This window comes from Bufo gargarizans, chromosome 1, assembly GCF_014858855.1.
Source record: "Bufo gargarizans isolate SCDJY-AF-19 chromosome 1, ASM1485885v1, whole genome shotgun sequence".
Classification (NCBI taxonomy): Eukaryota; Metazoa; Chordata; class Amphibia; order Anura; family Bufonidae; genus Bufo; species Bufo gargarizans.
Window position 1 is genome coordinate 733,869,680 of NC_058080.1, and position 144,179 is coordinate 734,013,858.

At 46.4% G+C, this 144,179-nt stretch overlaps 1 protein-coding gene across 1 annotated transcript; it reads right to left on the minus strand.

The window, feature by feature from the left end:
* Nucleotides 1-54,360: 54,360 nt before the first annotated feature.
* LOC122937764 (C-type lectin domain family 10 member A-like) lies at nucleotides 54,361-111,902 on the minus strand. The gene is made up of 7 exons (XM_044292797.1): nucleotides 111,831-111,902; nucleotides 104,845-104,967; nucleotides 80,855-80,944; nucleotides 80,320-80,622; nucleotides 57,455-57,600; nucleotides 56,614-56,708; nucleotides 54,361-54,742 (listed from the first exon to the last, which is right to left on the minus strand). The coding sequence occupies exons 1-7, from the start codon at nucleotides 111,898-111,900 to the stop codon at nucleotides 54,550-54,552; spliced, it is 1,020 nt and encodes a 339-aa protein (XP_044148732.1). The 5' UTR covers nucleotides 111,901-111,902; the 3' UTR covers nucleotides 54,361-54,549.
* Between the last annotated feature and the right edge of the window lie 32,277 nt (nucleotides 111,903-144,179).

Here is a 144,179-nt window from a genome sequence, read left to right on the forward strand (position 1 = left end):
CTCCATGGATGTAGTACCTCCTCTGGGAAGATGGGATCAATCTCACTGCTGAATAAAAAATGCAAAATGGTTGTGAACACCTCATATGGAGTATGTATACAGAAGCTTCCTTGAGTATAGTAGTAACAGATGTTTTATTTGTACATATAAATATATAGGGATATATAAAAAACAATATAATGTAATAAAATAATTGTGTAAAATCCCAAATATCCAAGATGTTGAACAATAGGGGTCTTGGTATATGGTGACCGTAGTGTAATAGAGACTTTGATGTGGTTCGATCCTTGTAGTGAGTATCTCCAAATAAAACTAGCAATAGTGCAACTAGATAAAAAATAATAATAAAAATAATAATAGTATCTGTGCCAAAAACTAATAAATCAGTTCACCTATAGTGCAATTGATCTATCACAATGAATCCACAATATATCAGGTGCAGGAGTGTGTGAGCCTGCAAAGAAAAAGAATAGAAAAACCCTCCACGATGGGACCTCCTGGATTTAAAGTGTAGGGTAAAAAAGAATATAAGAATTGTTAAGATAAAAAACTTGATGGACAAAAAACGCAATATAAGACAATATATAGTAAAACCGCATTGGAGTAAAAGGCACAATAGTAAAACCGCAATGCGTTAAAGTACAAGAGTTATAATTCATCCAGCAAAACAGCGATAGTAAAACTGCACTATAGTATGCGGGAGGTGTGTTTTATCCAGCAAATTGTTTGTCTTTATTAATGTCTATTGAAGTTTAGAAATAAGTGTGAGAACTCCCAAATATATTACAATGTATCGTTTCACAATGTATAGATGTGTCGGATCTCTCCAGCTGGGATATCATATAAATATATGAGGCTACAGGTTCCGTCATACAGTCTTACGGGTTCAATCCATAGACCAGCTTGTTATATACAGTCCTGATCAAAAGTTTAAGACCACTTATAAAATGGCAAAAAATCCTATTTAGCATGGCTGGATCTTAAAGGGAACCTGTCACCTGGATTTGTGCATAGAGCTGAGGACATGGGTTGCTAGATGGCCGCTAGCACATCCGCAATACCCAGTCCCCATAGCTCTGTGTGCTTTTACTGTGTAAAAAAAAAGATTTGATACATATGCAAATTAACCTGAGATGAGTCCTGTCCCTGGTTCATCTCATGTACAGGACTCATCTCAGGTTAATTTGCATATGTATCAAATCGTTTTTTTTTTACACAATAAAAGCACACAGAGCTATGGGGACTGGGTATTGCGGATGTGCTAGTGGCCATCTAGCAGCCCATGTCCTCGGCTCTATACACAAAATCCCGGTGACAGGTTCCCTTTAACAAGGTTCCAAGTAGAGCTTCAACATGCAACAAGAAGAAATGGGAGGGAGACAAAACATTTTTTGAGCATGAAATTTAATGAAAACAACAAATAAACTGAAACAGGCTGTTTTTCAGCTGATCAAAAGTTTAGGACCACACCTCCAAAAAAAAACTAACCCCCCCCCCCCCCAAAACAGAAATCCAACTTCCAAACATGACCTCAGTAATGAGTAGCTCCGCCGTTAGTGTTTCGGCATGCTTGATGCAAGCGTTTCCATGAGGTGAGTGGGAACATTTCTCCAAGTGGTGAAGACGGCCGCACGAAGGCCATCTACTGTCTGGAACTGTCGTCCATTTTTGTAAACTTCCCTTGCCATCCATCCCCGAAGGTTCTCAAATGGATTTAGATCAGGGGAACACGCAGGATGGGCCAAAAGAGTGATGTTATTCTCCTAGAATAAGTGCCTTGTCCTGCGGGCATTGTGTACTGTAGCGTTGTCCTGTTACCACACAGACGAGGGCCCTCAGTCATGAGGACTGCTCTCTGCAACATCTGGACATAGCCAGCGGCCGTTTGACGCCCCTGCACTTCCTGAAGCTCCATTGTTCCACTGAAGGAAAAAGCACCCCAGACCATTATAGCACCCCCTCCACTGTGGCGCGTAGACAACATCTCAGGTGGGATCTGCTTGTCATGCCAGTAACGTTGGAAACCATCAGGACCATCAAGGTTAAATTTTTTTCTCATCAGAGAACAAAACTTTCTTCCACCTTTTGAATGTCCCATGTTTGGTGCTCTCTTGCAAAGTCCAAACGAGCAGTTCTGTGGCGTTCAATGAGACGAGGTCTTTGAAGATGTTTTTTGTTTTTGAAGCCCTTCAGTCTCAGATGCCGTCTGATGGTTATGGGGCTGCAGTCAGCACCAGTAAGGGCCTTAATTTGGGTCGAGGATCGTCCAGTGTCTTGACGGACAGCCAATTGGATCCCCCGGCTCAGTGCTGAGAACATTTTTTGGGGTCTTCCACTTGACTTTTTTGTTCCATAACCCTCAGGATCATTTAAGAAATTCCAAATGACTGTCTTACTGCGTCCCACCTCAGCAGTGATGGCGCGCTGTAAGAGACCCTGCTTGTGCAGTTCAAAAACCCGACCACGTTCAAAAAGGGAGAGTTTTTTTGCCTTTGCCATTACAACGTGTGACTACCTGACAGAGAATGACAATAAATCCACATCTTTGAACAGATTTGGGCTTTTAAAGGCATGTGGTCCTAAACTATGGATCAGCTGAAAAACAGCCGGTTTCAGTTTATTCGTTGTTTTCATTAAATTGAATGCTCAAAAAACGCTTTGTCTCCCTCCCATTTCTTCTTGTTGCATGTTGAAGCTCTACTTGGAACCTTGTTAAGATCCAGCCATGCTCAATAGGGTTTTTTGCCATTTTTCAAGTGGTCTTAACCACCTCCCGACCGCCTAACGCGCCGATGCGTCCGGGAGGTGGTTGATTTACTCCTCCTGGACGCATCGGCGCGTCATCTCGCGATACCCGAGATTTCCTGTGAACGCGCGCACGCAGGCGCGCGCACTCACAGGAACAGAAGGTAAGCGAGTGAATCTCCAGCCTGCCAGCGGCGATCGCTCGCTGGCAGGCTGGAGATGTGATTTTTTTTAACCCCTAACAGGTATATTAGACGCTGTTATCAAAACAGTATAATATACCTGCTACCTGGTCCTCTGGTGTCCCTTTTGTTTGGATCGACCACCAGAGGACTCAGGTAGCTCAGTAAAGTCGCACCAAACACCACTACACTACACCCCCCCCCCTTGTCACTTATTAACCCCTTATAAACCCCTGATCACCCATGATCACCCATATAAACTCCCTGATCACCCCCCCTGTCATTGATCACCCCCCTGTCATTGATCACCCCCCTGTCAGGCTCCGTTCAGACGTCCGTATGATTTTTACGGATCCACAGATACATGGATCGGATCCGCAAAATACATGCGGACGTCTGAATGGAGCCTTACAGGGGGGTGATCAATGACAGGCGGGTGATCACCCATATAGATTCCCTGATTACCCCCTGTCATTGATCACCCCCCTGTCATTGATCACCCCCCTGTAAGGCTCCATTCAGACGTCCGCATGATTTTTACGGATCCATGGATACATGGATCGGATCCGCAAAACACATGCGGACGTCTGAATGGAGCCTTACAGGGGGGTGATCAATGACAGGCGGGTGATCACCCCCCTGTCATTGATCACCCCCCTGTAAGGCTCCATTCAGACGTCCGTATGATTTTTACGGATCCATGGATACATGGATCGGATCCGCAAAACACATGCGGACGTCTGAATGGAGCCTTACAGGGGGGTGATCAATGACAGGCGGGTGATCACCCATATAGATTCCCTGATTACCCCCTGTCATTGATCACCCCCCTGTCATTGATCACCCCCCTGTAAGGCTCCATTCAGACGTCCGCATGATTTTTACGGATCCATGGATACATGGATCGGATCCGCAAAACACATGCGGACGTCTGAATGGAGCCTTACAGGGGGGTGATCAATGACAGGCGGGTGATCACCCCCCTGTCATTGATCACCCCCCTGTAAGGCTCCATTCAGACGTCCGTATGATTTTTACGGATCCATGGATACATGGATCGGATCCGCAAAACACATGCGGACGTCTGAATGGAGCCTTACAGGGGGGTGATCAATGACAGGGGGGTGATCAATGACAGGGGGTGATCAGGGAGTGAATATGGGTGATCACCCCCTGTCATTGATCACCCCCCTGTAAGGCTCCATTCAGACGTCCGCATGTGTTTTGCGGATCCGATCCATGTATCCATGGATCCGTAAAAATCATACGGACGTCTGAATGGAGCCTTACAGGGGGGTGATCAATGACAGGGGGGTGATCACCCATATAGACTCCCTGATCACCCCCTGTCATTGATCACCCCCCTGTAAGGCTCCATTCAGACGTCCGTATGATTTTTACGGATCCATGGATACATGGATCGGATCCGCAAAACACATGCGGACGTCTGAATGGAGCCTTACAGGGGGGTGATCAATGACAGGGGGTGATCACCCATATACACTCCCTGATCACCCATATACACTCCCTGATCACCCCCTGTCATTGATCACCCCCCTGTAAGGCTCCATTCAGACGTCCGCATGTGTTTTGCGGATCCGATCCATGTATCCATGGATCCGTAAAAATCATACGGACGTCTGAATGGAGCCTTACAGGGGGGTGATCAATGACAGGGGGGTGATCACCCATATACTCTCCCTGATCACCCCCTGTCATTGATCACACCCCTGTAAGGCTCCATTCAGACGTCCGCATGTGTTTTGCGGATCCGATCCATGTATCCATGGATCCGTAAAAATCATACGGACGTCTGAATGGAGCCTTACAGGGGGGTGATCAATGACAGGGGGGTGATCACCCATATACACTCCCTGATCACCCCCTGTCATTGATCACCCCCCTGTAAGGCTCCATTCAGACGTCCGCATGTGTTTTGCGGATCCGATCCATGTATCCATGGATCCGTAAAAATCATACGGACGTCTGAATGGAGCCTTACAGGGGGGTGATCAATGACAGGGGGTGATCAGGGAGTCTATATGGGTGATCACCCCCCTGTCATTGATCACCCCCCTGGTAAGGCTCCATTCAGACGTCCGTATGATTTTTACGGATCCATGGATACATGGATCGGATCCGCAAAACACATGCGGACGTCTGAATGGAGCCTTACAGGGGGGTGATCAATGATGGAGGTGATCAGGGAGTCTATATGGGTGATCACCCCCCCTGTCATTGATCACCCCCCCTGTCATTGATCACCCCCCCCCCCTGTAAGGCTCCATTCAGACATTTTTTTGGCCCAAGTTAGCAGAAATATATATTTTTTTTTGTTTGTTTTTTCTTACAAAGTCTCATATTCCACTAACTTGTGTCAAAAAATAAAATCTCACATGAACTCACCATACCCCTCACAGAATCCAAATGCGTAAAAATTTTTAGACATTTATATTCCAGACTTCTTCTCACGCTTTAGGGCCCCTAAAAAGCCAGGGCAGTATAAATACCCCACATGTGACCCAATTTCGGAAAGAAGACACCCCAAGGTATTCGCTGAGGGGCATATTGAGTCCATGAAAGATTGAAATTTTTGTCCTAAGTTAGCGGAAAGTGAGACTTTGTGAGAAAAAAAAAAAAAATAAATCAATTTCCGCTAACTTATGCCTAAAAAAAAAATTCTATGAACTCGCCAGGCCCCTCATTGAATACCTCGGGGTGTCTTCTTTCCAAAGTGGGGTCACATGTGGGGTATTTATACTGCCCTGGATTTTTAGGGGTCTGAAAGTGTGAGAAGAAGTCTGGGATCCAAATGTCTAAAAATGCCCTCCTAAAAGAAATTTGGGCACCTTTGCGCATCTAGGCTGCAAAAAAGTGTGACACATCTGGTATCGCCGTACTCAGGAGAAGTTGGGGAATGTGTTTTGGGGTGTCATTTTACATATACCCATGCTGGGTGAGAAAAATATCTTGGTCAAATGCCAACTTTGTATAAAAAAATGGGAAAAGTTGTCTTTTGCCAAGATATTTCTCTCACCCAGCATGGGTATATGTAAAATGGCACCCCAAAACACATTCCCCAACTTCTCCTGAGTACGGCGATACCAGATGTGTGAAACTTTTTTGCAGCCAAGGTGGGCAAAGGGGCACACATTCCAAAGTGCACCTTTCGGATTTCACAGGCCATTTTTTACACATTTTGATTGCAAACTTCTTCTCACACATTTGGGCCCCTAAATTGCCAGGGCAGTATAACTACCCCACAAGTGACCCCATTTTGGAAAGAAGACACCCCAAAGTATTCTGTGAGGGGCATGGCGAGTTCCTAGAATTTTTTATTTTTTGTCGTAAGTTAGTGGAATATGAGACTTTGTAAGAAAAAAATAAAATAAAATAAAAATCATCATTTTCTGCTAACTTGTGACAAAAAATAAAAAGTTCTATGAACTCACTATGCCCATCAGCGAATACCTTAGGGTGCCTACTTTCCGAAATGGGGTCATTTGTGGGGTTTTTCTACTGTCTGGGCATTGTAGAACCTCAGGAAACATGACAGGTGCTCAGAAAGTCAGAGCTGCTTCAAAAAGCGGAAATGCACATTTTTGTACCATAGTTTGTAAACGCTACAACTTTTACCCAAACCATTTTTTTTTTTTGCCCAAACATTTTTTTTTTTATCAAAGACATGTAGAACTATAAATTTAGCGAAAAATGTATATATGGATGTCGTATTTTTTGCAAAATTTTACAGCTGAAAGTGAAAAATGTCATTTTTTTGCAAAAAAATCGTTACATTTTGATTAATAACAAAAAAAGTAAAAATGTCAGCAGCAATGAAATACCACCAAATGAAAGCTCTATTAGTGAGAAGAAAAGGAGGTAAAATTTATTTGGGTGGTAAGTTGCAGGACCGAGCAATAAACGGTGAAAGTAGTGTAGTGCAGAAGTGTAAAAAGTGCTCTGGTCATGAAGGGGGTTTTAGCTAGCGGGGTTGAAGTGGTCTTAAACTTTTGATCAGGACTATATGTTGGTTCACATAGAGTGGCTAGATATTTTATCCGTTACTCACAGTTAGTTGTCTCAGGTTGTGGATCCCGGTATAGGCAGCCTGGTAGTGTCGCACTGTTCATGGTAATACGTTGATATTGTTTGTATCTGTGGCCGCGGCGTCCCACGTGCCTACAGAGATCACAGTGCTTACACCTTCTGGAGTATCCTCGCAGTGTGGGACAATTACAGGGCCCAAAGTGCCGGTTAGTTTTGCGTAGCTGCAGTTGGTATCAGGTCCCGCATCAGGGAAATAGTTAGAGTGCTCTTGAGGACATAAGGGTCCGATGCTGATAGATGACGTTTGGCTGGGGGTCCTCTCTCACCATACGCGTTTCAGAGATCTCAGTCTCCTTCCTCAGTGGTCATCCATCAGCATCGGACCCTTATGTCCTCAAGAGCACTCTAACTATTTCCCTGATGCGGGACCTGAGGACAACCCCTTCGTAGTAGGGCTGGAGGGAAGGGGTTAGGTTGAGAATTTGGCATGGGGGGGAGGCGTTTAAACTTTTACCTCAGGCAGTAGAAAGGCTAGGTGCACTCTTGCACAAGGGCCCATCAACCTTCAGCTAGCTCCCTCCGTTCTGCTAGGTCACCTCCCTGCTGATTGGCTCATCCAGGCTGTCTGTCAGAAAAATAGCAAAGTTGGACTGAACCCGGTTCATTATGAACTGGATTCGCTCCTCTGTAATCTCCACCTATAGTCTGATATTAATATGATGTATATTATAGTAAGTTCAGCAAAGCGAAGCATTCGAAGCAGAATTCTGTCCGAAGTTTAGGAAAACTTTGATTCTCAACTAAGTCGAATTTCTTCGCACTTGGTGGTAATGAATCAGGTTTTCCTAAAATGGTTGCTGCACATGTTACAAAGCAAAAGTAAGAAGCACGGGAACGTGAGATCTCCCATAATGCTGTGCAGCCAGCCAATCAGCAGATAGCTAGCCCTTTTGATGTCACAGCCCTATAAAAGCCTCATCCCACACGGTCTCCACCATTTCACTGTGAGCTGAGAATATGGAGAGACGTGGACAGCGCTCAGGCTCTAGGGACTGTGCTGCTGGAGTATTGGAGAGGAAAAGTGCAGGGAGATCGTAGAGAGATACTGTAGGGAGAGTGTAGGGAGACTGCAGGGAGAGTGTAATTGCCATGTGCATCACGCTCTAGTGCACACACATTCAGAGTTAATCCTTTATTTTAGTGATACAGTTACGTTGCGTCCATATTCCAGGATGGTGTCATTTTTGCCTGTACATGTGTGTCAAAATTGATTATAGCGAACGCCTTCTGTTATATAGCATCAGTATTAGGCCCCGGTTAAATATTCCACCCTGTACATGTTGCATTACATCGCATCAGTATGACGCCATATTTAAATATTTTGCCCTGTACATGTGTGCAGTGGAACTAAACTGATTATAGCGAATGCCTTCTGTTAGCTGTTGTGTTACATAGTGTCAGTATTAGGCCTTGGTTAAATATTTTTGATTTATTCTCAGCCCATATGTGAAAGTTTGTTATTGTTTGTATTGTTTTCAGAACCATTTTTGGTATTGCATTTTCATTTTTTCATCCCTATGTTCCAATAGCCATAACTTTTCTAATTTTTCATTCATTTAGCCGTATGATTCTTTTGTACTATTTAAAGGGAATCTGTGACCAGGTTTTAGCATGCTCAGTAACACTTTTGAGGCTGTTGGCCTCAGGAGCTTTATGATTGCACAGGCGCAGGCAGTCGGCGGTATTGCGCCTGCGCGAGATTTCCGGCGGCTGAAAGGAAGAAGCCAGGGGCTTGATTTGGTGACGTAGCGGAGGGGGGCGGCACCATTCACCTCGGCTGTGGGAAGATATTTCTTGATGAGGAGGCGTGCTTGGGCTGGAAATTAAGGTGGGTGTCACGGGTAGTACGGGGAAGGAAGGACAACCAAAGGGAACGACTACAAAGCAACAACAGACTAGGCCCCAAACCTAGGGAAAAGAGGTCACCTCCTAGCAATCCCTGAATATCTCTCCCTAAGCTGCTATCAACATGTGCAAATCTCAAAGGTAGAAATGCACATGCACCGGAACCTGAGCCTGCTGAAACACTGCATCAAACCCTCAGCTTAGGGAATAGGGAAAGAGGCAACCGGCTCCTTCCAAACTGAAGGAGCCAGTGTCTCCCTGAGGCCCAGTCAGGACAGACACAACAAGAAAAGGGAAAGGACTTAGCTTGAGAAGCAACTGGAACAGGAGAACCACCACACAAGCAGAGCACTCCTCAGAAGAGCTATCAGCCCAGGGAAACCAGTGAAAGGCGGAACATATAAAGGGCCAGCTGACTGATAATGAGCAGCACCTGCGAAGGGGTGGAAACCTGTCAGCAACAATGAAAACAATAGAGATCTGTCATATGGACTCCTGAGTCTTCCGTCTATCTGAACTTCTAAGATCTCTCCCAGAGTCGGCGGTGACAGTGGGGTCGTTACTGGGCTCAAGAGAAGTTGAATAACACCCCTCTGGGCACCTTGGAGGTTCATTTGCATATCATAAAAAGCGCTTTTTTATCAAAATGACACCATGAAACGATAAAAGAAGACCACAGCAGGAAAGAAGGTAGTTTATTGTACATGGCAATGGTGACCGCTTAATATGCTAAAACCTGGTCACAGATTCCCTTTAAGAGGACCATTCAATTTACCATGGAAAATGGGGAAAAAAATTATTTGTTGGGTTAAATTGAAAAAAATAATAATAGGTTTTTGGGGTTTTCATATCACGGTGTTCAGTTTACTCTAAAAATGACATAATGTCCTTATTCTGCGGCTCTATACGGCGATAACAAACTTGTATCTATATTTTTGTTTCTGTATATCACCACTTTCTAACAGCCATTTCAGCAAAAATATTATTACTATTTTTGGATGCGCCAATAATAATATAGTTTTTTTTGTTTATATATTTTTATGTAATAATAATAATACTATTTATATTGTGGTGATGTGTACGGTGAAGTGGTGGAGGACGTATACTGTATATCTCACCCAGCTTCCTCAGCTGGTGAGATAGATGAAATCCGGGAAGCTGCACTTACTTCAGCAGAGATAGTTGCTGGAGCTGTCTTGTTTAGATGTCATGGGCTGGATTTTATTTGGACTGAGAGGTGGGATTGGCAGTTGGACCTCCCAGTCAACGCCCTTTCACTATAGGTATTCGCTATAGCCTGAGGTGATCACAGGTGAGGCTTTCTGGGATCATCACTGGGGAATAAAACAGTTCCCAGGCTGTCAGTCTGGGGGAGATGTTCCTGGAAATCTGACCTGTGTGGTCAGATCCCGGAGACTGGCTGACCGTGAGGTGTGTGCAGCCTGAACTTCCCTGGTGTGAACAGGAATCTATAGGTGAGACAGGGATCACCTGTGTATTAGTTAGAGCCCAGACGGGCAGGTTTTGTTTTACGCTTTGTTGTGCTGGAACCTCACCTCTCCCAGTGATGCTATAACTGGGATGATCTACTGTACTGCTGAAGTGCCCGCTGTCTGATGAGAGGTCTGTCATCGTGGTCCTGCTTGAGAAAGCAATCCCTTACAATATATAACATTGGGAAAGGAGGGTCATTTAAACTTTTAACATTTTTATTTTTTATTTTACTTTTACAGTGACTTTTAAACCCATTAGGGGGCTAGATACTGGGATCTATTAAGGTGAATAGCATTTTGACGCGCTCCCTGTGCCTCGTGCACAGCACAGCAGGGAGGTTACCATGGCAGCTATGGGAAGCTTCACAAGCATCCAGGCTGCCATGGAAATCAATCAGAGCCCCACAATTTCACTGCAAGAGTCCGATCAGAAGGCAGAGGGAGCCCACAGCATCTGAGGGGTTAAACAACGGTGTTCGGCAGTATGATATAGCCAGCACCCGCCACGTATGAAGTGGGCTCACTGCAGCAGTCCACTCCATACATTCCCTTAGCCACGTACAGGTATACATGAATTATAGCAATTTGTGATGAATTAGTAACTAGAATTTGCAACTAATCGAATTTCTTGGGAAACTCTCGGCGAATCTTCAGCTAAACCTTGTTTATCTCTAATTATCTACAGCCTGCCGAATTCACAGGACAGATACAGTTGTACCCAGGGACTGCACCAGCAGAATAGTGAGTGCAGCTCTGGAGTATAATACAGGATGTAACTCAGGATCAGTACAGGATAAGTAATGTATGTACACAGTGACTGCTCCAGCAGAATAGTGAGTGCAGCTCTGGGGTATAATACAGGATGTAACTCAGGATCAGTACAGGATAAGTAATGTATGTACACAGTGACTGCACCAGCAGAATAGTGAGTGCAGCTCTGGAGTATAATACAGGATGTAACTCAGGGTCAGTACAGGATAAGTAATGTATGTACACAGTGACTGCACCAGCAGAATAGTGAGTGCAGCTCTGGAGTATAATACAGGATGTAACTCAGGATCAGTACAGGATAAGTAATGTATGTACACTGTGACTGCACCAGCAGAATAGTGAGTGCAGCTCTGGAGTATAATACAGGATGTAACTCAGGATCAGTACAGGATAAGTAATGTATGTACACAGTGACTGCTCCAGCAGAATAGTGAGTGCAGCTCTGGGGTATAATACAGGTTGTAACTCAGGATCAGTACAGGATAAGTAATGTATGTACACAGTGACTGCACCAGCAGAATAGTGAGTGCAGCTCTGGGGTATAATACAGGATGTAACTCAGGATCAGTACAGGATAAGTAATGTATGTACACAGTGACTGCACCAGCAGAATAGTGAGTGCAGCTCTGGAGTATAATACAGGATGTAACTCAGGATCAGTACAGGATAAGTAATGTATGTACACAGTGACTGCACCAGCAGAATAGTGAGTGCAGCTCTGGAGTATAATACAGGATGTAACTCAGGATCAGTACAGGATAAGTAATGTATGTACACAGTGACTGCACCAGCAGAATAGTGAGCGCAGCTCTGGAGTATAATACAGGATGTAACTCAGGATCAGTACAGGATCAGTAATGTATGTACACAGTGACTGCACCAGCAGAATAGTGAGTGCAGATCTGGAGTATAATACAGGATGTAACTCAGGATCAGTACAGGATAAGTATTGTATGTACACAGTGACTGCACCAGCAGAATAGTGAGTGCAGCTCTGGGGTATAATACAGGATGTAACTCAGGATCAGTGCAGGATAAGTAATGTATGTACACAGTGACTGCACCAGCAGAATAGTGAGTGCAGATCTGGAGTATAATACAGGATGTAACTCAGGATCAGTACAGGATCAGTAATGTATGTACACGGTGACTGCACCAGCAGAATAGTGAGTGCAGCTCTGGAGTATAATACAGGATGTAACTCAGGATCAGTACAGGATAAGTAATGTATGTACACAGTGACTGCACCAGCAGAATAGTGAGTGCAGCTCTGGAGTATAATACAGGATGTAACTCAGGATCAGTACAGGATAAGTAATGTATGTACACAGTGACTCCACCAGCAGAATAGTGAGTGCAGCTCTGGAGTATAATACAGGATGTAACTCAGGATCAGTACAGGATAAGTAATGTATGTACACAGTGACTGCACCAGCAGAATAGTGAGTGCAGCTCTGGAGTATAATACAGGATGTAACTCAGGATCAGTACAGGATAAGTAATGTATGTACACAGTGACTGCACCATCAGAATAGTGAGTGCAGCTCTGGTGTATAATACAGGATGTAACTCAGGATCAGTACAGGATAAGTAATGTATGTACACAGTGACTGCACCAGAAGAATAGTGAGTGCAGCTCTGGAGTATAATACAGGATGTAACTCAGGATCAGTACAGGATAAGTAATGTATGTACACAGTGACTGCACCAGCAGAATAGTGAGTGCAGCTCTGGAGTATAATACAGGATGTAACTCAGGATCAGTACAGGATAAGTAATGTATGTACACAGTGACTGCACCATCAGAATAGTGAGTGCAGCTCTGGTGTATAATACAGGATGTAACTCAGGATCAGTACAGGATAAGTAATGTATGTACACAGTGACTGCACCATCAGAATAGTGAGTGCAGCTCTGGAGTATAATACAGGATGTAACTCAGGATCAGTACAGGATAAGTAATGTATGTACACAGTGACTGCACCATCAGAATAGTGAGTGCAGCTCTGGTGTATAATACAGGATGTAACTCAGGATCAGTACAGGATAAGTAATGTATGTACACAGTGACTGCACCAGAAGAATAGTGAGTGCAGCTCTGGAGTATAATACAGGATGTAACTCAGGATCAGTACAGGATAAGTAATGTATGTACACAGTGACTGCACCAGCAGAATAGTGAGTGCAGCTCTGGAGTATAATACAGGATGTAACTCAGGATCAGTACAGGATAAGTAATGTATGTACACAGTGACTGCACCATCAGAATAGTGAGTGCAGCTCTGGTGTATAATACAGGATGTAACTCAGGATCAGTACAGGATAAGTAATGTATGTACACAGTGACTGCACCAGCAGAATAGTGAGTGCAGCTCTGGAATATAATACAGGATGTAACTCAGGGTCAGTACAGGATAAGTAATGTATGTACACAGTGACTGCACCAGCAGAATAGTGAGTGCAGCTCTGGAGTATAATACAGGATGTAACTCAGGATCAGTACAGGATAAGTAATGTATGTACACAGTGACTGCACCAGCAGAATAGTGAGTGCAGCTCTGGAGTATAATACAGGATGTAACTCAGGATCAGTACAGGATGAGTAATGTATGTACACAGTGACTGCACCAGCAGAATAGTGAGTGCAGCTCTGGAGTATAATACAGGATGTAACTCAGGATCAGTACAGGATAAGTAATGTATGTACACAGTGACTGCACCAGCAGAATAGTGAGTGCAGCTCTGGGGTATAATACAGGATGTAACTCAGGATCAGTACAGGATAAGTAATGTATGTACACAGTGACTGCACCAGCAGAATAGTGAGTGCAGCTCTAAAGCTGTATGTAAGGTGTATAATTTCTATTAACAATTACACTGTATATTATTTTCTGTATAACTTTAATGCAGATGTAAGGAATCTAATTATAGCAGTGATATTTGGGGCATATAGTAGGGAAATCAGTGTTCGTCATAGGACCAGGAAAGCACTCACATTGTACTTTCTGTGACCACATTAATTTGCATTTCAGCTTCCACTAATAGTTATGTGGTGACGAGGACTTCCTGTTTCTGGTGTGGACGACTTGAGGGTTGAGAACAGAATTCTTCTCGGACCAAGCAGTATTAGTTCGGACTTCTGAGCTGTAATTCAGCCTGTGGACTTTCAGGACTTGATGTGGACTATAGCTCAGCACTAAGGTAGGGTATTAGTGCACAGTATGAGGCAGTGATCTCTGGAGGCTCTGGGGGCCACACACGTTCTACCATTGTCTACTGTACCGTGACTCCCCTACGTAATGAACATCACTACTGTCTTCTGACTAGATTGGGGTGACATCCTCTCAGGAGGCTTCAGCTTAATGTGGCGTGGGACCCTGTTTCTGGTAAGCTCTAATTCTCGAACTGTCACATCCCACAAGCGTGAAGTCCCACATTCTGGCTTCCTGCACCGTCCTTGTGGTTGAACAGTTGAGTGCCTCAGTCGTTGAGAAAAGAGGAACATGTAAGAAAAATAAAGAGTGAAACAGTAAATTCAAGAATAAATTGTAAGTTTTCTGAAGACCAGAAAATTGGGTTTCTTCTCATACTAAACATTTAGGGAAAGTGAGAATTTATCATGGCCTAGAAATGGCAGGTCAGAAATCAGACACAACTGCGTCTCACGATACTAGTGGAATACTGCTGGAATCCAATGGCAGGGACAAGGCCTGAACACAGGAAGCACCGGAGTCTTCAACAGGAGGTAGCAGGATAGAAGGATGAAGCAGAGCCAAGCAGGCGGAGCCGTTACCAGGAGCAACGATGCAGAATTGAGGGCTGAAGCAGAGCCGAGGTCAGACGAGCAATGGGTCAGGGCAGGCGGCACAGGAACGTAGTCAGGCAATCTGGGTCGGCAACAGGAGGTAGCAGGGTAAACCGCAAGGAGGAGGAACAAACCGGAGAGCAAGTTCCAGGCGAGAGGACTGCACAAGCAGGAGCACAAACACAATACTCAAGCAATTAGTAACAGGCTTGAGAGGTTAGGGTTAGGACCCGTCTTATAGAGATCGCCTTGGCGTGCGGCAGACAGGCTCAAATAATTTTGTACAAAATGTATTTGCTAAGCATCTCTAATTTATCAGCATAGCATTTGCAATACAATATACCTTTTTGGTTTGTAGAGTGCTGTTGCATTATGTGTTGTTCTAACCCCTCAGTTGAACACCATAAAAAAAAATATATAAAAATGGTGTAAAAAAAGCAATTTTTTGTCACCTTACATCACAAAAAGTGTAATAGCAAGTGATCAAAAAGTCATATGCACCCCAAAATAGTTCCAATCAAACCGTCATCTCATCCCGCAAAAAATGAGACCCTACCTAAGATAATCGACTAAAAACTGAAAAAACTATGGCTATAAGAATGTGGAGAACTAAAACATTTTTTTTTGTTTTAAAAATGATATTATTGTGTAAAACTTACATAAATAGAAAAAAGTATACATATTAGGTATCGCCGCGTCCATAATAACCTGCTCTAAAAAAATATCACATAACCTAACCTCTCAGGTGAATACCGTAAAAAAATAAAAATAAAAACGGTGTAAAAAAAATGAATTTTTTGTCACCTTACATCACAAAAAGTGTAATACTAAGCGATCAAAAAGTCATACGCACCCCAAAATAGTGGCAATCAAACCGTCATCTCATCCCGCAAAAATCACACCCTACCCAAGATAATCGCCCAAAAACTGAAAAAATTATAGCTCTCAGAATATGGAAACACTAAAACATGAGTTTTTATGCTTCAAAAATGAAATCATTGTGTAAAACTTACATAACTAAAAAAAAGTATACATATTAGGTATCGCCGTGTCCGTAATAACCTGCTCTACAAACCCCAAAATAGTGCCAATCAAACCGTCATCTCATCCCGAAAAAAAATTAGCCCCTACACAAGACAGTCGCCCAAAAAATAAATAAAATGATGGCTTTCAGAATGTGGAGACTCTAAAGAATCATTTAAAAAAAATTAAATGCTTTTTTATGTAAAACTGAAACAAACAACCAAAAAAAGTCATATTTGGTATTGTCGTGTTCGTGACAACCTGCTCTATAAAAATACCACATGATCTAACCTGTCAGATGAATGTTGTAAGTAACAAAAAATAAAAACGGTGCCAAAACAGCAATTTCTTGTTACCTTGCCGCACAAAATGTGTAATATAGAACAACCAAAAATCATATGAACCCTAAAATAGTACCAACAAAACTTTTTGGGAGTTTCTACTCTAGGGGTGCATCGGGGGGCTTCAAATGGGACATGGTGTCAAAAAAACAGTCCAGCAAAATCTGCCTTCCAAAAACCGTATGGCATTCCTTTCCTTCTGCGCCCTGCCGTGTGCCCGTACAGCGGTTTACGACCACATATGGGGTGTTTCTATAAGCTACAGAATCAGGGTCATAAATATTGAGTTTTGTTTGGCTGTTAACCCTTTCTTTGTAACTGGAAAAAAAATTAAAATGGAAAATCTGTCAAATTGAATTTTTTTTATTTTATCTCTATTTTCCATTGATTCTTGTGGAACACCTAAAGGGTTAACAAAGTTTGTAAAATTAGTTTTGAATACCTTGAGGGGTGTAGTTTCTAGAATGGGGTCATTTTTGGGTGGTTTCTATTATGTAAGCCTCACAAAGTGACTTCAGACCTGAACTGGTCCTTAAAAAGTGGGTTTTTGAAAATTTCTGAAAAATTCAAGATTTTCTTCTAAACTTCTAAGCCTTGTAACATCCCCAAAAAATAAAATATCATTCCCAAAATTATCCAAACATGAAGTAGACATATGGGGAATGTAAAGTAATAACTATTTTTGTAGGTAATACTATGTATTATAGAAGTAGAGAAATTGAAACTTGGAAATTTGATAAATTTTTCTAAATCTTTGGTAACTTTGGTATTTTTTTATAAATAAAAATGATTTTTTTACTCTATTTTACCAGTGTCATGAAGTACAATATGTGAAGAGAAAACAGTCTCAGAACGGCCTGGATAAGTCAAAGCGTTTTAAAGTTATCACCACATAAAGTGACACTGGTCAGATTTGCAAAAAATGGCCTGGTCCTTAAGGTGAAAATGAGCCCGTTCCTTAAGGAGTTAAATTTGAAACAGGAAGTAAGATGGCACCAGCTGAGACACAATCCACCATCTTAACTGAGGGAAAACTTGAGGGCAAGACAATCTGAACTAAACAGACATAGCAGGATGATTCCTGACATAGCGTCACTAAAGTGGTTCACCTAATGCAGGAATGATACCTGCTGGAGAACGGGCCAGTTGGGCACACTTCACCACTGACACCAGTGGCATACATGACCCCGTCCGCAGCCCTTCTGGAAAACAACAAGCCTGTGACCAGAAGATCACCAACCACAGGACCAGAACCAAAACCCAGGTGAGTATGGTTCTTGTGTTAGGTCAACTGCTCTAAGGGGCAAACCAAAAACGGAGAGAGTCATGACCAACATTAAGGTTGTTTCCCCAAATAGAACTTAACCCCATCCACTGCTGAGAACCGCACTGATCACTACAAGGGGGCCCGTGTTACATAGGTAATACGTATGAGTCCATCGAGTGCAACCAAGGGACGGGGGGACGCACATGATAGAGAAGGGGGTGAGACCCAGATTTCTACACACTTTCATAAGCATTAACCCCTTCGAGCATTATGACATAACTGTACGTCATAATGCCTGAGGGGAAGTATGGAGCGGGCATCCGCAGTGGGCTAGCTCCTTACACGGTATTATACAGCTGGCATTTGCCTGGCACCTGTGAGTGGAGGCACAGAGATGCAGCTCGCTCTGCCGTCTGATCGGAGCCTTCGCAGTGAAAGCGCTGGGCTGCAATTGGTTACCATGGCAGCCTGGACTCTGCTGAAGCCTGCTAGGCCTGCCATGGTGATCTCCATACTGAGCTATGCACGAGGCTGAGCTCAGAAGGGAGAGTGTAAAAATCCCATTCAAGTGACTCTCCAGTGTTACTCCCCCTAGGACATATAATGTGTATAGATTATTAGTACCTGATCCTTCTCTACAAGTGACTCTCCAGTGTTACTCCTCCTAGGACATATGCTGTATGTAGATTATTAGTACCCGATCCTTCTCTACAAGTGACTCTCCAGTGTTACTCCCCCTAGGACATATGATGTATGTAGATTATTAGTACCCGATCCTTCTCTACAAGTGACTCTCCAGTGTTACTCCCTCTAGGACATATGCTGTATGTAGATTATTAGTACCTGATCCTTCTCTACAAGTGACTCTCCAGTGTTACTCCCTCTAGGACATATGATGTATGTAAATTATTAGTACCTGATACTTCTCTACAAGTGACTCTCCAGTGTTACTCCTCTTAGGACATATGATGTATGTAGATTATTAGTGCCTGATCCTTCTCTACAAGTGACTCTCCAGTGTTACTCCCCCTAGGACATATGATGTATGTAGATTATTAGTACCCGATCCTTCTCTACAAGTGTCTCTCCAGTGTTACTCCCCCTAGGACATATGATGGATGTAGATTATTAGCACCTGATCCTTCTCTACAAGTGTCTCTCGAGTGTTACTCCCCCTAGGACATATGATGTGTATAGATTATTAGTACCTGATCCTTCTCTACAAGTGACTCTCCAGTGTTACTCCCCCTAGGACATATGATGTATGTAGTCTTAGTTATACTGACACCTCAGCACACGTCTTGAGTGGCTTTTGTGGGTGCTCGTCTCCTGGTGCCTCCTTCCACCCGCGGAGTGAGATTAAGGTTTTAAATGAGTTTTTTCAGAGACAGCACACCAATGTAGTTTGCAATTCAATCTTTATTTTACCAGTGGTATATTCTCAAGTTATTTCATGACATTTATTGCTATTGCAACGTTTCGGGCCCATTCGGTGCCCTTTGTCAAGCTATAAAATGCAAGAAACAAACACAAGACGATATTAAAAACAAAAGGAAGACAATTCATATCTTCATAATTCAGAATTAATATACACACATATATACGTATACACAAACGTACACACACGTATACATATGTATATACACATACATCTCAATTCACTTGAACCATATTGTGTCATTACTCTTTAATAGATGGGAATTTCATTCATGATATAATCGTTCATAATTCATATCCTTCAAAGGACTATAGTTCATATTTCAGTACTGAGTTACTAGCATAATAAAACAGACTGTATGTGAATTGCCCGCATGCATCAATTCATGGAGAAGAGTTGCGGGGGAAGGGGTGAATTCACTGCACGTATGTGCATCAGAGAAAACAAGCATGATTCAAGCGAAATTCATAAGAACAGTTCATAATTTATAACAAAATTCATGAGAAATCATAGTTCATAATTCATAACAGATAAGACATGATTGAACAACAGCACGTGATACATGATTCGACGGCAGCCTGTTTGAGGCACAATTTAGATAGTACATAATTCGGGTAGGATATATCAAATTAGGGTAGAATATATACAATATATACAAAGAGAGGCTCCATGGGGGGCAATAATAGTGGCTGATTAGATTAATACATGATGACAGTATCAGATAGCAGGTTGTGTCCTTGCACATTATTCCTATGAGCATTTCAATAGGGGAGAGAGGGGCGGGCATACATGATCCAATGAGGTACAATGCAATGTGAGACAGCAGAGACGTGTGGCACAAGCGAAGGCCGTATGAACACCAGTTATGTGTGTCATCTATCTGCAGCGCAGGGTAAGTAAGAGTGGGGCTGGCGTACTCTGAGGCAGAGTTACATACCTGATTGATCGGTCCTCATGTTTCCACGGCGTGCGGTAGCTGCAGTGCACGCCGTGGTGTGTTTTATTTAGAGGACCCGGCGGATATCCGGCAATTGCCGGCACATGAGGGGCGGGTCCATGGTAGTGTGGCCGGCCCCAGGGAGGAGGAGTGAAGAGGCTTCAGGTTCGGAGGTGCCTGGCGCATGCGCAATGTTGCCTTGTATGCGCTGCGCCATTTTGGTTACTGGCACTAGAGTGGGAGAGATCCCGGCGGATGTCCGGCAATTGCCGGCACATGAGGGGCGGGTCCAAGGTAGTGATACCGGCCCCAGGCCGGAGGAGTGAAGAGGCTTCAGGTCCGGAGGTGCCTGGCGCATGCGCAATGTTGCCCTGTGTGCGCAGCGCCATTTTGGTTACGGGCACTAGAATGGGAGAGGGCGTAGCATATTTGCAGCGCTGCCATGGGGTTCCTTATTATGATTTAGGATAAAAAGGGAACAGGATCTACTAATAGATTATGACTTCACATAGGTGTATGTGGTGATCCTAAAGCGATCATTAAGGTACACGATTTTCTGTGGTGCCACAGGTCTCTGTGTATCGAACATGTACATTTTTATTTCAATCTATAACTACAGGCATACTATACCCAGAGTGAGTGATGTATACGTAAGGACTAAGGAGGTCTAAAGTAGACGTTCTATATGAGCCCCAAAGGGATTTGTGGTGAGTGATGATCCTATTAAAAAGACAAAGGCACATGGGTTAATCATTCAAGCGAATAAATTGGTTTACGCATATTTATAATCCTTATTTAAGCCCCCAGAGCCCAATGTCCCCAGACGGCGGATCCATTGCATCTCCTTCAAGTGCAGCATTTCATCACGATTCCCTCCTCTCCTGGGAGTCGGGACCCAATCTATAACCTGGAAACGTAGTTGACTGGGCGTATGCTTGTGTTCCTGGAAATGGTGTACTAAGGGGGCATCTTTTTTGTTAGTACGGATATTGGATTTATGTTGACTGATTCTGTCTTTTATTTTTTTGAGTGGTCTCGCCCACATATCCCAGGCCACAAGGGCATTTAATCAAATAAATGACATAGGTTGTCATGCATGAAAAGTGGCCCTTGATGTAGTGCTTTTTACCTGACGAGGGATGGGTAAAGGAGTTTCCTTTTGTAACATTGCCACACTGCGCACATCCCAAGCAAGGGTAGGTGCCCGGGTTGGGGGATCCCGTGATGGTGCGTTGTGCATCCATTTTTGCGGACCCAAAATCGGATCTCACTAGTTGGTCACGAATTATTGGAGGGCGTTTGTAAGACATCAGGGGTTTGGAATGGAAAATGCTGGGAATACTCCTTTGTAGGATCTGCCAGTGTTTGTATATGATTTTTTTAATGGAGGTACTCCAAGTGGAGTAGGTTGTTACACAAGGAATTCTACCATCCTGTTTTGTACCGATTCTAGTTTTAGATCTTAGTAGATCTTCTCTTTCTACATCATTAATTCGTTCTGCGTGACCCTTCAGTATTTGTGCTGGGAAGCCACGAGCTGCGAACTTCTGGTTCATTTCTGTGAGTCTTTTGTCCGCCATTATGGGGTTGGAAACAATTCTTTTTACCCTCATTAATTGTGAGAGTGGGAGTGAATTAATTAAACCGGGTGGGTGGTAGCTTTCATATAGTAAAAGGGAATTTCTGTCTGTGGGTTTTGTGAACAGATCGTAATGTAGGTGACTATCTTCTACCTGAAGGAGGACGTCTAGGAACGGGATTCCAGTTTGACTGGTCTCGAGGGAGAGGGCAATGGATCCCACCGCTGCGTTTAGGTCCCCATGGAAAATCTGTAGATCTTCTAGTGATCCCTGCCACAAACAAAAGATGTCATCAATATAACGTAACCAAGTCTTAACACATTTGTCAAATAGTGGATGGGTGTAAACAAATTGTTCCTCAAAAGCATTCATATAAATGACCGCGAATGTCGGTGCCACATTGCATCCCATAGCGGTCCCTGCTATCTGTAGAAAAAAGTCATCTTCAAACAGAAAATAATTATTTTTCAAAACAAAATTCAATAGATCCTGAATGAACCGGTTTTCCCTAGGTGAGTATTCCTGGTGTTGTACCAGGACCTCCATGACCGTCCGAATGCCATCTTCTGTGGGGATGTTTGTATATAAACTGGAGACATCCATGGTAACCAGAATAAAGTCAGTTCCGTGGATATCTAGGCCTTTAGTCTTATTAATGAAGTCTGTGGTGTCCAGAATAAAGGATTTCCCTAATTGGGCATAAGGGCGTAACAGTTTATCTAAAAGGATGGCCGCTGGTTGAAAAACAGAGTCGCACCCTGATACTATGGGACGGCCAGGGGGTTTTTTGAGATTTTTGTGGATCTTAGGTAAGATGTAAAATACAGGGGTTCTCGGGTGTTCAAGCACAAGGAATTTGGCTAGTTTGTCTGAAATAATTTTTTCTTCCTTTGCTTGTGATATTAGATTACTTAGAATCGTTTTTATTTCGATTATTGGATCATAGTTGATCCGTCGGTAGGTCTTTCTATCATCGAGTTGTCTAAGAATCTCTCCCCTATAATCCTCTCTGTTTAAGATTACTATTCCTGAGCCCTTGTCTGCCGGTTTAATAATTATTTCCTTATTCTGTCTAAGGTTGTTAAGTGCCTTTTGTTCAGACTTACTCAGGTTGTGCCTCACCTTTCTGGATGCTCCCTTTTTCTCCAGTTCCAATAGGTCGGTTTTGACGAAAGAGATATAGGTCTCCACTGCGTCGTGAACATGTGGTGGTTCAAAGGTGCTCTTTGGTTTGCATTGCTGAGTTCTTGAGTAAAAGATGGTCGGAGTTGATGTAGGGTCAGTGGTCGCCCATGTTGGGTTGTCCAATTTGATGTGCGCTTTCAGCCGAAGTAAACGGTAGAATTTCGCCATTTCTTGGTCCAAAGTGAAAGGATTGGTATGGTTGGTACTAGCGAATCCAAGTCCTTTATTCAAGACTAAATTGGTGATTGGATCCAATGTAGTATTAGATAGGTTTACCACCAAATTAGGTGGGTCCTCAGTCAAAGGTCCTCTGTACTCATCTATCTGCTCCTGTTGCTGGATCTGGTCTGTATTGGATCCCGTCTGTATGAGTTGGGATTGGGGGTGTCTCTTCCGGTGTTTCCTCCCAGACCTCCTCGGCGTCTTCCTCTGCGTGGTCGGGTATCCTCCAAAAAATCCGTGTCACTGGCGTTGGAGGATCCAGAGGCTCTAGATCATCCCCGTTGGTACGTTGTTGAGTTTCTTTGGGGGGTTCTGTAAACGTAACCGGACTCGTAATCTTGACTATCTCTCAAGAATTTTGTACGTTTTCTGTCCTCCAAGTTTCTTTTGAAGAAGTTAATCTTCTGGGTCAGATTGGTTCTGATATTAGTGCTTTCTTCTGGTTCTATATTATTAAATAGGGTGATTTCTTCTTTCGTCTTTTTGATTTCTCGGTCGGCTCGTTCCAAAATCAGTAAGATGATATCGAAGGACGCCTTATTTAGGATTTTTTCAAAGTTGTGACAGAATTCTGGATCCTCTGCGAATAATGTTGGACGTAAGTTGCACCTTAATCCTCTCGGGATGCGTCTGGTTCTGTAATATTCTGCCAAAGTGACAGCGTGGAGTTCCAATGCGGTCACTTTTTTAAGTGATTTCTCAAGAGTTGAGACTGATGCGTTAGGCCCTGAGCTGTTCAGGAATTCATTCGATGCCGTCACACTTGCGGTGATCCTCAAGGCATCTTCATCTGTGTAAGAGAAGGTACCACTGGTATCTCGTTGAATATGGGAAAGAGACATCAAGACAAAGTGATGTATAATCAGCCTGGGACGGTGACTCGAGGTCTCTTGAGTGGATCAAAATCTTCTTAGTTATACTGACACCTCAGCACACGTCTTGAGTGGCTTTTGTGGGTGCTCGTCTCCTGGTGCCTCCTTCCACCCGCGGAGTGAGATTAAGGTTTTAAATGAGTTTTTTTCAGAGACAGCACACCAATGTAGTTTGCAATTCAATCTTTATTTTACCAGTGGTATATTCTCAAGTTATTTCATGACATTTATTGCTATTGCAACGTTTCGGGCCCATTCGGTGCCCTTTGTCAAGCTATAAAATGCAAGAAACAAACACAAGACGATAAATGCCCTTGTGGCCTGGGATATGTGGGCGAGACCACTCAAAAAATAAAAGACAGAATCAGTCAACATAAATCCAATATCCGTACTAACAAAAAAGATGCCCCCTTAGTACACCATTTCCAGGAACACAAGCATACGCCCAGTCAACTACGTTTCCAGGTTATAGATTGGGTCCCGACTCCCAGGAGAGGAGGGAATCGTGATGAAATGCTGCACTTGAAGGAGATGCAATGGATCCGCCGTCTGGGGACATTGGGCTCTGGGGGCTTAAATAAGGATTATAAATATGCGTAAACCAATTTATTCGCTTGAATGATTAACCCATGTGCCTTTGTCTTTTTAATAGGATCATCACTCACCACAAATCCCTTTGGGGCTCATATAGAACGTCTACTTTAGACCTCCTTAGTCCTTACGTATACATCACTCACTCTGGGTATAGTATGCCTGTAGTTATAGATTGAAATAAAAATGTACATGTTCGATACACAGAGACCTGTGGCACCACAGAAAATCGTGTACCTTAATGATCGCTTTAGGATCACCACATACACCTATGTGAAGTCATAATCTATTAGTAGATCCTGTTCCCTTTTTTCCTAAATCATAATAAGGAACCCCATGGCAGCGCTGCAAATATGCTACGCCCTCTCCCATTCTAGTGCCCGTAACCAAAATGGCGCTGCGCACACAGGGCAACATTGCGCATGCGCCAGGCACCTCCGGACCTGAAGCCTCTTCACTCCTCCGGCCTGGGGCCGGTATCACTACCTTGGACCCGCCCCTCATGTGCCGGCAATTGCTGGACATCCGCCGGGATCTCTCCCACTCTAGTGCCAGTAACCAAAATGGCGCAGCGCATACAAGGCAACATTGCGCATGCGCCAGGCACCTCCGAACCTGAAGCCTCTTCACTCCTCCTCCCTGGGGCCGGCCACACTACCATGGACCCGCCCCTCATGTGCCGGCAATTGCCGGATATCCGCCGGGTCCTCTAAATAAAACACACCACGGCGTGCACTGCAGCTACCGCACGCCGTGGAAACATGAGGACCGATCAATCAGGTATGTAACTCTGCCTCAGAGTACGCCAGCCCCACTCTTACTTACCCTGCGCTGCAGATAGATGACACACATAACTGGTGTTCATACGGCCTTCGCTTGTGCCACACGTCTCTGCTGTCTCACATTGCATTGTACCTCATTGGATCATGTATGCCCGCCCCTCTCTCCCCTATTGAAATGCTCATAGGAATAATGTGCAAGGACACAACCTGCTATCTGATACTGTCATCATGTATTAATCTAATCAGCCACTATTATTGCCCCCCATGGAGCCTCTCTTTGTATATATTGTATATATTCTACCCTAATTTGATATATCCTACCCGAATTATGTACTATCTAAATTGTGCCTCAAACAGGCTGCCGTCGAATCATGTATCACGTGCTGTTGTTCAATCATGTCTTATCTGTTATGAATTATGAACTATGATTTCTCATGAATTTTGTTATAAATTATGAACTGTTCTTATGAATTTCGCTTGAATCATGCTTGTTTTCTCTGATGCACATACGTGCAGGGAATTTACCCCTTCCCCCGCAACTCTTCTCCATGAATTGATGCATGCGGGCAATTCACATACAGTCTGTTTTATTATGCTAGTAACTCAGTACTGAAATATGAACTATAGTCCTTTGAAGGATATGAATTATGAACGATTATATCATGAATGAAATTCCCATCTATTAAAGAGTAATGACACAATATGGTTCAAGTGAATTGAGATGTATGTGTATATACATATGTATACGTGTGTGTACGTTTGTGTATACGTATATATGTGTGTATATTAATTCTGAATTATGAAGATATGAATTGTCTTCCTTTTGTTTTTAATATCGTCTTGTGTTTGTTTCTTGCATTTTATAGCTTGACAAAGGGCACCGAATGGGCCCGAAACGTTGCAATAGCAATAAATGTCATGAAATAACTTGAGAATATACCACTGGTAAAATAAAGATTGAATTGCAAACTACATTGGTGTGCTGTCTCTGAAAAAAACTCATATGATGTATGTAGATTATTAGCACCTGATCCTTCTCTACAAGTGACTCTCCAGTGTTACTCCTCCCTAGGACATATGATGTATGTAGATTATTAGCACCTGATCCTTCTCTACAAGTGACTCTTCAGTGTTACTCCTCCTAGGACATATGATGTATGTAGATTATTAGTACCCGATCCTTCTCTACAAGTGACTCTCCAGTGTTACTCCCCCTAGGACATATGATGTGTATAGATTATTAGCACCTGATCCTTCTCTACAAGTGACTCTCCAGTGTTACTCCCCCTAGGACATATGATGGATGTAGATTATTAGCACCTGATCCTTCTCTACAAGTGTCTCTCGAGTGTTACTCCCCCTAGGACATATGATGTGTATAGATTATTAGTACCTGATCCTTCTCTACAAGTGACTCTCCAGTGTTACTCCCCCTAGGACATATGATGTATGTAGATTATTAGCACCCGATCCTTCTCTACAAGTGACTCTCCAGTGTTACTCCCCCTAGGACATATGATGTATGTAGATTATTAGCACCTGATCCTTCTCTACAAGAGACTCTCCAGTGTTACTCCTCCTAGGACATATGATGTATGTAGATTATTAGTACCTGATCCTTCTCTACAAGTGACTCTCCAGTGTTACTCCCTCTAGGACATATGATGTATGTAGATTATTAGTACCTGATCCTTCTCTACAAGTGACTCTCCAGTGTTACTCCCCCTAGGACATATGATGGATGTAGATTATTAGCACCTGATCCTTCTCTACAAGTGTCTCTCGAGTGTTACTCCCCCTAGGACATATGATGTGTATAGATTATTAGTACCTGATCCTTCTCTACAAGTGACTCTCCAGTGTTACTCCCCCTAGGACATATGATGTATGTAGATTATTAGCACCTGATCCTTCTCTACAAGTGACTCTCCAGTGTTACTCCCCCTAGGACATATGATGTGTATAGATTATTAGCACCTGATCCTTCTCTACAAGTGACTCTCCAGTGTTACTCCCCCTAGGACATATGATATATGTAGATAATTAGTACCTGATCCTTCTCTACAAGTGACTCTCCAGTGTTACTCCTCCTAGGACATATGATGTATGTAGATTATTAGTACCCGATCCTTCTCTACAAGTGACTCTCCAGTGTTACTCCCCCTAGGACATATGATGGATGTAGATTATTAGCACCTGATCCTTCTCTACAAGTGTCTCTCGAGTGTTACTCCCCCTAGGACATATGATGTGTATAGATTATTAGCACCTGATCCTTCTCTACAAGTGACTCTCCAGTGTTACTCCCCCTAGGACATATGATGTATGTAGATTATTAGCACCTGATCCTTCTCTACAAGTGACTCTCCAGTGTTACTCCCCCTAGGACATATGATGTATGTAGATTATTAGTACCCGATCCTTCTCTACAAGTGACTCTCCAGTGTTACTCCCCCTAGGACATATGATGTGTGTGGCGAAACCAACCTCGCCACGGTGTTTTGGAGGGGGCTGTTTACCAGCCTCCTGCCCTGGGATTATGGTCCCTTAGGTTATTGGGTCTTAAGGCACTTGGGACGGAGCCCCCTGTCCCTGGATTGCATCCTCTGCCTTACTTGCTTGGATGGAGCACATGGTGAGAACAATAGATAGAGGCCATTGTAGCTCACAGACACTGTTCTGACTTTCCCACACGGGGCTATCTCGCCGGTATTTGGTGCACAGAGACATCATTCAGTAGTTTGAAACTACCAAACAGGAGACACATTTATTAGTGACTATTTTCTGTATAACTTGTATATTTTCAGTGTAACTGTATCTTCCAAACTACTGAACGGATGTGGGTGAATTTTGGATATGTGGTTCACCCAGATCCCCCCGTTCCGAGGATATATTGGTTATGGGGTTATTGCATGTTTTGGGGTTCCTGTGATATGTTTTATAAAACTGTATTTCTCTGCCTTTAATAATTATATTCGCCCTTGTGTTCAAATAATCATCACCGGCAGAGGGGAGGATTTTGTGTGGGTGTGTTTCTATTGTCCCATTGTGTGTTTAAATGGTGATGTCTGTCCTGTTGTCTCCACATGTGTATTGGCGATCTCCCCTTTGTCCTGAGAGATAATTGGATTGCCCTCGGCTGTCTCCCAGGCAGAGAGGAGGAAACCATGATGCTTTTTTTCTTGCTCTCACATAAACATGAGGGGGATTCGGGAGGCTAGACCCTATTACTTTTACTGAGCTTGCCCCGACCGGTGGCACAGCTCTAATTCAAATGTTTGCTCGCTCGCGCTCACACGGAGAGCTGTGTGACGTCACAGTTTGCGCTACGGATAGTTAGGAGGACCAAAATTACTCCAACGCATTTCGAAAAAAACTTTATTCTTCGTCTGGGATTCCAATGCAGTCTCCTGATCCTGCTTATATAGGTCCATTCCTCCTCCTTCATTTAACCCCCTCATATCTTCTGCTTTCTAGCATTCATTCCTTCAAAGGCGAACAGTTCAATTTCTGAGTTCAATCCTAATGGTACTAATGTATTCTCTGCTCGGGACATTATTTTTTTATGTAGTCCCCCCCTCTTTTGTCTTTTTTAACTATCTCTATTCCACTAAAGGTGGTACCATTACTATTTCCCCCATGTTTCTCTCTCTCTTTCAAGGTCTCACATTGTTTTTTGATGATCTTCCTCAATATTCCTGTCTGACAATTATATTGCGTGATGATCGGCGGTATCTCATAGCATTCTCCCTCTTTGTTATTATTCTCCTGTTTTTTGGTCTTTTTGTTCATTAGGTCCTGTCTATTTAATTTCCCTACCAATTCTTTTTGTTTTATTATTTTTTCTTTATTGTAACCTCTCTGTTAAAAACTTTGTTGTAATCTCTCTGCTTCTACTTGATGCTCCTCATTTTTTGTGCAATTCCGTCTGATCCCCATAAATTGACTTTTTGGAATATTTTCCAACCATTGAGGAAGATGGCAACTATCCCAGGAAATGAAACTATTTACATGCGTCGGTTTGTTATGTTTTTGGCTGTATCTTGCCTTCCTCAATGTCAATTGTGAGATCTAAAAAATGTATTTCCTTATTATTAATTACTGATGTGAACTCCAAATAAAATTCATTTTTATTTATTTCATAAAAAAATATTTTTTATTCATCTCCCCCCCTCCCAAATCAATATCACATGGTCTATAAATCTCTTCCACAGGATGAGATTCGCCCGGAGTTCGCCATTGGGGTGGATAACCTGATGTTCCCACTGACCCACACATATATTAGCGAACCCCAGTGCGAATCTCGTCCCCATCGCGGTACCCCACTGCTGTATATATAATTTGTCCTCAAATAAAAAATAATTTTTCTTTAAAATGAAGATTATGCAATATCCAATAAAATCAATCTGATTTTGTACTAACGCTCCCTGATTCTGCAGACACAATTTTAGAATAATGCAGAAATGGTTAACCCAGGGTAGAAGGGGTTAATGCAGAAAGGGTTAACCCAGGGTAGGAAAGGGTTAACCCTGTGCTGCATAAGGGGTTAAATCAGGGCAGGGGAGCAAGGCTGGGGTCTGCAGGGGTTAATGCAGCCGGGGTATGGGACAGGGCAGCAAGGGTAAGATTGCAGGGGTTCTGCGACAACTCTGCAGGGCAGGGATACTCAGCCATATGACGCCTCCCCCTCCGGCTGCTCGTTTCTCCAGCGCAGCTCTGCCTCTTCCTGAGCGCTACCTGCGCTCTCCTCTCTGGGTAGGGCTGTGTGGGTTAACTCCTGAGTAGAGTTGAGCGAACACCTGGATGTTCGGGTTCGAGAAGTTCGGCCGAACATCCCGGAAATGTTCGGGTTCGGGATCCGAACCCGATCCGAACTTCGTCCCGAACCCGAACCCCATTGAAGTCAATGGGGACCCGAACTTTTCGGCACTAAAAAGGCTGTAAAACAGCCCAGGAAAGAGCTAGAGGGCTGCAAAAGGCAGCAACATGTAGGTAAATCCCCTGCAAACAAATGTGGATAGGGAAATGAATTAAAATAAAAATTAAATAAATAAAAATTAACCAAAATCAATTGGAGAGAGGTTCCATAGCAGAGAATCTGGCTTCCCGTCACCCACCACTGGAACAGTCCATTCTCAGATATTTAGGCCCCGGCACCCAGGCAGAGGAGAGAGGTCCCGTAACAGAGAATCTGTCTTCATGTCAGCAGAGAATTAGTCTGCATGTCATAGCAGAGAATGAGGCTTCACGTCACCCAACACTGGAACAGTCCATTGGCATATATTTAGGCCCAGCACACACACAGGCAGAGGAGAGAGGTCCCGTAACAGAGAATCTGGCTTCATGTCAGCAGAGAATTAGTCTGCATGTCATAGCAGAGAATCAGGCTTCACGTCACCCACCACTGCAACAGTCCATTGGCATATACAGTATTTAGGCCCAGCACCCAGGCAGAGGAGGGAGGTCCCGTAACAGAGAATCTGTCTTCATGTCAGCAGAGAATTAGTCTGCATGTCATAGCAGAGAATCAGGCTTCACGTCACCCACCACTGCAACAGTCCATTGGCATATATTTAGGCCTAGCACACAGGCAGAGGAGAGGTTCATTCAACTTTGGGTAGCCTCGCAATATAATGGTAAAATGAAAATAAAAATAGGATTGAATGAGGAAGTGCCCTGGAGTCCAATAATATATGGTTATGGGGAGGTAGTTAATGTCTAATCTGGACAAGGGACGGACAGGTCCTGTGGGATCCATGCCTGGTTCATTTTTATGAACGTCAGCTTGTCCACATTGGCTGTAGACAGGCGGCTGCGTTTGTCTGTAATGACGCCCCCTGCCGTGCTGAATACACGTTCAGACAAAACGCTGGCCGCCGGGCAGGCCAGCACCTCCAAGGCATAAAAGGCTAGCTCTGGCCACGTGGACAATTTAGAGACCCAGAAGTTGAATGGGGCCGAACCATCAGTCAGTACGTGGAGGGGTGTGCACACGTACTGTTCCACCATGTTAGTGAAATGTTGCCTCCTGCTAACACGTTGCGTATCAGGTGGTGGTGCAGTTAGCTGTGGCGTGTTGACAAAAGTTTTCCACATCTCTGCCATGCTAACCCTGCCCTCAGAGGAGCTGGCCGTGACACAGCTGCCTTGGCGACCTCTTGCTCCTCCTCTGCCTTGGCCTTGGGCTTCCACTTGTTCCCCTGTGACATTTGGGAATGCTCTCAGTAGCGCGTCTACCAACGTGCGCTTGTACTCGCGCATCTTCCTATCACGCTCCAGTGCAGGAAGTAAGGTGGGCACATTGTCTTTGTAGCGTGGATCCAGCAGGGTGGCAACCCAGTAGTCCGCACAGGTTAAAATGTGGGCAACTCTGCTGTCGTTGCGCAGGCACTGCAGCATGTAGTCGCTCATTTGTGCCAGGCTGCCCAGGGGTAAGGACAAGCTGTCCTCTGTGGGAGGCGTATCGTCATCGTCCTGCCTTTCCCCCCAGCCACGCACCAGTGATGGACCCGAGCTGCGTTGGGTGCCACCCCGCTGTGACCATGCTTCATCCTCATCCTCCTCCACCTCCTCCTCATCCTCGTCCTCCTCGTCCTCCAGTAGTGGGCCCTGGCTGGCCACATTTGTACCTGGCCTCTGCTGTTGCCAAAAACCTCCCTCTGAGTCACTTCGAAGAGACTGGCCTGAAAGTGCTAAAAATGACCCCTCTTCCTCCTCCTCCTCCTCCTCCTGGGCCACCTCCTCTTCCATCATCGCCCTAAGTGTTTTCTCAAGGAGACATAGTGGTATTGTAACGCTGATAACGGTGTCATCGCCACTGGCCATGTTGGTGGAGTACTCGAAACAGCGCAACAGGGCACACAGGTCTCGCATGGAGGCCCAGTCATTGGTGGTGAAGTGGTGCTGTTCTGTAGTGCGACTGACCCGTGCGTGCTGCAGCTGAAACTCCACTATGGCCTGCTGCTGCTCGCACAGTCTGTCCAGCATGTGCAAGGTGGAGTTCCACCTGGTGGGCACGTCGCATATGAGGCGGTGAGCGGGAAGGCCGAAGTTACGCTGTAGCGCAGACAGGCGAGCAGCGGCAGGATGTGAACGCCGGAAGCGCGAACAGACGGCCCGCACTTTATGCAGCAGCTCTGACATGTCGGGGTAGTTGTGAATGAACTTCTGCACCACCAAATTCAGCACATGCGCCAAGCAAGGGATGTGCGTCAAATTGGCTAGTCCCAGAGCTGCAACGAGATTTCGCCCATTATCACACACCACCAGGCCGGGCTTGAGGCTCACCGGCAGCAACCACTCGTCGGTCTGTTGTTCTATACCCCGCCACAACTCCTGTGTGGTGTGGGGCCTGTCCCCCAAACATATGAGTTTCAGAATGGCCTGCTGACGTTTACCCCGGGCTGTGCTGAAGTTGGTGGTGAAGGTGTGTGGCTGACTGGATGAGCAGGTGGAAGAAGAGGAGGAGGAAGCCGAGAAGGAGGAGGTGGCAACAGGAGGCAAAGAATGTTGCCCTGCGATCCTTGGCGGCGGAAGGACGTGCGCCAAACAGCTCTCCGCCTGGGGCCCAGCTGCCACTACATTTACCCAGTGTGCAGTTAGGGAGATATAGCGTCCCTGGCCGTGCTTACTGGTCCACGTATCTGTGGTTAGGTGGACCTTGCCACAGATGGCGTTGCGCAGTGCACACTTGATTTTATCGGATACTTGGTTGTGCAGGGAAGGCACGGCTCTCTTGGAGAAGTAGTGCCGGCTGGGAACAACATACTGTGGGACAGCAAGCGACATGAGCTGTTTGAAGCTGTCTGTGTCCACCAGCCTAAATGACAGCATTTCATAGGCCAGTAGTTTAGAAATGCTGGCATTCAGGGCCAGGGATCGAGGGTGGCTAGGTGGGAATTTACGCTTTCTATCAAATGTTTGTGAGATGGAGAGCTGAACGCTGGCGTGTGACATGGTGGAGATGCTTGGTGACGGAGGTGGTGGTGGTGGTGTTGGTGGTACATCCCCTGTTTGCTGGGCGGCAGGTGCCAACATTCCTCCAGAGGCGGAGGAAGAGGCCGAGGCGGCAGCAGCAGAATAGGCCGAGGCGGCAGCAGCAGAAGAGGTAGCAGGGGGAGCCTGAGTGACTTCCTTGGTTTTAAGGTGTTTACTCCACTGCAGTTCATGCTTTGCATGCAGGTGCCTGGTCATGCAGGTTGTGCTCAGGTTCAGAACGTTAATGCCTCGCTTCAGGCTCTGATGGCACAGCGTGCAAACCACTCGGGTCTTGTCGTCAGCACATTGTTTGAAGAAGTGCCATGCCAGGGAACTCCTTGAAGCTGCCTTTGGGGTGCTCGGTCCCAGATGGCGGCGGTCAGTAGCAGGCGGAGTCTCTTGGCGGCGGGTGTTCTGCTTTTGCCCACTGCTCCCTCTTTTGCTACGCTGTTGGCTCGGTCTCACCACTGCCTCTTCCTCCGAACTGTGAAAGTCAGTGGCACGACCTTCATTCCATGTGGGGTCTAGGACCTCATCGTCCCCTGCATCGTCTTCCACCCAGTCTTGATCCCTGACCTCCTGTTCAGTCTGCACACTGCAGAAAGACGCAGCAGTTGGCACCTGTGTTTCGTCATCATCAGAGACATGCTGAGGTGGTATTCCCATGTCCTCATCATCAGGAAACATAAGTGGTTGTGCGTCAGTGCATTCTATGTCTTTCACCGCTGGGGAAGGGCTAGGTGGATGCCCTTGGGAAACCCTGCCAGCGGAGTCTTCAAACAGCATAAGAGACTGCTGCATAACTTGAGGCTGAGACAGTTTCCCTGGTATGCATGGGGGTGATGTGACAGACTGATGGGCTTGGTTTTCAGGTGCCACCTGTGCGCTTTCTGCAGAAGACTGGGTGGGAGATAATGTGAACGTGCTGGATCCACTGTCGGCCACCCAATTGACTAATGCCTGTACCTGCTCAGGCCTTACCATCCTTAGAACGGCATTGGGCCCCACCATATATCGCTGTAAATTCTGGCGGCTACTGGGACCTGAGGTAGTTGGTACACTAGGACGTGTGGATGTGGCAGAACGGCCACGTCCTCTCCCAGCACCAGAGGGTCCACTAACACCACCACGACCATGTCCACGTCCGCGTCCCTTACTAGATGTTTTTCTCATTGTTATGGTTCACCACAACAACAAATATATTATTTGGCCCAATGTATTGTATTCAAATTCAGCGGGATATAAATTTGAGGCCTAGTATTTAGGCGCTGGGTGACCGGTATGGATTTAGTGACAGAATTAGATTTGGAAATGCACAGTAGCGGGTGTGTGAAGTTATTCTGAATGACCCTATGTGCACCTTGAATATTATATACCCTTTTAGGGATAGATTTCAAATAGCTCTGATATAGCAGAAACCACTAAATTATGAAATTGCTAAATTGGGAATTGTATTTCAACCCAGAACAAGAAATGTGCTTGAACGGACACTAAATAACTCGCCCAGCTACAGCACTAGGGACAGATTTAGCGGGATATAAATTTGAGGCCTAGTATTTAGGCGCTGGGTGACAGGTATGGGTTTAGTGCCAGAATTAGACTTGGAAATACACAGTAGCGGGTGTGTGTGAAGTTATTCTGAATGACCCAATGTGCACCTTGAATATTATATACCCTTTTAGGGATAGATTTCAAATAGCTCTGATATAGCAGAAACCACTAAATTATGAAATTGCTAAATTGGGAATTGTATTTCAACCCAGAACAAGAAATGTGCTTGAACGGACACTAAATAACTCGCCCAGCTACAGCACTAAGGACAGATTTAGCGGGATATAAATTTGAGGCCTAGTATTTAGGCGCTGGGTGACAGGTATGGGTTTAGTGCCAGAATTAGACTTGGAAATACACAGTAGCGGGTGTGTGTGAAGTTATTCTGAATGACCCAATGTGCACCTTGAATATTATATACCCTTTTAGGGATAGATTTCAAATAGCTCTGATATAGCAGAAACCACTAAATTATGAAATTGCTAAATTGGGAATTGTATTTCAACCCAGAACAAGAAATGTGCTTGAACGGACACTAAATAACTCGCCCAGCTACAGCACTAAGGACAGATTTAGCGGGATATAAATTTGAGGCCTAGTATTTAGGCGCTGGGTGACAGGTATGGGTTTAGTGCCAGAATTAGACTTGGAAATACACAGTAGCGGGTGTGTGTGAAGTTATTCTGAATGACCCAATGTGCACCTTGAATATTATATACCCTTTTAGGGATAGATTTCAAATAGCTCTGATATAGCAGAAACCACTAAATTATGAAATTGCTAAATTGGGAATTGTATTTCAACCCAGAACAAGAAATGTGCTTGAACGGACACTAAATAACTCGCCCAGCTACAGCACTAAGGACAGATTTAGCGGGATATAAATTTGAGGCCTAGTATTTAGGCGCTGGGTGACAGGTATGGGTTTAGTGCCAGAATTAGACTTGGAAATACACAGTAGCGGGTGTGTGTGAAGTTATTCTGAATGACCCAATGTGCACCTTGAATATTATATACCCTTTTAGGGATAGATTTCAAATAGCTCTGATATAGCAGAAACCACTAAATTATGAAATTGCTAAATTGGGAATTGTATTTCAACCCAGAACAAGAAATGTGCTTGAACGGACACTAAATAACTCGCCCAGCTACAGCACTAGGGACAGATTTAGCGGGATATAAATTTGAGGCCTAGTATTTAGGCGCTGGGTGACAGGTATGGGTTTAGTGACAGAATTAGACTTGGAAATACACAGTAGCGGGTGTGTGTGAAGTTATTCTGAATGACCCAATGTGCACCTTGAATATTATATACCCTTTTAGGGATAGATTTCAAATAGCTCTGATATAGCAGAAACCACTAAATTATGAAATTGCTAAATTGGGAATTGTATTTCAACCCAGAACAAGAAATGTGCTTGAACGGACACTAAATAACTCGCCCAGCTACAGCACTAGGGACAGATTTAGCGGGATATAAATTTGAGGCCTAGTATTTAGGCGCTGGGTGACAGGTATGGGTTTAGTGCCAGAATTAGACTTGGAAATACACAGTAGCGGGTGTGTGTGAAGTTATTCTGAATGACCCAATGTGCACCTTGAATATTATATACCCTTTTAGGGATAGATTTCAAATAGCTCTGATATAGCAGAAACCACTAAATTATGAAATTGCTAAATTGGGAATTGTATTTCAACCCAGAACAAGAAATGTGCTTGAACGGACACTAAATAACTCGCCCAGCTACAGCACTAGGGACAGATTTAGCTGGATATAAATTTGAGGCCTAGTATTTAGGCGCTGGGTGACAGGTATGGGTTTAGTGCCAGAATTAGACTTGGAAATACACAGTAGCGGGTGTGTGTGAAGTTATTCTGAATGACCCAATGTGCACCTTGAATATTATATACCCTTTTAGGGATAGATTTCAAATAGCTCTGATATAGCAGAAACCACTAAATTATGAAATTGCTAAATTGGGAATTGTATTTCAACCCAGAACAAGAAATGTGCTTGAACGGACACTAAATAACTCGCCCAGCTACAGCACTAAGGACAGATTTAGCGGGATATAAATTTGAGGCCTAGTATTTAGGCGCTGGGTGACCGGTATGGATTTAGTGACAGAATTAGACTGGGATATGGCCAAAAAATAAACAGACTATTGCTGGTTAAATGCACTTGGTGTGACAGCTTCACCCTGATGTAGGCTTTAGCCAAAAAACAACCACACCATTGAGGGTTAAATGCACTTGGTGACAGGCGCAGCTTGCCCCTGATTTAGTATATGGCCAAAAAATGAACAGACTATTGCTGGTTAAATGCACTTGGTGTGACAGCTTCACCCTGATGTAGGCTTTAGCCAAAAAACAACCACACCATTGAGGGTTAAATGCACTTGGTGACAGGCGCAGCTTGCCCCTGATGTAGTATATGGCCAAAAAATGAACAGACTATTGCTGGTTAAATGCACTTGGTGTGACAGCTTCACCCTGATGTAGGCTTTAGCCAAAAAACAACCACACCATTGAGGGTTAAATGCACTTGGTGACAGGCGCAGCTTGCCCCTGATTTTGTATATGGCCAAAAAATGAACAGACTATTGCTGGTTAAATGCACTTGGTGACAGCTTCACCCTGATGTAGGCTTTAGCCAAAAAACAACCACACCATTGAGGGTTAAATGCACTTGGTCGCAGCTTGTGCTGGCGCACCACAAGACACAAAATGGCCGCCGATCACCCCAGAAAAATGTGACTGACAAACGGTCTGGGCAGCCTAAAAACAGTGAGCAATTGAGGATCAGCAGCTCAATGATCCACAGCTGCAGATCGATCAGTTAATCAAGTCCTTTGGAGGAGTTAATCTGCCTAATCTCGCCCTACTGTCGCAGCCGCAACCTCTCCCTACGCTAATCAGAGCAGAGTGACGGGCGGCGCTATGTGACTCCAGCTTATATAGAGCCCGGGTCACATGGTGCTCTGGCCAATCACAGCCATGCCAATAGTAGGCATGGCTGTGACGGCCTCTTGGGGCAAGTAGTATGACGCTTGTTGATTGGCTGCTTTGCAGCCTTTCAAAAAGCGCCAAGAAAGCGTCACAAAAGCGCGAAGAAAGCGACGAACACCGAACCCGAACCCGGACTTTTACGAAAATGTCCGGGTTCGGGTCCGTGTCACGGACACCCCAAAATTCGGTACGAACCCGAACTATACAGTTCGAGTTCGCTCATCCCTACTCCTGAGCGCTTCCTGCGCTCTTCCTCTGCTGGGGGAATCCTCTCTCTAGCGTAGCACAGCCCAGATAGCTGCCTGCGCTCTCTTCTGGTGCTGCTGGGGGGTCTGGGATTCCTTTCCTTAGCGCAGCACAGCACTCTGCATCCTCCGGGGGGGGGGGGGGGGAAGGGTCCTGTGTTTGAGCAGAGCGCTGCTGGGATATTTAAACCCGGCGTGCTCGCTCCTGCCTTCCTGCACTGCAGGCGTGCACACGCAAGCCTGCAGCCAAATCCACATGGGCCGGCACGGTGATATGACGTCACTGCGCCAGCCCGTGCGTCCTGGAGCGCGGGATGATTCGAATATCCTGCCTGTGAATCGCCCGCATACCTCTTGGTGCTGTAACTACAGAATCGGAGGTATGCCATCTACAGGGGCGGGGGAGCTCTTTGTAGTGCAGAACATCTCCGGCCATGCAGGAGATGTCATCAAAGGACAGAATTGATTCTCTTTTCTTTGAAATGTTCAAAACTGGACATAATTATCCAGTTGTCGGCCTCCCTTCCTGCAGGCGCATTCCAGAGGGGGGGCACCCGAAATGGGGGATATTCTGGACACTTTAGAAGTATATATATATATGTGCTTGGGGCATATATATATATATATATATCATGCTGACATAAGTGTATATATGGACATGTGTGCAAATACAGGGGCATACACATATCTATATATACATACTCACATATACCTGGGGCATCATATACAGGGGACAAACATATTTCCCCTACTTGCCATACAGGGCCAATATATACATGACCATAAAGGAAATATATATCCCTATTGGCCATATAAAGGGGCCCATATATATACATATAAACACATATCAATGAAGGGGCAGATACATATATATATCTATATATATATACACCCACCTGACTTCCCTCTACAATGCGTCTTACCAACCGGATACGCTCCCATCTCGGTGCTGGCTTCCCAGCTATCACAACCTACAAGTGGACGAAAGCCTCTCCACCTGTCACCACCAGACATCTGAGAAGCTCTGTCAGACGTTCTTCAGAACCTCCTGCTTGAGTTACCTTTTGTTTTGCTTTCCTTTTCTCATCTCGTTAGCCTCTCTCAGCTGTCATGTAGTTGCACTGATTGCATCCCTTTAAATCCCTTCCCAGACTGCTTCACTTTGCGGTTTATACAACTTCCTGGAGTGTGTGCATGCTGGATGCTACTACTGAGTCTTCTACAGATAAGTTTTGTTCATTCATTTGTGTTTTCCTGTTTGCTGGATCCCAGGTGACCCTGACTCCCTCCGTATCAAGTGTAGGGAGCCGGTGGTCATGTCCCCTCACTATTATAGAGTGTTCAGGTGTTATACAGTCGAGGAACGAGGATATGCAATCATCTACCATAGAGATTTTTGCATAGGCTGAGCAGTCAGGGAGAGTGCCAGGTCTGTTGCAGGGCTATCCCTTTGGTTCCTTAGTTTTGGATCCAGTCAGTCGGATCTTCATTTTGTGTCTTCTAGTTTTCTGTACACCTTCCGTGACACCACCCTCCTTTAGACCACTATTTAAACGCCAAGATTCCACTTATATCGGTGGACACCAATATGACGTTACCAGAGCTCTACTGCCTCCACAGCACAGCACTTCATTGGACCTGTATCTTTAAATATCCGTGTGATTCTACAAGCACGTGTAGTATATCGCTATTACCAGTATCAGGCACTTAAACTGGGTTGATCGTGTGATATCTAACTTTTCTGATATATCGTATGTAACTGACCATCTCTTTCCACAAGACAATATTGCTCACTGATTGATCCCCTGATGAACCCAAAGAGGGGAAACGCGTTGGGATTTATTTTGGGTAATAACAAAGAGAGTTAGGAATAGGTTCGGGAACAGAGTACACCCACCACAGGGGTGCTTCTCTGGGCATTAGATAGGGATACTATAGGGACATGACCCCCAATGCCCGACCCCTCCGCTCCTTCCTTGTACAATAATTATCAACTTATGCTCTATCTTTTATCGATCTGTGTTTTTCTTTTTGTTTTGTTGGGGAATTGGAATGAAGTTTTCGGCCTACATAGTTGACCCTATTAATGTACAGTTGTGTTCAAAATAATAGCAGTGTGTTTAAAAAAGTGAATAAAGTTCCAAATCCTTCTAATAGCTTTTATTTCCATCCTAACAAATGCATTGGGGACACTACACCTTCTATTCCAAATCAAAACATGAAAAAAAATACATCAAATTTGTGTTGTTTCTCTAAAAAAAAATTGAAGAAAAATGAATATTAGACTATTCAAAAAAATAGCAGTGTTTGTCTTCTTTACAAACTCAAACATTCACTCTATAAACTGAGAAATGTCTGAAGATTTTCTTTCCTCTGAATCCCGTCACTGATACTTAGTTGTATAACCGCTGTCTCTGAGAACTGCTGGACATCTGTGCTGCTCGGAGTCACCACCTTCTGGCCCCTGTCACCAGGTTCTCCAGCCCAGGATGATTGGACCACATTCCACAGTTCTTCTCTATTTCTTGGTTTTGCCTCAGAAACTGCATTTTTTATGTCACTCCACAAGTTTTCTATTGGATTAAGATCCGGGGATCGGGCCGGCCGCTCCATAACGTCAGTCTTGTTGGTCTGGAACCAAGATGTTGCCCGTTTACTGGTGTGTTTGGGGTTGTTGTCTTGTTGGAACACCCATTTCAAGGGCATTTCCTCTTCAGCATAAGGCAGCATGACCTCTTCCAGTATTCTGATGGATTCAGACTGATCCATGATCCCTGGTCTGCGATAAATAGGCCCAACACCGTAGTATGAGACACATCCCCATATCATGATGCTTGTCCACCATGCTTTACTGTCTTCACAGTGCACTGGGGCTGAATTCAGTGTTTGGGGGTCGTCTGACAAACTGTCTCCGGCCACAAGACCCAAAAAGAACAATCTTACTTTCATCAGTCCACAGAATGTCTCTTCAGGCCGGTCAATGGGCTCTTTGGCAGATTTTCACCTCTTCAGCCCATGTCTTGTTTCCAGCAGTGGGACTTTGCAGGGGCTTCTTGCAGATCGCTCGGCTTCACATAGGCGTCTTCTCATTGTAACAGGACTCACAGGGAACTTTACACCTTCTTTCATCTTCCTGGAGCTGATTGTTGGCTGAGTCCTTCCCATTTTAGCTATTCTTCTATCCATTCGAATGGTAGTTTTTTGCTTTCTACCATGTCTTTCAGGTTTTGGTTGCCATTTAAAAGCATTTGCAATCATTTTAGCTGAGCAGCCTATCATTTTTTGCACTTCTTTATATGTTTTCCTCTCTCCAATCAACTTTTTAATCAAGGTGCGCTGTTCTTCTGAACAGTGTCTGGAACGACCCATATTCCTCAGAATTTCAGAGAGAAATACACTGTAACCAGCATGTACAACATTTGCTGCCTTCCTTCCTTAAATAAGGGCAATAATTGCCACCTGTTTTTCAAAGAATGAATGACCTCACTCATTGAATTCCACACTGCTATTATTTTGAACATGCCCCTTTCAATAAGTGATTGAATTACACAGAATCAGCAGCATGCATGGCATGACTTTTGGGTTTATATTACTCTACTACAGCGGCTAATAAATTATTTGCCATATAGAAATATAATTTCTACCAAAAACAATGAATGATCAGGTTTGTAATGTCTGACTGCTATTATTTTAAACACAACTGTATGTACAATACTTTTACTGGCAGTCATGAGTAAGGGCTAAATTGTTTTCTGCCCGAAACGCGTAGACCTATGCAACTTGTATCTGGATGTTTTTAGTATACACCATTATTTAATAAAGTGCATTTTGGATTAATTACCACAAAGCAAGGCTGGACAAACTCCGTTTTTCATCTATTCCTATTTGCTCCCAGAACGGGTGAGAGAGCGGTTCCATGCCTTAGAGGTGTATTTCCAGGCAGGTGAGAGCTGCTCATACCACGTTTTCCTTTGAATACTTTTACTGGCACATGATTGGGGGGCTGTTATTACTGGCACATGATGGGGGGGATGTTATTACTGGCACATCATGGGGGGCTGTTATTACTGGCACATGATGGAGAGGCTGTTATTACTGGCACATGATGGGGAGGCTCTTATTACTGGCACATGATGGGGGAATGTTATTACTGGCACATGATGGGGGGCTGTTATTACTGGCACATGATGGGGGGGGGGCTGTTATTACTGGCACATGATGGGGGGGATGTTATTAGTGGCACTTGATGGGGGGCTGTTATTACTGGCACATGATGGGGAGGCTGTTATTACTGGCACATGATGGGGAGGCTGTTATTACTGGCACATGATGGGGGGATGTTATTAGTGGCACATGATGGGGGGCTGTTATTACTGGCACATGATGGGGAGGCTGTTATTACTGCCACATGATGGGGAGGCTGTTATTACTGGCACATGATGGGGGGCTGTTATTACTGGCACATGATGGGGGGGCTGTTATTACTGGCACATGATGGGGGGCTGTTATTACTGGCACATGATGGGGGGCTGTTATTACTGGCACATAATGGGGGGGCTGTTATTACTGGCACATAATGGCGGGGCTATTATTACTGGCACATGATGGGGGCTGTTATTACTGGCGCATAATGGTGGGCTCTTATTACTGACACATGATAGGGGGCTCTTATTACTGGCATATGATTGGGGGGCTCTTGTTACTGGCACATGATTGGGGGCTCTTATTACTGGCACATGATGGGGGTGCTTTTATTACTGGCGCATGATAGGGGTTCTTTTATTAATAGCGCATGATGGGGGTGCTCTTGTTACTGGACCATGATGGGGGCTGTTGTTACTGGCACATGATAGGAGCTCTTGTTACTGGCACATGATGAGGGGCTCTTGTTACTGGCACATTATTGGGGGCACTATAGGGGCATCTACTAAGGCCACAAAGAAGGGGTATTTTATATGGGGGGCACTGTACAGTAGCATTTTGGGACACATTATGGTGGGTACTATGGGGAAGAGGGGAGAGGAGTACTATGGGGTCATCTTTGGGGGGCACTAATAAGGGGTATTTTATACTTGCAAATTATGGGGGGACACTGAGGGCATCTACTGGGGCACTATATATATGGGGCATTTTATACTGGTACATTATGGTGGGTACTAGGAGTAAGGGGGGAGAGGAGCACTATGGGGGCATTTACTGGGGGCACTATATAGGGGTATTTTATACTGGCACATTATGGGGGCACTATGGGGACATTAGCTCAACTGGGGGCATTACAAGGGGGTTGTCACGAGTTAGAGATCCAGCGAAAGACCTCTGCGTCGTCAAGCAATAAACAAATGGAAATCAGGTAGACACACACAACAGTTTATTACACAAAAGCCAGCACAGACAGAACATGAGCTCTATGTACCGTCAGCACAGTGGGAGAAACCCCCCCCCCCCCCCCAACGCCACTGTCTAGTAGTACTCTAGAGGGGCGTGACTAAGCAACTCCTGGTATTCACTAGGGCCCCAGATGGTAGGGTTAGGCTTTACAACAGGAAGTTGCCAGGGTCCACTTCAGAGCTTGAACTAGACAGTGACAGCAGACTGCGGTATTCAGGGAAACATGGGAAGGAGTAACACCTTTTACTAACCCCTGGCCCCTTTACCCATAACAAACAACACAGACAACTGGCCACAGCTTCTTTATTAAAGAGGCAAACAATAATAAACCATAAGAAAGCTCGTCCATGTTTTTTTTTCTAACTGCCCATGTGCTGCTTTTCCTAATGCATGCCCAGTCTGCCACTGCCACTGGCGCGCTCCCTGCTCCGACTCTCTAAAACCAGCTTATTCATGTCAGAGTTCGGAGCAAGAAGAATAGTTAGAGAGCGTCGGGGATCAGACGCGCTCTTACTTTTTCCCCGCTCCGAACTCTGACAGGAATATGCCGGTTGTAGAGACAGAGTCGGAGCAGGGAGCGCGCCAGTGGCAGGGGCAGACTGGGCAAACGATGCTCTTATTAGGAAAAGCAGCGCATGTGCAGTTATAGAAAAGCCATGGAAGACCTTTCTTTAAAGCTCCTTCATGTCGCGTGCAGCCATGGACGAACATGGACGAACTGGCTGCACGCAGAGCGGGGCTGAGGGGGCGGGCTCAGTATAAAAACATTGCCATTCAGATTATTTTTTATAAAGTATATTAGGAAACTCTTTTTTACCCTACCTCCCACTATATAGTGGAAAGTACTTATACAGTGGCCAACCCCTTTATGTCTTTGTTATGACTAATTAACACCTGAACGGTGTTATTAACAATACTTGTGGCCTGACACAAACAGCAAACCTAACTGACTACAGGCCTGGTCTCTAGGATCCTAGGTGCCAACACTGTCAGGAAGCACGTGCACAATTAGTCTTATCGACCCGGGTCTGCTCTGTATAAGCTGGTGACTGTAGATGGAACAAGGGTTTCTCCAACATGCGTGTGGTACTGCAGTGTCTCTGCTTTTGCTCCTCAGATCTCATCTGCGTTTCTGGCAGCCATTCCCCTTCCTCTGGACATAATCCACTTGGCTGCAGCTCTGGTCCCTGAAGGATGTTCCCACGCTTGGATGTCGAGGGATTCTCCTCACACATCTCCTGTATGCTTCTCCCAGATCACTCTACGATGGCTGCTATCGTATCACTTCCTCGCATGACTTAAATGAGCCGTATTTTGTCTGTAGCGTAGGAGTTTTACACACCAATTGTTTTGGTGTTCGTCTCCAAAGCGGAATGGAGACGGAACGGAGGGAAACTGATGCATTCTGAGCGGATCCTTTTCCATTCAGAAGGCATTAGAATGCAAACTGGTCCGTTTTGGACCCTGAACGGATCTCACAAAGGGAACGCGAGTGTCAAAGTATATTAGATGTGCGGCTATTATCTCGGTATTCTTTTCTTTTTTGTTTATCATCGCGATTGTGAAAGTAGCCTTTGATGGTGGCTTCAGTTGCTCTTGCATCTGTAATTCCGTTCTTTACAGGGACATTCCAGCCCTAGTTTTCTCCTACAAATTAAGGTCTTTCCTAAATAAAGTGAAAGAATCGCATTAAAGATTTAAGTTTATTAGAGAAAAAGCTGGAAAAAATTCAAAGATTACATGGTAGAACATATCTGAAAAAGTGCGCCAAAATATCGCAGTTGCACCACACAATTATACACGTGGACAAAAAATACGCCTCCCCAGAGTGTCACAGTTTCAAGCCACTTTCTATGCCAAAAAGATGGACAAATAGACGCACTTGGCAAATGTGTCATAAAAAGAGGCGTACCTAAGTGCGTCAATACAATTTGTTGTAAAATCATAAAATGGCGCAGGCGTAAAAAAAAACCCACAACAAAACAGGTGCAACAATGTTAAGAAATTGTGCGGACACAAAATAACAAGGGTATCAATGAGAGAATATGACAAAAAAGTGACGCAGGTGCAACAGGCGCCTCCCCCTTGGGCCCTCTATATTGTGCGTCCCAGGTGTAGGAAATGCTGAGTGGTATGTTGCAGCCTAAAATGTCTCTTTATGTGTCACGGTGCTCCTACCTGGATACCGCTGGACCCCAGGCCTTGGCTCCGAGGCAATAAATCAGGGGAATAATTGAGGGATAAAAGAATAACTTGAGTCCAGACCTTGAGATGAAGTTCAATGGCAGCTTTACTTTGAATAAACGTTCTCCAAAACAGTTTACAGGCTTTGTCTTGGTCCCAGCAGGCTTTAGCATGAAACTGGCAGGCAAACTCCACTCTGCTATATCTGTTGCTCTCTGACTCTGCTGTACTGACAGGCTGTATAACTCCGCTTCTTCTGTATGCTGCACTTCACTTTGCAGTCTGACTCTAGGTTATGCCAGGGAACTTTCCTCCTGGCTCCTGAGGCTTTAAGCCTTGGCCCCCAGCATAGACGTTGCCCTGCACACCCTTACCCTAAGCTAAACTGACTCTAACTGGTCCCCACCCTTCCTGCAGGAAGTAGGACAAGCCCACTCCCCTACAGAGGGGGGTTAGAATGGAATGGCAAGTTCCATTCTCTCTAAGTACAGCTCTGCCGTGTTTGCTGCCACCTGCTGGTGAACCAGGCACATTACATATGAACAGTTACATAACATTAGAAATGCTCAGTGTATAGGACCTGGAAATGATGCATAAGAGGTTAGACCAATAGAGATAGTAGCAAGGTGAAAAAGTGGTAACACCACTCTGGGGTATTACATAGGTGCTTTAGTAAATGTGCCCCTGTGAGAGCAGACAACAGTGAGAAGAGACACTACTGAGCGGACACGGCAGTGAGTGCAGATAGCCAAGAAAAGAGACACCAGTGAGTGGAGATAGCTATGAAAAGAGACGCTGGTGAGCGGAGACAACAGTGTGCAGAGACTCCATTCAGCAGAGACAGCAGGGGGCGCAGACAACTGTGAGCATAGACACCAGAAAGTGCAGATGCAGAATGTGCAGTGAGACAATAATGAGCAGAGTCCAGTGTGCGGAGACACCATTGAGTGGGGACACCAGTGAGCGCAGACACCAGTGAGGGGAGACACCAGTGAGCGCAGACACCAGTGAGGGGAGACACCAGTGAGCGCAGACATCAGTGAGCGCAGACACCAGTGAGTGCAGACACCAGTGAGCGCAGACACCAGTGAGAGCAGACACCAGTGAGCGCAGACACCAGTGAGGGGAGACACCAGTGAGCGCAGACACCAGTGAGCGCAGACACCAGTGAGTGCAGACACCAGTGAGTGCAGACACCAGTGAGGGGAGACACCAGTGAGCGCAGACACCAGTGAGGGGAGACACCAGTGAGCGCAGACACCAGTGAGCGCAGACACCAGTGAGCGCAGACATCAGTGAGCGCAGACACCAGTGAGCGCAGACACCAGTGAGTGCAGACACCAGTGAGTGCAGGCACCAGTGAGTGCAGACACCAGTGAGTGCAGGCACCAGTGAGTGCAGACATCAGTGAGTGCAGACACCAGTGAGTGCAGACACTAGTGAGGGCAGGCACCAGTGAGTGCAGGCACCAGTGAGTGCAGACACCAGTGAGTGCAGTCACCAGTGAGTGCAGACACCAGTGAGTGCAGTCACCAGTGAGTGCAGACACCAGTGAGTGCAGACACCAGTGGGTGCAGACACTAGTGAGGGCAGGTACCAGTAAGTGCAGGCACCAGTGAGTGCAGACACCAGTGAGTACAGACACCAGTGAGTGCAGACACCAGTGAGTGCAGGCACCAGTGAGTGCAGGCACCAGTGAGTGCAGACACCAGTGAGTGCAGTCACCAGTGAGTGCAGACACCAGTGAGTGCAGACACTAGTGAGGGCAGGTACCAGTAAGTGCAGGCACCAGTGAGTGCAGACACCAGTGAGTACAGACACCAGTGAGTGCAGACACCAGTGAGTGCAGGCACCAGTGAGTGCAGGCCCCAGTGAGTTCAGACACCAGTGAGTGCAGACACCAGTGAGCATAGACACCAGTGAGTGCAGGCACCAGTGAATGCAGACACCAGTGAGTGCAGGCACCAGTGAGTGCAGACACCAGTGAGTGCAGACACCAGTGAGCATAGACACCAGTGAGCGCAGTCACCAGTGAGTGCAGTCACCAGTGAGTGCAGTCCCTAGTGAGTGCAGACACCAGTGAGTGCAGACACTAGTGAGTGCAGGCATCAGTGAGTGCAGACACCAGTGAGTGCAGACACCAGTGAGTGCAGTCACCAGTGAGTGCAGTCCCTAGTGAGTGCAGACACCAGTGAGTGCAGACACCAGTGAGTGCAGACACCAGTGAGCATAGACACCAGTGAGTGCAGTCACCAGTGAGTGCAGACACCAGTGAGTGCAGACACCAGTGAGTGCAGACACTAGTGAGGGCAGGCACCAGTGAGTGCAGGCACCAGTGAGTGCAGAAACCAGTGAGTGCAGTCACCAGTGAGTGCAGTCCTTAGTGAGTGCAGACACCAGTGAGTGCAGACACTAGTGAGTGCAGACACCAGTGAGTGAAGGCACCAGTGAGTGCAGACACCAGTGAGTGCAGGCACCAGTGAGTTCAGACATCAGTGAGTGCAGACACCAGTGAGTGCAGGCACCAGTGAGCATAGACACCAGTGAGCATAGACACCAGTGAGTGCAGTCACCAGTGAGTGCAGACACCAGTGAGTGCAGACACTAGTGAGGGCAGGCACCAGTGAGTGCAGGCACCAGTGAGTGCAGACACCAGTGAGTGCAGATACCAGTGAGTGCAGTCACCAGTGAGTGCAGACACCAGTGAGTGCAGACACTAGTGAGGGCAGGTACCAGTAAGTGCAGGCACCAGTGAGTGCAGACACCAGTGAGTACAGACATCAGTGAGTGCAGACACCAGTGAGTGCAGGCACCAGTGAGTGCAGGCCCCAGTGAGTTCAGACACCAGTGAGTGCAGACACCAGTGAGCATAGACACCAGTGAGTGCATGCACCAGTGAGTGCAGACACCAGTGAGTGCAGGCACCAGTGAGTGCAGACACCAGTGAGTGCAGACACCAGTGAGCATAGACACCAGTGAGCGCAGTCACCAGTGAGTGCAGTCACCAGTGAGTGCAGTCCCTAGTGAGTGCAGACACCAGTGAGTGCAGACACTAGTGAGTGCAGACACCAGTGAGTGAAGGCACCAGTGAGTGCAGACACCAGTGAGTGCAGGCACCAGTGAGTTCAGACATCAGTGAGTGCAGACACCAGTGAGTGCAGGCACCAGTGAGCATAGACACCAGTGAGCATAGACACCAGTGAGTGCAGTCACCAGTGAGTGCAGACACCAGTGAGTGCAGACACCAGTGAGTGCAGACACTAGTGAGGGCAGGCACCAGTGAGTGCAGGCACCAGTGAGTGCAGACACCAGTGAGTGCAGTCACCAGTGAGTGCAGACACCAGTGAGTGCAGACACTAGTGAGGGCAGGTACCAGTAAGTGCAGGCACCAGTGAGTGCAGACAACAGTGAGTACAGACATCAGTGAGTGCAGACACCAGTGAGTGCAGACACCAGTGAGTGCAGGCACCAGTGAGTGCAGGCCCCAGTGAGTTCAGACACCAGTGAGTGCAGACACCAGTGAGCATAGACACCAGTGAGTGCAGGCACCAGTGAGTGCAGACACCAGTGAGTGCAGGCACCAGTGAGTGCAGACACCAGTGAGTGCAGACACCAGTGAGCATAGACACCAGTGAGCGCAGTCACCAGTGAGTGCAGTCCCTAGTGAGTGCAGACACCAGTGAGTGCAGACACCAGTGAGTGCAGGCACCAGTGAGTGCAGACACCAGTGAGTGCAGACACCAGTGAGTGCAGTCACCAGTGAGTGCAGTCCCTAGTGAGTGCAGACACCAGTGAGTGCAGACACCAGTGAGTGCAGACACCAGTGAGTGCAGACACAAGTCAGCAGAGACACCAGTGAGTGCAGACACCAGTGAGCATAGACACCAGTGAGTGCAGGCACCAGTGAGTGCAGACACCAGTGAGTGCAGGCACCAGTGAGTGCAGACACCAGTGAGTGCAGACACCAGTGAGCATAGACACCAGTGAGCGCAGTCACCAGTGAGTGCAGTCACCAGTGAGTGCAGTCCCTAGTGAGTGCAGACACCAGCGAGTGCAGACACCAGTGAGTGCAGACACCAGTGAGTGCAGGCACCAGTGAGTGCAGGCACCAGTGAGGGGAGACACCAGTGAGTGCAGGCACCAGTGAGTGCAGTCCCTGGTGAGTGCAGACACCAGTGAGTGCAGACACAAGTCAGCAGAGAAACTAGTGAGTGTAGACACTAGTGAGTGCAGACACCAGTGAGCATAGACACCAGTGAGTGCAGACACCAGTGAGCATAGACACCAGTGAGTGCAGACACCAGTGAGTGCAGGCACCAGTGAGTGCAGACACCAGTGAGTGCAGACACCAGTGAGTGCAGACACCAGTGAGCATAGACACCAGTGAGTGCAGTCACCAGTGAGTGCAGACACCAGTGAGTGTAGACACCAGTGAGTGCAGACACCAGTGAGTGCAGGCACCAGTGAGTGCAGACACCAGTGAGTGCAGACACCAGTGAGCATAGACACCAGTGAGTGCAGTCACCAGTGAGTGCAGACACCAGTGAGTGCAAACACCAGTGAGTGAAGACACCAGTGAGTGCAGACACTAGTGAGGGCTGACACCAGTGATTGCAGACACAAGTCAGCAGAGACACTAGTGAGTGTAGACACCAGTGAGTGCAGACACCAGTGAGTGCAGACACCAGTGAGTGCAGGCACCAGTGAGTACAGACATCAGTGAGTGCAGACACCAGTGAGTGCAGGCACCAGTGAGTGCAGACACCAGTGAGTGCAGACACCAGTGAGCAAAGACACCAGGGCGTGCAGTCACCAGTGAGTGCAGACACCAGTGAGTGCAGACACCAGTGAGTGCAGACACCAGTGAGGGGAGACACCAGTGAGTGCAGGCACCAGTGAGTGCAGGCATCAGTGAGTACAGACACCAGTGAGTGCAGACACCAGTGAGTGCAGGCACCAGTGAGTGCAGGCACCAGTGAGTGCAGACACCAGTGAGCATAGACACCAGTGAGTGCAGTCACCAGTGAGTGCAGACACCAGTGAGTGCAGACACCAGTGAGTGCAGGCACCAGTGAGTGCAGACACCAGTGAGTGCAGACACCAGTGAGCATAGACACCAGAGCGTGCAGTCACCAGTGAGTGCAGACACCAGTGAGTGTAGACACCAGTGAGTGCAGACACCAGTGAGTGCAGGCACCAGTCAGTGCAGACACCAGTGAGTGCAGGCACCAGTGAGTGCAGACACCAGTGAGTGCAGACACCAGTGAGCATAGACACCAGTGAGTGCAGTCACCAGTGAGTGCAGACACCAGTGAGTGTAGACGCCAGTGAGTGCAGGCACCAGTGAGTGCAGACACCAGTGAGTGCAGACACCAGTGAGTGCAGGCACTAGTGAGGGGAGACACCAGTGAGTGCAGACACCAGTGAGTGCAGGCACCAGTGAGTGTAGACACCAGTGAGTGCAGGCACCAGTGAGTGCAGACACCAGTGAGTGCAGACACCAGTGAGTGCAGGCACCAGTGAGGGGAGACACCAGTGAGTGCAGGCACCAGTGAGTGCAGGCATCAGTGAGTACAGACATCAGTGAGTGCAGACACCAGTGAGTGCAGGCACCAGTGAGTGCAGACACCAGTGAGTGCAGACACCAGTGAGTGCAGGCACCAGTGAGTGCAGACACCAGTGAGTGCAGACACCAGTGAGCATAGACACCAGAGAGTGAAGTAACCAGTGAGTGCAGACACCAGTAAGTGTAGACACCAGTGAGTGCAGACACCAGTGAGTGCAGACACCAGTGAGTGCAGACACCAGTGAGCATAGACACCAGTGAGTGCAGTCACCAGTGAGTGCAGACACCAGTGAGCATAGACATCAGAGCGTGCAGTCACCAGTGAGTGCAGACACCAGTGAGTGTAGACACTAGTGAGTGCAGACACCAGTGAGTGCAGACACCAGTGAGGGGAGACACCAGTGAGTGCAGGCACCAGTGAGTGCAGGCATCAGTGAGTACAGACACCAGTGAGTGCAGACACCAGTGAGTGCAGGCACCAGTGAGTGCAGACACCAGTGAGTGCAGATACCAGTGAGTGCAGTCACCAGTGAGTGCAGACACCAGTGAGCATAGACATCAGAGCGTGCAGTCACCAGTGAGTGCAGACACCAGTGAGTGTAGACACTAGTGAGTGCAGACACCAGTGAGTGCAGACACCAGTGAGTACAGACACCAGTGAGTGCAGACACCAGTGAGTGCAGGCACCAGTGAGTGCAGACACCAGTGAGTGCAGATACCAGTGAGTGCAGTCACCAGTGAGTGCAGACACCAGTGAGTGTAGACACCAGTGAGTGCAGACACCAGTGAGTGCAGACACCAGTGAGTGCAGACACCAGTGAGTGCAGGCATCAGTGAGGGGAGACACCAGTGAGTGCAGACACCAGTGAGTGCAGACACCAGTGAGTGCAGGCATCAGTGAGGGGAGACACCAGTGAGTGCAGACACCAGTGAGTGCAGGCATCAGTGAGCACAGACACCAGTGAGCGGAGACACCAGTGAGTGCAGACACCAGTGAGTGCAGACACCAGTGAGTGCAGACACCAGTGAGGGGAGACACCAGTGAGGGGAGACACCAGTGAGCGCAGACACCAGTGAGGGGAGACACCAGTGAGGGGAGACACCAGTGAGCGCAGACACCAGTGAGTGCAGACACCAGTGAGCGCAGACACCAGTGAGCGCAGACACCAGTGAGCGCAGACACCAGTGAGTGCAGACACCAGTGAGTGCAGACACCAGTGAGGGGAGACACCAGTGAGCGCAGACACCAGTGAGCGCAGACACCAGTGAGGGGAGACACCAGTGAGCGCAGACACCAGTGAGCGCAGACACCAGTGAGGGGAGAAACCAGTGAGTGCAGACACCAGTGAGGGGAGACACCAGTGAGCGCAGACACCAGTGAGTGCAGACACCAGTGAGTTCAGACACCAGTGAGCGCAGACACCAGTGAGGGGAGACACCAGTGAGTGCAGACACCAGTGAGGGGAGACACCAGTGAGCGCAGACACCAGTGAGTGCAGACACCAGTGAGCGCAGACACCAGTGAGCGCAGACACCAGTGAGCGCAGACACCAGTGAGTGCAGACACCAGTGAGCGCAGACACCAGTGAGCGCAGACACCAGTGAGCATATATGTGAATGGAGATTTAGCTCAGGTGCTTAACTGCTGCCAGTACTCTCGATCAGTGGCGATCCCAGGGGTCAGACCCCCTGAAATCAGACACTTATCAGCCATCCTGGGGGTAAGTGTGAATCTTTGGAAAACCATTTTGAAAACAATATGATGACTATTTGTGGAGGTTCCCTTTAAAGGGTTTGTCACCAGATTTAACCCTATTAAACCAGCTGACATGAGCGAGTGCTCATGTCAGCTAAACCTAGCTGGCCTATTCCTACTTGTATCTGTGCCCCCGTTACGCCAGAAATCTAACTGTTTAATATGCTAATGAGCCTCTAGGAGCAGCGCGGGGGGGGGGGGGGGGCGTTGTTCCTGCTCCTAGAGGCATCGTTCTCTCACCTTTGTCGCCTCCCTCCAAGTCCTGATTGACAGGGCCAGGCAGCGCTCGCATCTGTCTGCCAGCCCTGTGCTCTGGGGAAATCTTGCACCGTTCACCATTCGGCGCAGGCGCTGTGAGGAAGATGCAAGCCTGCGAGTGTCTTTCCCTCATCGCGCCTGCGCCGAATGGTGAACAGCGCAAGATTTCACCAGAGCACAGGGCTGGCAGACAGATGCGAGCGCTGCCTGGCCCTGTCAATCAGGACTTGGAGGGTGGCGACAAAGGTGGGGGAACGGAGCCTCTAGGAGCAGGAACAACGCCCCCCCGCTCCTAGAGGCTCATTAGCATATTTTAAAAGGGGGCATAGATACAAGTAGGAATAGGCTAGTTAGGTTTAGCTGACATGAGCACATCTCTACTGTCAGCTAGCTTAATAGGGTTAGATCTGGTGACAGAAACCCTTTAAGAGTGCATTATGTCTACATTCAGTGGCGGCTCATCCTGCAATACTATATATCTCCATAGGGGGCAGAGCTCCAGATCCCGCCATACACCCCAGGCACAATGTGAAGACTGGCTGCCATTGATAACCGTCTCCAGAGCAATCAATTTAGTTGTTCACGCATGCGCAGTGTAATTCTGTGCTCTCTGGTGTAACTGAGCATGCGCAGGCACCGCTACAGCCAGGGGGACTGTGGGCATCACATGATGAGACAGTGTCATGTGACCATACACCTGGGGAATTCTGGGAGAGCACTGTTACGCCTGCGCCACACACAGCCAGCCCAGCAGTAAGCAGAGAGCTTGGATGAAATGAGGACTACAGTAAGTCCATCAATTACCATAATTAGCTGTCAGGTAAGTGGCCTGCCCCTCGATATCACTATGGCCCCTTGCAGACAAACGATACGGATTAGGTCCGGATGCGTTCAGGGTGCGTTCAGGAAAACTTGCACCATTTCGCAAGCAATTGCTGTCAGTTTTGTCTGCGATTGCGTTCAGTGGTTCAGTTTTTTCTGCGCAGGTGAAATGCGTATTGATGCGTTTTTTCACACGATAAAAAACGGAATGCTTACAAACAGCATCTCTTAGCAACCATCAGTTAAAAACGCATCGCATCTGCACTTGCTTGCGGATGCAATGCGTTTTTTCACACAGCCCATCACTTCTATGGGGTCAGCGTTGCGTGAAAAATGCAGAATATAGAACATGCCGCAATTTTCACGTAACGCACAAGTGATGCGTGAAAAACAACGCTCTTGTATACAGCCCCATTGAAATTAATGGTTCCGGATTCCGTGCGGGCGCAATGTGTTCGCATCACGCATTGCACCTGCACGGAAAACGTGCATGTGTGAAAGGGGCCTATGGCACATTATGGGAAGATCCCTTTAAGGACTGAAGCGCTATCGTCTACAGCTGACGGCGGCCCCAGGGCTGCTTCATCCACATGAATATCTCGGGCCGTCACCATCTTCTCCAGCACTGATAGTCTGTGTCCCACAGAGTGAACTGCGGATTTTCATTGTACATATTGGGGGATACTTTCTTTATTGTCATTAGGACAAGATTCTTTTCGCAGACGCACAATTTCCGTGTTGTACATTCCTCAGGAGCCAAGTCTCCAGTTCTGAATCTCCAACAATACATTGATGTTTTCCTGAAAAACAAAAATCGGAATCAAAAATGAAACATACCGTAAAGGGGTTTCTGTCCATAAACGTCAGCCTCTACATATCAGGGCAGCTTCCTAAGGGCCACTCGCTGGTGATCCAGGAGCCCCTCCCCGGTGACGCATTCATCAATTGCAGGGGCTTCGGGGAGACCTGGTCCATCATGTCCATGTGGCCAGTAAGACCAGTGACCTTGGAATAATGATAAAAGCACACTGGTGACTGCGGGATCTGGGGAATCATCTAGTGAGGCGCCCCCAGCTCATTGTACAGTATATGAAGCTGGTAGATTGGACTTCTCTTCTCTCTAGAGGGGTAACTTCAAGATTCTGAGACCCAATGTCTGCACCAGGGCCCCCACCACACGCCATTTATAATGCTGGTGCCTTGTAATGAACCAAAGGGTCCCCCGCTACCTCTGCACCTCATGTATCTAAACCTTTACTCTTCCTCTCTTAACTTTCTTGTACCTCTCCTCTCATCACCCCCGCTCACCTCCCTTCCAGTCCTCTTCTCTTCCTCCCCTTCTCTCTCTTTTCCTCTCATCACCTTCACTCTCCTCCCTTCCTCTTCTCTTCTTTTTTCTGCCCTTCTCCTCCCCTCATTTCCTTCTATCCTCTTCTGTCACCTTTCCACTTATTACCACCACTCCCGTCTTCTTTTCTCTTCTCCTCCTTCCCTATCATCTTCTTCTCTCCCTTTCTCTTATCACTTCTCGTTGCTTCCTCTTCTTTCTTCTCTCCTCTTCTTTTATCTTCCCTTTCTCTCCCCCCTCTTATCCTCTCGTCTCTACTCTCCTCCTTTACTCTACTCTCCTCTTTTTTCCTGTCATCTTCTCCTCCTCCCTTCTCTCTATCTTATCCTCCTCTCTCCCTTCCACTCCTCCTTTCCACTATCCTTTCCTCCCCTCTTTTGCTCCTATCCTGTCCTCTCTAATTTCCTCTCATAACCTCCATTCTCCTCCTTTCTTCTTTTCTCCTGTCCTCTCACCTCTTCCCCTTCTCCTCTCTTCCTATTATCATTTCTCCCCTTTCTTACTATCTATTTGGGCTAATATATATTACATAGCACATTGTGTTCTGGTGCCCCCTTTAAGACGTTCCCCCTGGGAGGACACCATGAGCCCTTGGATATAGAAAATACTGCATTGGTATGTAGTGAAGTAAATGCAAGGAGATGACATGATGTCCAATATAAGGCCTTGTCTTAGAAGGTATCTACCATTGGAGCTTGTTGTGATAGACAATACAGCTGTCACTGCCTCTCCCATGACAGAGGTGAGAATTGGGGAGATTGGCAGCACGTGAGGTTATCTGACAATCTCTGTTCTCACCTTGCAGTTTGTTGTTTAGTGATGACCACACCTCTTGTCAGGTGCAGCTTGTGGTAATTATTGAGCCTCTATTTAGTTCACTCTTCCACTGCTTACCATGCAGTTGATATTTCCCGCTTGGTGTTTGTTGAGCTGGTGTGTTGTTCCTGTGAATCACGGCTTCTCCATTCCCTCTTTAAAGATAAGTGCTTTTGATGTGCATTTTGTTGCGACACTTGTGTGTTGTGTTTCTTGGCCTCAGGGAGACGCTGGGTCCTTCACCTGGGAAAGAACCAGTAGTCTCATTCCCTGACACCGTTCCTAGGGATTTCCAGGGTCTCCATGGCCTAGGTTCCGGTGTATGAGTATTTCCACCTTCAGGGTCTACTCATACTGGCAGGAGTCAGGGATAGGTCTAGGGATTCCTAGGAGGTCACCATCCCTCTTCCTTAGCTTTGAGGTCTAGACTCTGGTTTATTTCCTTCTGTGTATTTTCTTGTGTTGTCCCCTCCCCATTACGTGTGACAAGAGCATTGTCAGACTCACCAGTACTGCTTTGGCCATTCCCAGCTTTGCTTGTTCTCTTTATATGTAAATTCCTTCCCGACCCAGGAATCTTCAGTTTTATTAGACAAAAAGACCTGGAAATATGAATACATTGTAAATCAAGGAGTGCGTCAGTCTTATAACAAGGAAGAAGGGATGCAAATGAGCTCTTAGGAAGCTCTGCCTCTGATGCCACCAGATGTAAGGCAGCTATCCTATAAATGAATGTTCAAGGCCTTAAGATTTGACTTGGATAATAAATAAGCCAGAACCTCTTCTGCAGACAGCTGTTTTGGGGTGATTGCCCCTCATCAGTGCAGAGCAGAGAGGACTGGCTTAACTACAAAAAGAGATGAGAGATTCAAAAGGAGAGATAATACCCCCCAAATCCTGACAGGCCTCTCACCCAGTTAAGCCAGTCCTCTCTGATCTGCACTGATGAGGGGCAATCACCCGAAACATCTGTCTGCAGATGAGGTGCTGGCTTATTTAATGTCCTATTCCTATTTATAGGATCGAACATTAACTTATAGGATGGCTGCCTTACATCTGGTGGCATTAGAGGCAGAGCTTGTTAAGGGCTCCTTTGTATCCTTTTCTTCCCAGAATTCCAGAGGAGCATGTTAGCCTATAAGACTCTTCATGCTGATTAAGGCACTCTCCGTAAGGAAAGACAGTACCCCATCCAATTCTTATAACAGATGCCATGAAGGGGAGACAATAATGTCTATGGGAGAGATGGAGGCAACCAAGTGACGAATGTCTTCTTAAAGAAACGGGTTCACTCTACTAACATCATATGGCTCAGAAGTAAAACCCTCATCAGATCATTGGGCTGTACCTTAAGTGTCAGATCATCCCACTGGACAACAATAAGGTTAGAGTCTCTACTTTTACAAAACTCATCACATTCCGTCCAACTTCTTTTTTCATCTGTGATGAGTAGACATTTTCTACCCAGCAGAATCCAATTTTCTGGGCAAATATCTGAAATATATACAATGGGATGGACGTTATCTCTCTACCGCGCACACAGATGTAAGACACTTGAAGATGCACACCACCATTTTTTGGACATATAATGCTAAATCACCAGCAGTATTTTAGCAGTTTCATCCCAGCTCATTCATAGCCATACTGTCTCTAGGGCGCTTTGTGCCTGCCGCCATCCTGCTGTCCGGGGTAGGCATGGGACTGTGTCACTCGCCTATCCTACCGGCCAGTCCCCGCTACCTTTCCTCTACCTTCCAGTAGCAGGGAGGGTTGTCATATTCCAATGTTGGAGACCAGAGCCAGGACCAGGGTGCAAGACCTCTTACCTTCCCCATAAGGTGCGTATCTCCTGACTCTTAATGGGGTAGTACTCAATTACGTCAGTCTATGCCAGCCAATGGCTGGTCACCTTGGGCTATTTTAGACACCTTGCTTGCTATTTTCCATCGTGATGTGGATTTCCGTTTGTCTGCCCATATACTAATTCTGATTCTATGCTGCCTGTTTATTGTATTGACCATCTGCTGCCTACCTTGACCTTGGATTGTTTTGAACTCTGCCTGCCCTGATCTCAGCCCTGATCTCGCAGTGCTTTGCACTGGTGTCTCTGACCTTGCAGGTCAGCTGCCTACTACACTGGGACTAAGAGGTAGCAACCTGGTGGCACCCATGCAGCAAAGGACAGATCCCTGTATAGGGCTTAAAAGATGAATACCCAGGGACTGCAGGGATAACGTCCTGCTGTTAAAAAGTATAAATCTGAAGGTGTCGGCCCTTTACAGAGTAATGAGGGGGAAGTCGCAGAGAGCGACGAGGAGAAAGCAAAGCTGTTAAATATTTTTTTCTCCACTGTATTCACTGAGGAAAATAAACTGCCAGATGACATGCAGAATGTAAAAATAAATTCCCCATTAAACGTGTCCTATCTGACGCAGAAAGAAGTACAACAGCGACTTAAAAAGATTAAAATAGACAAATCGCCAGGACCAGATGGCATACACCCCCATATCCTAAGGAAATTAAGTAATGTCATAGCCAGACCCTTATTTCTGATATTTGCAGACTCTATACTGACAGGGAGTGTTCCACAGGATTGGCGCATAGCAAATGTGGTGGCAATATTTAACCGCCTCCGGACCGCCTAACGCAGATGTGCGGTCCGGAGGCGGCAGCCCTGCGCACGACCACGCATATATGCGTCATCTCGCGAGGGCCGGGATTTCCTGTGAATGCGCGCACACAGGCGCGCGCGCTCACAGGAACGGAAGGTAAGCGAGTGGATCTCCAGCCTGCCAGCGGCGATCGCTCGCTGGTAGGCTGGAGATCTGATTTTTTTAACCCTGATTTTTTTTGATAACAGCGTCTAATATACCTGCTACCTGGTCCTCTGGTGGTCCCTTTTGTTAGGATCGACCACCAGAGGACACAGGCAGCTCAGTACAGTCGCACCAAACACCACACTACACTACACCCCCCCCCCGTCACTTATTAACCCCTTATAAACCCCTGATCACCCATGATCACCCCATATAAACTCCCTGATCACCCCCCTGTCATTGATCACCCCCCTGTCAGGCTCCGTTCAGACGTCCGTATGACTTTTACGGATCCACGGATACATGGATCGGATCCGCAAAACACATGCGGACGTCTGAATGGAGCCTTACAGGGGGGTGATCAATGACAGGCGGGTGATCACCCATATACACTCCCTGATCACCCCCTGTCATTGATCACCCCCCTGTTAGGCTCATTCAGACGTCCGCATGTGTTTTGCGGATCCGATCCATGTATCCATGGATCCGTAAAAATCATACGGACGTCTGAATGGAGCCTTACAGGGGGGGGGGGGTGATCAATGACAGGGGGGTGATCAGGGAGTCTATATGGGTGATCACCCCCCCTGTCATTGATCACTCCCCTGTCATTGATCACCCCCCCCCCCCCCCCGCTGTAAGGCTCCATTCAGACATTTTTTTGGCCCAAGTTAGCGGAAATATATATATTTTTTTGTTTGTTTTTTCTTATTAAGTCTCATATTCCACTAACTTGTGTCAAAAAATAAAATCTCCCATGAACTCACCGTGCCCCTCACGGAATCCAAATAAATAAACATTTTTAGACATTTATATTCCAGACTTCTTCTCACGCTTTAGGGCCCCTAAAAAGACAGGGCAGTATAAATACCCCACATGTGACCCCATTTCGGAAAGAAGACACCCCAACGTATTCCGTGAGGCGCATATTGAGTCCATGAAAGATTGAAATTTTTGTCCTAAGTTAGCGGAAAGTGAGACTTTGTGAGAGAAAAACAAAAAAAAAATCAATTTCCGCTAACTTATGCAAAAAAAAAAATAATTTCTATGAACTCGCCATGCCCCTCATTGAATACCTTGGGGTGTCTTCTTTCCAAAATGGGGTCACTTGTGGGGTAGTTATACTGCCCTGGCAATTTAGGGGCCCAAATGTATGAGAAGAACTTTGCAATCAAAATGTGTAAAAAATGGCCTGCGAAATCCGAAAGGTGCACTTTGGAATATGTGCCCCTTTGCCCACCTAGGCTGCAAAAAAAAGTGTCACACATGTGGTATCACCGTACTCAGGAGAAGTTGGGGAATGTGTTTTGGGTGTCATTTTACATATACCCATGCTGGGTGAGAAAAATATCTTGGTCAAATGCCAACTTTGTATAAAAAAAATTGGAAAAGTTGTCTTTTGCCAAGATATTTCTCTCACCCAGCATGGGTATATGTAAAATGACACCCCAAAACACATTCCCCAACTTCTCCTGAGTACGGCGATACCAGATGTGTGACACTTTTTTGCAGCCAATGTGGGCAAAGGGGCACACATTCTAAAGTGCACCTTTCGGATTTCACCGGGCATTTTTTACACATTTTGATTGCAAAGTTCTTCTCACACATTTGGGCCCCTAAATTGCCAGGGCAGTATAACTACCCCACAAGTGACCCCATTTTGGAAAGAAGACACCCCAAGGTATTCCGTGAGGGGCATGGCGAGTTCCTAGAATTTTTTATTTTTTGTCGCAAGTTAGTGGAATATGAGACTTTGTAAGGAAAAAATAAAAATAAAAAATCATCATCATTTTCCGCTAACTTGTGACAAAAAATAAAAAGTTCTATGAACTCACTATGCCCATCAGCGAATACCTTAGGGTGTCTACTTTCCGAAATGGGGTCATTTGTGGGGTGTTTGTACTGTCTGGGCATTGTAGAACCTCAGGAAACATGACAGGTGCTCAGAAAGTCAGAGCTGCTTCAAAAAGCGGAAATTCACATTTTTGTACCATAGTTTGTAAACGCTATAACTTTTACCCAAACCATTTTTTTTTTTTGCCCAAACATTTTTTTTTATCAAAGACATGTAGAACTATGAATTTAGTGAAAAATTTATATATGGATGTCGTTTTTTTTGCAAAATTTTACAGCTGAAAGTGAAAAATGTCTTTTTTTTGCAAAAAAATCGTTACATTTCGATTAATAACAAAAAAAAGTTAAAATGTCAGCAGCAATAAAATACCACCAAATGAAAGCTCTATTAGTGAGAAGAAAAGGAGGTAAAATTCATTTGGGTGGTAAGTTGCATGACCGAGCGATAAACGGTGAAAGTAGTGTAGTGCCGAAGTGTAAAAAGTGGCCTGGTCATTAAGGGGGTTTTAGCTAGCGGGGCTGAAGTGGTTAAAAAGGGTCCAAAAACAGAGCCTGGATAGTATAGGCCGGTAAGTGTAACATCTGGTAAACTGAAGGTTTTCTGAGAGATGCTATCTTAGAGCATCTCAACGGAAATAAGCAAATAACGCCATATCAGCATGGCTTCATGAGGGATCGGTCATGTCAGACTAATTTAATCAGTTTCTATGAGGAGGTAAGTTCTAGACTTAACAGCGGAGAATCAATGGATGTCGTGTATCTGGACTTCTCCAAAGCATCTGACACTGTACCACATAAAGGGTTAGTATATAAAATGAGAATGCTCAGACTGGGAGAAAACGTCTGTATGTGGGTAAGTAACTGGCTGAGGGATAGAAAACAGAGGGTGGTTATTACCGGTACACACTCAGATTGGGTCACTGTCACTAGTGGAGTACCTCAGGGGTCAGTACTGGAGGGGTCACTGTCACTAGTGGGGTACCTCAGGGGTCATTACTGGAGGGGTCACTGTCACCAGTGGGGTACCTCAGGGGTCAGTACTGGAGGGGTCACTGTCACTAGTGGGGTACCTCAGGGGTCAGTACTGGAGGGGTCACTGTCACTAGTGGGGTACCTCAGGGGTCAGTATTAGAGGAGTCACTGTCACTAGTGGAGTGCCTCAGGGATCAGTACTGGAGGGGTCACTGTCACTAGTGGAGTACCTCAGGGGTCAGTATTAGAGGAGTCAATGTCACTAGTGGGGTACCTCAGGGGTCAGTACTGGAGGGGTCACTGTCACTAGTGGTGTACCTCAGGGGTCAGTACTGGAGGGGTCACTGTCACTAGTGGAGTACCTCAGGGGTCAGTACTGGAGGAGTCAATGTCACTAGTGGGGTACCACAGGGGTCAGTACTGGAGGGGTCACTGTCACTAGTGGAGTACCTCAGGGGTCAGTACTGGAGGAGTCAATGTCACTAGTGGGGTACCACAGGGGTCAGTACTGGAGGAGTCACTGTCAATAGTGGTGTACCACAGGGGTCAGTATTGGGCCCTATTCTCTTCAATATATTTATTAATGATCTTGTACAAGGCTTGCATAGTAAAGTATCAATTTTCGCAGATGACACTAAACTGTGTAAAACAATTAACACTGAAGAGGACAGTATACTGTATATATATATACTACAGAGGACAGTATACTGTATATATATATACTACAGAGGACAGTACACTATATATATATACTACAGAGGACACTGACAAATGTAAGGTTATGCACATGGGAAGGAATAATGCAAGTCACCCATACATACTAAATGGTAAAACACTCGGTAACACTGACATGGAAAAGGACCTAGGAATTTTAATAAACAGCAAACTAAGCAGTAAAACCAATGTCAGGCAGCTGCTGCCAAGCCCAATAAGATAATGGGTTGCATCAAAAGGGGCATAGATGGCGGTGATAAGAGCATAGTCCTACCACTTTACACATCACTAGTCAGACCACACATGGAGGACTGTGTACAGTTCTGGGCTCCTGTGAACAAGGCCGACATAGCAGAGCTGGAGAGGGTCCAGAGGAGGGCAACTAAAGTAATAACTGGAATGGGGCAACTACAGTACCCTGAAAGATTATCAACATTAGGGTTATTCACTTTATAAAAAAGACGACTGAGTGGAGATCTAATTACTACGGTATATATAAATATATCAGGGGTCAGTACAGAGATCACTCCCATATTCTATTTATCCCCAGGACTGTGACTGTGAGGAGGGGACATCCTCTGCGTCTGGAGGAAAGAAGGTTTGTATACAAACATAGAAGAGGATTCTTTACGGTAAGAGCAGTGAGACTATGGACTCTTTACTGTAAGAGCAGTGAGACTATGGACTCTTTACTGTAAGAGCAGTGAGACTATGGACTCTTACTGTAAGAGCAGTGAGACTATGGACTCTGTACTGTAAGAGCAGTGAGACTATGGACTCTTTACTGTAAGAGCAGTGAGACTATGGACTCTATACTGTAAGAGCAGTGAGACTATGGACTCTTTACTGTAAGAGCAGTGAGACTATGGACTTATACTGTAAGAGCAGTGAGACTATGGACTCTATACTGTAAGAGCAGTGAGACTATGGACTCTATACTGTAAGAGCAGTGAGACTATGGACTCTACTGTAAGAGCAGTGAGACTATGGACTCTACTGTAAGAGCAGTGAGACTATGGACTCTTTACTGTAAGAGCAGTGAGACTATGGACTCTACTGTAAGAGCAGTGAGACTATGGACTCTTACTGTAAGAGCAGTGAGACTATGGACTCTTACTGTAAGAGCAGTGAGACTATGGACTCTATACTGTAAGAGCAGTGAGACTATGGACTCTATACTGTAAGAGCAGTGAGACTATGGACTCTTTACTGTAAGAGCAGTGAGACTATGGACTCTGTACTGTAAGAGCAGTGAGACTGATGGACTCTATACTGTAAGAGCAGTGAGACTATGGACTCTGTACGGTAAGAGCAGTGAGACTATGGACTCTATACTGTAGAGCAGTGAGACTATGGACTCTTTACTGTAAGAGCAGTGAGACTATGGACTCTTTACTGTAAGAGCAGGTGAGACTATGGACTCTGTACTGTAAGAGCAGTGAGACTATGGACTCTATACTGTAAGAGCAGTGAGACTATGACTCTATTACTGTAAGAGCAGTGAGACTATGGACTCTATACTGTAAGAGCAGTGAGACTATGGACTCTATACATGTAAGAGCAGTGAGACTATGGACTCTTACTGTAAGAGCAGTGAGACTATGGACTCTTATACTGTAAGAGCAGTGAGACTATGGACTCTGTACTGTAAGAGCAGTGAGACTATGGACTCTTTACTGTAAGAGCGGTGAACTATGGACTCTATACGTAAGAGCAGTGAGACTATGGACTCTATACTGTAAGAGCAGTGAGACTATGGTCTCTTAACTGTAAGAGCAGTGAGACTATGGATCTCTTTACTGTAAGAGCAGTGAGACTAGGACTCTATACTGTAAGAGCAGTGAGACTATGGACTCTTACTGTAAGAGCAGTGAGACTATGGACTCTACTGTAAGAGCAGTGAGACTATGGACTCTACTGTAAGAGCAGTGAGACTATGGACTCTATACTGTAAGAGCAGTGAGACTATGGACTCTTACTGTAAGAGCAGTGAGACTATGGACTCTATACTGTAAGAGCAGTGAGACTATGGACTTTACTGTAAGAGCAGTGAGACTATGGACTCTTTACTGTAAGAGCAGTGAGACTATGGACTCTTACTGTAAGAGCAGTGAGACTATGGACTCTATACTGTAAGAGCAGTGAGACTATGGACTCTTACTGTAAGAGCAGTGAGACTATGGACTCTTACTGTAAGAGCAGTGAGACTATGGACTTATACTGTAAGAGCAGTGAGACTATGGACTCTTACTGTAAGAGCAGTGAGACTATGGACTCTTACTGTAAGAGCAGTGAGACTATGGACTCTTACTGTAAGAGCAGTGAGACTATGGACTTTACTGTAAGAGCAGTGAGACTATGGACTCTTTACTGTAAGAGCAGTGAGACTATGGACCTCTATACTGTAAGAGCAGTGAGACTATGGACTCTATACTGTAAGAGCAGTGAGACTATGGACTCTTTACTGTAAGACAGTGAGACTATGACTCTATACTGTAGAGCAGTGAGACTATGGACTCTTTACTGTAAGAGCAGTGAGACTATGGACTCTTTACTGTAAGAGCAGTGAGACTATGGACTCTGTACTGTAAGAGCAGTGAGACTATGGACTCTATACTGTAAGAGCAGTGAGACTATGGACTCTGTACTGTAAGAGCAGTGAGACTATGGACTCTATACTGTAAGAGCAGTGAGACTATGGACTCTTACTGTAAGAGCAGTGAGACTATGGACTCTTACTGTAAGAGCAGTGAGGACTATGGACTCTTACTGTAAGAGCAGTGAGACTATGACTCTATTACTGTAAGAGCAGTGAGACTATGGACTCTAGTACTGTAAGAGCAGTGAGACTATGGACTCTTTACTGTAAGAGCAGTGAGACTATGGACTCTTTACTGTAAGAGCAGTGAGACTATGGACTCTATACTGTAAGAGCAGTGAGACTATGGACTTTACTGTAAGAGCAGTGAGACTATGGACTCTACTGTAAGAGCAGTGAGACTATGGACTCTATACTGTAAGAGCAGTGAGACTATGGACTCTTACTGTAAGAGCAGTGAGACTATGGACTTTACTGTAAGAGCAGTGAGACTATGGACTCTTACTGTAAGAGCAGTGAGACTATGGACTCTACTGTAAGAGCAGTGAGACTATGGACTCTTACTGTAAGAGCAGTGAGACTATGGACTCTTACTGTAAGAGCAGTGAGACTATGGACTCTATACTGTAAGAGCAGTGAGACTATGGACTCTATACTGTAAGAGCAGTGAGACTATGGACTCTTACTGTAAGAGCAGTGAGACTATGGACTCTATACTGTAAGAGCAGTGAGACTATGGACTCTACTGTAAGAGCAGTGAGACTATGGACTCTTACTGTAAGAGCAGTGAGACTATGACTCTACGACTATGGACTATTTACTGTAAGAGCAGTGAGACTATGGACTCTATATAAGGCAGTGACTATGACTCTATACTGTAAGAGCAGTGAGGACTATGGAATCTTTACTGTAAGAGCAGTGAGACTATGACTCTATACTGTAAGAGCAGTGAAGACTATGGCTCTTTACTGTAAGAGCACTGAGACTATGGACTCTTTACTGTAAGAGCAGTGAGACTAGAATGACTCTTATACTGTAAGAGCAGTGAGGACTATGGACTACTATATCTGTAAGAGCAGTAGACTATGGACTCTTTACTGTAAGCGCAGTTGAGAACTATGGACTCTATACTGTAAGGAGCAGTGAGGACTATGGACTCTTTAACTGTAAGAGCCCGTGAGACTATGGACTCTATACTGTAAGCGCAGTGAGACTATGGACTCTGTACTGTAAGAGCAGTGAGACTATGGACTCTTTACTGTAAGAGCAGTGAGACTATGGACTCTGTACTGTAAGAGCAGTGAGACTATGGACTCTATACTGTAAGAGCAGTGAGACTATGGGCTCTTTTCGGTAAGAGCAGTGAGACTATGGACTCTTTACTGTAAGAGCAGTGAGACTATGGACTCTATACTGTAAGAGCAGTGAGACTATGGACTCTATACTGTAAGAGCAGTGAGACTATGGACTCTTTACTGTAAGAGCAGCGAGACTATGGACTCTATACTGTAAGAGCAGAGAGACTATGGACTCTTTACTGTAAGAGCAGTGAGACTATGGACTCTATACTGTAAGAGCAGTGAGACTATGGACTCTATACTGTAAGAGCACTGAGACTATGGACTCTTTACTGTAAGAGCAGTGAGACTATGGACTCTGTACTGTAAGAGCAGTGAGACTATGGACTCTTTACTGTAAGAGCAGTGAGACTATGGACTCTGTACTGTAAGAGCAGTGAGACTATGGACTCTATACTGTAAGAGCAGTGAGACTATGGACTCTATACTGTAAGAGCAGTGAGACTATGGACTCTATACTGTAAGAGCAGTGAGACTATGGGCTCTTTTCGGTAAGAGCAGTGAGACTATGGACTCTTTACGGTAAGAGCAGTGAGACTATGGAGCTCTCTGCCTGAGGAGGTGGTGATGGTGAGTACAATAAAGGAGCTCAGGAGGGGCCTGGATGTATTTCTGGAGTGTAATAATATTACAGGCTATAGCTACTAGAGAGGGGTCGTTGATCCAGGGAGTTAGTCCAATTGCCTGATTGGAGCCGGGAAGGAATTTGTTATTCCCCTAAAGTGGGGAAAATTGGTTTCTACCTCACAGGGTTGTTTTTTTTTGGGCAAGTTGGGACAGTGAGTCTTTTTTCCCCCAATACTACAAGTGACCGAGCAGTGACAACGCCGGTCGGGGTGATTCGCAGAACCAGTCTCGCATCTGAGGTGGTGTTTGTAAACATAAAGATATACGCTACTACAGCTACTACAGCTCCAGCTGGTGAGTCACGTGAGACGTCACGCTTCGACTCTTTACCACGTAGGACGCCGCGTTCAGCTGTGCTAGGTTGACACTCCACTCGACTATAGCGAGACTACTGAAGGCTCACGGTAAGAAGCGCTTACTGCTATTTCCTCCAGGACTTGATTTTATCATCGATTTCCCTGCTCTGGAGGCCTGAAGCTGGACATTGTGTGGTAACCTTACCTCAACTGAATTAATCTAACGACACGCCTTTTAAACTGTATTTAGGTGTATGTGGATTTGTTGGGACTGATTCCTACTGTGGGCAGTGTCCCATGAACCCCTGAACTTTTTTACTGCAATAGGTCCAACTAGGACCCCACTGTTTATTTTATCTCATCAATTGATGTATATTTTCATATGAATATTATATGTGATGCGTGTGATTTATATTAAATTTTAATTTAGATAAATATTTTTATCTTTATTACCGCTTTCTGTTCCCATATAAGGAGTGCCCCTCTAATTTCCATTTCAATTTTTTTTTTTTTTTTGCTTTCCTCTGGATCAACTTTCAGGATGACAGGCCAAACTGGATGGACAAATGTCTTTTTTCGGCCTTATGTGCTATGTTAGGTCTAGCCCTAAGCCAAACCAGTTAGTTACCACAGTGGGTCCTCATACATTTTCAGTGCTTTCATTATAGGCAGCGCTATCATGTGAGGAGACTATCCACAAGCTGATCCGAGCAAAGGACTTAATGGAGTCTATTCCAGGGCTCCCTGCTGCCACTGCTGAGACTGTTTGGAAGAACGTGGCTTCTAGCAGGCTAACCAATGTTCACAAAGACCTGTCATGGATGGCCATTCAGGGAGGCCCGTCCCTGAAGAATTTTCGTGCATGCCCGTGGACTATGCAACACCAGGTCTGCCTCAGGTGCCCTATCCAGGAAGAAACACCTTTGCACCTCTTTTGGCAGTGCTTGTTTGCGCAGGCCGTGTTGGTGGCCCTGGAAAATGAACTCATAGACATTATACGCAGGAGCAGACTAAAGCACACCGCCATGCTTTACGGATTATTCCATGGGACCCATTCGGTTAAGGCTATCCAGGAGGCCTGGCCCCTTATGAACTGTTTTAAGGACGCTGTGTGGCTTTCCAGGAAATGCCTAGTGATGAACTGGGAGAGGATGTCCGTCCAGGACTGCCACAGGCTGGTTCTCAGCCTGCTCAGAGACTAGTCCATCATGGACGGTCTGGAAGTCGAGGAAGAAGAGGATTAAAACCCCTCTCCTTCCCTCCTCTCCCCTCAGTGTGTCTTTCAAAAATGCTTCGGGCCTGTGACTCCTATCTCCCCTACCACTTGTCCGATGCCTATTGATTGATGTGAAAATAACCTCGCCACTGGGTTTTAGAGCGGGCTGTTTAGCCGCCTCTTGCCTTAGGATTATGGCCCATACTAATTTTGAAGGAGAAGACAGACCGGCCGCACAGCTTAAATCTGTGGAACTGTTTTGGGCAGAAAAGCTATGCTTGCGGCCGGCCAAATGTGACTGCCATGGAATTCGGGAACCCCTGCTCGGATCTGGGTGATTTTTGGATATGTTTTTCACCCAGATCAGAGCTATCCATGGATGCATACATTATGGGGATATGTGGGGTTTAGAGGTGTTTTCTGTGTTTTGGGAAAAATGTGTGGTTTCTGTCTGTGAGTGATTAAGTTAGCCCATTATGTTTGGTAATTGTATCACAGGCAGAGCCCAATGTGTTTTGGTAATTGTATTTTGTTGATTGCGTCAAAGACAATGCCATTGTGTTTGTTAATTGCGTCATAGACAATGCCATTGTGTTTGTTAATTGCGTCATAGACAATGCCATTGTGTTTGTTAATTGCGTCACAGACAATGCCATTGTGTTTGTTAATTGTGTCACAGACAATGCCATTGTGTTTGTTGAATAGGGTTAGTTTTGTGTTTAAACTGTACAGGATTGGCTGCTATGTCATGTCCTCAGTATGTCATGTGTATATAAGTCAATGCTGTGTGTTCAATAAAGAGTTCTTGTTTTACATTCAACATAGAGCCTCGTCTCATGTGTGTGGGGATTGCTATACGTCAACCTAATAACACACTGAGCTATTAGGGAATGTGAGAACAGGTTGTAATTTGTAGTCTACAAGAAGAAAGAGATTGTTCACCACCAGGAGCAGAACAGTAACCATGCAGATACATGACAAGAATCTGCAGAACTAATCATATGCTGGATAGCTGCAAGTCCATTGTCTGTATGAGATAGCCGAAAGGATTGTCTATAAAATGACGGGAGTCTCACGACTGAAGCTGTAGTGGATGGAGAGATATGGAGCCTGGAAGTCAGACGTTCTAAACATTGTTACCCTTTAGCTCGTCAGTGTATGTTCAATGGTGCAATAACCACCACTACAGTTGTGGCACTAATGAATCCAGCAAGCACAGAAGAGCGCTAGCATCAGTTATGTGAGGACATGATCTCATTTGGCATTTCTCAGCTATGTTGTGGCAATGAGCAGCGCAGGTGGTCAGCTGTAACATCTAAGAATCTGAACAGGCACATCAGCAGAAGCTGTACTTCTGGTATCATCACTGCACAGGCACATCAGCAGCCGCTGTACATCTGGTATCATCATTGCACAGGCACACCAGCAGCCGCTGTACATCTGGTATCATCACTGCACAGGCACATCAGCAGCCGCTGTACATCTGGTATCATCACTGCACAGGCACATCAGCAGCCACTGTCCATCTGGTATCATCACTGCACAGGCACATCAGCAGCAGCTGTTCATCTGGTATCATCACTGCACAGGCACATCAGCAGCCGCTGTTGATCTGGTATCATCATTGCACAGGCACATCAGCAGCCGCTGTACATCTGGTATCATCACTGCACAGGCACATCAGCAGGCGCTGTACATCTGGTATCATCACTGCACAGGCACATCAGCAGCCACTGTCCATCTGGTATCATCACTGCACAGGCACATCAGCAGCAGCTGTTCATCTGGTATCATCACTGCACAGGCACATCAGCAGCAGCTGTTCATCTGGTATCATCACTGCACAGGCACATCAGCAGCCGCTGTACATCTGGTATCATCACTGCACAGGCGCATCAGCAGCCACTGTCCATCTGGTATCATCACTGCACAGGCACATCAGCAGCAGCTGTTCATCTGGTATCATCACTGCACAGGCACATCAGCAGCCGCTGTTCATCTGGTATCATCACTGCACAGGCACATCAGCAGCCGCTGTACATCTGGTATCATCACTGCACAGGCACATCAGCAGCAGCTGTTCATCTGGTATCATCCCTGCACAGGCACATCAGCAGCCGCTGTACATCTGGTATCATCACTGCACAGGCACATCAGCAGCCGCTGTACATCTGGTATCATCACTGCACAGGCGCATCAGCAGCCGCTGTAGATCTGGTATCATCACTGCACAGGCGCATCAGCAGCCGCTGTACATCTGGTATCATCCCTGCACAGGCACATCAGCAGCCGCTGTACATCTGGTATCATCACTGCACAGGCACATCAGCAGCCGCTGTCCATCTGGTATCATCACTGCACAGGCACATCAGCAGCCGCTGTACATCTGGTATCATCACTGCACAGGCACATCAGCAGCCGCTGTACATCTGGTATCATCACTGCACAGGCACATCAGCAGCCGCTGTACATCTGGTATCATCACTGCACAGGCACATCAGCAGCCGCTGTACATCTGGTATCATCACTGCACAGGCACATCAGCAGCCGCTGTACATCTGGTATCATCACTGCACAGGCACATCAGCAGCCGCTGTACATCTGGTATCATCACTGCACAGGCACATCAGCAGCCGCTGTACATCTGGTATCATCACTGCACAGGCACATCAGCAGCCGCTGTACATCTGGTATCATCACTGCACAGGCACATCAGCAGCCGCTGTACATCTGGTATCATCACTGCACAGGCACATCAGCAGCCGCTGTACATCTGGTATCATCACTGCACAGGCACATCAGCAGCCGCTGTACATCTGGTATCATCACTGCACAGGCACATCAGCAGCCGCTGTACATCTGGTATCATCACTGCACAGGCACATCAGCAGCCGCTGTACATCTGGTATCATCACTGCACAGGCACATCAGCAGCCGCTGTACATCTGGTATCATCACTGCACAGGCACATCAGCAGCCGCTGTACATCTGGTATCATCACTGCACAGGCACATCAGCAGCCGCTGTACATCTGGTATCATCACTGCACAGGCACATCAGCAGCCGCTGTACATCTGGTATCATCACTGCACAGGCACATCAGCAGCCGCTGTACATCTGGTATCATCACTGCACAGGCACATCAGCAGCCGCTGTACATCTGGTATCATCACTGCACAGGCACATCAGCAGCCGCTGTACATCTGGTATCATCATTGCACAGGCACATCAGCAGCCGCTGTACATCTGGTATCATCACTGCACAGGCACATCAGCAGGCGCTGTACATCTGGTATCATCACTGCACAGGCACATCAGCAGCCACTGTCCATCTGGTATCATCACTGCACAGGCACATCAGCAGCAGCTGTTCATCTGGTATCATCACTGCACAGGCACATCAACAGCAGCTGTTCATCTGGTATCATCACTGCACAGGCACATCAGCAGCCGCTGTCCATCTGGTATCATCACTGCACAGGCACATCAGCAGCCGCTGTCCATCTGGTATCATCACTGCACAGGCACATCAGCAGCAGCTGTTCATCTGGTATCATCACTGCACAGGCACATCAGCAGCCGCTGTTCATCTGGTATCATCACTGCACAGGCACATCAGCAGCCGCTGTACATCTGGTATCATCACTGCACAGGCACATCAGCAGCAGCTGTTCATCTGGTATCATCCCTGCACAGGCACATCAGCAGCCGCTGTACATCTGGTATCATCACTGCACAGGCGCATCAGCAGCCGCTGTACATCTGGTATCATCACTGCACAGGCGCATCAGCAGCCGCTGTACATCTGGTATCATCACTGCACAGGCACATCAGCAGCCGCTGTACATCTGGTATCATCCCTGCACAGGCACATCAGCAGCCGCTGTACATCTGGTATCATCACTGCACAGGCACATCAGCAGCCGCTGTCCATCTGGTATCATCCCTGCACAGGCACATCAGCAGCCGCTGTACATCTGGTATCATCACTGCACAGGCACATCAGCAGCCGCTGTACATCTGGTATCATCACTGCACAGGCACATCAGCAGCCGCTGTACATCTGGTATCATCACTGCACAGGCACATCAGCAGCCGCTGTACATCTGGTATCATCACTGCACAGGCACATCAGCAGCCGCTGTACATCTGGTATCATCACTGCACAGGCACATCAGCAGCCGCTGTACATCTGGTATCATCACTGCACAGGCACATCAGCAGCCGCTGTACATCTGGTATCATCACTGCACAGGCACATCAGCAGCCGCTGTACATCTGGTATCATCACTGCACAGGCACATCAGCAGCCGCTGTACATCTGGTATCATCACTGCACAGGCACATCAGCAGCTGCTGTACATCTGGTATCATCACTGCACAGGCACATCAGCAGCAGCTGTTCATCTGGTATCATCACTGCACAGGCGCATCAGCAGCCGCTGTACTTCTGATATCATCACTGCACAGGCACATCAGCAGCTGCTGTACATCTGGTATCATCACTGCACAGGCACATCAGCAGCTGCTGTACATCTGGTATCATCACTGCACAGGCACATCAGCAGCAGCTGTTCATCTGGTATCATCCCTGCACAGGCACATCAGCAGCCGCTGTACATCTGGTATCATCACTACACAGGCACATCAGCAGCCGCTGTACATCTGGTATCATCACTGCACAGGCACATCAGCAGCCGCTGTACATCTGGTATCATCACTGCACAGGCACATCAGCAGCCGCTGTACATCTGGTATCATCACTGCACAGGCACATCAGCAGCCGCTGTACATCTGGTATCATCACTGCACAGGCACATCAGCAGCTGCTGTACATCTGGTATCATCACTGCACAGGCACATCAGCAGCAGCTGTTCATCTGGTATCATCACTGCACAGGCGCATCAGCAGCCGCTGTACTTCTGATATCATCACTGCACAGGCACATCAGCAGCTGCTGTACATCTGGTATCATCACTGCACAGGCACATCAGCAGCTGCTGTACATCTGGTATCATCACTGCACAGGCACATCAGCAGCAGCTGTTCATCTGGTATCATCCCTGCACAGGCACATCAGCAGCCGCTGTACATCTGGTATCATCACTGCACAGGCACATCAGCAGCCGCTGTACATCTGGTATCATCACTGCACAGGCACATCAGCAGCCGCTGTACATCTGGTATCATCACTGCACAGGCACATCAGCAGCTGCTGTACATCTGGTATCATCACTGCACAGGCACATCAGCAGCCGCTGTACATCTGGTATCATCACTGCACAGGCACATCAGCAGCCGCTGTACATCTGGTATCATCACTGCACAGGCACATCAGCAGCTGCTGTACATCTGGTATCATCACTGCACAGGCACATCAGCAGCAGCTGTTCATCTGGTATCATCACTGCACAGGCGCATCAGCAGCCGCTGTACTTCTGATATCATCACTGCACAGGCACATCAGCAGCTGCTGTACATCTGGTATCATCACTGCACAGGCACATCAGCAGCTGCTGTACATCTGGTATCATCCCTGCACAGGCACATCAGCAGCCGCTGTACATCTGGTATCATCACTACACAGGCACATCAGCAGCCGCTGTACATCTGGTATCATCACTGCACAGGCACATCAGCAGCCGCTGTACATCTGGTATCATCACTGCACAGGCACATCAGCAGCCGCTGTACATCTGGTATCATCACTGCACAGGCACATCAGCAGCCGCTGTACATCTGGTATCATCACTGCACAGGCACATCAGCAGCTGCTGTACATCTGGTATCATCACTGCACAGGCACATCAGCAGCAGCTGTTCATCTGGTATCATCACTGCACAGGCGCATCAGCAGCCGCTGTACTTCTGATATCATCACTGCACAGGCACATCAGCAGCTGCTGTACATCTGGTATCATCACTGCACAGGCACATCAGCAGCTGCTGTACATCTGGTATCATCACTGCACAGGCACATCAGCAGCAGCTGTTCATCTGGTATCATCCCTGCACAGGCACATCAGCAGCCGCTGTACATCTGGTATCATCACTGCACAGGCACATCAGCAGCCGCTGTACATCTGGTATCATCACTGCACAGGCACATCAGCAGCCGCTGTACATCTGGTATCATCACTGCACAGGCACATCAGCAGCTGCTGTACATCTGGTATCATCACTGCACAGGCACATCAGCAGCCGCTGTACATCTGGTATCATCACTGCACAGGCACATCAGCAGCCGCTGTACATCTGGTATCATCACTGCACAGGCACATCAGCAGCTGCTGTACATCTGGTATCATCACTGCACAGGCACATCAGCAGCAGCTGTTCATCTGGTATCATCACTGCACAGGCGCATCAGCAGCCGCTGTACTTCTGATATCATCACTGCACAGGCACATCAGCAGCTGCTGTACATCTGGTATCATCACTGCACAGGCACATCAGCAGCTGCTGTACATCTGGTATCATCACTGCACAGGCACATCAGCAGCAGCTGTTCATCTGGTATCATCCCTGCACAGGCACATAAGCAGCCGCTGTACATCTGGTATCATCACTGCACAGGCACATCAGCAGCCGCTGTACATCTGGTATCATCACTGCACAGGCGCATCAGCAGCCGCTGTACATCTGGTATCATCACTGCACAGGCACATCAGCAGCCGCTGTACATCTGGTATCATCCCTGCACAGGCACATCAGCAGCCGCTGTACATCTGGTATCATCACTGCACAGGCACATCAGCAGCCGCTGTCCATCTGGTATCATCATTGCACAGGCACATCAGCAGCCATTGTACATCTGGTATCATCACTGCACAGGCACATCAGCAGCCGCTGTACATCTGGTATCATCACTGCACAGGCACATCAGCAGCCGCTGTACATCTGGTATCATCACTGCACAGGCACATCAGCAGCCGCTGTACATCTGGTATCATCACTGCACAGGCACATCAGCAGCTGCTGTACATCTGGTATCATCACTGCACAGGCACATCAGCAGCCGCTGTACATCTGGTATCATCACTGCACAGGCACATCAGCAGCCGCTGTACATCTGGTATCATCACTGCACAGGCACATCAGCAGCCGCTGTACATCTGGTATCATCACTGCACAGGCACATCAGCAGCCGCTGTACATCTGGTATCATCACTGCACAGGCACATCAGCAGCTGCTGTACATCTGGTATCATCACTGCACAGGCACATCAGCAGCAGCTGTTCATCTGGTATCATCACTGCACAGGCGCATCAGCAGCCGCTGTACTTCTGATATCATCACTGCACAGGCACATCAGCAGCTGCTGTACATCTGGTATCATCACTGCACAGGCACATCAGCAGCTGCTGTACATCTGGTATCATCACTGCACAGGCACATCAGCAGCAGCTGTTCATCTGGTATCATCCCTGCACAGGCACATCAGCAGCCGCTGTACATCTGGTATCATCACTGCACAGGCACATCAGCAGCCACTTTACATCTGGTATCATCACTGCACAGGCACATCAGCAGCCGCTGTACATCTGGTATCATCACTGCACAGGCACATCAGCATCCGCTGTACATCTGGTATCATCACTGCACAGGCACATTAGCAGCCGCTGTACATCTGGTATCATCACTGCACAGGCACATCAGCAGCCGCTGTACATCTGGTATCATCACTGCACAGGCACATCAGCAGCTGCTGTACATCTGGTATCATCACTGCACAGGCACATCAGCAGCAGCTGTTCATCTGGTATCATCACTGCACAGGCGCATCAGCAGCCGCTGTACTTCTGATATCATCACTGCACAGGCACATCAGCAGCTGCTGTACATCTGGTATCATCACTGCACAGGCACATCAGCAGCTGCTGTACATCTGGTATCATCACTGCACAGGCACATCAGCAGCAGCTGTTCATCTGGTATCATCCCTGCACAGGCACATCAGCAGCCGCTGTACATCTGGTATCATCACTGCACAGGCACATCAGCAGCCGCTGTACATCTGGTATCATCACTGCACAGGCACATCAGCAGCCGCTGTCCATCTGGTATCATCACTGCACAGGCACATCAGCAGCCGCTGTACATCTGGTATCATCACTGCACAGGCACATCAGCAGCCGCTGTACATCTGGTATCATCACTGCACAGGCACATCAGCAGCTGCTGTACATCTGGTATCATCACTGCACAGGCACATCAGCAGCAGCTGTTCATCTGGTATTATTACTGCACAGGCGCATCAGCAGCCGCTGTACTTCTGGTATCATCACTGCACAGGCACATCAGCAGCAGCTGTTCATCTGGTATCATCCCTGCACAGGCACATCAGCAGCCGCTGTACATCTGGTATCATCACTGCACAGGCGCATCAGCAGCCGCTGTACATCTGGTATCATCACTGCACAGGCACATCAGCAGCCGCTGTACATCTGGTATCATCACTGCACAGGCACTTCAGCAGCAGCTGTTCATCTGGTATCATCACTGCACAGGCGCATCAGCAGCCGCTGTACTTCTGATATCATCACTGCACAGGCACATCAGCAGCTGCTGTACATCTGGTATCATCACTGCACAGGCACATCAGCAGCAGCTGTTCATCTGGTATCATCCCTGCACAGGCACATCAGCAGCCGCTGTACATCTGGTATCATCACTGCACGGGCGCATCAGCAGCCGCTGTACATCTGGTATCATCACTGCACAGGCACATCAGCAGCAGCTGTCCATCTGGTATCATCATTGCACAGGCACATCAGCAGCCGCTGTCCATCTGGTATCATCATTGCACAGGCACATCAGCAGCCGCTGTACATCTGGTATCATCACTGTGCAGCACGGTTTACAACCGTCTGTAGATTCATGGACAGTCCGTAAAAACAGGGTGTTTTCTTCTGCTGTCTGCAGCGTCTGGCAGAAAAAAAGCCTACCCACCATTTATACTGTAGGTCCAGCCAGTGTTGCCGCCAGTGTGCGTCCCATGATGTAAGCCATAGGCCTCTGCCTGAGTCTTACTTTGTCCCAGCATATGCGGCATCACGTGTGTGTGTTCGCGATGACGTCATCGCACCGCGCCCCACCTTGAAAAGTCAGACACACCCCAGACAACGTAAAGTACAGATCGCCCCACAAAAAAATTAGCCCTCATACAGCTCTGCAAACATAACTACAAAAAAGTTATAGGGGTCAGAAAATGAATAAGAAAGAAAAACTTTTTTTTTAACTTTTTTTTTTTCAGTTTCAAAACTCAAGAAAAACTACACATATGTGGAATCGCCGGATTCCTACTGACCTGGAGAATGAAGAGCACAAGTCAGTTTTAGCACATAGTGAACGCTGTAAAAAAAAGGGACCCGTAAAACTAGCAGAATTGCTTTTTTTTCCAATTCCACCCCTTTTGGATTTTTTTACCCACTTCTCACTACATCCTATGCAATATTAAATGGTGGCATTAGAAAGTACAATTTGTCCTGCTAAAAACAAGCCCTCATACAGCTATGAGAACTGAAAAATATAAAATGCATGGCTCTGGGAAGACAGGGAGTGAAAGACGAAGATGCAAAAACTGAAACTCGCCTCGTCAGGAAAGGGCAGTAACACTTCAGTGGTGCTGGAACGTTTGTGAAGCCTTCTGAACTTCTAGAATTCTGCATAAATTTGACCTAAAACTACATCGCATTTTCACAGTAAATAAAAAAACACACTGCAGCAGCAACCCGAACCACCGGCATAGCCGCCTCAATCACCCGAGTCTATACCGACCTGTATTCATCATAACTGCCCCGCCAAAATCTACCAATCAGAGCTCAGCTTCCTAAACTGCTCTGGAAAATCGAAAATTCCTGTGCAATTGGTTGCAATGGGCAAGACGGACGGTTCTTCTTATTTGACAACATGAACCATGAAAGGACTGCGGCAAATAAGAGAATGGCCAATTATACGTATAGAGGGGGCATCACAATAGTCCCTGGCAGAGCTGATCTGCTGTAGGTGGCTGCTGGGTCCTATAGAGGTTGGACCACTGCCCCTACGTCTGGCCCTACATTACCTATATGTATGGTCCTCCAGAGCCCTCCACCTATCATGTTTCATTTACACTACTGGTCTCCACATATGGGGCCCCATCAGGCTCCTGGGCTCAGGTGCATCTCCTCATGGTCCTTATTAGGTTAAAGGTACTGTTCAGCTGCATGTGTAATACCCCAGAGTGGTATTTCCATTCCTACACCCTACTAGTGTCTTTAACTGCTAACCACAATGTCATCTGTGTACTTATTCCAGGTCCTTTGTCTGCATTGATAATATTTCTCTGAAACGGTAATGTTCATGTAATGTTCCTGGTTGTCCAGCAGATGACGGTGTGTATCTGGCAGAGAGAGATCCTTAGATAGAATGGAACTTACCAGTCCATTCTCCCCCTTTTAGGCAGAAGTGAGCCAGTCCTGTTTCCTACCAAAGGGAGGGGTTGCAGTTCTAGTTTATTCCAGTATAGTCTAGACCAGTGATAGTTAACCTTGGCATTCCAGCTGTGGTGAAACTATGACTCCCAGCATACTCAATTTATTTCTACAGAGTTCTGAGAGCAGCCAAGCAAGGGGGGCATCTTGGGAGTTGTAGTTTTACCACAGCTGGAGTGCCAAGGTTAGCCATCACTGGTCTAGACAGTGGAGATGAAAAGGTGTGCCAAGATATAGCAGTGAGGGGAAGTTCTGCAGCAGGAGTCTCTCCAGAGGAAAGTAGCTCATAGAGCACCATGACTCCTTACAGATCTACAGACCGAATATTGCGACGGGGTCAGCAGCCAAAAGCACCCCACTCCAGAAATGCCAAAACAGTCCTGAAGTCCAGCTACTAGACTAAGGCCCCTTGCACACGAACGTGTGCACCCCGTGGTCGTGCTGCAGCCCGCAAAATGCGGGCCGCAATGGACGAACACAGTCCGCGGGGCAGCCGCAGCGGATCGCGGACCCATTCACTTGAATGGTTCCACGATCCGGCCGTTCTGCAAAAAGATAGGACATGTTCTATCTTTTTGCAGAACGGAAGTACGGGACGAAACCCCGCGGAAGCACTCCGTAGTGCTTCCGTAGGGTTCTGTTCCGTGCTTCCGTTCCACACATTCCGCATCTCCGGATTTGCGGACCCTTTCAAGTGAAGGGGTCCGCAGCCGTGATGCGGAATGCCCACGGAACGGCACCCCTGTATTGCGGACCTGCAAATGCGGTCCGCAATACGGCAACGGTAAGCACACGTTTGTGTGCAGGGGGCCTAAAGCTGAGTTTAGCTCGGCAGAGAGAGTAAACAGAGTTATCAAGTTTGCTTACCAGTTTATGCCAAAGCCTGCTGGAACCAAGAGAAAGCCTGAATCTTGTCTGGATACAAGTTGATGCAAGTAAAGCTGTCGTACTTTATAAGAGTCTGGACTCAACTTATTCGCCAGCTCCACCATTACTCATGCCCTTTATTGCTTCAGAGCCAAGCCCCAGGTATCGACGGTATCCAGGTAGGAGCACCGTGACACACAGAGACTGTTAAGGCTGCACCACACCACTCGGCATTCCTATAGACCTGGGATGCAGGTTGGAGACCAACATATACAAAGCCAGTGCTAGAGATAACCACAGAACGCTGCCCCTCAGGTGTCATGGAGGGTTTGGATCTGTGTATAAGCCCTCCTTATCTGTTCTGTCATCAGGTAAGTCTCTTCTGTAGCATTAGTGCCCCATCACCCAACCACCTACCTTTTTCCCGCTGACTTAGGTTTGCCTGTGCTTCTCTCAGCGTCTTCTCCGCTCTTTCTAGCTTAGTCTGAGCTTCATTTTTCATGTTTTTTTCGGTCTGAAGCTGGTCTTTAGTTCTTTCCAATGCAGAGGTGAGGTCCTGTGTTCCTTGGGTTAGTTCCTTTACCCTTTCCTCAGTATTTTTCAGATCCTTCTGCAGGGTGGTCAGAATGTGCTCCTTGCTCTGCAGATTCATTAGTAGACTTTCGTTCATTGCTTGGTGAGTTGCAGCAAGAGCCTGGAGGTCACTGGCCACATGGAGGTCTGTGGGAGCAGAACCCTGGTCAATGCTCTATCACAATCAACAGGAAAACTGATCATCTGATAAATGGCCCAATGGCCGCCGTTTCACCCCCATTACAGGTATTGACCTCAGACTGGATGCAGATCTAGATCATGGGTGACGGTATCTCAGGAGGTTTTTAATTTCTAGGTTTTCTATTTCTAGGTTTTTAGATTCAGGAGCTTGACACATTCTTATTGGGTTTTCACTTACATTTCATTGTCCTTTCAATGGTGATTGCAGAAAGTAGAAGACAAAGCAGCAAGAGCAGAAGAGCTGAGTGTGGAGCCCAGTGTCTGAACCCTAAAAAATAGAGATGGTTACTGGAAGCAGGAATGGGCACAAGGCCACTTGGAATTATAGATGAGGTGGGGCTGTGGTGGTTGCTCTCTCCATTGTAATACGTGGGTGCTGTGGAATACTCAGCTGTTCACTTCTGTAAGCCATACCAGAGGTTGCGCACTGGCACATCTCCTTTCTTGACTGCCAAATAGGCAAGAAGAAGCTACAGTGTACCAAACCGTGTCAGAAATGACCATATACAGTTGTGTTCAAAATAATAGCAGTCAGACATCACTAACCTGATCAATCAATGTTTTTGGTAGAAATTATATTTCTACTAGTGTTGATCACGAATATTCGAATTTCGAATTTTTATTGCGAATATAGGTACTTCGAAAATTTCGAATATAGTTATATATATTCGTAATTTCGAATATTCAATTTTTTTCCCTTTTTTTTTTTAATTTGATTTTTTATCAGTACACATGATCCCTTCCTGCTTCTAGCTTGTGGGCCAATAAGAAGGCTGCAATATACTTGACTTCAGGAGTAGTAGTGTTTGCCAATTTTGCTCTATATTCGTTTTTTCAAATATTCGCTATATTGCTATATATTCTTGTATTAGAATATTACGAATATTCGATAAAACAAAGTTATAGCAATATAGCGAATATTCGAAAAAAACTAATATAGAGCAATTTAGCTAATATAGTGCTATAATCTTCTTTGTCTAATAGTTGTAAGTTGAAAAATTCGCCATAAAATTCAAATCTGAAAATTCGAATTACGAAAATTTGCATATTACACAATCATTACCTTGCTGATTTTTCAAGAAAAAAATCGTGAATTTTCGAATTTTTGAATATTCAACGAATATTCTAAAAAATATTTGCGAAATATCACGAATTCGAATATGACCCCTGCCGCTCATCACTAATTTCTACATGACAGATAATTTACTAGCAGGTGTAGTAGAATAATAGAAACCCAACAGACCCAACAGTCATGCCATGCATGTTGCTGATTCTCTGTAATTCAATCACTAATTGAAAGGGACATGTTCAAAAAAATAGCAGTGTGGAGTTCAATGAGTGAGGTCATTAATTCTTTGAAAAACAGGTGGCAATTATTGCCCTTATTTAACAAAGGAAGGCAGCAAATGTTTTACCTGCTGGTTACAGTGCATTGCTCTCTGAAATTCTGAGGAAACTGGGTCGTTCCAGACATTGTTCAGAAGAACAGCGTACCTTGATTAAAAAGTTGATTGGAGAGGGGAAAGAATATAAAGAAGTGCAGAAAATGATCGGCTGCTCGGCTAAAATGATCACAAATGCTTTAAAATGGCAACCGAAGAATTATAGTGGATGGCACTCCTTATGTGTCGCGGTTGGTGCTCAGTGGAAAAGGTCAAATAAAATATATATAGACCACGGCACTCAAAATAAGGTTATCAAAAATTAATTCATTTATTAATTGTCCATCCCAGGTAGGATCATTTATAGTGCAAATGGCCATTTGCACTATAAATGATCCTACCTGGGATGGACAATTAATAAATGAATTAATTTTTGATAACCTTATTTTGAGTGCCGTGGTCTATATATATTTTAAAATGGCAACCAACCTGAAAGACGTGGAAGAAAGCAAAAAACTACCATTCGAAGAAGAGCCAAAATGGCGAGGACTCGGCCAACAATCAGCTCCAGGAAGATGAAACAAGGTGTACAGTTCCCTGTGAGTCCTGTTACAATGAGAAGACGCCTATGTGAAGCCGAGCGATCTGCAAGAAGCCCCCGGAAAGTCCCACTGCTGAAAACAAGACGTGGGCTGAAGAGGTTACAATTTGCCAAAGAGCCCATTGACGGCCTGAAGAGACATTCTGTGGACTGATGGAAGTGAGATGGTTCTAGTGGCCGGAGACAGTTTGTCAGACGACCCCCAAACACTGAATTCAGCCCCAGTAGACTGTGAAGACAGCGAAGCATGGTGGGCAGGCATCATGATACGGGGATGTGTCTCAGACTACGGGGCCTATTTATCGCAGACCAGGGATCACGGATCAGTGTGAATCCATCAGAATACTGGAAGAGGTCCTGCTGCCTTATGCTGAAGAGGAAATGCCCTTGACATGGGTGCTCCAACAGGACAACGACCCCAAACACACCAGTAAACGGGCAACATCTTGGTTCCAGAAAAACAAGACTGACGTTATGGAGCGGCCGGCCCGATCCCCGGATCCTAATCCAATAGGAAACTTGTGGGTGACATCAAAAATGCAGTTTCTGGGGCAAAACCAAGAAATAGAGAAGAACTGGGGAATGTAGTCCAATCATCCGGGGCCGGAATACCTGGTCACAGGGGCAGAAGGTGGTGACTCCGAGCAGCACAGACGTCAAGCAGGTCTCAGAGACAGCGGTTATACAACGGAGTATCAGTGACGGGATTCAGAGGAGAGAAAATCTTCAGACATTTCTCAGTTTATAGAGTGAATGTTTGAGTTTGTAAAGAAGACAAACACTGCTATTTTTTTGAACAGTCTAATATTCAAACAAATTTGATATATTTTTCTTCATGTTTTGATTTGGACTAGAATGTGTAGTGTCCCCAATGCATCCGTGTGGATGGAAATAAAAGCTATTAGAAGGATTCTGAGCTTTATTCACATTTTTAAACACACTGCTATTATTTTGAACACAACTGTACACTTGACATGCCATCTATATCTCAGATACAAATATCCCCTCGGGTCTAACTGTGGCCCTTGGAAATGGCCCAATCGGACAAGCAAAGGTTTTGGACACTTGGAATTACTTGACCTTTTAATATGTCAAATATGCCACCACCACACCGGTGGCTGCCACAGCGATACCACCACCCATCCTAATCCCATAGATTACATGACAGACTGACTGCATGATCACTTTATTACACCCACTTTGGGGTCACTTTGGGAAGTTTTTGGACTTTTGTAGTTACTATTAACATTCTAAAAAATAATCTTTCACAATCAAAGACAATGATTTCAGCATGAGGCGGCACTATGTCACCGTCCGCACCGTCTTATCACTTCTTGTAGGGGATTCGGATAATTGAATTTCAATTGGACTAATGGGAAATCTTGAAACGTTACCAATAAACCTGTGTGAGGAAGTAATACTGCCCCTTTAAGACTTCACAGTCTCCTCGATCCCCCCCTCCTCTGGGAGTTACTGTCCATCCACTCCGATCTAGCTCCATGTATTGAACATGTCTACAATGTTACTACAGGTCCCTGTAGAGTGAGAGATTATATAAACAGCTGTGAAGCAGGAAGTGTGTCAGTGTGTGGCCGGGACCATGTGGCGAGGCAGGGACCCAGGGGATACAATGGCCATGTAGCATAACACTCCAGAGGAGCTTCAGGGACTGCGAAAGGACACACCGTGTGCAGAGAAAAGATTACCCACAAAGTTGAGCTGCTGAGCATTCAAGAGAGAGAAGATACATTAAAGTTCAAAAGACTGTGATCTGTCATAGTCTGTGATAGAGGCCAGCCTCCCCTGTATGATGCTATGTATATGCGGAGTGATTGTGTATACTGTGATATATAGAGGCCAGCCTCCCCTGTATGATGCTATGTATATGCAGAGTGATTGTGTATACTGTGATATATAGAGGCCAGCCTCCCCTGTATGATGCTATGTATATGCAGAGTGATTGTGTATACTGTGATATATAGAGGCTGGCCTCCCCTGTATGATGTTATGTATATGCAGAGTGATTCTGTATACTGTGCTATATAGAGGCCGACCTCCCGTGTACGATGTTATGTATATGTGGTGTGATTCTGTATATTGTGATATATAGAGGCCGACCTCCCGTGTACGATGTTATGTATATGCAGTGTGATTCTGTATATTGTGATATATAGAGGCCGACCTCCTGTGTATGATGTTATGTATACGGGTTGTGTTTCTGTGTACTGTGATATATAGAATCCGGCCTCCTATGTACAATGTTATCTATATACCATGTGATTCTGTATACTGTGATATATAGAGGCCGGCCTCCTATGTACGATGTTATGTATATGCGATGTGATTCTGTATACTGTGATATATAGAGGTCGGCCTCCTATGTACGATGTTATGTATATACGGTGTGATTCTGTATACTGTGATTTTTAGAGTCTGGCCTCCCTTGTATGATGGTATGTATATGCGGTGTGATTCTGTATACTGTGATATATAGAGGTCGGCCTCCCCTTTATGATATTATGTATATGTGGTGTGATTCTGTATACTTTGATATTGTCATGGTCTCTATAGTGACAGGTGTCAGAAGATCTAAGAGACTGGCTGCACGTGATGTGATCTGACAGCCTCTTTGGTATCGCTTGTTTTCAGTGTTGTTGCTGGTATGAACACACCTCTTGTCTCAGGTGTAGCTTAGTGGTCATTACAACTCCTCTATTTAGTCTAGCTTCACCCATCATGCTATGTGGTTGATAGCTTTAGTTTGGTATTGGAAGTGCTGGTGTGTGGTCCTCTTCTGAGTTCCTGCTCGTCCATTTACTTCAGAAGTTAAGTGTTACTTCCCTTTTATATTTTGATGTTTTCCCCTCTGTCTTTTGTTACTAGGCCTCATGGAGACGCTTGTTCCTTCATATTGGAAGGAACAGGCAGTCTCAAGCCCAGACAGACAATACTCCACGGCTATTCAAGGTTTCCAGGGTCATAGGTTCCAGTGTATGAACATTCCTACCCTCAAGGTCTGTTCATACGGATAGGAGTCAGGGCTAGGATTAGGGTTTCCTTAGGTGGTGACCGTTTCCCTTTCCCTAGCTTTGAGGTCTAGATCCTTTTCCCTTCCCTCCTGTTGTCGGTGTGGTGTTCCCTCCCACATCACTATGTAACAGATATATAAAGGCCGACCTCCCATTTATCATGCCATTAATAGAAACATAGAAACATAGAATGTGTCGGCAGATAAGAACCATTTGGCCCATCTAGTCTGCCCAATATACTGAATACTATGGATAGCCCCTGGCCCTATCTTATATGAAGGATGGCCTTATGCCTATCCCATGCATGCTTAAACTCCTTCACTGTATTTTCAGCTTCTACTTCTGCAGGAAGGCTATTCCATGCATCCACTACTCTCTCAGTAAAGAAAGTAATCTTCAATAAAACAAAACAAAATTCTAATAGTGACATGCCAGCCCACCAGCAGAGAAAGTGGAACAGGGAAACCCCTCCAGTGCACATTTAGAAGACAAGACCCATGCCCGCCACAACACTCACCCTGATCCTGAACCCTACTCCTATCCCTAACACTGACCCTACAAAAAAACTATCCCTGATTCTATTTCTAACTCTGACCCTAATCTCAGTAAAGGGTGCCATGCAGAGCACAGACACCATCCACCAAACGGGCAAAGAAAAAGGAACCCCCAACCACTCACAAGGAGGGCTACTCAGTCAGGGAACCCGAAAGGAAAAATCCCCTTCAAAGGCGAGAGGCTTTAGACCTAACCTTTCAATCTCCAAAGAGCGGACCTTCACCAGGTCACCCATAATGTTGCTACAAACCTCTTCCACGAGGAGGATTTTTTTTCTGAGTAGAAACTAAGCACCGTGCATTCCATATGAAATGCCTAACCACTATGCTAACTAGAAATTAAGTGCATCAATCCCTACCACCCAGACCTCTGAATGAACCATGGTCCACTCCGCATAAGAGAGGTCAGTTAGACCAGGCCAGCCGATGGAAGAGCCCACCTGTTTGTATACCTCTGTATTAAAAGGGCAACTAAGCAGGAAGTGCTCCGTGCTTTCCAACATCTTGTCACAATCCTCTCGAGGACAACCTTTTTCACTTTAAGTTGCCCTTTAGAAAGAACCTCCAATGGAAGCAGCGCAAAGCCAGATCCCAATACTTCTGGTGGATCCTCATTGAATTCCAAAGTTTTAATCCCACCTCGAGGACCTCACTTGGGCAGTCTTTGAGCACCAGTGGCTTCTGGAAAATGGGTTAACAAAACCCTACTCTAAAGTAACTTTCTTGACAAGGTCTTGATCTCCCACACCTCTAGACCCCACTGACAAATCATCTTCAAAACCGGGGCGGCATACGCCGGGAGATGTCAATGGGTGTACGCAAGTCTTTCACTTGCCCTCCAATCTCCCATTTCTGGAAAAAAAAAAAGGCCCAAACCATCCCCTACAGGAGGATATCCATAGAAGAGCCCTCTCTTGCCAGAAGTTTGCCAGGTTCATCTTAACAAAGGTGTTCACAAGGAACACCACAGGGTTAACCATACCTAACCCTTCTAGTCTTTTCAGTAGGTAAGCCCCCCCCCCTCTTTGGTTAGGTTAAGCCTATTCCCCCATACAGCTGCAAAAATAGGATATAGACCTGAGTCCACAGAGGTTCTGGCAAAATACATACACTGCCCATGTATATTAACAATGATAACAGATAAGCCTTGATCAAGTGAACCCTTTCCCGAAGGGTCAAAGACCAACCCTTCCACTGACCTTCCTTCTGAGCTGCTATTTTCGGCCTACCCTCCCAGTTTTTCATTGGGTAAACACCCGGGATAAAATTCACTGCCTAAGATTTTAGTAGATTCCTGAGGCTCAGGAAGGGTGGCTGGGAGAGTGAAATCAGGATCTCCTCCTCTAAGTCAGAGACTTTCACACTTATCCCGATTAATCTTGGACCCAGATGCTTCTGATTAACATTGCACTTCATATATCACCCACTCTGCCACCCCTCTCAAGGACACAAGGATAGTGACGTCTTTGTATGCAACCACCCTCTGAGTGGCTTTTGGTTCATCTCAATGGCCCACGATCAATCCTTCTAAGAAAAGGGATCAATCACAAAACATATAGCAAAGGACACCCCTGCCAGACACCAGACCCAACCTCAAAGGGGGTTCCAACCCAATCGTTCACCAACGAGAAAGTCTCTGCCCCAGTATACAAAGTCTGAAGCCAATTGACAAACTCCCCCAGGTAGGCCGTACCTCAGAAGGACAGACCAGAGGTACTCATAGTTCACCCGGTCAAAAGCTTTAGCCTGGACAGTGTGTACCTCTTCCAGCAGCCTGCATTACTCTGCTCCACTGCCCCTCGGACACAGAGCACAGCACTAAAAGTACTGCGGCCTGGCACAGAGCAATACTGGGCTGATGAAAGGAGCCGGGGTGCAAACTTTACCAGCAGATTAAACATTACTTTTGACAGAATCTTTCTGTCCGTGTTGAGGAGCGCTATGGAACTCCAATTCTCAATGAATGTTGAATCCTTACCCTTTGACAAAATAATCAAGGCAGACCTCCTCATTGACTTTGGGAGAGTGCCCGAGGAAAGACACTCATTAAAGACCACAGTCAAATGGGGAATTAAGGTTCCTTTAAAGGTCTTATAGAATTCAGATGTTAAGCCATCTGGACCTGGTGATTTCTTGAGGACAAGCTCTTCAAATGCAAGTCTGACTTCCTCTTCCTTGATCAATTCTGTCAAAACATCACAAGAAGGGTCTACTCCTGGTTAAGGGATGGTTTCAGCCAGGAAAACAGAGACTTCATCTCAATCTAGATCCCTCTTTCTCAAAAGGTGCGAGTAGAAGGATCTGATAACCTCACGGATCCCTGATTTGGATCTATTCAGGGAGCCTGTACTGTCAAACAGTCCTGCGACCACTTTACTGTTTACTGACATCTTACAGTTCCTGTAGGGGTTAGACGAACGGCATTTCCCGAAATCCCTCTCAAGAACTAAAGATGCGTGTCTATCATACTGGCATCTTCGCAGAAAAGATTTCACTACAGAGATTTCCTCTTGGCTATTTCCGGTCAAGACTAAATGCTCAAGTTTCCTCCTAAGGACCTGGTATTTACTGTACCTATTCAGAGACCTGAAGCACGAGAGCTGGTGAAAATACTTTGCCACCCGCACTTTGAACAGCTCCCACCACTCTGACTTAGTGCCCCCAAAATCCAATAAAGGTACTCGGCTTTGAAGAAAATCATTAAAGGCCTGTCTTAATTTATCTCTGCTTCTTCCAGGAGAGATGAATTCAGCCTACATATACTGTACCTCTTCCCATCTGAAGGGATTCTGCAACATTCAGAGAAAACAATCATACAGTTATCGGAGAACTCTACCTAAGTGACAGACATTGGCGAAGAGATAGCTTCCTCCTTCAAATAAAACCTGTCTATTCTAGACCTACAATTTCCTATGTGATAGGTGAAACCCGAGTGGCCTGGGGTATACCAGATGTGGATATCCACCAGGCGAGCCTCACCAACTATACTATTTTAAGATATACCATCATAGGTCAACTTGTCTCTGGAACCTCCTGTATCTTGGGGTCTAAAGCCCCCTCCAAAGATAACTTGTTGACCTGTAAAAAGGAAAGGCTTAATTCTCATGAAGAGACTTTTACGGTCCAAATTTGGGGACCATAGATGTTAATGAGTCTCAACTCTAATCCGTTCATGAGAACATCTAAGAATAAACACCTCCTTATTTCTAACTCGATTATCCTACCAGCATTCTACCAGTAAGGTCTCCTACAAAAAAACTATATATCAGTATCAACCTGGCTGAGAAAATGAAAGGCTGCAAACCTAGCTGCATCAAACTTAATGCTGGCAATGTTAAAGGATGCCAGCGTCAACGGAGTGGGTGCTGCCATCATGGATAATTAAGTTAAACAGCTTTCTTCTTCCCATCTGTCCCAGAGTCTGATGAGGAAGCATCTTTATTTGGTTTTTTGGAGATGGATGAATCCATCTCCTTCTCAGCACTGTTTTTGCTTTTCTTCTTGTTTTTCTTATTTTGTTCCCCATCTTTAGTTTCCAGGCCAACCTCCCCCTCTGAGGACAATGGTCCCTGCAGAGAGGGTGGCTCAATGGCCCCTGCTTGTCCCACCTCACCCTCCTGGATGACTTGGTACCGGTTAGGGGACAGCACCAGAGGGCTGCTAGTAGTGCTTACCTTGGTCAGGGTTAGGCCAGATTTTTTGAGCCCTTCTGCTTACTCCCTGTCCCAGCCTTAATTTTGGGCCTTGATGTCTCCTCCTTATCCACACTTTCATATTGGGAGGACTGAGAGTCATCTGCCCTCTCCTCCCTCTGAATCCTCCTTATTTCCTAGTCCAGTACCTCATCCCCAAGAGCTTCAGCAGCAGAAGCTGTATCCAGGGTCAGGCCAGAGGTCCCCCCAGCAACTTGGGGTTCACCCAGCTTCATCACCCCTCTACGCCTTTTGGTCACACACACACACACAGAGCGCACTTCTGCACATGTCAGTTGGCGCTCAGATGTGAGGGGTCGCCACACTTGTGACACAGCCTCGGCTGCCCCTGATAGAAGACAAGGATACAATACCTGCCGAGGAAGGCTGATGATGGGATGTGGGACACTGAGTTGCCTAGATGTTTAAGGTTGACCATAAAGTTCCATGCCCCTGACCAGATGCCAAATTCATCCAGATTTTTTCTTGGCGTCTCCGTAACATCACCATGTCCCTAACCAGGTCATGATGTCAAAAGAAAGTGACTCGTTACGGGTCAAAACTGTCACCTTCTTGACCCCATTTTGGCAAGAAACCGCTTCTACAGCAAAATCTCTCCAGCTTGTTCTTCATCAGCACGTAATTCCCCCCAGAAAACCTTAAGGCCTCCCGGGTGAACAAAGCTGATGTCAAACTCAGCTGTACCATAAGGATGGATCAAGGCAAAGATGTCACTTACCTTAAAGCCCATCACCAGCAGCAGCTCCACCACCCTCTTTTTGGGAGGGCATGCATCATTGCCACGCCACCTAGCACCAGCTGGCCCAGCTATTGCGAGCGACCACTGATCTCCTCTTTTTTCTCGGAAAGCTCCTAGTCCATGTCTGCTAATCCAGAAGGACAATTCTCTTTGCTGACCCTCTACCCAGTTTTTGCTAAAGCCTCCACATCCTTGGGTGCTTGCACAGAGGTATTACTAGATGTCATGGGTGGTGCCTCAGTGCCTCTGACAGCACCCTCCACTTCACAGGTTTGGTTATTGCCCCGGCCCAGTGTTTTTACTACTGGTACTGCTGTAATGCCATCAAGACGGGCACTTAATCTGCTTCTCTTCGTCACTGGTCTGGGCTGTAAAATTAGCTGTTTGAAAGAAGGGTTACCGCAACCTCCAGCCCCAGTGACCCCTCTGCCTGCATTAAACATAACACTACATGTTACGCTGAGGCTACCAGAGGAGTTTATCGCACCGGACCACTCCCCCCTCCCACTGAGGAATGGCCAACAGCACCAGAGCCTCCCACTTTCACACCCATGTTTCCGGCACGCTGCTTGTGCGAGTGGTTAGCCGACCCGCCTAATTTACCATTCGTCGACGTATCTACTGTCCAGACCATCAACCAACTTCAGGGTTACCCCAACAGCTGACCTACAGGGCACTTCGGAGGCCGACTTCCGGTCTGCGTCTTCAACATAACCTGCACCACCCTCACTGCTGAGGACAGCGTCCAGGGCCATCTTGTCCTCACTCGTTCTGCTCTTCCCACTCCCACATTCAAGCCCCACTTCAGAGGTAGAACTTGGGTGGCAAAGTAGACTCGTACCTGTTACGACCAGAGGATGTGGATCCTCTGTGTCAGCTGACAGAGGACTAGGAATTAGCCCGATATTGCTGACTGCTGACTCTCAGAGTCAGGACCCTGGTGTCTGCACCAGTTACCCAGAATGCAGCTACCTGCAGTAGTGTGAACAGAGTCCAACAAAGGCGGAGTAAAGGAACAGATGGTCTTTACTGGCAGACATTATTCAAAAGTCACTTGACAGATACAGGCAAAACAAGTTCAGAGCAATACAGCGTGCAGATAAAGCGGTCTCGTTGTCAGGCAGTGCAGGGTCAGGATCCGGGCAGACTTACAGGAGGCGATGGGCAGATGCCTAGTCAGACAGTGCAGAGGTCTATAATCCAGGTGGTCCAATAAACAGTCGGCAGCGAGATGCGTAATCAAATGAAGCAGAGGTAAGAATCCAGGAAATCCAATAAACAGACACAGTGGGACGCTTCAGCGGAGTCAAGAGGTACAACAACCACGCTTGGGCACTTCATAATGAGTGAAGCTGCCTTAAATACAAATAGTCCCGCCTCCGGGTGGGGATGGTAATCAGGAACCAGCTGCCTACTTCTATAAGAAAGGGAGAGGTGCGTGTGTGCTATAGCGCATCAGATGACACCTGGCAGTGAGGATGGATGCGGCAGTATGCTGGCGGGCGCCTGCATCTCCTACAAGGTAAGCCAGTACTGGGACCCATGGTGCTGTGATGTGCAGACAGTGATCTGCTACCCTGCGGTGGGGACACAGACCCCATACTGACAATACCCTCCCCCTCTTACACCCCCTCCTCCACACGGTTGACCTGGAGAGAAATTTCTTCAGCAACAGAGGGGCATGAATATTCTCTGCGGATTCCCACAACCTTTCTTCAGGCCCGTAGCCCTTCCAGTCCACTAAATAAAAGGTCTTACCTCTGATAATCCTCCCGTCTAGAATGTCCTTGACTTCAAACTCATCATCCATAGTGAGGGGGAGGAGCGTTCTGTGAAGTGCCTTTGCAAAACCTATTAAAGACAGCTGGCTTAAGTAACGAAACATGAAATGAGTTGGAAATCTGCAAGTTAGCTGGTAGTTTGAGCTTGTAGGCAACAGGATTAATTTTCTTGATCACAGAGAAAGGTCCCAAGAATCGTGGATCCAGTTTGTAAGAGGGAAGTCTGAGACAGATATTCTTAGAAGAAAGCCATACCTTGTCTCCAATGGCAAACTGAGGAGGAGGTCTTAACCGCAGACCTTTTCATATGGTCTGCTGTTTTCTGAAGCGATACCATAGTGTCAGACCAGACCCGAGACAGCTGCTTCACACAGGAATCTGCCGCAGGAACTCCCGAAGAAGGCCGCACTCGACGAGGAACACTTGGATGTTGTCCATAGACCACAAAAAATTGAGATTTACCTGTGGCTTGGTTGACTCGATGGTTATGAGCAAATTCCGCCCAGGGAAGATGCTTCACCCAGTCATCCTGATGGGCATTGGTGAAATGTCGCAGGAAGCTGACCAATATGTGGTTCATGCGTTCCACCTGGCCGTTAGACTGTGGATGATAAGCAGAAGAAAAGTCCAAAGAGACATTCAGAGACTTACATAAAGATCTCCAGAACTGGAAGGTGAATTGTACTCCACTATCCGAGACGATATGGAGAGGAAATCCATGAAGGCGGAAGATATGTAAAATGAATATCTCAGCCAGACGAGGAGCAGATGGCAGACCTGGAAGCGGAATAAAGTGTGACATCTTAGAGAAACAGTCTACGACAACCCAAATGACTGTACAGCCCTCGGAGACAGGTAAATTGGTTATAAAGTCCATACCAATATGCTGCCAGGGGACCTCAGTCACCGGTAGTGGCAATAATAAACCTGCAGGTTTCAGTCTGGAAGACTTATTCCGGGCACACAAGGTACAGGAAGCCACAAAGTCTCCAATATCCGCGGTTATGGAAGGCCACCAGTAATGTCTGGAGATGAGATTCAAGGTCCACTGTTGACCTGCATGGCCAGCAATCTTGGATGCATTCTCCCACTGTAAAAACTTCCTTTGTTTAGATTCTGGAACAAAGATCTTACCTGGGGGGACCTTGGACAGGTTGACTGGAGCCACTGGGACTACTTTAGTTGGTTCAATGATGAACTGGGGTTCATCTTCGGAATCTGTGGTTTCAAGGGACCTGGAGAGAGCGTCTGCTTTGATATTTTTGTCAGCGGACTGAAAATGCAGTTGAAAATTAAATCGGGCAAAGAAGAGAGACCAACGAGCCTGACAAGGATTGAGTCATTGAGCTGTCTGCAAATGGCTCAGGTTCTTATGATCGGTGTAAATTATGACCGGTAGGCTAGAACCTTCCAAAAGATATATCCATTCCTCTAGAGCCATCATAATTGTTAGAAGTTCCCTGTCCCCAATAGAATAGTTTTTTTTTCAGCAGCGGAAAATAACTTAGAAAAAAACCCACAAAGAGACATACGTCCTGAGGCATTATTCTATGACAGGACCGCCCCGGCTCCCATGGAGGATGCGTCCACCTCCAAGAAGAACTGTTTGTTGGGTTCTGGGCATCTAAGGACTGGAGCTGAAGAAAAAGCTTGCTTGAGGGAGGAAAATGCTATCTCTGCTTCAGGGGACCATTGTTTGGGATTGGCACCCTTCTTGGTCAGACCGGAAATAGGAGCTGTCAGGGCAGAAAAATTACGGATGAATTGACGATAGTAATTGGCAAAACCCAAGAACCTTTGTATTGCCTTCAGGCCAAAGGGACGGGGCCAGTCGAGCACTGCTGCCACCTTTCCAGGATCCATTTTGAGACCATGATCCGAGATGATGTATCCCAGGAAGGGCAGCGACGACTTTTCAAAGACACACTTTTCCAATTTAGCTTACAGATGAGTCTCTCGTAAGCGTTAAAAGACCATCTGCACATGCCTGCGATGAGTTCTGATGTCTCTGGAAAAAATAAGAATATCATCCAAATAGACAACGACACAAGAATAGAGCAGATCTCGAAAAATATCATTGACAAACTCCTGGAATACAGTAGGGACATTACTGAGCACAAAGGGCATCACGAGGTGTTCATAGTGGCCATCCCTGGTATTAAAAGCTGTCTTCCATTCGTCACCCTCACAAATCCGTATTAAATTATATGCCCCCCGCAAGTCCAGTTTAGAGAAGATCCGAGTCCCACGGAGTCTATCAAATAATTCTGAAATTAACGGAAAAGGGTATTTATTCTTGATGATGATCCTATTCAGACCACGGTAGTCTATACAGGACGAAAAGACCGATCTTTTTTTTTTCACAAAAGAGAATCCTGCCCCTGCGGGTGAAGAAGACTTCCTGATGAAACCCCTCTCAAGGTTCTCCTTAATGTAATCTGCTGTAGCCTGAAATTCAGCGGGAGACAGAGAATAAACACGACCCCGAGGAGGAGATGTCCCAGGTAGTAAATCAATTGGGCAGTTATAGGGACGATGGGGTGGTAGTATATCAGCCTCTTTTTTATCGAATACGTCTGCAAAGGAATGATAGACCACCGGCAAGTCCTCCAGGTTTTTAGGGAGGGATATAGAAACCCTTTGCTGAATAGAACATAAGTAGGGTTGAGCTCGTACCAAACTTTAGGATTTTTGGACCCCGGACCCGAACATTTCAGTAAAAGTTCGGGTTCGGTGTTCAGCGCTTTCTTGGCGCTTTTTGAAAGGCTGCAGAGCAGCCAATCAACAAGCAGTTAACTGTCTGACCTTAGAAGCCATCACAACCTTGACTACTAATGGCATGGCTGTGATTGGCCAGTGTAGCATGTGACCCCGCCTCTATATAAGCTGGAGTCACGTAGCGCCGCCCGTCACTCTGCTCTAATTAGTGTAGGGAGAGGATGCTGCTGCTGTTACTAGTGTAGGGAGAAGATGCTGCTGGTGATTTCAGGGAGAGAATAGGAGAGAATCTTTGCTCAAAATCTGAATCTAACTCAGCGATCTACATACATTGGGCCAGATTTATCATTAGCTCAAGTCAGAATAATGGAGTGAAAAAGTAGAAAATCTTTGCGCAATCGCTTAAACTGCGCAAAAATTTGCGACTTTTATTGGTTCTGCACTATGCTCGCCAGTTTTCTGAAAGTGGGCGTGTTTTCTTATGTAAATGAATCTCTAGACAGATTTACGGCTATTTAAAAAGTTGCAAAAAAGGTTGCAAAAAAAAGTGCAATTTCACTCCAGTGAGGACCATGCTTATCTTATGCGACTTTTTAATACAACATGCGACTTTGTCGTAAAGACGTGCAACTTTTGCAAAGCTGCTTACTGACGGATAAACTGCTACCGTCAAACCACATTTATTACAGTCTTAAAGGGCCGATCATAAGTCTGACTTGGCTAAAACTAACTTTAGCCATATGTGAAAGTGGAGTCAGCTGTCAGAGTCATGATAAATCTGGCCCATTGTATTTTGTGGCTGCAGGACACAATTTTTTTATCCTGCCTTGAGCCCAGTGACCGAATAAAAAAAAAATAACTTTAATAAGTCAGTTAGGTGGGCGGCGGCCATTTTATGCAAGCTCAGTGCACCAGCACTGCATCTGACCTTTTGGGACATTGAAAATCTATTTTTTTGGGGCAATTTACAACATCTGGATTAGTCAGTGTGCAATTTAAGCTAGAAATAAAGCCCTCATTTTCTGGGGTTTTCAAAACACATTTATTTGCCAAACAACTGTATTTTCCTGATCTGCAAGTGTTAAATTCAAGTTTAATATATACAGCTTTCATATTCTGTTACCAAAAAAAACACTTTTTTGGCAATCTACAACATTTGGATTAGTCAGTGTGCAATTTAAGGTAGAAGACCATAATTTTCTGGGGATTTAAAAACACACTTTTTTGCCAAAAAACACTATTTTCAGGCCTTGCAGCATCAGCACATGTGAAATGACAGGCTTATATACTGCTGTCAAATTCAGTTATTAAACAAACAGTCGTTTGGGCAAAAAATTTTTTAGTTGGCAGCCTTTGATGCAGATGTCATTGTGAGATACACCCTTAATACATTAGGGTTACAGTCAGAGATTTGAAATACCGCCATTTGGTGCACCAATATTGAATTCAGGCCTACAGTGGGTCAGGCCGTGTGAGATACCTCCTCTACATTCAGGCATTTGAAATACAGCCATTTTGAGCAAAGAAATCTTTAATTGAGGCCTAGTCTGGTTCAGGCCGTGTGAGATACACCATTTACATACTGTCGTTCTAATCTACTATTAATTTAACACCCATTTAGTGCAAGATCCTAAATTCTAGAAATATGAGGCGAGCGTCAAATAAGGGATGTGGCCCAGGTCGTGGTGCTGCTGGTGGAGCTCCTGTTGCAGGAAGAGGACGTGGTCGATCTGTGCCAGCTACACGCACAAGTGAACCCCTTCCTCAGGTGCGAGTAGGCGACAGAACCTGCAGTGGTATTTGGTCGGGCCTAATGCGGCTCTACGAATGGTGAGGCCAGAACAAGTACAGGCGATAGTAGATTGGGTTGATGACAGTGGCTCCAGTTCCTTCACATTGTCTCCCACCCAGTCTCCTGCTGAAAGACCACAGTTGGCACCTGCAGCCGATGTCCATCAGTCTTTCACCATATCCCCTTGCACATCAGCCAAGCAGTCTAAGCCCCAAGTCATGCAGCAGTCTCTTCTGCTTTTTGATGACTCTGTTAGCAGGGTTTCCCAGGGCCATCCACCTAGCCCTGCCCCAGAAGAGAAAGAGATTGAGTGCACCGATGCCCAACCACTTATCTTTCAAGATGAGTACATGGGAGGACCATCAGAGCACATCTCGGATGATGACGAAACACAGGTGCCAACTGCTGGGGCTTCCGAAAGTGTGCAGACCGACAAGGAAGGCAGGGGTGAAGACTGGGTGGAAGATGATGTGGAGGACGCTGAGGTCCTCGACCCCACATGGAATCAAGGTCATGCGAGTGACCTATGTAGTTCAGAGGAAGAGGCGGTGGTCGCACAGAGCCACCAGCACAGCAGAAGAGGGAGCAGGGTGCAAAAGCGGAGCGGCCGTCCTCTATACAGTACGCCTGCTACTGCCCACCGCAGCAATTGACCGAGCACACCAAACCCAGCTCCAAGGAGTTCCCTGGCGTGGCAGTTCTTCAGACAATGTGCTGACGACAAGACACAAGTGGTTTGCACGCTGTGCAATCAGAGCCTGAAGCGAGGCATAAACGTTCTCAACCTGAGCACAACCTGCATGACCAGGCATTTAAGTGCAAAGCACGAGCTGCAGTGGAGAAGACACCTCAAAAACCAAGAAAGGTCTCTGGCTCCTCCTGCTTCCTCTTCTGCTGCAGTCCCATTTTTCAACTCTATAATTTTAAATTTGAAAAAATGAATCCTCTTTGATGTGGTCTCTTTTTCTCACGCTCCCTCTCCGGCCTGGAACCCTGATTCCCCGCCACCCATGATCACCGTGGTAGGTGCATAAAAAACATTGAAAGTTGATAGAGCAGATATCAAATTGGATGGTGAACATCACGGGGACGTGCAACATGGTGGGGCAGTAAGTGTGCACACGCCTACATGAACTGACTGACAGGGGTCATCCCCTGCAACTTCTGGGTCTCCAAATTGGGCACATGGCATGAGCTTGCCCTTTACCCCTTGCAGGTGCTGGCCTGCCCTGCAGCCGGTGCACTGTCTGAACGTGTGTTTAGCATGACTGGAGGGGGTTATCACAGGTTGTATTTCCCAATGTTTTAGGTGTACCCTAATTTTAAAAATAAAATTTAAAACCAAAAAGCAGTGTACGCTACCTCCTCCTCCTCCACCGCCGCTTCCACCTACACCTCCACATCCACCGCCTCTTCAACCTCCTACTCCATATGGACCTCATCCTCCTAGATCAAGATTATTATTTTTAATTTTTGCCTATTTTATGTTATTTAAAGTCATTTCCCTATCCACATTTGTTTGCAGAGCACTTGCCATGCTCTTAACCACATGTTGATGCCATTTGCAGCCCTCTAGCCCTTTCCATTACATTTTTACAGCCATTTTAGTGCTAAAAAGTTTGGGTCCCCATTGACTTCAATGGGGTTCGGGTTTGGGGGTCAAGTTCAGTTCAAGTTCGGGTCCCGAACTCGAACTTTTTTCTCAAGTTCAGCCGAACCCGTCGAACCCGAACATCCAGGTGTCCGCTCAACTCTAAACATAAGCACTTGCCTTGGCACAGCTGTCCCCATTGAAGAACCTCTCCAGAGCTCCACTCGATTACTGGATTGTGCATCCTAAGCCAGGGCAACCCCAGCAAAAGGGAATGGGACAGTTCAGGGAGCACATATAGAGAAATCTTTTTAACATGTAACCACCCCACCTGCAGTTCCAACGGCTCAGTGGCGAACCGCACTGGATCCGTCAGTACTTGTCCACTGACGGCAGTCACCAGCAGGGGATTTTTAAGCAGGAGTACAGGAATGTGGTATTGACTCACCATAGCTTTGTGTATAAAGTTCCCCGCAGACCCGGAATCCAAGGAAGCGGATATGGAGACTTTGATGCCCCCAAGAACCAGAGTCACAAGAATTTGGAGAGTGGAACAGTTCTCGCCTAGCGCCACCTCTCTCAAAGACCCTAAGCATTGGAGTTTCCCCACTTCTGGGGACATTTGCGGACACGGTGACCTGGACAACCACAGTAGAGGCAGAGTCCAGAAGACATGCGAAGACGACGTTCCTCATCCGAGAGCCGAGTGGAATTCACCTGCATGGGTTTAGGATCCGAAAAGGAGGTGTGTAATGGAGACTGAGACATATTAGACCTAAACAGGTGTTGTGGAAGTCTTTTTTCCCGATGGACCTCCTGAGCTCACTCCGAAAACCGTATTTGGATTTTAATAGCCAGGGAGATCAGAGCCTCAAGGGAGGTAGGCACATCATGACCTGCAAGTTCATCCTTAATGCGTCCAGACAAACCTTCCCAAAAGGCCGCCACCAAAGCCTCCTCATTCCACAAAACTTCAGACGCTAAGGTGCGGAACTGAATCGCATATTGGCCCACCGACCAGCTCCCTTGACGGACATGCAGCAGCGAGGAGGCCGCAGAAGAAGCTCGACCTGGCTCCTCAAACACCCTTTTAAAAGAGTCCATAAATAGTGCCACATTACTGGTGATCGGGCCAGATCTCTCCCATATTGGATGGACAGGCCAGAGCCTCACCCTCGAGATGAGAGATAATGAACGCCACCTTAGCTCGGTCTGATTAAAAGTGATGAGGGAGCAGTTCAAAGTGAATTGTACACTGGTTAAGAAACCTGCAACAGGTTTCCGGGTTGCCGCCGTAACGGGGCGGAGCAGATAATCGGGGTCCGGAAAAGCTTGCTGCGCTGCAGCCGCAACAGGGACAGCAGGAGCAGTAGGAGCCTGTGCAGACTGTGCTGTAGAAAGGGAGTCCAGGCGAGCAGCTACATGCTGCAAGTAATTTATCTCTTGTTTCTGGGTGGTACGCTGTTGTTCAAGTTCCCGTAGTAGTTCAGACATTCCTGGTTTAGAGCCAGCAGGATCCATGGCCCAAGCGTACTGTTACGACCAGAGGATGTGGATCCCCTGTGTCAGCTGATAGAGGACTGGGAATTAGTCCAATATCGCTGACTGCTGACTCTCAGAGACAGGACCCTGGTGTCTGCACTTGTTACCCAGAATGCAGCTACCTGCAGTAGTGTGAACAGAGTCCAACAAAGGCGGAGTACAAGAACAGATGGTCTTTACTGGCAGACACTAGTGTTGAGCGCGAATATTCGAATAGCGAATATTAATCGCGAATATCGCAACTTCGCTAATTCGCAAATATTTTGAAAAATGTGTATTCGTAAATAGAATATTCGTCATTTTTAACATCTGAAAACATGATTCCTCCCTGCTTCTTTCTTGTGGTCAATAAGTCATTGGCCCACAAGCCTTAAGCAGGAAGGAATCATGTTTTCAGATGGAAAAAAATTACGAATATTCTAAAAAACGAATATATAGCAATATAGTGAATATATTCATTATTTAGAATATTAGCATTTTTTTTCAAATCTGTACAGTTTTTCGCATACTCCCCGAGATCGTGAAAACTCAGATCCGATGGTATGTTCTAACCCACAGGCGTTCCCATGGTGACGGGGACACTTGCCGGGGAGGAGTATGCCAAAGTGGAATAACAGTACAGATTGAAAAAAAAAAAGGCAAATATTCTAAATAACGAATATATTCTCTATATTGCTATAACTTCGTTTTTTAGAATATTTGTCATATTCTAAGTCAAGAATATACAGCAATATAGCGAATATTCGTAAAATACACATATAGACTGCAATTTAGCTAATATAGTGCTATAGTATTTATTTTTTTATAGTTTAAATTTTTTCCAAATCTGAAGTTCAGAAGAGAAAACAAATTAGACTATAAAAAAATGATTATAGCCCTATATTAGCTAAATTGCAGTCTATATGTGTATTTTACGAATATTCGCTATATTGCTATAACTTCCTTTTTTAGAATATTCGTCATATTCTAAAACAAGAATATGTAGCAATATAGCGAATATTCGTAAAATACACATATTAGCCAATAGCCATAGCCATTCAATAGGAAAGTTGTCTTATACAGAAAAAAAAAACGCAATACGCTGATTATTAAATCACATATTATTCACGATAAATAGAATAATGCCAAATATTCGATTTCAACAAATATTCAATCAAATATTAGCAAAATATCACAAAATCAAATATGGCACCTCCCGCTCATCACTAGCAGACAGTATTCAAAAGTCACTTGACAGATGCAGGCAAAACAAAGTTCAGAGCAATACAGCGTGCAGATATAAGCGGTCTCGTTGTCAGGCAGGGTCAGGATCCAGGCAGACTTACAGGAGGCGATGAGCAGATGCTTAGTCAGACAGTGCAGGGTCAGGATCCAGGCAGACTTACAGGAGGCGATGGGCAGATGCCTAGTCAGACAGTGCAGGGTAAGGATCCAGGCAGACTTACAGGAGGCGATGGGCAGATGCCTAGTCAGACAGTGCAGGGTCAGGATCCAGGCAGACTTACAGGAGGCGATGAGCAGATGCCTAGTCAGACAGTGCAGGGTCAGGATCCAGGCAGACTTACAGGAGGCGATGAGCAGATGCCTAGTCAGACAGTGCAGGGTCAGGATCCAGGCAGACTTACAGGAGGCGATGGGCAGATGCCTAGTCAGACAGTGCAGGGTCAGGATCCAGGCAGACTTACAGGAGGCGATGGGCAGATGCCTAGTCAGACAGTGCAGGGTCAGGATCCAGGCAGACTTACAGGAGGCGATGAGCAGATGCCTAGTCAGACAGTGCAGGGTCAGGATCCAGGCAGACTTACAGGAGGCGATGAGCAGATGCCTAGTCAGACAGTGCAGGGTCAGGATCCAGGCAGACTTACAGGAGGCGATGAGCAGATGCCTAGTCAGACAGTGCAGGATCAGGATCCAGGCAGACTTACAGGAGGCGATGAGCAGATGCCTAGTCAGACAGTGCAGAGGTCTATAATCCAGGTGATCCAATAAACAGACGGCAGGCAGATGCGTAATCAAACGAAGCGGAGGTCAGAATCCAGGAAATCCAATAAACAGACACAGTGGGACGCTTCAGCAGGAGTCCAAACTCTCCTCTTCCTGGGTCAGCTGTTTGTGCGTGGAATCCTCAAATAACCCTCCATTTTCCTGCACAGAGTCCTGACCCCCTTCCTCCATGCTACTTTTCTCCTGGTCGGAGTCTTAAGAAGAGGCAGAGGTGTCCTCTGTATAGCAATCCTCAGATGATGACTCCCATACCTCATGGACCTCCAGTTTTCTTTCCTCATTTTCATCTTTTGCAGGTCTCACCGGGGATGCCATTTCTTGAAATCGGTCGTGATTCCAGAGACCCCTCCACCTTCCAGTATGGCCGACCTCCTCTCCTCCAGCTTCTCTACCTCCACCTTCAGGTCTTTAATAAAGGCTGCTATTTTTGCCCTTTTTGCCCCAGAAACCTTCCTGACCTAGACCCTTGCCATGCTCAGCTCACCCTGGATGGACCCTCCAAGACCCGCTGCTCTATCCAGAGACAAGAGCAGGTCCTGGGCAGGGATGGAAGGCAGGAGTTCCTCCACCGCATGTCTGCTCACCTCACAGGATAGGATTAGATGCACCGCTCAGCAGACAGTATTGTCTGTATGTTGCTGCTCACTCTGAACCTCTGTGTGGAATATACATTCCCCTTTGGAGGAAATCTAGAAACTGGATCTTTGGAAGTGGTAGTTAGAGGTTTCCTGGATTCTACACTCAAGCCGCATGGAAATGCACAACACCTGAGACATGGTGTCCCCCCGCACAGCAGGTGTTTAGACATGGCGGCACCTCCCACAGCATGTGTCCAGACATGACGGCACCTCCCACAGCAGGTGTCCAGATATGGCGGCACCCCCCACAGCAGGTGTCCAGACATGGCGGCACCCCCCACAGCAGGTGTCCAGACATGGAGGCACCTCCCACAGCAGGTGTCCAGACATGGTGGCCCCCCCCACAGCAGATGTCCAGACATGGCGTCATCCCCCAGAGCATGTGTTCAGACATGGCAGCACCCCCCCACAGCAGGAGTCCAGACATGGCGGCACCTCCCACAGCAGGTGTCCAGACATGGCACCTCCCACAGCAGGTGTCCAAAAATGGCGGCACCTCCCACAGCAGGTGTCCAAACATGGCGGCACCTCCCACAGCAGGTGTCCAGACATGGCGGCACCTCCCACAGCAGGTGTCCAAACATGGCGGCACCCCCCACAGCAGGTGTCCAGACATGATGGCACCTCCCACAGCAGGTGTCCAGACATGGCGGCACCTCCCACAGCAGGTGTCCAAACATGGCGGCACCCCCCACAGCAGGTGTACAAACATGGCGGCACCCCCCACAGCAGGTGTCCAGACATGACGGCACCTCCCACAGCAGGTGTCCAGATATGGCGGCACCCCCCACAGCAGGTGTCCAGACATGGCGGCACCCCCCACAGCAGGTGTCGGACATGGCGGCACCTCCCACAGCATGTGTCCAGACATGGTGACACATCTTTAAGGGTTTTGTGCCCTGAACAAGTCTAGTAACTTCTATTATACGTGTGTGAGTGCTGTATGTGTTACCGTGTATCTGCTATTAGTGTGGCTAGTACGACTGTGTGCCTGCCTGCCAGTGGGGTTTTCTATGAGCCCCTCTTTAATTTGCAGAATCATTTAAATGTCATAGATGGTGGTAGCATGTGGGGGTGCACAGAAGTCTGTGTCGGGGTGTGATCAAGGCTAAATCTGTGGCCCGTGTGTGGGGCGTGCAAGATTGAGTGCGTTAAACAGATCGACCCTTGGCAGTTGCACCAGGGTAACTTGACAGGGTGGTCCCTGTATGTAACACTGTGTAAAGGGGTTTACCTAAGAAAAGAGTTAAAAGGGTTTTCCGAGACTTTAATACTAATCAGTGAGGGTCTGACACTCGGGACCCCCACCAATCAGCTGCTTGAGGTCCACTGCCTTCTCCCTGTTCACCAAGCACAGCGACGTACATTGTATAGCGGGCGTGCTTCATATCACGCTCAGACCCTTTTATGGGGCTGAGCTGCTCCCCGGCCACGTGACCAATGAATGTGACATCAGTCGTCCTAGGGAAAGCTGAGAGAAGGCTGCAGCTCTATTGCGAGTACAGTGCCTTCTATCAACTGATCAGCAGGGGTCCCAGGCATCAGAAGAAAGGTCATCAGTATCTAAGTCTTGGAAAATCCCTTTAACTGAACAGTGTCTCAGCCCGTGTATCTGACAACCACCCAGTCTCCACTATCTTCTACATAGAAGTGACTGGCCTCCATGTCCACCATTTCTAATGTTTATGGGAGTATGGTTTCCTGGTGGCATCTCCCTATGCTTTTGTTGACCTATGGTGGTGTCTTCTTCTTATGGTGTCTCCTTCTAGTGGTGTAGCCCTCTGGTGGTGTCTCTCTCTGGTGGCGGCTCCTATACCTCACATGATAAATACATTTGTCAATGCTACACATTTTACAAAATTTCTCATTGATACACGTCCTGTTAGTCCTTGTTGCTCTCAGTGGGGTGCCATCCTCTGACCTCCCAGCAAGGATCAGAAGACGTCTTCTACCTACCTGCCAGGAGCAGATGGCATCTTCTGACCTACCTGCCGAGAGCAGATGGCATCTTCTGACCTACCTGCCAGGAGCAGATGGCATCTTCTGACCTACCTGCCAGGAGCAGAGGGCATCTTCTGACCTACCTGCCAGGAGCAGATGACCTCTTCCACTAGGGGGCACTTCAGGGTCTTCTTGTTTTCTTTGCGGTTTAACAACATTCTCATAGGTAGCCTCTAAATTATCCCTGTCTTCTTCTGGTGAGGTCTCTGTAACACAAGGTTTTACCTCCATCAGACTCCCAGTACAATGTGACATACAGAGTAAGAACTTCCTATTAATATAAAAGTGAATTCAACAAAAAGACAATAAATGTATCCAACTATATACTATTGTATGAGGCTGTATCCAACTGTATATAACTGTATCAGGCAGTATCCAGTGTATCCTACTGTATAGAATTGTATCAGGCTGTATCCAGTGTATCCTACTGTATATAACTGTATCAGGCTGTATCCAGTGTATCCTACTGTATATAACTGTATCAGGCTGTATCCAGTGTATCCTACTGTATACAATTGTATCAGGCTGTATCCAGTGTATCCTACTTTATATAACTGTATCAGGCTGTATCCAGTGTATCCTACTGTATAGAATTATATCAGGCTGTATCCAGTGTATCCTACTGTATAGAATTGTATCAGGCTGTATCCAGTGTATCCTACTGTATAGAATTGTATCAGGCTGTATCCAGTGTATCCTACTGTATACAATTGTATTGGGCTGTATCCTTTGTATTCTAATGTATACAATTGTATCGGGCTGTATCCAGCGTATCCTACTGTATACAATTGTATCAGGTTGTATCCAGTGTATCCTACTGTATACAATTGTATCAGGTTGTATCTAGTGTATCCTACTGTATACAATTGTATCGGGCTGTATCCTTTGTATTCTAATGTATACAATTGTATCGGGCTGTATCCAGCGTATCCTACTGTATACAATTGTATCAGGTTGTATCCAGTGTATCCTACTGTATACAATTGTATCAGGCTGTATCCAGTGCATCCTACTGTATAGAATTGTATTAGGCTGTATCCAGTGTATCCTACTGTATAGAATTGTATAAGGCTGTATCTAGTGTATCCTACTGTATACAATTGTATCGGGCTGTATCCTTTGTATTCTAATGTATACAATTGTATCGGGCTGTATCCAGCGTATCCTACTGTATACAATTGTATCAGGTTGTATCCAGTGTATCCTACTGTATACAATTGTATCGGGCTGTATCCAGTGTATCCTACTGTATATAACTGTATCAGGCTGTATCCAGTGTATCCTACTGTATAGAATTATATCAGGCTGTATCCAGTGTATCCTACTGTATAGAATTGTATAAGGCTGTATCTAGTGTATCCTACTGTATACAATTGTATCGGGCTGTATCCTTTGTATTCTAATGTATACAATTGTATCGGGCTGTATCCAGCGTATCCTACTGTATAGAATTGTATCAGGTTGTATCCAGTGCATCCTACTGTATAGAATTGTATCAGGCTGTATCCAGTGTATCCTACTGTATACAATTGTATCAGGCTGTATCCAGTGTATCCTACTGTATACAATTGTATCAGGCTGTATGCAGTGTATCCTACTGTATACAATTGTATCAGTCTGTATCCAGTGTATCCTACTGTATACAATTGTATCAGGCTGTATCCAGTGTATCCTACTGTATAGAATTGTATCAGGCTGTATCCAGTGTATCCTACTGTATACAATTGTATCAGGCTGTATCCAGTGTATCCTACTGTATACAATTGTATCAGGCTGTATCCAGCGTATCCTACTGTATATAACTGTATCAGGTTGTATCCAGTGTATCCTACTGTATATAACTGTATCAGGCTGTATCCAGCGTATCCTACTGTATACAATTGTATCAGGTTGTATCCAGTGCATCCTACTGTATAGAATTGTATCAGGCTGTATCCAGTGTATCCTACTGTATACAATTGTATCAGGCTGTATCCAGTGTATCCTACTGTATACAATTGTATCAGGCTGTATCCAGCGTATCCTACTGTATATAACTGTATCAGGTTGTATCCAGTGTATCCTACTGTATATAACTGTATCAGGCTGTATCCAGTGTATCCTACTGTATAGAATTATATCAGGCTGTATCCAGTGTATCCTACTGTATAGAATTGTATAAGGCTGTATCCAGTGTATCCTACTGTATACAATTGTATCAGGCTGTATCCAGTGTATCCTACTGTATAGAATTGTATAAGGCTGTATCTAGTGTATCCTACTGTATACAATTGTATCGGGCTGTATCCTTTGTATTCTAATCTATACAATTGTATCGGGCTGTATCCAGCGTATCCTACTGTATACAATTGTATCAGGTTGTATCCAGTGCGTCCTACTGTATAGAATTGTATCAGGCTGTATCCAGTGTATCCTACTGTATACAATTGTATCAGGCTGTATCCAGCGTATCCTACTGTATATAATTGTATCAGGCTGTATCCAGTGTATCCTACTGTATAGAATTGTATCAGGCTGTATCCAGTGTATCCTACTGTATACAATTGTATCAGGCTGTATCCAGTGCATCCTACTGTATAGAATTGTATAAGGCTGTATCTAGTGTATCCTACTGTATACAATTGTATCGGGCTGTATCCTTTGTATTCTAATGTATACAATTGTATCGGGCTGTATCCAGTGTATCCTACTGTATACAATTGTATCAGGTTGTATCCAGTGTATCCTACTGTATACAATTGTATCAGGCTGTATCCAGTGTATCCTACTGTATACAATTGTATCAGGCTGTATCCAGTGTATCCTACTGTATACAATTGTATCAGGCTGTATCCAGTGTATCCTACTGTATAGAATTGTATCGGGCTGTATCCAGTGTATCCTACTGTATACATTTGTATCGGGTTGTATCCAGTGTATCCTACTGTATACAATTGTATCGGGTTGTATCCAGTGTATCCTACTGTATAGAATTGTATCAGGCTGTATCCAGTGTATCCTACTGTATACAATTGTATCAGGCTGTATCCAGTGTATCCTACTGTATAGAATTGTATCAGGCTGTATCCAGTGTATCCTACTGTATACAATTGTATCAGGTTGTATCCAGTGTATCCTACTGTATACAATTGTATCAGGCTGTATCCAGTGTATCCTACTGTATACAATTGTATCAGGCTGTATCCAGTGTATCCTACTGTATACAATTGTATCAGGCTGTATCCAGTGTATCCTACTGTATACAATTGTATCAGGCTGTATCCAGTGTATCCTACTATATACAATTGTATCAGGTTGTATCCAGTGTATACTACTGTATACAATTGTATCAGGCTGTATCCAGTGTATCCTACTGTATAGAATTGAATCAGGCTGTATCCAGTGTATCCTACTATATACAATTGTATCGGGCTGTATCTGTTGTATCCTACTGTATACAATTCTATGAGGGAGTATCCAATCGAGAGACTAGTATGCTACTCTAGGTTTCTTGGCAATGCCTATTTGGGTTTCTGGGAAATATATTCAAACTAGGTTTCTTAAGCCTATATGATGCCAGCAGATGTGAGATTTTCTCATTTTCATATATTTTCCCCAAAACTCAGGAAAACGTTGACTGGCTTAGGATACTCCTCATGCATACTTTGTTCCCTCCATGAAGAAATGGTACCCCTCCAAGTCTTTGTTCAGCTCTGTTAAAGAGAACCTGTCACATTGAACACAGTGTTTGAACTGAGGACTCAGCTCAAACGCCACAACCCCTGATGGATGACAGCACCTGCTCCAGTCATTTTCTTTGGGCAACTCTTCAGGATTCCTCTTTACCCTGACATGCTGCAGATCTGCAGGAAATGCAGCAAGAATGGGCATAGCATGAAGAACTGCACACAAGCAGTCTGCCAGATTTCTTATGTGGTAGAGCACAAATCCAAGGACTGTTCCAGAAAGACCACCAGCAACCTCTGCGGACAGTTGGCCGTCAGCTACAAGGACACTCCTAAGATGGACAAAACATATTCTTCGGTCTCAGGCAAGGGACCAGCAAGTGCAATGCATGCACTGACTCCAGCCCCAACGACCAACAAGAAGGAGGGTAAGAAGGCCTTGGCCCCAGACCATGCCCTGAGTTCCCCTATCTTCCTCACTGCGGCTACCCCCTTCACATTCCAATGCTCTGCCTCAGTGGTCCTGATTTTGGCCTCTTTTGATGTAAATTCATTGTATACCTCGATTGATCACAGTAAAGGTATTTCAGCTATATCTAGGATGTTAGAAATGTCTTCTCTCTCCACACAGGCCAGTGACTTTGTCACATCTCTTTTGGATATTATTCTGAGGCACAATTACTTTTTGTTTCAGGATACGTATTATGTACAACAACGGGGCGTTGCCATGGGGTCACATGTGGCCCCAACTTACGCCAATATTTTTTTGCAACATTTTGAGGAGGATGTTTTGTATGTATCCCACCACTTCAGACATGTTCTAAGGTGGTGGAGATACATAGATGACGTCTTCCTCCTTTGGACTGGTACAGAAACAGAATTTTTGAACAGTATTGATGAGGTGTTACAGTTTACGCTGGTTCATTCCAACAGGGAAATACAGTTCTTAGACACTATGGTAACTTTTTCTGAAGGTAAAATATGTACTCAGTTTAATGTTAAACCCACAGATAGGAACACCATGTTGCGGTATAATAGTTGCCATACTAGAAAAATGGTTAAACATCTTCCGTTCTCACAATTCTTGAGAGCCAACCGTATTGTGTCTGAGTAAAATATGTTAGACACAACTTTGAATACAATGATTGACAAGTTTTTACAACATGGTTATCCTTATAAATGACTAAAATCACATAAAGAGACAGTTGATAAACTTGACAGGAGAAGTACCCTTATTAAGAAGACACCTAACGTGCAGGCTTCTAGAATTCCATTTATTTCTACATACTCAGACTTGAGTACTGATATTTCTAAGATCCTCAGACGCCATTGGAGTATATTAGGCAATTGCCTGAGGAATGTTCCAGAGTTCAAGTTCCCTCCACTTTTTTCATACTGTAGACCCAGGAAATTACGTGTTCAGTTGGTGAGGGCAGATGTGGGCTCCATGAGAATGCTTAGACAAAGCACATTGACACATGCTGGTCTGGGGTGTTTTCCATGTCTCAGTTGTGTCAAATGCCGTTTTGACGAAAGCACCTTCGTTACTGGGAGTTGGAGAGGCCTGCTTGCCAGCCTCTTGCCTGGTGACTATGGCCCCTGGGACACTATTTGGGCATATTGCATTTCAAAGGCTCTGTTTCTGCCCCTTGGACTTTTTACTGGAACTATTTGGGGCATGGGACCATGTGCACGGTGGGGCAAAATTAAGACTTCCAGGAAATTCCTGAACCCCTGAATCAATCTGGGTGATTTTTGGATAAGTTGTTCACCCAGATCGAGGCTATCAGGAGATGTGACTTTTATGGGGATATGTGGTGTTTTGGGGTGTTTTCTGTGGTTGGGACAAATGTGTATTTTATGCCTGTGAGTAATTAAGTCCATTGTGTTTGTTAAATATGTCACAGGCAGAGGCCATTGTGTTGTTAATTGCGTCACAGACAATGCCTCTTCTTTTATTGATTGCGTCACAGACAATGCCATTGTGTTTGTTGAATGTATAGTTTTTGTGTTTAAACTGTAAAACTGTAAAGGATTGGCTGCTATGTTATGTCCTCAGTTCCCAACCAGGTCCACGGGGGTGGTGACCTTGTTGGAAAATCTGTATAAAATGCAATGCTTGTGTGGTCATTAAAGAGTTCCTGTTTTGGCCTTCAACATAGAGCCTCGTCTCATGTGTGTGGGGATTGCTATACGCTGTATACTCTCCTGGCTATAACCCCTAGCTCTTGTAAGAGCTGTTCCTGTTCCTTGTTCCTGTGGTGGTTACGGTGCCGAGCGGAGTGCTTGGAGCCCTTTGGGAAGCACTAGGAGCATCCATTAATGGAGGTACCCAGTCAGGGTGCCAGGCGATCCGTTACAGCCGGTATATCTGTAAGGGCAAATCGTCCAATTTTCTATAACATACAGTCCCATGTAAAAAAAACATATATTTCTTAGTCTTCTATAACATACAGTCCCATGTAAATAACACCCCTCTCCTCCCTTCAGTCCCTCTAACATACAGTCCCAGTTAAATAACATATTTCCTCCCACTAAGAAGGGAGGAGGTTTATTAGGGGAGAACCACATTTCCCAGCATTTCTCTCACATTCATTCCATGGCATCACAGGTCTCCACTTCTGCACCGGTCACATGATGGTGACCTCATCACAGGTCCTACCATTTGATAAGATCAAATGACTATGATGTCATCACAGGTCCTTCAGCTATGGAGTATAGGCAAAACGTTCAACAGATTCACAGAAAGTCTTAATCACGCCCCACCCCGCACTCCACCCCAAGGTGATCCTGTTGGCAGAGGAAGGGAGTGAAGAAACACCTCAGCTGGCACTGGGATGGGCCCCCTCCCTCTCTGGGCCCCAGTGCAGCTGAACCAGCTGCACAGTCAGTATGTCCGCCCCTGTAGTACATCACATACCCCAGCACCTAAGACTGATAGCAAGAGACATTTATAAGGGTGGATAATTGGGGGGTTTGTAATCCTGTGTTGTGTATGTTTCCATCTCGGTATCTAGCCTGTGGTGGTGTGGAGGACCAGCAAGATGATATAATGGGGCAGAAGGCTCGGGTGTCTGCATCCTGGGTGGTTATGGCAGGGGAAACAGAAGATCCAGCATCAGCCTCCAGGCACCAGGATACATACACTCACTGAGTATTCTGTCTTCTGTGAATACAGCCATTTAGCTACATGTACACAGAGTTCAGAGCTGATAGGTTTGCTACAGTGTACAAGCAGAAGCACAAATCTATGCCCTGATACACTGTAACAAGCCCTCCGCATACTGAACCTCTCCCTCTTATATTCCTGCGCCATAAACACCTCCTGTCCAGTAAATCACAGAAATCTCCCCCAATCTCCTCATCAGACAAGTCCCAGAAGACACGGACAGATAAGGCATTACCGGGCGGTTTTCTCTCCCTCTGCAGAATCTCAGCGAATCTCAGGTCGGCGTAAGTGACAGCCTCAGCCATGTCTGTCCTGTTCTCCACCAAAAGAGGAAGGAAAATGACATTGATACAGTGAAGACTATAACAAGAGCGAAAAGATAAAGTAAAAGACGCTGCAGGAAACACGAGAGACATGTCAGACCCCGACCTGGAGAATCATCCGAGACAGTGACTATAATATCATTACACTGTACGTTATAATGAGAGCAAGAAAAGAGAGAGACGCTGCAGGAAACACGAGAGATATGTCAGACCCCGACCTGGACATCATCCGAGACAGTGACTATAATATCATTACACTGTACGTTATAACAAGAGCAAGAAAAGAAAGAAAGAAATTTTACAAGGTGTTATCTCTAGTGTTGGGCGCGTGTGCTGCTACGCAGTTAAAATCTATATAGTTTAATTCATATGATATTCTATATTTGGTCATATGCTCCCATCTAGTGCCCGTTCTTGGTAATGCACTTGTTTTTCTGGTTCGTCATATCTGTTATTCATTTCATTGCTCCACCCTTCTTCTGTGTACCTCACTTCCTGTTTCTCCATACTGCTCCAGGTTTCGAACAGATACACATGTATTCTCATGTAAGCTTACAAAAGCATAATCTTTTGACCGCACAATACCAGAATCCATCTGTTCTGCTGTACTCTGTTATCTGGCTTACAGAAAAAAGCAACTTACACGGATAAACTCGGTGTTGGTGAGTTCAAGCTATCTGATATGGATTGTCCGCAGTGATTATATCTGCTTATACAGGCCAGGCATAGAGGTCTTACTAGGGATAAATTGCTATTACAACAATCTGATTCAGAATAGTCAAAAGATGAATAGAATTCCTACAGCCTGCTATGTATATGTGTGTGCCTAATCTGCAATCAAGCTCAGTGCCATCTGCCATCTTGTGAAAGCACATGGTCGCACAAGCTTACTGCACTTCAAGTGAATGCTGAAAACTGTTTCTCTACATTGCACTGTGTTACCCCTCCTGTCTAAGCTGCTGTTTGTCTTCTTAAAGAGACAGTACAACTTTTCGCAAAACCGTAAAACATGTCTAGAGAAGGCTCTGAACACTCTTTTATGGCTGAACCAACACACATACATCATGCCTCTAAACCAACAGATGTACAGGGAGCAGATTCTGCAGATATTACCAAACAGAGTGTAAGACCCAAACGTACAATAAAACCAACACAGAAACTCACAGAAAACTATGAAGCCACTAGAGATGAGTTCTCCAGTAATCTCTCAAACCTCTAGGACAGAACCTCACACCGCATGTCAGTTTTGTCACACTCTAATGATCAACCAGCCGAAATAATACTCTATAAATCACCTATTTGCTGTGTATGTACGCTACCAGCAGTTGTCTGCAAAATACTCAGCCTTCTTTCAGGACTCTAATAGAGAGGATTCCTCAGCAGAACTGACTAGGACTGATGCACTGAACCAACAAAGGGATCTCGCAGTGCAAAATGCTAAGCTTAAGGCAGAACTCGGCATAACTCAACTGCAGGAGACCAGATCTCACAGATGCACCTCAACCAAGTGCACTGCACTTTCTTCCAGATCATCCTCTCGTTCCGGAAGGTCAACATTAAGCGACAAGTTAATAGAGGCCGGTGCTGATGCATGCATGATGAATCAAAAAAGGCGCAAAGCTCCTTTACCAGAAAACAAGCAGGGATGGAAGCTCAAACGGCAGCTCAACAAGCAGAGATGGCAGCTCGTCAAGCAGAGATGACAGCTCGTCAAGCAGAGATGGAAGCTCAAAGGGCAGCTCAACAAGCAGAGATGGAAGCTCAAAGGGCAGCTCAACAAGCAGAGATGGCAGCTCATCAAGCCAAGATGGAAGCTCAAAGCAAAGCTTTCCAAGCAGAGGCAGATTCACAAATAAAGATTCTGCAAATGGAAAGGGAGGAAGCAGCTTCCATAGCAAGGCTGAAATTCCTTGAACAACCAATGGGACAAAGTACTAATTCAGACTGCCTTATCCCAGCAGAACTGGTAGATCCATCTGAACGCACCAGTGAATACGTTCTAAAGCATAACATCTGCAAAGATACAGAGTCATCTCCTGTACCTCCTACTAACAACACTGTTCTGACTCCCAAAGCAGAGACCTCTCAGCTCTATATGTCTGAGCCTCTTCAAGTCTACAACGCAAGTACATCTATGCAGCAAACCGGATCAACTCACGTCAACAACAAGGTGACTTCCACTGATAGGCCGCAGCTCAAACCGAAGCCAGCACAAGCCTTAGAGACTACACCACAGTTAAACGCTCATGCAACATCATTTTACCCTGTGACAAAAATTGAATCAAAATGGGGGGTTGTTTCTCACCTAGTGGCCTATGATGGGTGCTGTTAGCTCACAACTTGGGTGCCCAACCCAAAATAGAGGTATATGGAAAAAAAAAAGAGGGAAGTGAGCACTCACAACACTTGGGCCATGGGATACACAATAAATTTATTAGAGTAGGACCTGCTGTGTCCAATAGGTAAAATACATAACATATACTAAAATACAAATAGCATAAAATAACAAATTGGTACCAAAAACATACCCTATTGGTGGGGTGAATCACTTAATGGCACGTCCTGCACACAAATGTTGCTTATAGGCACATAACATTCATGGTGCCACCATCCACAGTTCAATATTTGATTTCCAGGGATTGCTGTGGTTAGTAACAGTTTACAATTCAACTGGAGATTCGTCCAAAACAGTGACTGGATATTTTTTCTCAAAAAATTGGAATTTTATTTTCGCTGCCTCTTCTTCGAATTTATCTGGTTCTGTGCAATTCCTTTTAATCCTACGAAATTGTCCTAGGGGGACATTCAGTAGCCACCTTGGTAGGTGGCAACTGTTAAAGAGGATAAAGCCGTTCTTAGCAGTCGGTTTTTGGTAGGTACTGCAAGAATAGCGATCATCCTCTTTTTTTATTAGTAAGTCCAGGAATTCTGTTTCTTCCTTGATGTTAGATGTAAACACTAGATTTAGTTTGTTGCTATTAATCTCTTCCAGAAATTCCAACAGTTTGGACTCCCCCTTCCTCCAAATAAGTATTACATTGTCGATGTAGCGCCTCCATAGGACCAGATCGGCCCCAAGTCTGGGCTCGATAGTAGTTGATTCCCATTCCGCCAAAAACAAGTTGGCGTAACTTGGGGCAAATCTGGTTCTCATGGCGGTGCCACATTTCTGCAAAAAATGCTCCCCTTCAAAATAAAAATAATTGTGTTGTAAAATATACTGGATCCCTTCCAGTATTAATTGGATTTGGGGGTCTTCAAATGTACCACTTTTTCTTAATTGTTGTTTGACCGCCTCCATTCCTTGTTGGTGGTCTATAACTGTGTATAAGGACTGGATGTCTAAAGTCCCTATAATCCAACCTGGTTCAATGACCAGACCTTCTAGGATCCGGATAATTTGTGCAGTGTCCCTCAAATAGGATCTAGTATTTTTCACCAAGGGTTGGAGCTGGGTATCTATATATATGGATAAATTGGAGGTAATGGATCCTATCCTGGACACTATAGGGTGTCCCGGAGGATCCGTCAGACTCTTGTGCACCTTGGGCAAACAGTAGAAGGTGGGCAATCTTCCCTCTGTGCCCAAGATGAATTCAACCTCCTGTTTTAATAGAATCATTAACCAGAGTGAGAGAACTTGAAAGAAAGTCCTTTTTTGATGACAAAAAGACAGTTGAGACATCGGAAGAGTCCAAAATGGACATTAAAATGATTCTGCCTTTCAATAGCAATTATAAAAAAATTAAAAACATTATATTAAAACACTGGTATCATATATTAAGTGACAAGGCAATCGGCTCACAACTGCCGAATATACCCAAAATAGTATATACAAAGGCCCCCAGCTTGAAACTTAAAGTAGCCCCATCAATAAGAGAAATCTAAAGTAGTTCTTCAAATGTGGGCGTTGTATGGGGTGTAAAATGAGCCTGCAAGAAAGGAAGATAACTACAATACATTCAGCTCATAACTCGTTCACTTGGGATATTAATGACTGCCTTACATGTAATTCATCTGGAGTCATTTATTTGATACAATGCCCATGCAAACGCCAATACATTGGCAGGACAAAAAGGCTATTGAAAACCAGAATCAGTGAACACGTCTCAAATATTAAAAAGGGATATGCAAAACATTCACTCTCTAAACATTATGATGAAGTACACAATAGGGATCCGTCCAAATTATTTTTTGTGGCGTTGGAAAAAATCAATAAACACTGGAGAGGGGGTGATTTTATCAAGAGGATGTCCAGAGCCGAATCCAAACACATTTATGAATTTGGCTGTTTACTTCCAGCAGGCCTAAATTTGGACCTGGAGATCTTCGGTTTCCTGTAGGGCGGTGGTCCCAGGTTGGCCGTTTATCGACCCTGGGACCCCCCCTCGGAGTGGGGATCACCGCTCCTTAAACCTCTGAACCCCATTATGTATTGTTGGTACAATCCCAGCTCCTCTTCATATATATATGTATATGTTCATATATTTATTTTTATATCTCTACTTCTGTAATGTCTCCCAGTAAGGATAAGGTTCTCTCAGCTCATTTTAACATATATTTATTTATTTATATTTTTACAATGTAAATTCCATGTCTTTTATTCGTATATATTTTTTATTCGTATATTGTTTATTAAGATGTGATGTTATATTTGTATACCCAATTTGGCACAATTTTGCAATATGCTAGTTGCATAATTATGAAAAACGCATAAAAACTGCAATCATACTGTATTAAAATCGCACTTAAATCACAATGGAAGTCTAGTATCCAAATGATCCAGAATCCAGGATTTCCGGAATACCAAATGCGCTATAAAAGGTGGAGTGGGTTGTTGAGCGCTTCAACCACTGAGGAAGGGGTGCAGACACCCTGAAACGCGTCTGGTGATAGGAGGAAGCGCCCACTTAACCTGCGGAACCTCTACTGAAAAATCGCATGGCCATGCGACAATAAAACCTTGAACCACTGCATTATCATACAGCAACATACGCTACTACCAAGGCACCAGTCCTGTCTATTCAGTCCAGCAAGCGTGACGTCATCCAGCTGAGACGTGCGTGACAGGACGCCGAAGTAATCGACAGCTCACGCACCTCGTGGAAGGACTGGCCGGCTGACACAGCAGCGGGACGCAGTGTCGGGACTCAGGTAGGAACCTGTATCACTATCTGGAATAGTGGCGATATAAACTTACCGGTTGAGGCGGTTATATTTATAGCTGTATGAGGAGAACTATTGGAGGTATCTATCGTGTTACAACACTGGAATTTTACATGCACTATCAAGCAAGCTATTAAATTAGCACTTGAAGAGGTCTACCACAGACATTTTTTGGGACATCTCCAGTTGAATTGTGAACTGTTACTATCCACAGCAATCCCTGGAAATCAAATATTGAACTGTGGATGGTGGCACCATGAATGTTATGTGCCTATAAGCAACATTTGTGTGCAGGACGTGCCATTAAGTGATTCACCCCATCAATAGGGTATTTTTTTGGTACCAATTTGTTATTTTATGCTATTTGTATTTTAGTATATGTTATGTATTTTACCTATTGGACACAGCAGGTCCTACTCTAATAAATTTATTGTGTATCCCATGGTCCAAGTGTTGTGAGTGCTCACTCCCCTCTTTTTTTCCCCATCATTTTACCCTGGTAAACCTCACCCTACATCACCAGAGAACTTTCACACCCAAGGGGATCCACAAGTTACTAGGACAAGGAGTGAGAGACCAGACATGGTCTCAAGGTTTGACGAATGTCCAGAGAGCTACAGGGCCTGGAGATCAACCTTCAAGGCTACTATTGCCAAACTTAACCTTACTGCTAAGGAAGAATTTGATTTGCTCATAAAGTGGCTGGGACCAGAATCTGCAGGTCATGTTAAAGGACTCAGAACAGTACATGTTGATCACCCAGATGCAGGTCTTGTTGCTGCATGAGCAAGACTTGAGCAAGCCTATGGTAGCTCTGAAGCCATAGAAAGCGCTCTATTGAAGAGACTACAAAACTTCCCAAGAATAGGGAACAAAGACTACCGCAAGCTCCACGATCATAGAGCTAGAGTTGGCAAAGACTGACCCACGTCTACCTGGACTAAGCTTCCTAGACACCGCTCATGGTGTCAACCCAGTGGTGTCTAAACTGCCATACGGCCTACAAGAGAAATGGGCGCAACAGGGCTCAAGATACAAAAGAGACTATAATGTATCCTTTCCTCCATTCTCATATTTCTGCAGGTTCATTAGTGATCAAGCCTGGATGAGAAACTATCCCAGCTTCAGTGAACCCAACCTGCCTGCTTCATCCTGACCATTATCAAGGCATGATAATACAGCAGCTAAACGTAGAGACTTAAATAGAGCTATATCTGTTAAAAGGACAGACATCTCACCCTCCACAACCTCACCTACTGATCAGGGCGTTGTGGATGACAGAGATAAAGACCCTAATCGTCAGTGTCCTATTCACAAGAAGCCTCACCCTCCTAAGAAATGTTGTGGGCAGGGCAAAGACTTTAAGAGAGCGCAGGGAGATTCTCTGGAAACTTGGCATATGCTACAAGTGCTGTGCTTCTTATAGCCATTTTGCTAAAGACTGTAAAGTTGTCATCAAGTGCACAGAATGCGGTAGCGACAGACATGTTACAGTCATGCATCCTACTCCACTTCCAGACAACCCACAGCAGCTTCCTACCTCCACTCCCATCTCAAATCATGGTGGGGAGCAACATGGTCATGCTCCAACCAAAGATAATATCTCTTCTTTATGTACAGAAGTCTGTGGAGAAGGCAAGGACCACAAATGCTGTGCCAAGATATGCCTAGTCAAGATATACCCAAAGAGTCATCCTGAGAAAGCTGCTAGGATGTATGCCATAATAGGTGAACAGAGCAACAGATCCCTGGTTAAGCATAAATTCTTTGAGATCTTTGGCATAGAGGGTCACGCAACACCATATACTCTCAGAACCTGTTCTGGTCGCGTAGAGACCTTCGGCAGAAGGGTTGATGGGTTCATGGTCTCTCATATCAACGAGGCAGAGGGCATACCCCTACCAATGTTAGTCGAGTGCGACCAGATACCAGACGAAAGGGAAGAGACTCCCACTCCAGAAGCTGCGTATCAACATCCTCATTTAAGGCACCTTGTTGATGAGATTTCTGCAATGGACAAGAGTGCTGAAATCTTAGTCCTGTTAGGAAGGGACATTCTCAGAGTACATAAAGTACGCGATCAGTGCGATGGACCTGACAACACCCCTTATGCACAAAGACTTGACCTAGGCTGGGTAATAGTGGGCGATGTATGCTTGAATAGGATGTGTACGCCATCTGAGATCCACTCTTTCAAGACTTACGTGTTGGGAAATGGACGTGTATCCCACTTCAAACAGTGCCCTCACCATTATGAAGTAAAGGAGAAGCTTCTTGACATCATCCAAGTACCTGATATTACTCCTGTCCTTTGTGATGACAACCTAGGTACCACAGTGTTTTGTACTACAAACTGGATTCCAAAAAAGTTGGGACACTAAACAAATAGGGAATAAAAACTGAATGCAATGATGTGGAGATGGCAAATGTCAATATTTTATTTGTAATAGAACGTAGATGACAGATCAAACGTTTAATCCAAGTAAATGTATCATTTTAAAGGAAAAATACGTTGATTCAAATTTTCACGGTGTCAACAAATCCCCAAAAAGTTGGGACAAGTAGCAATAAGAGGCTGGAAAAAGTAAATTTGAGCATAACGAAGGGCTGGAAGACCAATTAACACTAATTAGGTCAATTAGCAACATGATTGGGTATAAAAAGAGCTTCTTCTCAGAGTGGCAGTGTCTCTCAGAAGCCAAGATGGGTAGAGGATCACCAATTCCCACAATGTTGCACAGAAAGATAGTGGAGCAATATCAGAAAGGTGTTACCCAGCGAAACATTGCAAAGACTTTGCATCTATCATCATCAACTGTGCAGAACATCATCCGAAGATTCAGAGAATCTGGAACAATCTCTGTGCGTAAGGGTCAAGGCCGTAAAACCATACTGGATGCCCGTGATCTCCGGGCCCTTACACGACACTGCACCACAAACAGGAATGCTACTGTAAAGGAAATCACAGAACGGGCTCAGGAATACTTCCAGAAACCATTGTCTGTGACCACAATCCACCGTGCCATCCGCCGCTGCCAGCAGAAACTCTACAGTGCAAAGAAGAAGCCATTTCTAAGCAAGATCCACAAGCTCAGGCGTTTTCACTGGGCCAGGGATCATTTACAATGGAGTGTGGCAAAATGGAAGACTGTTCTGTGGTCAGACGAGTCACGATTCGAAGTTCTTTTTGGAAATCTGGGACGCCATGTCATCCGGACCAAAGAGGACAAGGACAACCCAAGTTGTTATCACCGCTCAGTTCAGAAGCCTGCATCTCTGATGGTATGGGGTTGCATGAGTGCGTGTGGCATCGGCAGCTTGCATGTCTGGAAAGGCACCATCAATGCAGAAAAATATATTCAGGTTCTAGAACAACATATGCTCCCATCCAGACGTCATCTCTTTCAGGGAAGACCCTGCATTTTTCAACAAGATAATGCCAGACCACATTCTGCATCAATCACAACATCATGGCTGCGTAGGAGAAGGATCCGGGTACTGAAATGGCCGGTCTGCAGTCCAGATCTGTCACCTATAGAGAACATTTGGCGCATCATAAAGAGGAAGGTGCAACAAAGAAGGCCCAAGACGATTGAACAGTTAGAGGCCTGTATTAGACAAGAATGGGAGAGCATTCCTATTTCTAAACCTGAGAAACTGGTCTCCTCGGTCCCCAGACGTCTGTTGAGTGTTGTAAGAAGAAGGGGAGATGCCACACAGCGGTGAAAATGGCCTTGTCCTAACTTTTTGGGGATTTGTTGACACCATGAAATTCTGATTCAACATATTTTTCCCTTAAAATGGTAAATTTTCTCTGTTTTTTTGTTCCGTGATTTATGTTCTATTCTGAATAAAATATTAGAAGTTGGCACCTCCACATCATTGCATTCAGTTTCTATTGTCACGGCCATGCCCATGACCGTGACTCCTTATCCGCATGCGGTTGCCTGCGGTTTCGTGTCGGTTAAAACCACAGGTGAGGGCCGCTGGCTTGTGGCCTAACTTGTGGTTGCCGCGGGCAACCCGGTTCTCATGTGTATGTGCAGCAGCAGTCTCAGCGTGGCTAGGCAGCGTGCTGCAGTGGCATGCGGTCTCACCTGACTCCCTTTATGTTAGGTGTGTGTGTGGTGTGCACTGTGTTTTATGTTTTGTGTGCACTCCCCCTTATATGTGTGTTTTCCCTTCTGTGTGCTGGAAGGGTTAACTTCCTTCCCAGTGTGTGTGATGTCACTGGGTGTGGTTGACCAGTGGGTGTGGCCTTTGGGCCTATATAAGTTCTCTCTGTGGCCTCATGGCCGAGTAGCCACTATAACACCTGGCATCTCACGGCTGAGGGTTTCCCCCATCCTCAGCCGTGACAGTATGACCACAGTGGTGGCTCTCACAGGCAGATGGAAAAACACAGGAGGCTGCTCCAGCTAGCAAGGCTGCAGCAACCTACTGAGCCCTGCCACAGAGAGAGGTTAGAGCATGCACCGCTGTCTACGGATGGGGTGCATGCGCGCTCTTCGGAGGTAGAGCGTTATGGGGGTTTCGCCGCTTACGGCGCGGTGAGTGGCTTTTCCCCGCCATTTCCTCACCGTGTTCGTTTGGCGTCCCCTGTTGTTTTTATCCCCTCACCCTGGTGTTTTTTGGTGTGTGGGTGTTGTTTGGTATGCGTGTGCATACCTTCGGAAGATGGTGCAGCATGCAGTGCCATACCCTTGTGGCCTGCATGCGCGTTCTCCGGAGGGAGAACGTCCCGGGGGGATCACCGTTAACGGCACGGTTGGTGGCTATTCCCCGCCACCGTACCTTCCGTGTCCGTGTTGGTGGTCCCTCGTCCCTCTCCATGTTCCCATCTCTGGTCGTCTGCTGACAGCACTCCGTAAGTGGTCCGGCTGTGTGCTGGTTAGGAGTGTCTGCTGGCAGCGACTGGAGTGGGGACGTGAGTGGAGAGTCCCCTCGTCCATCTCTCAGGGGTTCTTTCCCCTTTGTCGCTGGTGCGGGCTGCAGTCCTCGTCGGACTGGCTAGTGTGAGCCGGGAGAGGATGCAGCTGACAGCGACCCTTTTTTGGAACCGGCTGAGAGTGGACGTCCCCTCCTCCCATCCCCTTGTGTGAGTTCCTCACCAGTTTCGTTTTTTTTCGGTGGGGGGGCTTTGAGGGGTGGGAGTGTCACGGCCATGCCCATGACCGTGACTCCTTATCCGCATGCGGTTGCCTGCGGTTTCGTGTCGGTTAAAACCACAGGTGAGGGCCGCTGGCTTGTGGCCTAACTTGTGGTTGCCGCGGGCAACCCGGTTCTCATGTGTATGTGCAGCAGCAGTCTCAGCGTGGCTAGGCAGCGTGCTGCAGTAGCATGCGGTCTCACCTGACTCCCTTTATGTTAGGTGTGTGTGTGGTGTGCACTGTGTTTTATGTTTTGTGTGCACTCCCCCTTATATGTGTGTTTTCCCTTCTGTGTGCTGGAAGGGTTAACTTCCTTCCCAGTGTGTGTGATGTCACTGGGTGTGGTTGACCAGTGGGTGTGGCCTTTGGGCCTATATAAGTTCTCTCTGTGGCCTCATGGCCGAGTAGCCACTATAACACCTGGCATCTCACGGCTGAGGGTTTCCCCCATCCTCAGCCGTGACATCTATTCACGATTTGTATAGTGTCCCAACTTTTTTGGAATCCGGTTTGTACAAGTGAGGAAGAACAAAATAGCCTTATCAGATGAAGACAGAGAATTCATCAAAATAATGGACCAGGAATTCTTTCTGGATGAGTCTAACAGCTGGATTGCACCATTACCTCTTCGTGCTACAAGGGCCAAACTCCCAACCAATCGTGAACAGGCTTTATCCAGATTCAACTCACTTCAACGAACACTAGCTGTGGTGGAGGAGGAGGAGGTAGCCAACACTGCTTTTTGGTTTTAATTTTAATTTTTTATTTTCATTAGGGTACACCCCAAAACATTGGGAAATATAACCTGTGATAACCCCCTCAGACAATACACTGGCTGCAGGGCAGGCCAGCACCTCCAAGGGGTAAAGGGCAAGCTCAGGCCATGTGCCCAATTTGGAGACCCAGAAGTTGCAGGTGCTGACCACTGTCAGTCAGTTCGTGTAGGCGTGTGCACACTTACTGCTCCACCATGTCGCACGTCCCTGTGATGTTCACGATCCAATTTGATATCTGCTCTATCAACTTTCGATGTTCTTTTCTGTGCCTACCATGGTGATCATGGGTAGCGGGGAATCAGGGTTCCAGGCCGGAGAGGGAGCGTGAGAAAGAGAGACCACATCCAAGGGAGGATTCATTTTTTCAAATTTAAAATTATAGAGCGGAAATATGGGACAAAGTATTAAAGCGTAAAAGTGGGACAACTTTTTGAAGTTTAAGCATTGAATAAAAGGATGTGTCTTCAATTAATGAAGAATTTCTTAAATTTTATTGCCTGTCAACTATGCAGAGCAAGGGTTTCTATCCGGTAAAATTAGAAAAATGTCACCTGACAATGTAATTGACGATTTTTCTTTAAATTTATGTTCCTATCACCTATGTAGAGGTGCCCCAGTGACATCCACCATCCATTTGGATATCTTCTCTATCAACTTTCGATGTTCTTTTCTGAGCCTACCATGCTGATCACAGTTATCAGCGAATCAGGGTTCGACGCCGGAGAGGGAGCGTGAGAAAAAGAGATTTAACAGAGATAAATTTATTTTAAAAAATTGGGATCGAGCGAAAATGTGGGAAAAGCTATTAAGGCGCAAATGTGGGACAAATTACAGAAGCCCAAATGTGGGCCAAAAGAGTCAAGCGGAAATGTAGGACAAATTATTGAAGTGCAAATGTGGTACAACTTGTTTAAGTTTAAGCATTGAATGAAATGAGGTGGCGCGCATCAATTACAGAAGCATTTCAGAAATTGTATTCCGTGTCACCTATGCAGAGCGGGGGTTTATTCACATCTAAAATTGTATAATGTCAACCCAAGAATGTAACAGAAAAAAGTCTACTTGGTAGAGCAGGGTCTATGACAGAAAAAAATATTTATTGTCACCCGAAAATGTTAAATAAAAATTATTGAAATTTATTAAGCTGTCAACTAGGTAGAGGAGGGGTATATTACACCCAAAAATTGGTGAATTTGACCCTAAAATGTAACTAAGAAATGTTTTTTGTTTTTTTTTACCAGTCTAATAGGTATAGCAGTGATACTTCACACCCAAAAATTCTTGAATTCCAACAGAAAATGTAACTGTCAATTTTTTTTATTTTTTTTTAACCTGTCTACTAGGTATAGTAGTGGTACTTCACACCCAAAAATTGTTGAATTTCACCAGAAAATGCAACTGACTATTATTATTTTTTTTTACTGGTCTACTAGGTATAGCAGTGGTACATCACACCGAAAAATTGGTGAATTTCACCAGAAAATGTAACTGACAATTTCCACATGTCGGCCATGCTAACCCTGCCTTCTGAGGTGATGGTGGTGCCCCAGCTGCGTTGGCGACCTCTTCCTCGTCCTCTGCCTTCGCCTTGTGCTTCCACTGTGCCCCCGCTGTCAGGTGGGAATGCCACCAGCAGCACGTCTACCAGCGTGCGCTTGTACTCACGCATCTTACGATCATGCTCCAGTGACAGAATTAAGGATGGTACGTTGTCCTTGTAACGGGGATCCAGCAGCGTGGCCACCCAGTAATCAGGACAAGTTACAATGTGGGCAAATCGGCAGTCGTTGCGGAGACACTGCAGCATGTAATCGCTCATGTGTGCCAGGCTGCCCAGAGGCAATGACAATTGTGTACCTGGAGTTTGTGGGTGCAGGAACCCACCCTCAGAGCCACTTGGGAATGACTGGCCGGAAACCCTACGAAATGATCCCTCTTCCTCCTCCTCCTCCTCCTCCTGGGCCACATCCTCTTCCATCATTGCCGGGAGCTTTTTTTCAAGGAGGCATAGAAGTGGTATTGTAACGCTGATAACGGCGTCATCGCCACTGGCCATGTTGGTGGAGTACTCGAAACAGCGCAACAGGGCACACAGGTCTCGCATGGAGGCCCAGTCATTGGTGGTGATGTGGTGCTGTTCCGCAGTGCGACTGACCCGTGCGTGCTGCAGCTGAAACTCCACTATGGCCTGCTGCTGCTCGCACAGTCTGTCCAGCATGTGCAAGGTGGAGTTCCACCTTGTGGGCACGTCGCATATGAGGCGGTGAGCGGGAAGGCCGAAGTTACGCTGCAGCGCTGACAGGCGAGCAGCAGGGTGAGAACGCCTAAAGCGCGCACAGACGGCCCGCACTTTATGCAGCAGCTCTGACATATCGGAGTAATTTTTAAGGAATCTCTGCACCACCAAATTCAGCACATGCGCCAGGCAAGGGACGTGCGTCAAACCGGCTAGTCCCAGAGCTGCAACGAGATTTTGCCCATTATCGCACACCACCAGGCCAGGCTTGAGGCTCACCGGCAGCAACCACTCATCGGTCTGTTGTTCCAGGCCCATCCACAGCTCCTGTGCGGTGTGGGGCCTGTCCCCCAAACAGATACGTTTTAAAACTGCCTGCTGTCGTTTACCCCTGGGTGTGGTGAAGGTGTTATGCTGACCGGATGAGGAGCTGGTAGAGGATGAGGAAGCAGAGTAGGAGGAGGAAGCAACAGGAGGCAAACTGAAGCGCCCTGCAATCCTCAGTGGTGGAAGGACATGCGCCAAACTGCTATCCGTCTCAGGCCCAGCAGCCACTGCATTTACCCAGTCTGCTATGATGTAGATATAACGGCCCTGAACGTGCTGATTGGTCCACGTATCCGTAGTGAGGTGCACCTTACCACAGATGGCGTTGCGCAGTGCACACCTGATTTTGTCCCCTACTTGCAGGGAAGGAATGGCTCGCCTGGAAAAGTAGTGGCGGCTGGGCACGACGTACTGTCGGACAGCCACCGCCATAAGGCCTTTAAAACTATCCGTCTCCACCAGACGGAATGACAGCATTTCAAAGGCCAGTAATTTTGAAATGCTGGCCTTCAGGGCTAGGGATCGTGGGTGGGTAGGAGGGTACTACCTCTTCCGCTCCAGTGTTTGTTAGATGGAGAGCTGAACGCTTCTGAGGGACAGTGTGGAGATGCTTGGTGAGTCAGGTGGTGGTGTTTATGGCAGGTCCTATGTTTGCGGGGTGGCAGGTGGCACTGTCACTCCAGAGGTGGATGAAGAGGCCGAGACTGCAGCAGAAGAGGAAGCAGGGTTTTTGAGGTGTCTACTCCACTGCAGCTCGTGCTTTGCACTTAGGTGCCTGGTCATGCAGGTTGTGCTCAGGTTGAGAACGTTAATGCCTCGCTTCAGGCTCTGATTGCACAGTGTGCAAACCACTCGTGTCTTGTCGTCAGTACATTGTCTGAAGAACTGCCACGCCAGGGAACTCCTTGGAGCTGGCTTTGGTGTGTTCGGTCCCTTGCTGCGGTGGGCAGTAGGAGGCATACTGTCTAGAGGATGGCCGCTCCGCTTTTGCACCCTGCTCCCTCTTCTGCTGTGCTGGTGGCTTTGTGCGACCACCGCCTCTTCCTCCGAACTACATAGGTCACTCGCATGACCTTGATTCCATGTGGGGTCGAGGACCTCATCATCCTCCACATCATCCTCCACCCAGTCTTCACCCCTGCCTTCCTTGTCGGTCTGCACACTGCAGAAAGCCCCAGCAGTTGGCACCTGTGTTTCGTCATCATCCGAGACGTGCTGCGATGGTCCTCCCATGTACTCATCTTGAAAGATAAGTGGTTGGGCATCGGTGCACTCAAGCTCTTCCACTTCTGGGGCAGGGCTAGGTGGATGCCCCTAGGAAACCCTGCTAACAGAGTCATCAAAAAGCAGAAGAGACTGCTGCATGACTAGGGGCTCAGACTGCTTGGCTGATTTGCAAGGGGATGAGGTGAAAGACTGATGCACATTGGCTGCAGGTGCCAACTGTGGTCTTTCAGCAGGAGACTGGGTGGGAGACAATGTGAAGGAACTGGATGCACTGTCAGCAACCCAATCTACTATCGCCTGTACTTGTTCAGGCCTCACCATTCGTAGAGCCGCATTAGGCCCGACCAAATACCGCTGCAGGTTCTGTCGCCTACTCGCACCTGAGGAAGGGGTTCACTTGTGCGTGTAGCTGGCACAGATCGACCACGTCCTCTCCCTGCAACAGGAGCTCCACCAGCAGCACCACGAGCACCTCCCTTATTTGACGCTCTCCTCATTCTTTGAGTTCACCCACCAAACTAACAGCTGGTTTATGTCAGACGACAATGTAACCGCCAATAGTCAACAATTAAGTTCACTGACAGTAAGGCAGAGCCGGGGTCATAAAGAGGAAACATTTCTTGAGGTCACGCAATAGTATGACAGGCGAATTCAATACAATTACTTCACGGTCCCAAAAAATGTGAATTTGTCAACCAACAATGTAACAGCAGTATTGACTGATTGTATTGGACTTTTAGAAATGCAGCAGAGGCCCCAAATGTAGTGTCTTGCAAATAATTGGTGTTTTTTTAAACTCAGAATATAACAGCAGTATGTACCGCTTGTATTGGACTGTCAGAAATGCAGCAAAGGCCGCAAATTTATTGTCTTGCCCAAAATTGGGTGTTTTTTTTAAACCCAGAATATAATTAATAAGTAAATAAGTAACAGTGGGGCACTCTCTGTAGTATTGAGAACAGTAGGATTTATTAATAAATGTGAATGCAAAATAAATCAATATCCTAAAAACTATATTAGTTGATTAATTTAGCAGCAATAATAGTGATTACCAAGGACAATAATGCAGTATATTAAAAACAGTAGAGCAAATATTGCAAAGGATGATCCTTTCAATAGTCCATCAATAGCCTTCAATAGTTTCCAAATGGGATATCAATCATCCGGAAGCACAGTAGTGCTGAATAGTCCGCACTTTAAGGGATATATCAGTATATTCAAGTAGTAGTCAGATATCTTCCAATTTAAAACAATATGTCAGGTAGTCTTCAGTCTAAAGCGCAAGCCAGCGCTGACAATATTCGGAGCGGCGTCCCGCTGTATACTTCAAAGAATGCGATCGCTTACTCTCGCAGACACATACGATCTTACCCGGAGGGCTTCAGTGGATTCTCCTGCCCTCTACACGGTGCGCCTCCTGGGTGTTTCGGTGCTCCGGTCTCAAAGGCTCTCAGTTTCCAGAAGATCCTGCGCCAAGAATGGCAATCCACGTGGACCCGATGGTACAAACAAAAATCGCATATAAACGATTCTGAGTCTAGCATAAAAGGAACATCAAGAATAAACAGGTAATCATACAAAGTTCAATATTCAAATCCCAAGAAAATTAGGCTGTTAGCAGTCTTCAAGACTGAAAAGCTTCCATCCAGTTATTGTCCATTATCTCAGAAATCCTATCTAAGTGATCGGGACGCCGCTCCGAATATTGTCAGCACTGGCTTGCGCTTTAGACTGAAGACTACCTGACATATTGTTTTAAATTGGAAGATATCTGACTACTACTTGAATATATTGATATATCCCTTATAGTGTGGACTATTCAGCACTACTGCTTCCGGATGATTAATATCCCATTTGGAAACTATTGATGGACTATTGAAAGGATCATCCTTTGCAATATTTGCTCTACTGTTTTTAATATACTGCATTATTGTCCTTGGTAATCACTATTATTGCTGCTAAATTAATCAACTAATATAGTTTTTCGGATATCGATTTATTTTACATTCACATTTATTAATAAATCCTACTGTTCTCAGTACTACAGAGAGTGCCCCACTGTTACTTATTTATTACATTTTGCTTCTTGTCAGATTGGGTGCTATCTGTCAGTGGGTGCACCTCGAGTTGATTCCCTGTCACTCTCATGCGACATATCTTTAACACCAGAATATAATTGCAGTATTTCAAGCTTGTACTTGACTGTCACAAATGCACATATGCAGTGCTGGTGCACTAAACTTGCATAAAATGCCAGCCGCCGCCGCCCCCCTAACTGACAGACGGATAAAAGTTATTTTTCTCTGTCACTGGGCTCAGGGAAGGGTAAAAAGATTGTGCACTGCACCAACAAAATCGCTGTAGATCGCTGAGTTACCAAGCACTTCTGATCACATATTCTCTCCTATTTTCTCCCTCACAGCAGAAGCATCCTCTCCCTACACTAGTAACAGCAGCAGCATCCTCTCCCTACACTAGTAACAGCAGCAGCATCCTCTCCCTACACTAGTAACAGCAGCAGCATCCTCTCCCTACACTAGTAACAGCAGCAGCATCCTCTCCCTACACTAGTAACAGCAGCAGCATCCTCTCCCTACACTAGTAACAGCAGCAGCATCCTCTCCCTACACTAGTAACAGCAGAGTGACGGGCAGCGCTACGTGACTCCAGCTTATATAGAGGCTGGGTCACATGCTGCACTGGCCAATCACAGCCATGCCAATAGTAGGCATGGCTGTGATGGCTTCTAAGGGCACACAGTTAAACGCATGTTGATTGGCTGCTCTGCAGCCTTTCAAAAAGCGCCAAGAAATCACCGAACCCGAACTTTTACTTAAAAGTTCGGGTTCAGGTCTTCGGTCCAAAAATCCTAAAGTTCGGTACGAACCCAAACTTTACAGTTCGGGTTCGCTCAACCCTATATATATATAAACTAAGCGCTCACTCTAATAATAAAATCTGAGACTCTTAGCCAAAATAGACTGCTGGTATCCAGGGAAACATGGGAGGGGGTACCACCTTTAACTCACCTCTGGCCCCTTTACCCAACCTTGACCCATAACAAAAAACACCGACAACTGTGTCACTTTTTGCTGGCTGGTGATCGGCCACAGCTTCTTTATTAAAGCGGCAAACCTTAACAAACCATAATATCGGAGCGGTATGCCAAATGCTGGACTCCCAGTGGGGGCTCTGAAGAATAGAAACAACAAAACAGAATTACCAAGTATCCATAACTGATCATAACTGCGCACCTTGACCTGCCCCCCAAGAATAACCAAAAAGGGAGGGAGGGCCAATCTGCTTCCACTTGCAAGAGGAAGTGACCGGAACAGGGAGGGGGTATATGTAACCTTTAGGATTCCTGAACCGCCGCCATCCTGTCTAAGGAGGATTAACCCTTAATGGCCCTAATCTGCCACCTACTTAACCATTAACTTGATGGGGCCAGACTCCCTAAACACCCTAGGGGGGAAAAGGGGGTATAGGGAGGACCATCAGTCCCTGAGCACCCTCCCTATACAGTCGGGCGCTTGCCAGACTGCTGGTATCCAGGGAAACATGGGAGGGGTACCAACTTTAACTCACCCTTGGCCCTTTTACCCAACCTTCACCCATAACAAAAAACACCGACAACTGTGTCACTTTTTTTGCTGGATTGTAATCGGCCACAGCTTCTTTAATAAAGCGGCTGTGACAAACTCCCCTCTTTTGAGGTTGCCACGAGTGCTTGGAGAGGACTACTTGCCAGCCTCTTACCATGTGATTATGGTCCCATATTGTATGCACCGGTTTTATGCAATAGCGGCATAGTTATATAAGTTCATGTATTTTTCTGTCTTTGGAATTGTATTGTATGTTATGTGAGGGCACCCAGATAGCTAATGTTAGTGTATTCGTGTATTCTGAGGGCCATTCACCTAATGATATGCACTCAGACTTGAGCTATCTGGGGATATGTTAAATGTCTGTGTTTACTGTATGGGTTGTGACATTGTATGTTTAAATGGTGATTTCTGTCCTGTTGTCCCCACATGTGTATTGGCGATTTCCCTTTGTCCTGAGAGATAATTGAATTGCTCCTCGGGTGTCTCCAGGGCAGAGAGGAGGAAACCATGATGCATTGTGGGGATGTATTGTGTCTGTGTATCCTGAATTGCTGCATATCTGTCCTGTGTCACAGTCTTCCATCTGGTCCCCTAGGGGTGTGTCCACCAGATGGGGACCTGCATAAATACGGGGGGGGGGGGGTAGCCCTCAATAAAGAGTTGCTGTTTTACCCTTCACCATGTTGAGGCTGGTGTTTGGGTAACTGATCGACACTGGGGGATTGCTATAGGCTGGAGATTTGCTATACTCCCCTGGCATAACTACTAGCTCTTGTAAGAGCTTGTTCATGGCTCCTGCTCTCTGGATGTAGGAGAGGTTCACCCACTGGAGCCTGGAGCCTTGTCGTAGGTCCAGGGTGGGTAGGAGACGGTGAGACCTCAACCAAGCTTTGGCGGTTCGTGGGGTCTGCAGCGCTTACGGTGTCAAGTAAAGTGCTTGGAGTCCTCGGGAAGCACTAGGAGCATCATTCGACGAAGGTACCCAGTCGGGGTGCCAGGAGATCCGTTACAGCAGCAAACCTTAATAAACCATAATATCGGAGCAGTATGCCAAACGCTGGACGCCCAGCAGGCAAGTTAAACCGTAATCATCAGAGTGGTATGCCCACCTCTGGACTCCCAGCGGGCAAGTACTCCATCTGCTACCGCCATATCTCTGCTGTACTCAAATGCCGCCACGGAGGAGACCCGTTCTCCCAACGGGTCTCCGACCACCACCCAACAGCAGAGTCTTACAGTCCGGAAAAGGAATTGTCCCGACTAACATCCAAGCGGAAGACGCCATCAGGTCCCATTAAAAACCAAGGCCAATAATATAATGGGTTGTATCAAAAGGGCATAGAGGCCCATGATGAGAACATAGTCCAACCACTTTTTAAAATCACTGGTCAGACCACACATGGAGTGCTGTGTACAGTTCTGGGCTCCTGTGAACAAGGCAGACATAGCAGGGCTGGAGAGGGTTTAGAGGAGGGCAACTACAATAATGGCTGGGATGCGGGAACTACAGTACCCTGAAAGATTATCAAATTAGGGGTATTCACTTTAGAAAAAAAGATCACAGAGGGGAGCTACAAATATATCAGTGGTCAGTACAGAGATAACTCCCATCATCCATTTATCCCCAGGACTGTGACAGAGGAAGGTTTCTACACAAACATAGAAGAGGATTCTCTACGGTAAGAGCAGCGCTATTATGAAAATCTCTGCCTGAGGAGGTGGTGACGGTGAGTTCACCAAAAAGCTCAAGAGGGGCCTGGATGTATTACTGGAGTGTAATAATATTACAGACTATAGCTACTAGAGAGGTCCTACTAGTTGATCCAGAGGACAGTAACCACTACGCTAAGTAGCTGCATCTTCCCAATAACGGTGACGAACTACCGCCCCTTTATTTATACCTTTGTATTGCATTCATAACGCCTTCCCATATATGGCCCAGTTTTGTTATTTTTTTTTTTTTCATTTCTTTTTATCACTAGCACAACCCACCCGGGAAATAACCACCAACCACCCTACTACCAACTTCCTGAAAAGACTGGGATCATCATATGTTCGAACACATGAGGGCCGTAGCTCTGGAATAGACAAGGGGCATTACCACAGCGCGGTTCACCAGTATCACCGCGCCCCTGGTGCAACTCTATACCAACCACCTCCGGAAGAAGTTATGACCACCTGCATTACCGGATCCCTGTCCACAAGACTTCCGCATCCTGAAAACCAAAGAGTGCCCACCGGGCCTGTGGTCCTCTCTCCGCACCTCACCGAAGATATACGAAAAGCCAACGATCAAATCGCTGAACGCCACGAACCTGCAAGAAAAAACAATTAGCCCGAGCCCCAACACACAAAAGAGGATCGTATAACTAGCCATAAAATACTCATATTTCATCCACACAATTTAATTTAATTTTTAGTTATTTTTTTTAAACCAGGGTACATCGTAAAACCGCAAAGGGGAAAACATGCTGATGGGAAAAGAATTGGAGCCCCACCATGCGTGAAGTATAACCGAATACTAAACGAAACGGCCAGACCGGACCAAAACCGGGCGAAGGGAAGGTACACACCCATTTGCATTAACTGGATTGTCATGTATAGACAGACCTCACCCAAAAGTACTATTACCCTGTACAAAATTCTGGAATAACAACCCCCCGCATGGTGCAGCCTCGAATGAAGAGACAAACACCCTGAAGGAAATATCAATCAGCCAGAACAGAAGCCTGAAGGAGATGGGACATGGCTTTTCAGACTAATTACTCCCTACTATACCCATATAGCCTACCGTACAACGGAACGATATATGCAACATGATCCTTGGAGGGTCACCATGCCGACCTGTGAAGTCCTGCCAAGGGACTGGCCAGTGTGTCTGACCCGCATCAAAACTAGGTCTGAACGGGGAATGAAAGGCTGCAGTTATTCTGTTTTACTCCCTGAATTGTGATTGTATCAAGGCTCCACCGTGAGTGATGTCTACTAACGGCCCTGGTTATCCTCTTCTGGCTTACCATCTGATTATACCTGCGACTACTGATTCCGCAATATCCACTCAACTAGGGGCAGCCCTGCTTCGTATAAAACTTGCTGCAGCTGTATGCCAATACCGCCCTCCTGGCGATCAACCCAGCTGAACTAAAGAATAAAGTGTCTGCTTACATCGTGTACATCTCCCTTGGCTTCGACCCTACTTGATCCCACCAAACGGTAACTCCTGTAACACTGGACATGAAGAAAGTGCATCCCCACCAAGCTGCCAGCCTGCATAGACATGTTAAAAGCTCGGCAGAAGTGCCCAGTTATCAACCATACCGACAGAACCTTGGTCCGGCAGACCAGTACGGTAGTCTCCAGCAGCAGAAACACCGGAAATGTGACTGTGATGATATGAACTCACAACCATCTACGTTAAAGGAAGATCCCAACTATGGGCTATAGAGCTAAATGCTAGCGGTATTACTACAACTGCGCCTTGCCTCCGTACATATGAACTAACCATGTCATATATGTCCTTACTGAAATCCCAAATAGGACAAAATTATTATTATTTTTTTATAACATACACACAGCCTAGTGCCCCCAGGTAGGAGAAGAACAGACAGTACTAATTACACAGGAAAGCACCCGAATATACCGCTCCTTATACTCTGCTATGTTATTTTTTTATATTTTATTATTATCTTCATAACTGCTGAATAAAATAAAATATCCTGGTCTCTCCGAGGATTCAAACCCAAGGTGCTCACTTACAAGGCAGATCAGTTACCAGTAAGCCACAGCAACAACTGATAATGAAAACGGGACAAGAAAACCTGCCGAAAGCCAAGTGGGACCAAGAACCGGTACATTGATCGTGTGGGTTAACGTATAGACAAAATAAAGAAACTGGCGACTAACATACGACCCAGTAAGATTTCTACATCATCCAAACTGATTACTCATTCCACTACTTCTGACGCCACATTAGGGAAACAACCGAATCCAGGTAGGGAACCGGAACACTAGCCACACTATATCAACTTGTGGCCTTACTGCTACACTACCCTGGGAATCCACATACTAGGCCCAACCGGTCCCTTAAAAAGAGGGGGGGCGTCGTGCTTCCGTGCCGGGGGGCAACCGACGTCACGAAACCGACACTGACACTGAGGGGCTATGTTGCTTTCCGTGTTTGCTTATCTATTTTTTTACTTGTTTCCCTTTTTTTTGTGGACTTATAGTCGGGAAAACCTCTTCTATATGATATGGACACCCCACATGCTAAACCCGCAGTTGCACAAGCATTTCTATGGGGCCGCGCGATGTGCTGCCCGGATCAGGAAATGCGGATCCGTACATCCGGGTAAGCAATTCTGTTCCCGAAAAAAATAGAACATGTCCTATTCTTGTCCGCAATTGCATTTTCTATTTAGTGCCGGCGATGTGCAGTCCGCAAAATGTGGAACGCACATTGCCAGTGTCCGTGTTTTGCAGATCCACAGATCCATGGACCCGCAAAACACATACAGATGTGTAAATGGACCCTAAAGCTATTGCAGTACCACGGAGCTACCATCCCGACTGGGGGACGGGGAACCCTGTATCTCTTAAAAGTGCTGCAAAAGACCTCCCACCCCCCGGAGCGTAAGTACTCACCAGTCGTAGGAAGGGACGGCACCGCCGAAGGGGCAGGTACAGGAATTCCATCCTGGTGGGCCGCTGCAGTGACCAGGCTGAGAACCTTGGATTGATGGTCAGGCACCCGCCTCTTACGGTTAATGATCGCAGCATCAGACAAGACTCCTCAGACGCGCCCGACATTCCGTCCGAAGACGACGGTGAGCGCCGCCTGGAGGATCTGGAGCGCCTACTTCTACCGGAAACCCTGGAACGGCGACAGACTGGCACTTGCGGGACCACTTCAGCCATGCCTCCTGGCCACCTGCGAGAAAGAGGAAAAACAAAGACCCCTGCTCCTGCGCGCCTGGAGGGGGGGTGCCCTACCAGGCATCAACTGAGACCCATATTGCCCCATGGTACAAGAAGGGCACTGACTACATAAACGGGGGCAGCAGTAATCCCCTTTAGAGGCAAGATTATATAAATGGGGGCACTGTAATCTGGGATGGGGAGAGACGGAGGGGGGAGAGGGGGGATTGGGGGGAGGAGATGTGAGTGGCGGGCGAAGAGCTCTCCCGGACCCCATAATAGCAAATGGACCCGCCTGCCAAGCGGTGCCCAGTACAAGCGCCCTGATAGCGCTGCAGAAATAAGGGGAAGGGCCAGGCGCAGCTTCCCAGCTTCCACCATTGGCGCGGAAGAGGCCATGACTGAACAGTAGGGGGCAGCAGAGACTCCGTCATGCTGCCTGGAATGGAGAGTGCCGGAGTGGGCACCACCAAATTACGCCCAGCCGGCTCCAAGAGCACCGGAGGGCATTGGGAGGAAAAAAAGGGGCAGCAGAAAAACCCTCATATGGCAGAATCCCACTATGTGGTACACTACAGGCTGGGATGGAGAAGCGGAGGGGGGGGGGGGGTAGGGGATGCTCCGGTGTTGGGGGGTGAAGAGCTGCCCTAAGCCCCCACTACACAGCTCAGACTCGCCTGCCACACATAAGCGCGAGCCGTGCAGGGCTACAGAAATAAGGGGCGGGGCCACGGCGCAGCGCTGGGAGTACCCGCAGGCCGTTCAAGAGAAGCGGCGTGCGCACTGCCCGAGGGATGCAGGTAGGAGCTGGCAACACTGGGGCTGTGACCAAGACAGGCGGGGGGAGGGTGCCAGGGGAGAGCCAATACTGCTCATAAATGAGCACAGCCAACCCTCACCCTCCTCATGAGAACTCGCCAGGAGGACCCTAGATGCCGTGTCTCCCACGGAAACGGTGTGGACAGAGCAAAGGGGGGTACATACCTCACCAATCTGCTTCCACTTCCAAAAGGAAGTGACCGGAACAGGGGAGGAGTATATGTAACCTTCAGGATTCCTGCACCGCCTCCATCCTATCTAAGGAGGATTCCAACTGATTTAACCCTTAATGGCCCTAATTGCAGCGTCCCACTACCCTCGTGGGTACTGCAAAGTTGTATTATGCTTTTTATGCTTTATATAGCCTGTTCTTCTGCTGCAGTGCATCTTTATGCATAATCCCTGCTTATAAGTGTATTTTGACTGCATTACACTGAGACTACCACTAGGGGGAGATAACACCTCCCATATATATAGTCCAGCTCAGGCCTAGTTATCCAGTCTAAAGTGCCTGTGGAGCTCAGTCAGGTTCCAGACCAGTTGTGGTGTGTGCAGTCTTTAAGCTTGAGCCCTCAGCCAGTTTTCAGCCCAGAGTTGAAGTGCTCCAATTTACTCAGAAAATACTAAAGAAAGAGACCCCCAAAGGGTTATGGCCATTTTCTACTAGTGCCATAGGACCTTTGGATTCCCAAGTGAAGGAGTCACCAGTAGAGATGTCCCAAACTATTAGCCGGCGAACAGTTCCCGGAGAACATAGCTTGTTCGCGTTCGCCGCGGTGGGTGAACATGCAGTGTCCCAGGGGGTCAGTAGTGTAACTTTAGGTATGCTGGGCTTTGTAGTGCAGGGTAACCCACTAACCTGGGACTCACTGTCGTCTTCAAACGGGTCAGCACTGGAACAGGCTTGTAATGATTGTGACGCCAGTGTCAATTAAACGGTGACACGCCGTGTAATGATATGTGGAATAATGGAGTAACCACGTGATAGCCAACCAAAACTGGAACTTTACTTGTTTTCCGTGATTATCATGCATGGACATAATTGGAAGCGCAGTTCCATTGAAGACAGTTGGTTTGCATACGTTACAGACAGGCCGGTTGTAGCAAGGTGGATTTCAGAGGGTTAAAGACAGGAGTTGCAGTACAGGCGGCTTGCACTCTATTCCTGACTGATCCTGAAAATATGGAACTTATTCCCCAAGGTCTGATGCCCTATCTCTGGCGTATCCTTGGGTATGTCCTTATTAAGTACCTCCTCTGTTACTTTGAGTACCTCTTGCTTAGTAGGTTTGCCTCTGTTTCGTTCTGTGTCCAGGCTGGTAAAATAGGAAGTTTCTGCTTGGATAACTAAAGACTCAGGAGGGGAACCTTTTCCTTGGATCCGGAACCCGGTTACAGGGCTTTACTACCCTCTCCTAGTCGGCAGGCTCCAGGCCTGCTCTACTCTCACAGGCCCATGGCCTGGCCTTGACTCAGACACATTATCATCTCAGACTCCTTCTCCCACTGTCTGCCTTCTACTCCCTGACTGGGCCTTATATACACTAGGGTTCCCTAGCTCCCTCTAGTGACTCAGAGCTGGAATGACACCCTAGCCGGCCTGCACATGCACATTTTACAGTAACAGGAAGTACATAGCATTACATTAACAAGATGTTTTATACCAACCTCCCCATAAATAAGGGGGAACGACAGTACCCGAGTGACCCTTCTGTAGTGACGGGGTATTACTCTCCCGTACACTACATACCCCGCTGCTTTAAGCTGAGTACGACCTCGTACTCCATCAGGGCCCGCCCAACTGGATTCATTACCTGAAATAGAGAAAGACACATGCATGCATATATGTCATTTACACTCATATCAGACCCAATTGGCAAAGGTGAAGTGCGGTGACAAGGGGCGTCGATCTCTTCTTCTCAGGATAGTGAGTGGAACTGGGGCGCTGACCTGGCACAGCGGATGGTTAAAGAACCAGGATAGTCCATGACAATGAATAAGTCCATAATAAAATCAACCTCTCAGAGGCTTGCACATAGGAAGTCCATCTCTGGGCACATAGACGTGAATAAAAACCGGTTATTAAATGCAGTCAGCAGCACATATATAAAATGACAATACAGGACTCTGACAATACCAGGGCCATGTTATCCTGGCAAGTCCTGCTTACCCTTTAAAATAGTGCTGACCTAAAAGAGCTTTTTCAACCTGAAATGGGGGTTAAAAGGGAAAAACGGTGCAAACTTAAGGCACAACTGGGATATTTAGCAGCAGGCCGGGTGTCCCTAAAACAACATGGGCAGGCTGGGAGCAGTGATTCAACAGTGGCAACGTCACTTTACTAATATGCCACCGGCCGTGTATAACTGGCAGCAAGCTTCACCAGCTTTGCCAACAGGAGGGACAACTCAGCCATGATGGACACACGTCTGTGGAGACATATAGGAAGGCCTAGCAGGCCTACTTACAGACGGGTATCGTATTCTTCGTCAGAAGAGGAATCATCAAAGGGTTCTTTCAACAATTGTTCTGGCCTAGCAGGCCATATCTGGAACCCATCCCCTCGTACAATCTTCACTGGAGGAGGCCTATCCAGCATTGCCTCTACTTCAGCCTGGGTTCTGGGGAACGGGACCCACTGGACACATCCTGCGTATCCAAGGTCTTCTACCCAGTAAATCTTTCTCCGCAGGGATTCTATATCCATAAGCTCACTGGTAGATGATTCCAGCGGAGGTGCGGTGACTGTCGCCTCCAGTGTAGGTGCGGTAGCTGCCGCCAGACGCCGGGCCTCAGCACAATCCTCCGACCTCTGGCAACTGTCCTGTATCTCCTTCTCAACCTCCCGCTTCACTGCCTCGGGAGGGGGATATCGTTCAGCAGGCCCCTGCAGGACTATGGGCTCCCAGAATACATCGGGCCCAAAGAAGATCTGGCTGTGTAAGTGAGTAGAACGGGGCGGTTCAGACCTCGGCTCTTCTCTTTGGTCCGAGTCAACACTCTCCTTTTCTGTCTCCCAGGTTTCAGGCTGCACCCTGGGGCGGATGACGGCGGTGGCGTAGGGTCCTCTTAAGCCCTCCGCTGGGGTATACTCCACTATTTCCCCCAACACCAGATTGTGGAGGCGCTCCGGTAAATAATGATGCTTCACGGACCGCCTGTTAACAAAAAAGTCCCGGCCGGTTCCCAGTTCTTGTATGAATCCAAACCCCCGCTCCTTGTCAAAGGCCACCACGATCCCGCGGCGCCGCTCCAGTTGGGGTTTACCTGGGAACGAATCCCCCTGTATGGATTTCGCCATCTCCTCGAACCGTTTTTTCCGGGTAGTCGTTTTCTTTGCTACCACGGCTCGCAATTCCGCCATTAGCGTCGACCATTGTGGGGGCCGGCGACGGGTCTGTGGGGGCCGGCGACGAGTCACGCTCAGATCCATGGCTTGTTCCCAGAAACTGGTCGTCCAGGCCAGAGGGTCCCATGCCTCCAGAGTAGGGGAGTCCGGTGGAGTGGCGCCCCACTCACACGTGGGTTCAAGTTCGGGCCTTCCTTCCACCGTCATCGCCATCTCCTCTTCCGCTTCACTCCGCATCCACTCTGACTCCTCCCTCAGCCTGGGCAGGTCTTCCTCCATCACAGGCCCGCCTCCTAGGCGTAACATTCTAGGGAAGGCAGCCGCATTATTACTCATCGAGATGGGAGGTGCCCCAGGGCATTCTTCTCCTCCCTCTTGGAGGGTTTTGGTGCCAAACCTTCGCACCACTTCATATCGTGATGGCGCAGCAAGAAACTCCATAGCGTCGGCGGCCATTTTGGGTGTCCTGATGCCGCTATTCAGTTACAGCAAGCAGGATGATGGAAAGTCCAATAAATCACAGTCCACAAACACGATTTTCTCTCTGGGGGTAGCGCAACACAGCACAGCGCCTCCGATTCCTCCCAGACACAATTGTAATCCACCGACTTGGGAATAAAGGGTACAGTCCTTGCAATACGGTGGTGGAATAGTTAAAGCACACAGTTCACACTTCTCTGCACTCCAGAAGCATGCAGATCCTGTTCGTGACGCCAAAAAGAGCGATTCAGTGTCCCAGGGGGTCAGTAGTGTAACTTTAGGTATGCTGGGCTTTGTAGTGCAGGGTAACCCACTAACCTGGGACTCGCTGTCGTCTTCAAACGGGTCAGCACTGGAACAGGCTTGTAATGATTGTCGTGACGCCAGTGTCAATTAAACAGTGACACGCCGTGTAATGATATGTGGAATAATGGAGTAACCACGTGATAGCCAACCAAAACTGGAACTTTACTAGTATTCTCAAATCGTCATGCATGGACATAATTGGAAGCGCAGTTCCATTGAAGACAGTTGGTTTGCATACGTTACAGACAGGCCGGTTGTAGCAAGGTGGATTTCAAAACCAGGCGGGTTTTGTGGGTGGACGGGAGTGCAGGGACGGCACCGTAAGGGTATTGCATGCCATCGAATACGCCCTTGCTAACAACACACAACCCACCCTTCTCAGCACTGATGCTGAGAAGGCGTTTGATCGAGTGGATTGGAAGTTTATGGAATCTTCCTTGCTTAAATTTGGCTTTCCTGCCTCCTTTGTCCGTGCGGTGCTGTCCCTCTACTCCTCGCCTCGGGCGCGGGTCAGGATTAATGGAACCCTATCTTCCTCTTTCTCCATTTCTAATGGTACTAGACAGGGGTGCCCCCTCTCCCCATCTTTATTTATTTTGTGTTTGGAGACGTTGCTTCAGGCGATTAGGCAAAAGGGTGATATTGTGGGATTAAAAGTGGGGACGGTGACCCATAAAGTTGCGGCATTCGCCGATGACATGCTACTTCTTCTGCCTGACCCGACTGAAGCGTTCCCTATAGTACTTAGCCTATTTGAGTCATTTGGACAAATCTCCAACTTCAAAATAAATCTTTTAAAAATGCACGGCCCTGGGTATTGGTGTCCCCGACTCCACTATTTCGTTTCTGGCCCGTGTTTTTCCTTTCCAGTGGGCAACCTCACACATCTCTTATTTAGGAGTGAACATATCTGCCCGTATTGACCAGGCCTATTCTTTGAACTACTCCCCCTTACTCAATAACATCAAGGTCCAATTGAAGAATTTAGACATCCCCTTTGTTTCTTGGATGGGGCGTAAGAATATTGTTAAGACGTATATCTTACCCAAAGTATTATTCCTGCTCCAAACTCTGCCCATTTACCTCCCGGATTCCTTTTTTGTGTCCCTCCGTAGGATTATTTCCGGATTTGTTTGGAGGCAGGCTCGCCCGAGACTATCACATGCCCAGCTGATTCTCCCTAAGCATAAAGGAGGTCTCGGCCTACCTGATGTAAAACTTTACTACCAAGCAATCCAAATACGCTCATTAATAGAATTGATAAACCCCAACGTATCGAAGCTGGCTTGCCAGATAGCCCGTCTTTCTCTCAAGCCACCCGAGTTGGCTAGGTTATGGTCAGGGGGTTCGGGTGGGGCATTGGACTTGGAGTTGCCCACGTTATTTAAGGGTCAATTCTTCTCTCGGCGCGTGCTTGCCTCCAAATTTAATTTCGCTACTGGCCCCTCCCCTATCATGCCTTTGCGCCTGCTGCCATACTGTCTTGACCCGAGGTACTGTGATGATTTGGGTATATGGGATATCTTTGGAAATACTCCCTTGGGGGATATACTCACAGGGAATCGGATCCCCGCCTTGCCCGACTTGCAGACTTCTACGCAGTTCTTGAGATGGACCTTCTTGCATTACGCTCACTTCTCTTCTGTATGTAAGAATTATTTGGGTTCTGCCAATAAACACTTTACCCCCTCGTGGTACGATATACTCGTGGTCTCCCCCAGTCCGACGAAGAAATTAGTCTCCTTGCTCTACACTAAGTTATTACTGGAGGGCATTCAATCTAGATCCCCCCTTATTGAGCATTGGGAGAAAGAACTGGGGATTTCTCTATCGGATGAGGAGGTGTCCTTGGCCTTGAGGAATTCTCATGGATTCTCTAGGTGTATTCGAATGCAGGAGAATTCCTTCAAATTGTTAACTAAATGGTATCGCTCTCCTGACGTGATGCATAGAATAGATAGGAGTATTCCCCAGATCTGTTGGAGATGTCACAAGGCGACTGGCACTCTATCCCACATTTGGTGGTCGTGTGAAGGCATTTCTCCTTTCTGGTCTGAGCTTGGTGGGCTTCTCCAGCAGATCATTCCTTCGGTTGGCAGCCTATCTCCTTCTCTGGTTCTCCTCAATGTTCCTTCAACAGGCTCTCCCCTTCATAGGCTCTCTTTATTAGCCCATTTACTGGCTGCGGCCAAATTATTAGTCCCCTTGCATTGGCTATCCGACAGAGCCCCTTCCACTGCTGACTGGATACTTAAAGCTAACGAGATCTGTAGGTTCGAGGAATTATCCAGTTGGGAGACTCTCTCACATGATAAATTTTTGGAGACGTGGGGCCCCTGGATGGACTGGTGTGGGTCGAGACCCGGCTGAGGCCTCATTGGAGTTATCGCCTTCTATCGCCTTATGTAAGCGGCTTCCTGTTACTATGCTTATGTCCTATTTAAGAGCTAACATATCTTACCGGTATCTGCGCCTCCTGGTTAGTCGACACAGATCTTGCTTTTTCCTTGGATTGTACTTAGTGCTTGCTGGCTTCCTGAGCCTTAACTAGTTGGAGTTGGTGGCCTACCCTGGTACTCGGCTTTTCAGTAGGCTTGTTATTCTGTACACTGATTAACTGACTCATTCCCATGTATGCGTTGTAATCTGTATGCTTCCTCGACTTTTGGGCTTGTTGCCCTTATGTTATTGTTACATATCATTATGATGGCAATAATAGTAAAATAAAGATTTGATAAAAAAAAACAAGAAGTTTTTAAGTTGCAATATACTGTTAATTTGCTGGGGAAAAAAAAAAAAAAAAAGTGTATAAAGTCATATTTAGCCTGCAGCATTTACATAAACTGTCATTGCCATGTCAGTCCAGGAGAAAGCCGCGCAGCCTGACCTCAGCGGATCCCCTGCTGCACCCGCAGCTGGCTCCAGTACACCACCAGCCGCTGCAGCCAGCATGATGCCACTAACCATGCCCTACTACTTTGGGGCCCCTTCGTTACCCCGATACTCTGGGGAAGCTCACACCCTAAGAGACTTTAAAGAGAAAATGTGTGTCTTGTTCAGGTTGTACCCTGTCTCCACAGAGCAGCAAATGGAAATACTCCTAGCCCAATTAGAGGGAGCCGCACTCCGGGAGGTGAAGTCCTGGCCTAGCTCTGAAAGAAGAACCCTGGGACAGATCTTTGAGAGACTCTACACCACCTTTGAACCCAAGACCGTGTCAGAAGTGAAAATGAGGTTCTTCAGCACGAAACAACAAACCGGTGAGTCACTCAGAGACTTTGCATTGTCTTTACAAGAAGCTCTTAGAGCTGTGGTTCAGGTAGACCCCCGTGAGGCAGAGAACCAAGAAAAAACTTTAAAGGAACAATTCATTGAAGGTGTTAACACTGACAACCTAAAAAGCCAGTTGAGAATGTTAGCTGCACAACACCCAAGTGTCACCTTCCTGGACTTTAAAGAGCTAGCCATTAGCATTCTGGGAAAGAGTCCGCAGCCAGAGCCTGCTAAATTTACTGAAACTCCTGTCCATACGCCTGCTACCCCTTCCAAGTGTTGTCCGGTAGCCAGCTAGGCAGCTAACTCCAGTCCCTGATGCCGTAGCAGCCTTGACAGAACAGGTAAACTTTTTGACAAAAAGCCTGGAGAAGGTGTGTCAGAAATTAGAACAGTGGGAGAAGCCTTTATTATTGGAGGATGAGACACCTGTACGAAAATAACTTTTCCCTCCTGACTACAAAAAGATATATATCCCAGAAGCCCTGGCGGGCGCCCACATGACCACTCCAACGCCCGCAGGTGACCTATTTGCACCTACTGTCATAAGTTGGGACATACAGAAAATATGCACTGGCGGTTAAAATAGAAACCCTCGAGGCTAAGGACCGCCCCTCGAGAGGTAAACCA

Coding starts and splice junctions, on each gene's coding strand:
- LOC122937764 (XM_044292797.1), bottom strand. CDS start 111,900: ATGGCTGAGGCTGTCACTTACGCCGACCTGAGATTCGCTGAGATTCTG. Junction 80,623..80,854: donor CATTGAAAGGACAATGAAAT/GTAAGTGAAAAC, acceptor CTGCTCCCACAG/ACCTCCATGTGGCCAGTGAC. Junction 54,743..56,613: donor GAATGGCCAAAGCAGTACTG/GTGAGTCTGACA, acceptor TTTGTTTTTCAG/GAAAACATCAATGTATTGTT.